This window comes from Barbus barbus, assembly GCF_936440315.1.
Source record: "Barbus barbus genome assembly, chromosome: 19".
NCBI classification, from domain to species: Eukaryota; Metazoa; Chordata; class Actinopteri; order Cypriniformes; family Cyprinidae; genus Barbus; species Barbus barbus.
Window position 1 is genome coordinate 18,490,260 of NC_136747.1, and position 144,179 is coordinate 18,634,438.

Genomic DNA, 144,179 nt, shown 5'->3' on the forward strand with positions numbered 1-144,179 from the left:
AATAATTTGATTTCATCTACTTTATGGCATCGCCTATCATGTGTTGACCCGCCTTCAGACTTGCTGTCAAAAATTCAAGCACTTCTTGTTGATTTTTTTTGGGATTGTCTGCATTGGACACCTCAAAGTGTATTATTTTTACCGAAAGATGGAGGACAAGGTTTAATTCATCTGAGCAGCAGAGGGGCAACTTTTCGTTTCCAGTTTGTGCAGAGGTTTCTATGTGGTCCTACAGATCTGGTGTGGAGACCGCTGGCATGCACTATTTTGAATAAGCTGGGTGGACTTGGCCTAGACAGAACCTTGTTTCTGATGGATTTAAGGCAACTCAACACTTCAGGACTCTGAGTTTCTATCACGGACTGTTTAAAGTCTGGAATCTGTTTAAAAAAGAGAGGGCAGAACATCATAGTTCATTGTATTGGCTTCTTCAAGAACCAGTTGTGTATGGGACTCGTCTGAGTGCAACCTGTCAAATAGGTCCCAGTCTACTCAGACAGTTTTGTATGTCTAATGTAGTCACTTTGGGACTGTGATACAGTTTGCAGGTGCAAACATGGACAATGCTCTTTTCCTTTCTTCTCATTTAAAGATAAACTCTGTTCGTGTAATTGCTTCTTTGCTCAAAAAATGGAAGGAAGCTTTAACAGATTCTGAATGTACATTGTTGAATCTTTATTGTAATGGTTCTGTTCAACCTAGTGTTGATGATATTTTTCCTTTGGTGAGGATTTTCCCAGATTTTAAGGACTGTACAGGTTTCTTTCTAAAAATTGATAATTCAAATGTGTTTGTGCATGATGCTGATAAGAAATTGTTATATAGATTGGTGGTTAAAATTTTGAATAAAGATAAATTAAATGGAAAAATTGACACTCCATGGAGAGTTCGCTTAGGTTTGATTGATGGTGTTGGACCTGAATGGAGAGCGCTGTACAAACCTCCATTGTTGAAGAAAGTTGCTGATTTGCAGTGGAGGGTTTTACATTCAGCTGTTGCTGTTAATGCTTTAATTTGTGTTAAACTCTGATATTAATCATGATTGCCCTTTTTGTAATCTTTGTGAGACAGTCTTTCACTGTTTTATGGACTGTTGTCGTCGCTTACCACTGTTTTCAATGTTGGAGGATGTTTTTAAATTGGTAGGAGTGTATTTTTCCAAACAGTTGTTTATTTTAGTTTATAGGTATTCCCAAAAAAAGGAGAGAGCAATGTCAACTTTTCAATTTTATTTTGGGAAGAGCAAAGATGGCTGTGTATATGAGTAGACAAAATAAGGTGCAAGGATCCACAGATGATAATGCTGTTTTTGTTTTTGTCAAAATGTTGAAAGCTCGTTTAAAAATATATTTTAATTATTACAAGTTGATGAATGATTTAGAAAAGTATTCCTATATGGTGTTATAAAGAGGTGCTCTGCTCTGTTGTAGAGAATAATTAGATTTTCAAGAATATGTTGATTTAATGTGATTTTGATGTTTTTTTTATATATAATTGTTTTAATAAAGTATTTGTAAATTCTCTCTCTCTCTCTCTATATATATATATATATAAGTGCTGTCAAAATTAGCGCATTAACGTAGGCGATTAATTTTTCAAGTCTAACAGCGTTAAAAATATTTATCGCAGTTAACGCAGGGAGGGGCTAGGGATGGCCACCCCACTCTCAATTGTTGCTTCTGTCTCTTTTTTTCTTGACAAGAATTGCGTTTATTTAGATGCAGAACCAGGCGCTAGTCAAACGGCCGCAGAAATGGTACAGGTGACTAGGGAGCATCAGAACAACAAATTCAACTCGTCAGCTCATTATTGAGACTGAGACTGAAAGACCTGAAGTGAGTCAGAAAAGGTAACGAGTTGTGAGAAAATACCATGCGAGTCAGATCCGCTTCAGTTCACTAGTCACTGAATTTAAGATGTTAAATTAGTTAACTTACCCAGTAAAGGAGCGGTTGCAACTTGCTGGCCATTGCTGCTAGAATCTTGCTCTTCTGTCAGACTGGCGTCAGTGGCGGGAAAGCGTAGTGGGCGTGGTCAACCTGTCACTTCAATGGAGAGTGGCCAATAGAAATATTTTTTAAAGATTTACACGCACTGCTAATTATTTTGTTTTCAATTACTTTAATTTTTAACCTTAAGAAGACTTTTTTTGCAAAATTTTATTTTTTAATTACAAAATAATTAGTTTTGCTCTCAAATACAGAATTTTTGTTTGAATAATAAAGACACAAAAATAATTCCATACAAAGTTCACCAGTGGCAGCTCTTAAAGTAATAGCAGCCAAAATAGCCTAATAAGCCAGCTGCTGTGATGTCTGTTGATCAAATAGCAAAAGAAAAATGAGGGAATTGATCACTTTTATAGCTTTAAGGAATCAAGGATTCATCTATATATTTAGAAGTTAGCGTTTGATAACTTCATTCAATGTCTGTATATTTAACTTGCTAGTCTAATCAATGTTAAATTTGATAGCTCTCAATTATACTGTAATGTTGAATGGCTATAGTCAATGATTAAATATTAAGGGGAAAACTATTTCAGACAATTTCATAGATTTTCAAACAATTTCATGGATTTTTTATTTTTTATTTTTTTAAGAGACAACTGTAGCAGTATTGGTATCAGTGATACTGGCCTTCAGTCACAAAAAAGATGCATACATTTTTTTTGCAATATAACAGTATATGTAAAAGCTTTAATGTTAGGTGGGATTAATTGCGATTTGCAATTAATTATTAAAAAAAATTGACATTATCGACAGCACAAATATATATACATGCTTGTTCTTTTTTCCATTTAATTAATTTATTGGAATATATATTTTCAGGAATCTGTTAATCTTTATGAGTTTGCCCCTGAGTCGGCATCCCTATGGAGAAGTGTTAAGCAAACTCCGCAAGTCATGACCTCATGCTACAGAATTGTGTGTCAGACACTAAATCTCCTGAGGTAGTGTTAGTATACATCCATTATAAATTTTCCTGAGAAGCACAACACCATTTTACGGTATTAAAAATTAAGGATAAAATCTAGGAGTTCAGTTGGATATCTGAGAGGGAGGACAGGGCCATACCGTATAAACATGCTTCCTCTCCTCTACAGTGAGGTATAATTAAGAGGTCTTGCCTTTTTCGTGTGTGTTACATGATTGATTGTCTCTCATCTTTGCTGTAATAGTTATGCTTTTTGACATAATGGATAGGAAACTATTCTTACACAAACACTCATCCTTGACTGTCTGTGCAGATTACCTCTGACGCACAAGAGGATATAAAACATGTATGCGACTGCAGAGAGATGTTTTCTAGATGTTCTAAAAGATGTGATAATGGACACGAGCCTTTCTGTGAAAATAATAGTAGCACATCATCATGAAGAATGAGACCATATTGTCTGAGAACTTGTGCATAAGAAAAACCTAATGTATTTCTTATTTGAGCATTTAGATAACCCAAGACACCATCTCTCATATGTAATACAACAGATTTTCTTGACAACTCCCTTGAAATTTTGAATGCAGTACTTATATGTTTAGATAACATACTGCACTATTACTTTATGGTCACATAAGTGCATAGCCTAATAGGATGATATATTTGCATCTGTTGCCATGTAATGCCTGTAAGACCTTTTTCAAATCTTGATTTTTCAAAAAAAAAAATTCAGTTTGAAGCTGCCCCCTTGTGGTCAGATCTGCTTCCATTGTGTTGTAGCTTCATTTTTTCGGTCCTGATTTATATTCCATTTTTGTTGTGAATCAATGGTTGCTTCATAAGGTTCACTGTGTTGGGTCTGCCAGTTCCTTCTGGGCTGCTTGTTGGGGATCTAGCACCCAGTTATGCCCCTGCGGTCTTTCCTTGACGTGACTAGCATACAAAACCTTTGTATAGTAAAGTCACTGAAAGCAAACAACAGTCCTACTTTTATCAAGGGCATGATTCTCTAAGGGTGCTGTGTTGCTGTGCTCCAAAAACATTAGAATTGCTGTTGGTGAAATAAAGGTTAATGCCACTGAGCAAACAAACAAACAGAGCTTTTCTCAGAGCACATTCACAGTCAATCACTTCAGTGTGGCTGGGGGAAGGACCCTCTTGGGTCTGATTCAGTTGTGGCAAACAGAATGAGAGGGAGTCTGATGAACAGGCCTTTGATGGCCTTGTGGCTCGCGGCTCCATCATAACTCTTCTGAACACCTCCCTCCTCCCATTACTCTACTGCATTACCTCAGCCCATTCCCTCTCTCCCTTCAGCCTCGAAACCAAATTTCACTCTTACTCTCTTCATCCATCCATCACCATGAACACCTTCTGGACTTCCAAAAGGGGGAGAAAAGTCCCAAACCACTAACTGTGTTTACACTTTTATTTCCCTTTCAGACCTAAAATCAATGCAGCCTGACAATGCCAAGCAGGGAAATCTCCAGGGCAACCGAGCTGTCGATAGACTGAGTATCTGTTTCTCTAAAACCGAGGATGTGCCAGTAACCACTATTGCATTTTAAAAATACCCTGAGATCAACAAGTTGATCCATATTTAAAATGAACTATTTACTTATTGGTGTCGCGGTGAGGTTGTGCGTTTCTCAGGCACTTGAAGCACTAGAATTGACCCCCAAAATGAAAATTCTATCATTATTTACTCACTCTCTTGTCGTTCCAAAACCTGTATTGTTTTCTTTCTTCCATGGAACAAAAAAGGAGAAATTTTGCACAACATCATTCCAACTCACTATGTTAAGATCGGTCATGGTTAACGTCACCCTGGCACGATTTTTGAGATGTTTGAATGTGCACAAATGTGAAAGGAAGGGCAAAACAGACTCAATGGGAAAACATGCTTCTCTTCTTACATTTTGCAAAACTCTAAAAATGTACCTATACACAAATCACTGCAGTTTCGAACTCTACAACACTAATGGCAATAAAAGACCAAAGACCTTTATTACTTTTCACACAGATAGGGGCAGATGATCAATTAATAAAGATTCAGATGCATGGTTCCTTGCTCAATACTACTATGCCATGACCTAAAAATAACTTTCTGGTGTTGTAAACTTGCTTGGTAGCTCACCTGGTACAGCATGGCAGTAGCAATGCTGAGTCCAGTAAAAGACGTTGTAATAACAATTCTCAAACACTTGTAGAAGGAAACTATCATGGCATAGTAACACTATCAATCAGATTCAGTGTAGGTGGTACAATAAGTTGTTTTCAAATGTGATGAAGTATTAACCTTTTAGTGCCACTCACCAGACATTTCACTTCTGAATTACCAGATTATGTATGACAACCAGTAAAAAAAAAAACTGCAAGATTCACATTAATTAGTTTAATAAATCTGAACACGCTTTTAGCACCACTTGCTGAAAGTGGTCATAACCAAATTCTTGTCACAGGCATAGGTTTTCATAACAAGCCTGGGTTGAATTTCTTACATTTCAGTCGGTTTTTTACACAACATATGGTGCAAAAGTCATACAGGCTAAATTTGTGGTGATTTTTTTACTTCAATTGACTGAAGTGATGACACTTTATAAACTATATTTACTGTACATCTGTGAAACAGTAAGGCCAGCACAACAGTTTTTCTGCATGAATCCTAATTTGAACAAACAATGAATGGAACATGCTGAAACCTTAGTTGTAGTTGTTTAAATCTTATAAATTTAATAAGTTGAAAGAAAAAACATTTAAAATAGCCCCAAACGGTGCAATCCACAGCTTCAGCATGTTTTAAACTCGCCCTGGGAATAAGTTCAAGTGGTCCTGAGCCAAAGAAATTCCAGAAGATTCATTTTTCTGTTCGCTTCCCTCAATCTAACTTGCGGGAAAAGATTGCTGAACTGAGGCCCATTATTCATTAAAAGGTTATATCTGGTTTATTTCTGGAACTTTGACTATGCAGAAACATACTTTTAGAATAATACATATTTTTCTTTTATTCAGGTGTCCAAATTTCCAATCTCTTCCCTTTTTCTCTACAGGTACCATCTCTTTTCTTGTCTGATCTGGCATCAGGCCCATAGCTCGTCAGTAGACCAATCCCACTTCTCCTCTGGGGTTCCTGTCCCCCTATTCAGCTTGTGCAAACAGGAAATGATCTGTCTTCAGAAACACCAGTGCACTGCAGAGGCGTCTGAGTCAGCCTTCACCTAGTGTTCCTGGTCACATGAGACTTTAAACTCTGGACGATATCAATGTGTCATCAATACTATATATCAGCAATGCAAAGCAACCAGAACTCACCTCTTCTGTTAGATTATATGTTGGCTTGAATCCATCACACATCTTGAATGCTTCTTGATTCTCCTTTTTGTGGCTCCACACGGCCCGGTTGGTCCTCCATTGTGTCTGTGCCCATCTGATGGCGGCTGCATTCTGGAGGGTGTAGTGGGTCAGCTCAGGTGTTGAAGGACAGGCGGCAGTTTACAAGCGCCCGTCGTTTACTTAACCCTTCGATTAGGGTGTAGGAATGTCAGCTATGGGGGGATTTAGCGGTCCCGACAGCATCGTTTGACACCTCAGCAATCTGTCACGGCAGAGTGGCGAAGAACTAACAGTCTGCTCGCTCTGGACACAAAGGTGGCTCGCTTGCTCAGGGCCCATTCTGTCCAAAAATTGAGCTGCTTTATATCTTTTTCTTCTGCCATGTGTAAATATTATGTCTATGGAGCGACGTGACTCAAATAGAAAATGTTGAATAGCTCTGTGAAAGAAAAAGAAAGACTGGATTCCGGAGGCAGTAATAAATGACTCAAAATTGCTCATTCAGCTAAGCTTGGGGCATCGCATTTATCTTTTTATTTGAACTGACATCATGAAAATTGTTACAAAGGATGAGGCATTTAAATAACATGGCAAATGAAATTTGAATCAGGCAAACAAGGTCAATACCATTAATGTTACTTTAGCTACATCTTCTTTAATTCTGAACATATTGATGGTTGTGAGCTAATAAAAAAATGTAAAGCATTGCTTTCCTCAGGAAAGCAATTTTAAACACACTAAATTACAGTATTTGGAGTGTGATATGAAACATGCTATTCTGCAGCTTTCCAGACAGTTTATGGATTTACAATAAAAGTACCACTTTCCAGTAAAATGCTCCATGCTGTTGTTACTTGATGGAAGACAGTAGTAGTAGTTGTCTTGCATACAGCGACAATCTACTAGAGGAGTATTATCAGGCTTTTTTTGATGAAAGATAGGAATTCTGATGCTATTCAAATGGATTTTGTGAGCATGCCAGTAAGTGAGCTAAACATAGCCTCTTTACAATCCTGCCAACTCAAGAAGTCTTACAAAAAGAACATTTACAAAATAATGCCCCCCCCCCAAAACACTTGTACCAACAGAATTTATGTACATTTGTAAAGTCCAGCAACACTTAACAATAAGGTCTCATTAGTTAACATTGGCTAATGCATTAACTTCACAACAAGCATAACATTTGTTACAGCATTTGTTAATCTTTGTTAATGTTGATTAAAAATACAACCCTTCATTGTTCATGCTGGCTCAAGTCCATTAATTAATATGATACAAGATACAAATACAACTTTGGATTTAAATAATGTATTAGCAATGTTGAAATTAACATTAACAAAGACAAAAAATGCTTCAGAATAATTTTTCTTTGTTAGTTTACTTAAACCGATGTACTGAACTAATGTTAACAAATGGAACCTTATTGTATATTGTTACCAAAAGTCTTTATGGCTCGCTCACACAATGGATGGAATGGAAAAGATGCGGTTTTAACTTCACAATAAGCACACAATGCTATAAAAGCAGCAAAACCTAGCGTAACAAAGACGTCCTTTTAGTAAATGTTTATATGTGAAAACAGTTAAAAGTGGCTTATCAAAACATGAAAATGCAGTCTGTCTGAACCAGTCCTATGATTGCTACAAATAAACTTCATGTAAAAATTAAACTCAGATGCTTATCTGACTCCATATATCAAAGTATTTCCTTTCAATAATACAGTCATTCAGAATTATTAAACAATTTTGCAAACCTATATTCTTAGGTTTAAGGATAAATTTACAGTAAGTTCATCCAAGCTTGTCGGTAAGAGTAACACTGCTTTAAACAAGAGCTGCAACATACAACTGCAAAACAATCCTAATATGACAAATCCTCATAAGACAATATGGTTTGAATCAATTAAAACATTATATGTATTATACTGCGCCAGTACTTTTACTTTTTATGGTATTATCTTTAATAGCTGTGATCTTTGGCATGCATTTCAAAATTTTATGCCAAGTTATGATGTGTTTAAAAGGTCACCAAAGTTCAAAGCCAATAATAATATGCAGTTTGCACAATCAATACAATCAGGCTGGAGGATGGGTGTGCTATTCTTTGCCGAAAATGTCCCTTGTAAATCACTATTAATGTTGCATGCTATGATTTTTTCACTTTGACAGGAATAATGTACACAATAATAATAATAATAATAATAATATATTGGGATAAAAAAGCATAAAAATGTGAAGTAAATTATCACAATCTAAATATAATTGTGCAACATGTTTGTATTAAACATTAATAGGTCCTTTTTAGGATATTGAAGGACATTCAAGCTGCTTTAAATTCACTTGGAGACTCGAAAGCCAGATGAGCACGGGGAAATTGCTAGGCGACGCAACCCAGTCCACTACCATCAAAGGTGATGTGCCTGCCTCAGCAGTCCACAGGTCCTGAGTGACAAGTGAATGGCACTTGAATTCATACCTCTGATATTTAAAAATAAAAGCCCAGCCAAGTCAGCTCCTGCCCTAAATTCCCAAAGAGCATGCCATCTCCCATTTAGTCCCACAAAGGTGATAGGACAGCCTTCTATTCACAGGATTCCTGTTTCCTGGAGAGCTGTTATCTCAAAAGAATGCTGCATTATCCACATGGCAAACACCTAACCACTTATACAGTGTTACTTGATAATGTCATGGGCCAAAAAGTAACACTTTACCAAAATGTTTTGTGCTATTTGAGGAGAACTACGAGAAGTCGGCCGGTCGGATCATCATGACAGTGGATCGGAGAGAGTAGCTGGGGCCTTTGAAATAGTGCCACTTGATTCCATTGAATTTTCCGACATGTTGTCCTTGTCTGTAGTACACCCCGTTCAGGTTGGATGGGCCACAGGCATCGTACCACCATCCTAAAACAAAAACATTTACAATTGAGAACAACTGGTAATACAGTCATGCATATTCAGGATCACATTATCTTGAAAGAAAGCTAACAAATGCAAATGCAATACCACACAACATAAATCATTTATACATTGTAACAGAGCCATTTCAATTACTGTATTTTTCTTAAAAAAATACACATCACAAAAAGTCACTTCTGGCCAGGCTAACAGCTTTTCGTAAAGTAGGTTTCTGAAACTAGATGCCTAAAACATTGCTTGTACATCTGTGACACTATTTTGTTTTTTTAATTTTAGATGATGAACTATTTTTATTGCTGACAGTCTAGTTGTGTATTTGTCAGGCTATGCAGGCAGCTTTGAAGCTGGATCCAACAGTATGCAGGTGCAATGTGGTCACTGTGGTATACGTGAGGAGTGAGTGGAACGGTAACCTTTAAGGTATTTAGGGAAAGTGGATATATATATATATATACACTTAAAGGTAACAAAGTAAAGAGGATGTGCCAATCATATGTTTAACATTACTGTTTATAACAACTGTTTTGAGTTTGAGAAGCCTCTTCTGTGGATTTCGAAGTGTTATTTGTGTCTTGACAGATTTACTCTTAATAAATAGCATGTGCCGTATACTGAGGGATAACCTGATATGATGGGCTTGAACTTAAAAAAAGTAGTCTCCCAAAATGTCTCTAAGTCATGTCATCATTTATTCATCTTCATGTCTTTTAAAAGCTGTATGATTTTCAGAGGAACACAAAATTAGTTATTTATAGTAAAACTTCAATGCTGATTTTTCCTGATACAATGAAGGTGAATGTGACCAATGCTAAAAACGCAAGATTTTCAGTTCAAAAACTTAAATTTCAGTCTCCTCCCTCACACAAAGCTATGTTTCATAGGACTCAAAAAATAGCCATAAAAACTAATATTATAATGTTATTTGGTCTTTTGCTTTTTTTAAAAATCTTGACAGACCTTGGTCCCCATTCACTTTCATTATAGGCAAGAAAGAAGCAAGAACCTTCTTCTTCTCATGAAACTTGTATGGGTTTGAAACACATGAGAACAAATACAGTACATTTAAAACTGGAATACTGTTTTGCTTGCAAATCATTACTAATTGTTATCATCTAGCTTAAAGATCCTCAGATGTTCTCCAAAATCACTGTGGTGTTATTTTAGTATAATTATAATAATATAATAATATAAGTTTTAGTAATTTTATGTGCTTTGTCATTTTTATTAGTGAGTTTTATTTAATAATTTTTGTATTTCAGCTTGAAATTTTAGTTGAAGTTTTTTGTCTTCTTGTTGTTTTCATCTTTTCATCTTCATCGTTTTTAAGTATTTAAGTGGCCAAAAAAATAAAAAAATATATATATATCTTAGTATAGTTCAAGTCAAGTCATTCCGCTACATGTGGGGACATACAGTGGAACGAAATGTCGTGCCTCGCAGGACCACGTGCCGTTAGTAGTTAACTAGTTGTAGTTAATAATAATAACACTGAGTCACTGTACAAATTTTCAGTGCATTAAATAAAATTAATCTGGCCTGCTCATTCAATTAGACACATATAAACAAAATGTGCCCACAGAGTGCCCGTTTTGGCACGTCTTATTCCCATGAAGAACTTGATGTTCACTTCACAAGCTCAAATGCCAGAGAGATCTGTGACATTTTAACAGCAGTCCATAAGCCAAATATGCTTCCCTTTGTCACGGCTCTCACTGATACAGTAAACTGATTGGATGCTAATTCCACTTGTTACTATGCTTTCGCATCTCAGACCGTTAGCTGGCTGAGGTCCTCGGTTGTCTCTAGGGTATGTGTTTTATAAGCTTGTTAACCACACTGCATAACAAGAAATGAGGCAACAGAATGATAAAAGTTTGATTTTATGATATAAACCAGAGCTGGAACCAATATGTCTTTCATTAAAGCACTTACGCTACAGAATTTAAAGGGTTCTACTTCGAGACTGACAATTTCAAACATTTCCGCAGTTTTTTCATTAAAAATCTTTCAGTGCGACACTACTCTGTTTTATTAATTGCATTGCCCAAATCCCTTTGCACATACAGCAGATTTATGCATGTCATCCTACTGTAAGGTTCATATTTATTCTCATCCTGATATTAAATATCTCAGAGATGAATCATTGTCATGGTCTCATTTAGCATTTGGCCACCAAGGACGGAGAAGGTGACAGCAGATTCGGGTGGACAGGATTTCTCTCGATGTCTGCTTTATTAAATGATGCAGTGATTTGAGACCTGAGAGCTTCCTGTATGAAAAACAAAAGTTGTCTGTGGTTTGCATCCACTAGGAGAGACTGTGGGAGTCCTATGCAGACCTACAGATACTTGGTGTTCGGCCCATTTTGGTAGACTCCTCACAGGATGTGAAAGTCTACAAAGACCTCATTACTACTTGCTCAAAGCTTTATGCAGTTCTTTTGCCAAAAAGAAAGCATGAGGTGGTCCTATACGCAGCAGTTAACTGTGTACATAGACACAGACAGTGTTTAGACTGGAACCTGTCTGCACACTTCACAAAGCCTTAATTCACAATGGGACAAGAGTGTATGTAGAGCGTGACATTATAGTAGCTCTAAGTAGTTTATTTGATTTTTTTAAATCATTCATGCCGTTGGGTTCTATTCTTAAGTTTTGCTGATGTGAATACACTTTACAGACATACTATGTCTATAGTGAAAGACATTTAGCGAAAAAAATAGCAAAAAATTACTTTTTTTTTTTGTGAATCAAAAACATACAGTGAGACAAGTGCAACTCACTTTCCAAACAAATGACTCTCATGAACCATTTCTTATTAATGAATCAAAAGAATACAGCATGGCAAGCACATTTTGATTACTAATGATTACTAATGATGAATGATTAATTTGCAGATATTACTGATTCAATCTCAACTCACTTTCTGAACTGCAAGTTATTAGTTTTCAAAGTATCATTACTTTTCATACATAAAACACACACACACACACACACACACAATATATACAGGTCCTTTTCAAAAAATTAGCATATTGTGATAAAGTTCATTATTTTCTGTAATGTACTGATAAACATTAGACTTTCATATATTTTAGATTCATTACAACACAACTGAAGTAGTTCAAGCCTTTTATTGTTTTAATATTGATGATTTTGGCATACAGCTCATGAAAACCCAAAATTCATCTAAAAAAATTAGCATATCATGAAAAGGTTCTCTAAATGAGCTATTAACCTAATCATCTGAATCAACTAATTAACTCTAAACACCTGCAAAAGATTCCTGAGGCTTTTAAAAACTCCCAGCATGGTTCATTACTCAAAACTGCAATCATGGGTAAGACTGCCGACCTGACTGCTGTCCAGAAGGCCATCATTGACACCCTCAAGCAAGAGGGTAAGACACAGAAAGAAATTTCTGAACGAATAGGCTGTTCCCAGAGTGCTGTATCAAGGCACCTCAGTGGGAAGTCTGTGGGAAGGAAAAAGTGTGGCAGAAAACGCAGCACAACGAGAAGAGGTGACCGGACCCTGAGGAAGATTGTGGAGAAGGACCGATTCCAGACCTTGGGGGACCTGCGGAAGCAGTGGACTGAGTCTGGAGTAGAAACATCCAGAGCCACCGTGTACAGGCGTGTGCAGGAAATGGGCTACAGGTGCCGCATTCCCCAGGTCAAGCCACTTTTGAACCAGAAACAGCGGCAGAAGCACCTGACCTGGGCTACAGAGAAGCAGCACTGGACTGTTGCTCAGTGGTCCAAAGTACTTTTTTCGGATGAAAGCAAATTTTGCATGTCATTCGGAAATCAAGGTGCCAGAGTCTGGAGGAAGACTGGGGAGAGGGAAATGCCAAAATGCCTGAAGTCCAGTGTCAAGTACCCACAGTCAGTGATGGTCTGGGGTGCCATGTCAGCTGCTGGTGTTGGTCCACTGTGTTTTATCAAGGGCAGGTCAATGCAGCTAGCTATCAGGAGATTTTGGAGCACTTCATGCTTCCATCTGCTGAAAAGCTTTATGGAGATGATTTCATTTTTCAGCACGACCTGGCACCTGCTCACAGTGCCAAAACCACTGGTAAATGGTTTACTGACCATGGTATTACTGTGCTCAATTGGCCTGCCAACTCTCCTTACCTGAACCCCATAGAGAATCTGTGGGATATTGTGAAGAGAAAGTTGAGAGACGCAAGACCCAACACTCTGGATGAGCTTAAGGCCGCTATCGAAGCATCCTGGGCCTCCATAACACCTCAGCAGTGCCACAGGCTGATTGCCTCCATGCCACGCTGCATTGAAGCAGTCATTTCTGCAAAAGGATTCCCGACCAAGTATTGAGTGCATAACTGAACATAATTATTTGAAGGTTGACTTTTTTGTATTAAAAACACTTTTCTTTTATTGGTCGGATGAAATATGCTAATTTTTTGAGATAGGAATTTTGGGTTTTCATGAGCTGTATGCCAAAATCATCAATAAAAGGCTTGAACTACTTCAGTTGTGTGTAATGAATCTAAAATAAATGAAAGTCTAATGTTTATCAGTACATTACAGAAAATAATGAACTTTATCACAATATGCTAATTATTTTGAAAAGGACCTGTGTATATATATATAAGTCTGTAAAAATAAATCTAAAATCCTAATCTAAAATCTGTTCAAGGTCAGAAACCTAGGTCTAGGTCATCTCATCATTTGGCAACAGACAGGTAAGTACAGTAAATGCAACAAGATTTGCATTTCGTATTTACAAAAAAGAATCTTTAACAGAAATGTTAAAATCATTCATATTTTATATGTTCCGAGTATTCGCTGCACTAGATGCATATCATTAAAAAAAGTATGTTCTACTTCTCCAGTTGTAATGTATTTAAATCATCTTGAGGATCAAGGCTAGTGTATCCCAGGAACAAGAACAAGCTTGTACGGCTGGAATAGATTAATATATTCAGCAGGAGTGAGCTAAAACAGAGGATTTCTGCCTTACCCCCGCTGAGCATCAGCGCACACTTGCACGTGCAGTTGTCATTGTCCATGTCTTTAGTGCTGAAGTCAGCGCCGTGGATCGCCAGACTGCTCTGTCTGCCCGCAGTCCCGCTGTGGCTCTTCAGGAACAACCTGAGACAGAGGGAGGACAGGGAAGAAGAGAGGGAATAAGAGAACAGAGAAAGACTTTGTAAACAAGGAGGCCTTAGACAAGAAAAATTACTGCCAGAAACATCCATGAGTGATTTATGCACATTACCTTCACACTCATGACCCATTCTTTACTGTTAGCATCAGTTTTTAAACATATTGGCCGGGAAACCCCATACCATTTAATCCAGACACCAAAGCACACGTAGAAACCACACAGAGTGTGTAATTCAACTCCAGCCATCTACACTTGAGGATTTCAACCGCAAATTCAAAACCCTTACTTAATGCAGGCTTGGATTCAAATGCTTAATTTTATGCAGCACTGACGCCCAGAGTTTGGTGGTTGAAGGGCCTTTGATTTTCCCATCTTGCTTCATTGTGTCACCAATAGTTCTGCTCAAGGTCTTAACCTGAGGGTTATTACCCCTCTGACTGCTTTTTTTTATCCAAAGTGTCATACTCAAAGCCAAAATACTATACTGCATGGGCATGCCAGCAATGAAAGGAACACCAAATGAAACATGTTCGGCCCCTCACAATCATTTCCTGAAAGTCATCGCCACAAATAAGATCAGACAGTAGAGAGTGAGCTTTATAAATCTCTTCTAAGATGAATCTTGGAAAGCAACTTGGAAAATATATTTTTGGTTACACTTTTAGGGATGTCCAAAGAGGCCAGTGATGCAACAACAGGTTTTAGAGGCCAAGTGTGTGATTGTCGTTCTTATTGTTAAGTGGGATTTTTTCTTTATTTCATTTTTTGTTCCTCACACATCATCCATCTCATAGACTCTCTTTATAAAAAGCGGTCTAATCAATTTAAAGCCACCAACTTCAAATATCGACTGCAAACTTTCTTCAGTGACATCATGTTCATTAAGATGAAGTGCATTGTTGCGTTCTCTAAACAAAGATAAATGAACTGGTTGTTTGTGGTTTCCGGATATGCTTGATGCCAAACCGATGTTTTAACAGCCATTGCAATACTGATCGTACTCGTTCAGAATGATAGCATGCTTCATTTACTATACGCAGTTTCTGTCATTCTGAATAAGATGTCAAACTTGTCAAGCTTCAGTTTTTATGAGGAAATAAACTTCCAGGACGCCCTCAGAACTTGAACGGCAGACACAAACTTGTTGCTGCATAATTTGACTTGCAAACTGCACATTACAAGTTCACTACTTCTTAGCCAGAAACCACATTTAATACATTTTTTATTAATTTAAATAGATTTTTACTTTTTAAAACTGTTTTTATTAAAATTAATAACATGTTATTCCTATTGCAATTTATTCCTGAAATGGCAAAGCTGAATTTTCAGCAACCAAGAAACATTTGTTATTATTATTAAAGTTATTAATGAAAACAGTTGTCAAACCTAATATTTTTGTATAAAGTGTGACATTTCAGGATTATTTGATTAATAGAAAATTCAAAATACTTACTTAGAAATATTTGGGTAACATAAATGTCCTTACTGTCACATTTGATCAATTTAATGCATCTTTGTTGAATAAAAGTATTAATTTCTTTAAAAAAAAACAAAAAAAAAACTTACTGACCCCAAACATTTGAACAGTCTATTGATAGATATGAATCAAACAGTGCTTTACAAAACTGTTCCAGTTGAATAACCCTGGTTCAAAGCACTCAGATCAAGTCCCTCTCACACAAAAACCAGGTGAATAAATACACATCTGCTCATCTCCAGTCACTGTAGGCAACACACTTAAGTCTTGTGCGTTCAGTTACTGTTGTCCCACAAATGTCATGTCATGCTATGGCCTTTGTTTCAATTTTGAGCTCAAACATCTGCATGGCCAACACAGGATATTGTTCCTTATCCTCATTCTCACCATCCTCAATGAATTATTGCTGAATCAGTCCAAGCCTTACTAGGAAAAGCTGTGATGAAAACTGAGAATGGAATGAGATTCATTTTGGTGTTTCACAACAGCACCCCGAGGGAAGTGTTCTGGTGTCCGGTCATTTTATTTTCCTAATCTGAAATGATGGCAGTTTGGTAATGTTCCTCACCGGATATGTGATGCTTATTCTGAGTAAAAGAGGATGTATGGATATGTTTTTCTTAGTTGAAATCATTCTCCAAAACCTAAACTATTATTATGCAACACAAACTAAAAGAAGGCAGGAAGCAAATACACAGTCCTTTGACAGTACAGCAGCAGAAAAACAAAAACCTGAGTACTATAAGTCACACGTGCCATAGGGGTCCATGCATCAAAGCCTCTTGCCAAAGACTGAAATAAAAAGCCTTATATATCGCTTCCTCTCTGCGGATGTGGGACATGTCAAAACCCATCTTAGTGTAGTGTGATAAGCGTGAGGCCCACTCCTGAGAGGAACCCATGGTTAGCTCCTGCCGTGCGCCTTTAATCTGTCACATCCCATCTGAAACATGCAACGATCCTGCAGAAGTAATATTTCTTTAATTTGGTAATGTTGCTGTGGGATTTAAACTGTCTCTGGAAACATGAAATATACAGCACCTTAAAGATACTGTAATGACAGTTGCTGTGACCTTTTGCTGGCCCAAAACAGCTTAACATTTCATTTTCATCTAGGAGGTGAAACTGATAATTCACGGTTACACATTTTTGACCTCATCTGGATATAACATTGAGCATATAATGTACAAAAACTGGCTGTCAATAAAGGAGACCTTTTAAATTTGTCTGTGCGCCCTTTTGCTGACAGCACTTTGGAAGAACCTTGTGACATTGATAGTATACACTTTTAATGCTTCAGCAGAGAGTTCACAGCCTGCAGCGTGTGTGTGCCAAGACCTCCATACAAAATTCACACCAGACACAGCTGAAGAGATCTTTGCAAAATCTGTGGATTTAAAACTTGGCTGGACCAAAGATATTAAATCAAGATAATTTCATCTGCTTTCAAAAACAAACATATACTGTAGCACCAATTAAGTCTTTCCAGGACCTGAAAAGCAGGCATATCTTGCAGTTTGACGTCACTTGTGTCTGCTCCATATACTCAGTCACTCTTGGTACTGGATTGGAACATTAGTAACATCTCAGGTACAGTATACATGCTTTACTGAAGCCACAAGGGACTATTTTAAAGATCATGTGACCCTGGATCACAAAACCAGTCATAAGGGTCAATTTTTTGAAATTGAGATTTATACATCATCTGGGGCTGGTTGCATAAACTGTTTAGACTAGTTTTAAAAAGTTAGTCATCTTCAAGTCTGGTCATAACCTTTTAAATTCAGTTATGAAAAGGTAGATCGGTCTTATTTGTATTGGAAAAGTAAGACCGATTACTCATTGGCAACTGCTAGTTGGTCAAACGACCTCTTTGGATAGTCTGATAAAAAGACTGTTCTCTTGTCACGTTAACAGACTGATAAGCTCTTCTTGCACTACACATATATCTGCACAGTTTTGTTTTATTTAACTGGTTTGCACTATTCTGATCTATTCTGCCATGTGCCTTATGCCACTTTATCTCTCGCTTTCTTTATTTTTCTTCAATGTCCTCATTTGTATATCTGTGTAGTTGTATGTACATGTTTAAACTGTATTTATATGTATTTGAACGTCTACTGTCGGTGTTTAATGTTAACTGTATGCACCAAGAGTCTGAGAGTAACGCAACTTCAATTCTCTGTATGTATGTGCCGTATGTGGAAGAATTGACAATAAAGCAGACTTGACTTGACTAGTTCTTAAGACAGTCTTAGCATGGTTGCTAAGTTTATGCAACTGGCCCCTGAAAGCTGAATAAACAAGCTTTCCACTGATGTATGGTTTGTTAGGATAGGACAATATTTGGCTGAGATAAAACTATTTGACTATCTGGAATCTGAGGGTGCAAAAAATAAATAAATAAATAAATAAAAATATTGAGAAAATCACCTTTAAAGTTGTCCAAATTAAGTTCTTAGAAATGCATATTATTAATCAAAAATTAAGTTTTGATCCGTTTACTACGGTGGCCGAGAGAGCTCAACGCACTGCAACTTCAGAAAACACATGCAAACAGAAAAAGCACCTGCAAATCAAGAAAACATCATCAGTTTGACAGCAGGGGTCCGTTCTTCGTACATCGGTAACTCAGTTAGCTGGATTTGATTGTTGACGATTTGGCATGATCTTGGATTGTTTGGTTCTTCAATGCTCATCCCGGAGTTGCTGTCATAGCAACGGGTCGGTAAGCTTAAACCTGCTCGGGAGCAGGCTTATTTCATGTAAACAGGATTAGATCGCGGCTTTATAAGCGGCAGTGATACGGGAAGTCTGTTGCACTTGCAGCCATGTCTTGCCCATTTTTACGAGAGCAACCTGTTGCGGAAGGTGCGAGGATAATTCGCAGAGCTTTTAGAATTAATCACATTTTGCGACACAGACAAGATCCATTAGCACAGCGCGATAGTGTACTTTTTGAAAGATATCGTTTTTCACGTGAGGGTGTCATTTACATAATTAATTTGTTAGAACCTTATATTAAAAATTTGACTCGTCGGAGTCGGGCTTTAACCACAGCACAAACTGTGTGCATGGTTGAGATTCCTTGCGAGTGGCACTTTCCTGTACACTATTGGGGATGCGGAGAACTTGGCCAAAAGTGCTGTCTGTCGTGCCATTCGTAAAGTTTACCTGGTGCTCAAGCAGTTTTTAGGTGTTTTTGTAGTCTTTCCAAGCCACTTAAGACCATGTAGTTAATTATTACCATTTTGTAGAATACTCTTGTATTTCACCTTTACTTGTTCCCAATTTCTAGTGGGTCCTGTGATGGCTCTAATATGAAAGATTAAAGTATGAAAATGTTTAATGTACATATACTGTAATAACTGATTGAAAACATCTAACACAATCACTACTTACACATTTAATTTGTCTGCAACTTTTTGCCAGCCCTCTCTCCTGGCTTTTGCAGCCTTTGAGGTGTTCCCTGTCGTTTTTATTAAATTTTGGAACTCCCCATAGCCCTCCATCAAGAGTTCTTGTTCTGCCGCTGAGAAAAAGTGGGCGTGCTCTTTGGCCATTTTGGGCAACCAATAACAGCGTTGCTGATCAGTGTTTCTACTATCGATACATATCCCCTTTTAAACCAGCGCATGAACGCGCAATGATCTCTGATAACTCAATCCAGCCATACTAATCATCAACAACAGTTGCGTTCGAAGAACCTAATTAGCCAGATAATGAGTAGCTGGATCATATCATCTCGGATGTGTCTTTTGATCTCGGATGTAATAAGCGACGTACGAAGAACGGACCCCAGGGGCCTGTTCCATAAAAGACGCTAAGAAAAGCGGGGCTTAAAGCCCAAAACCTGACTTGAAATAACTTAACAAATCAATCGGGACTAAAGCGGTTTCATAAAGGACAATTCAAGTTAACGCAATCTGACTAATTCGATCCAGGTTTAATGAGTCAGGATAATGTGATGAACACGCTTATTCTGAAGCAGCCCTTAATGTCGATCATGGATCAATTCGATCCACCTTAGCAAACAGCGAATATTTGTGCTGTTTAACGCATTTTAAACATTGTGTTTTCCTCAGTGCATAACTGATACGTCACAGGTATATTTTTCCTCTGTAGATGTCAGAAAGTCATGCAAATATATCCATTTAGCTGTCAGGAGTGGGCGAGGCTTACGCGAGTGAACGATCGCTGAGGCGCGCATGCGCGCTACACAGACGGAGCAGGATAGAATAATAGTGCAAGAATTCTGAATAAAATAGACATTTTGCTAAAAATATTTGTTGTTGGACATTAAATGTGACACATAGAATTTTAATCCTACATTTAAGTGTATTTTTATGATAGCAGTAACTGTTAATCAAAACTAATACAGCAATAGCTCAAATGAGTTAAATGTGTGTTCCTCTTATCAGTTAAAATGTACTCTGATTTCTATTATTTATTTAAATTTTTAATTCAGTGATTTTCTCTTTTGATTGTGTTTTTATGCTTTTATTTTCTCTTTTGATTGTGTTTTTATGCAGAATGCCCACACAAACACACACTCATGCAAAAAAGAGCATCATGGTCATTAGCATGTTCTGTTCTAGATGCTGGTTCCCAGCATGGGATGCTGGAGTGCTAGTTTCCCCACCAAACTTTTAAAATACTGTAGGTTAACCAGCTCCATGTGAAACTGCTGGCACAAATCAGCCTAGACTGAGCTGATTTAAGCAGATCTTCTCAGCAGGGATATACACACTCCACTCAATCAATATACAAAGCAGCCATGTAAACACAGGCGGAGTCTGGGTGTCTGTCGGTGCTGTGGGCATTGGCGCTGGGTCAGTGGCATTCAGCCCAGGAATATGAACAAGACTGACCCCCCGGCATGACCCCATCCCAATGGGAAAACAAGGTTGCGGCAGCACTGTCAGGACCCTTCAGAGACTCCCAGATACTAACCCCTATCCTCCATAACTTTACTTGTGTAGGTTCACCTTAGAAACAAAACACTGAGCTTTCCCCAATTCCAGCTCACATAACACTCATACAATGTGTTATACAAAAAACGGCTGCTGTAAAACTTCCACATTATGAAAAATATATATATAATTCATTCTGAATTATTGCTAGTTATAATTTTTTCAACTCTTCCTTACATGGCTTATTAAAATAGCCAAATAAAATGCTTCTGCTCGGCTGGAGATTGGCAATGTAATTTACAGTCACACTCAATATTGTGATGTAGAGCACTGTACAGGTGCCAAGCTAACTTTAGCACAGCATTGATTTTTTTAAGCAATTACGCTCAAGATCCATTTAGCTGATTGTTACACTCCCTGAAATTAAGGAGCTTCAGAATTCATAAGTTGTGTAAACATGACTGTAATAAGAGCTGGTGTTTATCAGCAGCATCTGCAACAGCGCTCTCAAAATTGTCAAGAAATTTTATACATGACATAAATGGTGTAATGGGTATTTTTCTTCATGTCAGTTTTCTTTCCTCTTTGCCCTTCTTCATTCTTCTTTCTCAGGTTATGCTGTTTTAAAATACCTAATTTTCTGTATTACAGAAAATATGATATTAAAAGGATGGAGAAAATTACATAAGTGAAGGACAATATATATAGCACTTATACACAAAGATGCAGCAGTCTGACAGTTTAAACCATTTCACATACATATATATATATATATATATATATATATATATATATATATATATATATATATATATATATATATATATATATATATATATATATGTGTGTGTGTGTGTATATATAAATATTGCCAGATCCACCGCAGTTGATATGCCCTTCCATTGTGGCCGATGTAAACCAATTATTGTAAAACCCCTAGTAAATCAAATGCTGTCCATTGTTCAGCAGTCAACAACCAGCCTATTCAGTGCTCCTGAAACAAGTTGAAGTTTCCATTGCATAAGCCTAAAAAGTTTGCATAGGGCAGAGCTGTGGTCAGTTAGAACCACCGAGGCATATAACATTACTTTGTGATAGCAGTAGATAACTATACTTGAGCTTGCCAAAAGAATGCACAAGGTTAATTTTTCCATGCCAAAGTCTGATTTTCATCTTGTTTTAGTGTTTACACTAGAGTATATCTCAGTCTACACTTGATTTTTTTTCTGAAATATTCTTGACTTAAATCCATGTTGTAGCACAAAGGTTAAAAATACGCACACACAAGAAACACCAACCTGAAAAAAATATCACAAAATATTTTCTGATTATTTGGATTTTGATATATATAGCCTACACACACACACACACACATGCTGGTTTTTGTGGTTTATGGGGACTCTCCATAGGCGTGATGGTTTTTATACTGAACAAACTGTGTGTGCTATTGCCCTACACCAACCCTACACCTAAACTTAACCCTCACAGGAGACTTTGTGCATTTTTAGATTTTCAAAAAAACACTATTTAGTATGTTTTTTAAGCCTTTTGAATTACGGGGACATAGGCAGTGTCCTCATAAACCACCTTCATATTGTAATACCTTTGCCATACCCATGTCATTATACAAATTTGTGTCCTCATAAACCACATAAACATGCACACACACACACACACACACACACACACACACACACACGTGTATGTATATGTATACGTTCTAGTATATACACTCATGCAAAAAGTATTTCTGAAAGTAGTATCTTATGCTCACTAAGGCTGAATTTATTTGATCAGAAATACAGTAATATTGTGAAACATTATTACAATTTTAAATGTTTAATATAGTTTAAATTGTGATAAAAAATTAAATAGAATTTCTTTACTGTTACTTTTGATTAATTTTAAGCATCATTGCTGAATAAAAGTAATATACTTTCTTTCAAAAAAGAATGCAATTAAACATAATTACACCAAACTTTTCATCGGTTGTGTGCATATACTATATAAAGAATATTATCAGAATAACATAAAGTTACTTTGACTAAAGATTAAAATAACATTAGAGATTTACTATTCAAATTATTAAAGTGTCAAAACTAATATGCATTTGTAATATTGCTGTCTAATAATGCTGAGTGATTTGTTGGATCACACTTCTCACGCCCCTCATATACCCAAAATTATTGCCTCAGACTTTTGCAGAAACTTGGTTATGTCAAGAAAAAAAGGAGATGGTCATTATTTGAAATTTATTGTTCTGGCATGGTATACATTCAGCCAAGTGCTATTTGCTCACTTCAACCTTTACCCTATATGTAGTTTGGAAATCATTAGTATTGAAAAAAATTTAATAAGCTTGACAGTTAGTCCTTTTTATGATTTAGGTTATGGGATTATGCTCCATTATTTCTGTGTGCAATTACTGCTGTTCTAAAACCAACTCTTTTGTAAACTAGCTTTAAATTTAAGCAAATGCAAGTGGCTGGCAGTCAGACAAATGTTTCCTGACTGGAAAGTCTCCACCTTGGTTCTGACAAATAGAAATGCTTATGCATCGTAATATGATAAGTTCTAAATTATCCATTGTAGATTCATGCACATGCTTTTGGAATTTTAAAGTGCTTTTATGTGCCATAGGCTATATGTGTGTGTGTATATATATACAGTATGTGTGCATGTATTAAGCACAACTGAATTCTGAAATGCTGGTGTTATCGCCATACTTCTTAATGGGATATTTCATCCAAAAATCATCCTCATCTTCCTCATGTCATTCCAGAACTGTATGATTTTCTTTCTTTTGTGGAACACACAGGTGTAGAAAGACATGAGGGTGAATAAATGATGACAGAAATTTTGTTTTTGGGTGAGCTATGCCTAATAACCTACCTTTCCTATAGACTACAGCTAACTGAACCAGCACTAGAGAGCAACTATACTGGAACAGCATAAGACTTCTAAAAACAGACTGTAAACATTTAGCTGATGCTGCTAGGATTTAAAAAGCAAGACCTATCTGCATGCTACTCTGCTTTTTATATACACAAACTAAAAAGGTTGTCTGGTCGGAATCTGAAGGTCTAATCTGAATTGCCAGAAGTGGCAACCTCTTGCACACTTTGTGTTGGGCCAAAGAAAGAGTTTGTTTCAGCCAGTATTCTCAAGAGGCAGTGTGTGATTACCATAGCATAACAGTTTGAGAGAACAAATCTATTTTTAGAGATGAGAATGCTGATTAGATTCCTGAAACTCTTTACCAGCACAGGCCACTATGGGCCAGCCAAGAGTGCAGGACACCACGGACCACAGCCAAGATCCAAATATTTTCAAGCTGAGAGCTCCTAAGTGTTTACCTGACAGTGCATGAGATACAAGTGCAATGAACAAAAACTGTGTTTGACTTTTAAAAAAAAAAAATTGTATTTTAAAATAAGAAATCTAAGCGGTTAACAGGGCTAAAAATGGGGAAGCGTTTCGCGTGACAAGCCTAATTCAACCCCAGATGGAATTAAAACAAATAGCTTGATTCCTCCCCATAGCTTCACCCATGAAAAGCATTTAAAGATCCCAGAGAGAGTAAAACTATGAATGAACGCAGGAACTTATCATCAGGCTTTAAGAATAACAACACTTTCATCTTACCCATGATGTTCTCACAAACTAAAGCATTTTGTTTCTTTATTTCTTTTACTATTTATTTATTTATGAAGGATTATGTGACACTAAAGACTGGAGTAATGGCTGCTGAAAATTCAGCTTCATCATCACAGGAATAAATTGTACTTTAAAATATATTGAAATACAAATCAGCTATTTTAAATTGTAATAATATTTCACAATGCTATTTTTTGCGTATTTTCAATCAAGTAAATGCAGCCTTTGTAAGCATAAAAGGCTTCTTCAAAAAACGTTTAGAAATCGTACCGAACCCAAACGTCAGAACGGTTCAGTATATAAAAACCCAAAACCTAAATATATAAACCCTTATAATTTTTTGAACTGTTTGAATCAGTGATTAATGAGCTGTTGAGCAATATATTTTTCCAGCCTATTGCATTAAAAAAATAATGAGCAGCATTCACTTAAAAAAAGCAGAAAGTACCTGTAATTGAGTTTTTCACTGTTGATGTGGAAACTGTCATACTGAGAGAAGGCCTGGTGTCCGTCCCAGTCGGTCAGCTCCACACGGAGGGCATACTGCTTCTGATTGGTCAGAATGTGCACAAACTCATTTCCCAGCCAGTGTTCGGCCGACACACTCCCAAAGCCCTAGAAAAGAGGGTGGACTTCGGGTCAGTTTAAGTATCGACTTGGGTCACGGGAGGCCTTGGATAAAGCAGTGGGAAAGAAAATCCTGTCCAAGATATTCCAAGCCTAATAGATTCAACACAGGGACGGAATTCCACAATTCATCATTTTCTTAAGATAATAATTACAGATTCTCATAAAATTTTGACACATGAAAGTTATCAATAACCACTGGTCCGTTTCTGAGCCTAAATGTTTAACGGCTGTATCAGATCTGGAAAGACTGAGAAAACACACTACATTATGACATGACATTTACAGCACTAATATATGATTTTTTCTGTAATGCCAATGAGAAATACAGAACTGTGTATATAGTATCTGATTAAACGTGTAGTGCATGACATGACTTAGATGAGAAGCAGTATGTTGTCTCGTGTCATTTCTATGGACACAAATACACATGACCAAAAAAATTTTAATAAAATCATTTAACAGTCATGTTTTTGCTTCCAAAAGTTATTTTGGACGTGTTTCCATCTGTAATGGATCCATTCAGCTCTAAACAGCTGCAGAAAGGCTTCTGAAACATGTCATAATGCAGTGCAGGTGCTAGCGACAGTAATAATTACAGTACAGCGTAACATAACTATATCCAAGTACGAATACAAATCTTTAATGAGCAACATCTGTAATTAGTGTACCTTTCCCTGCATTCCTCCCTGCTTCTAGCAAATGAGAAAGTGCTGGATGGATTTTAACATATACGCATACCATCATGTATTTTTTTAACACTTTAACACTGCATGGTACAAATTATATGTAAATAAGAAATGTATATAATTACAAAAGAAGTCTAAGTAAATGAATAACATTGACACAGTGGAAAATGGTGTTAAACCTTTTCCTTGAATTAAAATAAAATTTCTTTATTTCTTGAATCAACGGATGTATTTGTGTACTTGAAACTAAAATTCTGAACTGAAAAGTTATTCGATGCTTTTCATAAAAGCATTAAAATACTCTTCTTTCCAAAAAGACTTTCTCACTGCTACAATTTCAAAGGTCATATTATTGGATGAGAAACAAGTAATGTTGGCATACGGCTATACTGTATCACATGGTTAAATAATTAAACCACGCCTATATGAGTTTATATGCTACCAAAATGAACCGTGCTACAGGCGAAACGATGATGATATCACTCATATTGCCTTACTGAAACCTTCTTCTCACTTATTAATTGCTGGCTCATGGGAGCAGGTGATTGATGAGCAAGGGTAACAGTGCAGTAAACACGAGTATTTCGTTTAGCCTGCAGCACTCCTGTGAGGGTAAAGAGGCTCTGTCCTCCAAAAAATCCTTGTAATGTGCCTGAAACCTGATGGCTGTTTTTCCATAACCTGTATCTGTTTATGATGTCCAGGGGTGCTTGTTCTATTCTGATTGGGTATCCCCTTGGAAGCCTGACCTTTGTGCATGGGATCGTCCCCGAGAACCTTTCTCGCCATGAAACCACATCATTCCTTATGTGAGTAATGTAGAGGGAAAACGAAGATCCATTGTTACTTTATACCCTAAAACAGGGAGTTCTCTTGGGTGTGTGGTTTTCTATACAACACAGCATCAGTGTCTCAACAACTCACTCAGTTGCTATGTATCATTCCAGTAATAGCCATTCAAAGTGGCCTGTCCAAAACCCTTTCTCTTGTAGAGAGGAATGGAGAAAAGTCAGATTAACACTGCCAAAACCTAGGAACAATTGTTTCCATAGTCTAAATATCTGATTCCATTCTGATGAAGAGTTTCTCCCATCTTCCTTTGGGAAACTGATTGGGAAAAGAGAAATAAAAACCTTGATGGTGCTGATAGTGACTGGCTGGAGCGGATACTCAAATGAAGAGAGGTGGAGTTATTCCAATATTTCATTTGATCCAAACCAGAAATTTGTTTTAGCGAGAAGTGCACAAACTCTTTCATGAGAGTCAGTGCCGATTTTATGTCCCTAAACCACAAACAGTTCCAGGTCAAAGCCATATATTTTTTTAAAACATAGCTGTCATTCATTATCATCACATTGAATATTAAAAAATAGGCATGCCATTATTCAGGTGTTTGAGATCCAGTCAGTCAACATATGTTATTTTGAGGGCAAGTGAATTTATATTTTAGCAGCCTCTTTTATTTAAATTAGCTTCAGAAATTTCGCTATTCTTAACACAACGCACTCCAACACAGACAAATGTTTTGAACTTTTTGTCCTAGATTTGATTTTCGGAATAGGCGTTTTTGATCTTTGCCGTTTCTGGCAAGCCCAATGCTGCGTTAGTTCTCAGTCTGGATCTCTTCAACAGTTATGCTTCCATCCAAGTTGTGAATTTAATTTACGCTATGTTTGCTAGCAATCAGTGGAAGATGCCTCATGGCTGGACGTGATGGTATGTCAGAAAGTTCTGGGAGGTAATAGCACAGCCCATTATTTTTATTACAGACTTTGGCTCGAGCATTTCAGAATGACCAGAGCAGAGTTGCTATTATTAAACAAAACTATTCAAAATCAGTTTTGTTCATTTAAATAAAGCTGCACAAAATGGAATATTTGATGATTAACTTAAACTTAAAAGATTTGAAATGGGTGAAATAAGTTGAAATACAAAAATGACTAAAACTACAACTGAAATAAATTAAAGAAATACAAATAAAATGTCAAAAGAACTAAAACTAAAATTAAAATAAATATGAAAAATATAAAGATAAAAGCTATTTTAATGCTATTTAATATAATGCTGGACCAGATCAACATTTCTTCTCTGACAGAATGATTTAGTCACATAACTTGTCTTTTTATTGAGAAAAAACAACAACAAAAAAACTATATATATAGAAAACCTCGATTATAACCATATCAAAAAATTAAAATATTGGTTGTATGGTATGTTGTATGTATTTTTTTTTTTTTTGCATCTTGGTGTTTCCCTGTACTTTTAAATGCAATATCTCAATATCTCACGTATCACGAAAGTTACATTTCAGCCTGTTGCAGCAACAACAAAGCCAGCACTGATGTCCCAGTTTTCCTATGACTTTTGCATTTTATACTGTTTATTTTTTTCCAATAAAGAATAACACTGACTACATACAAACTATCATTCCTAAGCACAGGGAGAATCCCATTATCTCATTTGACTCATCTGTTTCCTACTATATGGGGTGTCATGGTTATCCTTCACTCTTTTGAGTCTAAATCAAAAACAGATGAATAGAGAAGATATATCACCCATATGCGTTGCTTAAATGAGAAAGGTTAAGATCATGTCAACTGTTACAGAGCGAGTGAAACAGAGGTTAATGGAAAGGAATATGGCTATGTACCATTTTATATTCTTTCCATGTTCTCTGGAAGTCCACGGTACCATCTTCACGTCTTTGGATTACGGTCCAGCCTCCGCCCGCAGACTCCATGTTACAGTACACCTGTTTGGAGACAGACATGCACATCACACACATAGAAATATACAAGGACGGAAATACCACAAGCCATTTATCTTGACCTTATAGATCTGTATATCCTTATTAAAACAACAGATACCCCCATTAGCTTAGTGACTTCTCCAAACAGTGATTAGCGGAGAGGTCAAGTAGCAGGCCTGAGATCAAAGCTGTGGCGCTCAGGGACACCTGGCTGTAATCTAGCACAGTGGGTAGAAAGCCGTGGCGTCACCTCACACACACCCAGCTGAACACACAGACCAACCTGGCTGTAATTAATCCAGTATCGGTGGCTGCAGCAACACCAAAACCAGATTGCAGAGACAGATGTGTACATTAACAAATGCAGCCTTTTTCACTCACATTCAGACTGTAAAAGGTTAAAAAAACGTGCACTTCTACCTCATCTGACCCTTAAAAATGACTTTTAGTTAGTGTCCACATAATAGTCAGTTTGATTCAATCATATTAAATAGTATTCTTACTAGAAGAAAATAAGTACAAATCAACTAGTCAGATCAATATGCAATGGAATATCACATCACATCAAAATAAACGAAACAAAACAAAGATTTTTTAACTGTTTGTGATCTTCTGCAAAATTTTGTGGTCTTCTTGATATTATGCTGTTTTGTCTTTTCTGTGCCAAAAACTATTTTCACAGTAGAGGCCACTTTATGACCACTGTAAAATCTCATTCCTGAAAGCTGTGCCATTATGATTACCTCTTGATATTATATTATTCCAGCATAGCTGATCTGAAAACAGAATTCCTACCTTTCTAGTCTCTTGTGGGCTAATGTTGATAGTGTAAAGTCCATTTTTCTGGAATCCTGCATGGTAGAGGTCGGCACAGTCCCGGAACTTCCTCTCCTCGTCAGCTTGCTTTGTGCTGTTTGGCACCACTAAATACACAAAGAAAACCATGTTAGAAAAAGCAAAAACAAAGAAATAATAAATGGAGCTGTTTATATTGGTACACGTACATCAGAAAACGTCTGTGGATCTGCTCCGATGCATTGAACAAATAAAACAATTTCCACTCACTCTCTCGCTCAGCATGACCGAGCCTCATATTTGGCCAAACAGAACATGTCAACACTGTGACTTCCATTTCAACAAGGCAGGAATACTGTAGACAAACAGCCTAATGATATTTTAACAAACTTCAAATATTGGCAGGTGACAGCTATTTGTCGAGACCCACTGAGCTGTGCGACTGTTTAATCCTAAAAAATTTACATCAACCTCCTTGAATTTAATAAAAGAGGGTTTAAGGTGGAATTTTCTGGAGCTGAACCAGAAGCAGCTCCTAAAAAGGAATCCTGTACGTATATATGTATAGAAGAGGATTATTTATAAACGCATAATTATGATTGACAATGAGTATACCGTATTTATTTCTTTAGCTTCTGTCAGCAGGCCTACATGGAGGGATGTGTATAAAGCTGTCCACGCTTAATATCTGTTTCATGTTACAAACCCATTCAAACAGTTCAAAATATGTAAGCATAGCAGAAAATGACACTGCTGTACAATATCAGAACTAATAATGTTGAAAAATATTGCACGCTGTGGAATAAATCACATCCTGAGTTAATGGAATAAATAATATACAGCAGAGTCACGGCAAATTCTAAATATTGTATCGGTTTTCATGCAGGATTTCAAATCTGGTTAGAATTATTTTGAAATTACAAAGGACAGCAAGGACTTCCAAGTTCGCTTGCATTATCAACATGATCTTCCAGTGACTGACATATTTCTAAGTGTGACAGTCTTTTAATCAAAGTGCTGATCTCCGGCTCTCAGAGAGGAGTGGCTCGGCTCTGACAGACCTCTGCAAGCCAACAGCTGCGTCTCTTTCCATCTGCAGACAATTACGCCGCCAATATTTTGAAACCAAGCAAGAGTCTGCGGACAAAATACTACAAGCTATAAATTTCAAGTTCCTGTTATAACAAGTGGTTTATATTTACCCACCATGTCCTAGTTATATAGATTGAAATTCCTTCCGATTCCCCTCTACTTTTTTTTCTTTCATTGCTAAAGACCGCATCTCAGTTTTCACACTATTGTTGTTTCTGTTGGGACTACTTAAGTAGAGGAGATGTCACTGCTAAGAGAGACGTGTCAGGGGTGTACAGGCAGAACTTTGATCCCTGTCACGGGACGGAGGGCTTGGGCAGGCAACCCTTCATTCAGGGATATTTTTCCTGCCGCTTCGGTAAAAGATTGAGTGTCAGCGACAAGGATCTCCCGCTGTGACAGGTTGACAGAGGGGAACTTTGCACTGCGGCATCTAACACAACAAAACCCCAGCTGTGTCAGACAACGGCAATTTACCGCTTATAGCCAGGAGCTGAAAATGGCAGGACTAGAGAGCAGAGTGACAGACAAGTTCAACCCAAGCAAAGACAAAACACAACATTAATGAAAGAAAATAAAGCCTAATTCTTATTACTGTATATATAAATAAATATAATGAAAAATGTATCAACAAATAAATACATATTATGTTAAAAAATAAAACAAAAAAAGCCTAATGCTCATAATTGCACATTTAAATAAATATATATGGGGAAATGTAATACAATATGTTCTATGAACAATAGAGCATGGTGCTTGCAATGCCAAGGTCATTGATTGAATTTCCAGGAAAGGCAAGAACTAAAATCTACATTATAAAACGGATAGTTCCAGTCCTTGATTCTGATTGGTTGAGCCGCGTTTGAAGCTGTTGTAGATTACTCTACAAACATACACCTTTGTTTCTGCGTCTGTGTTGCTTGGAAACAACTTTGTTGCAACCACAACCGTTTCTGAGGAACTACATTGTTTGGCGGAAGAATAATGTTTTATTAATATCATTACATTTTATTTGCTTTGCTTTATTTAGTGAAACCTTACTATGTAAGGCTACGTACAGTATGTACTACCAGTGGGTTTTAGGCACTCCACTCCACACTGAGCCTTACAATGCCCCTTAACTGTTATAAATTCACTGTAAACCACGGCTTCTTGGGGCTTATTGCTTTAATAAAATGTGCACCCTGAATGTAATGTAAGTCACTGTGGATAAAAAATAATAATAATAATAATGCATATTATGCAAATTTTTGCACATTCAAATAAAAAATGATTATAATTAATTCAAGTTATTGTAGAGAGTAACGAAATATTTAAAAATGCTTAGGGTTTCTCTTATGTTGAATTTGGAGTTACGTCCTAACTAATGGCACGAACTACACTGTGATTTTTGCAAAACATGGACATCTAACCACGTCTGAACGCCCAGGAACAGCTTTAAATGTAAATCTTAGCTAAACTATAGTAAATTTAGCTATTAAACAGCTTGTGTCCTGGCTCATAAAATTATAATCACATTTACATTTGAATTCTTGGTGGTTCAGTTGGGACTTATGTTTGGAACAAGTTGATGTGAAAAGAACATCCAAGTAGAGTGATTTTATGAATCAGGATTCTCCACACGCTTGCAGGCACAAAATAAAGTTTAAAATAAGCAAGAACTCAAAATCCCAGTGCGGTGCACTGGCGAAATGAAAACTCAAACTACTGCACTGTATCTTTATATAAACAATTGAGATGATAAAGTCTGATTCTTTCAATTGGACTGAGAGACTGTGAGAATGATGACCACCAGCTGAGCGAACAGAACTGCTATAATGAGTATTTTTTAAAAACATTTCCTAAGCCATAAACCATCTTAATCATAATGTGTGCCTAAACCCAAAAATCATATTCTGACATATTACCTTTTTTTACTGTATATTTTCATGAGTCATAGCCCGTCCCTAGAGACAGAAAATAATATTTTGCTCTTCTAATCATACAAAATGATTGATGCCAGTGAGTTAATAATAATTAGCAAATAGGGATTTATTACTGCCATCCAAAGGGGAGAACGGTTTATCTAAAAATAATGATGCAAAAGTTGTGATTATTATATTTTTCATAATAACCTTAATACTGCTTCAAATAACATCAAATAATATTTTCACAAATAACAGCTTTGCATTTATGAACTCACTGTAATTAAAAATGCCGTACAATGTTTTGAAACCATCACATCTTTTCTTTTGACGCACATGGTGAAGCAGTTAACTTGCAATGAAGTTCAAATATTTAGGTACATGAAGGTCAAGCACATTAAACAAGGCAATATTCATGTTTGAATGAGAAAAGCAGGATGATAAACAGTCCTTTCTCTCATTTTTTCCCAAAAAAGGGAGTTTAGAGCTATACTAGAACATTGTTTTGCAAGTTTAGTTGAGTCATGATTTCAGACAGGCAATCCAAGAGACCTTCGGTGCCTTCCTTGCCACCTATTTGGACGGGCCGTCCCACAGGAGTCATTAAGTTTGACGAATTCAGTCAGAGGTCAAGAAAATGACCTCTACAGCACACTGGAGCTGGACAATGCAACAAAGAGCTATTTAAAATCTCCATTTATCATAATTTGTTTGGTAATGTGCACAATTATGCTTGCTTGTTAAAATCACCAAGAAATCATGTTATGGGTCCAATCTTACCATTACGCCAAATCACAGTGAACCTAAACAGTATTTTATACGCTCAATTGACCCACTAAATGAACCCAATTGTGAAGTTTTATTTGGGTTTCAAGTCCAGGCACAGATCAAAACCAAGCTGGAATCAAAAAATGGTCTCATTTAGTGTGATTGGCTGATGTACAGATTGGAACGTCTAAATCCAAGAAGCTGCAGGGTGTTCCAATATGGGCTGATATTCTTTCCTGTGTGTGTTCTCTTACAGGGGTACTTGAATATTTACTGTCAGATCATGAAAATAAATAAGCATTTATTTTAGAATATAAATTTGCATGTGTGGGACATGGGATTGCTCCCAGTTCAACTACATGTTCAACAAACAATTCAACTAGAAAAGAGCAGTAGATGTCAACCATAGTTACACAAACAAAACTTTGGGGTCGGTAAGATTTTTTTTTTTTAATAATAAAAAAGAAATGCTATTTTTATTCAGCAAGGATTAATACAATTAAAAGAATGAATTTGATCAATAGTGACAGTAAAGACATTTACAATGTTACAAAAGATTTGTACTTCAAATAAATACTGTTTTTTTCCTAGTCAAAAAGAAAAAAAATATATATAACATTAAGCAACACATCTGTTCTCAACAAAATAATAGGAAATCTTTCCTCAGCAGCAAATCAACACATTAGAATGATTTCTGAAGGCTCATGTGATACTAAAGACTAAAAATTCAGCTTTTACATCACAGGAATAAATTACACTTTAAAATATATTAAAATAGAAAAGACTTATTTAAAATTGTAATAATATTTCACAATATTACTGTTTTTACTGTACATTTGATCAATGTTCTAAACTCATATGACTCATAAGTTCTTCAATGGAACACTAAAGAATAAGTGTAGAAGAACGCCTGAACTCTTCATATTCCAAGTCTTTTATCTCAATATGATAGCTTTGTGTGTGAAACACTGATATTTAACAAATTATTCACTGAAAATCTTGTCTTGCCTGTGGTCACCATTCACTACCAATGTATGGGAAAAATAAGCTTGCATGAATACAATCTTATAAATAACTACTTTTGTATTCCAAAGAACCAGCATGGCTTCATGAGAAAGACCCTGTTTGTTTACCGGTATTTTTGCTAGTAAACAGCATAGCTTTAATAAACAAAACTGTCTGTTTTTTTGCAATGTGAAATAAAACCACTGTTATTTTAAGGGCCACTCAAAACTCAAAAGAAAATAGAAAGTAGAGTTGCTTTTGGTGACCTCACAGCAAGACGGAAGCTCAGGAGCTTGAGTCGACTCCATGACCTGTGCAGTCCCATCTCAGACATTCAAGGTATATTTTCTGTGACCACAGAGACATGGGGCAGACGTCGAATAGACATGGGGCCAAGAGGGCACACTTGGGTTGCAGCGGGGGGAAACGAGGGTAATGAGTTCACTACACTGACTCCTGCTGGTAGAGGCAACCACAAGGTTTAGCAGGAAATCGCCAATCCCAGATCACTGTGCAGGGGCTACATTAGGCCTGGCCTGTAACTCAATCAGGGGCTGTTTGACATTTCAGTCAACTGTTCACCACAGGCAGTGTGTTGAAGCGTGATAAGCCGCATCCGTTGAGGTTCACAGCACTGTCGGGCTAAACGTGACGTTTAACAAGAAAACAACGCATTTCACACCTACCAGGAAGAGGCTTTTCTCATTGATAACATACTGAATAACAGGCTATTTTTTTTATCTAAAAATGGCCTTTTCTGCCTGCTACATTTCTAGTTTTCTATCACTTCCTGTTTGACATTTGCTTTAGGAATGTCACGCACCATTTTTTTAGGGGGCTGGGGGATGCCAGTGGTGGTCCTGGCCTGCTTGGTGATTCAGGTGAGTTAATATATACAGTGGTGGCCAAAATGATTTGAACATTAGTATTTTCACCAGCTAAAAATAGTTTTAAGTCAGTTATTTCTATATTTTGCTGTAGTGTGTCAGTAGAAAATATCAGTTTACATTTCCAAACATTCATTTTAAAATTAATTGTAATAATCCAGAAAGATTTTTGTTTGCACAAGGAGTCTGACAACAGCCAGTGCTCCACATGGAGATCCAATCTCATCATCATCCAGTCTGTCTGGAATGACATGAAGAAACAGAGCAAACTGAGACTAGATCCAGAAGAACTGTAGCAACATCTCCAAGATGCTTCAAGAGACCTACCTGCAAAGTTACCTGAAAAACTCTGCGCAAGTGCACCTAGGGAAAAAGCTGCTTTAAACGCAAAGGATGGCCACACCAAATGTTGATTTAATTTAGTTAATAGAAGTTAATTGATGAAGAAAATATATTTATGACATTATTACTGATCCTCATTTTATAGCATTTTCACAAAAGTGCCTAAAACCTTTTAACTGGGCTGTTGCTTTGCAGGTAGGTTTCTTGGAGATGTTGCCACAATTCTTCTGGATTTAGTCGGTCTCGGTTTGTTCTGTTTCTTCATTTCATTCAAGACAGACCGGATGATGATCAGATCAGATCTCTGTGTGGAGCACTGGCTGTTGTCAGACAAAAATCTAATCTAATCTAATCTAACTGACACACTACAGCAAAAGATAGAAATAACTGACTTAAAACCACTTTTTAGCTGGTGAAAATACTAGTGTTCTAATAATTTTGGCCACCATTGTTACCGGAAAAACTAAAAACTAAGCTTGAAAAGGGACATAGAAAAAGACAAAGAAAAAGAAAGAAAGAAAGAAAGAAAGAAAGAAAGAAAGAAAGAAAGAAAGAAAGAAAGAAAAAGAATTTATCCTGAGAATATCCTGATATATGTACATAAATAAAAAGTAGTATTTATGAATTTATGTATACCCGGGACATACTCTCAAACTAATAAATGAATACATAAATAAATAAATACAAATATTATATGGGGTATATGCAAGTCCACAGCTAGGAAATTATTTCCATGAAAAAAATTAGATCTGTACTTACATGCTGTGCCTCCATCCTTGGCGCAGAGGCTGAGCAGGTTGCGTACGGTATCCATCAGGTCCTGCTGTTGTCTCTGCAGGGCGGTGCTGTTACCGGTCGCTCGACTCAGCTGAGCCTCCAGCTCCCGGATCACTGAGCTCTGCCTGCTCACCAGTGCCTGTAGACTGCTCTTCTCCTCCCGCAGGGCCTCCAACTCCTCTCTGTGCCTGTCCTCCATCTCCTGCATTTTTTCCTCCAGAAAACTGAGGAAAAGTGAGGGAAAGCCATAGTAGAGAAAACAAGGAAAGGATGATTAAAAGTAAAAATTATGGGAAATGTAACAATCTAAGGCAAGTTCATGCAAGTATGGGTCAAATTGGACCACATACTCATAAATTTGGGTCACAGTATGTTGTAATAAAATGTATGCCATGATATCATAGATTCAGACAAAATATTATTGTTACAGCAATCATTGTAACTACTATAAAAGCCTTAAATGAATATGGGATCTCCTTCAAAGTCAAGTCATTTTTATGTATTTTTTTAAGACTATTGTGGCCAGTTTTTGGCAGAAACTGGTTTCCATGGTAAATCTTAGTCAAGGTTTACAGAAAACAGCATCAAAGTGTCATATCAGTGATAGTTTTATTCAAACTTTATATTTTTTATTGCATGTTTCTACATGATACAATAACTTTTTCTACATATCTACAATTTTACTGTTTTTATTAAAATGGTTTACTTCAAATGTTCCATGAAACAATAACCTTTGTTTTAAGGTCCTTGCACACTGAGTCCGAAATTTTCGTACGCGTTTTTTTTTTTTTTCATATTCGTCATCCTTTCCTATATCAAAATGCTTGTTACGGATCTAAAAACGCAGACAATCAAACCTGATTCTAATTTTTTTTAATGACAGATGAAACTTTAGGAGGCATCCTAAACAAAGATATATCATATTGCATGTTTTGCACATGTGGCTCACAGGTAAACAAACTGTCTTTTATTTGCCGTGGGCCAAAAAAGTTAGGAATCCCTGGCTTCATCAAGGTTTGACTTTGATGATACTGTATTTATGTTTCAGTATTCAAAGGCAGAAGAAATGAAGGCCGCTTCATTACAGCTGTAATAAATACTGATATGAATATAGCCAATCTCCATAATTTACACAGCATACAAACAAACACAGTTCATCTTATAGCTTTGGGTATTAGTGCACGTCTAAAATGGATCCAAGCCTTAAATCTGCACTGTAAATCTTGGAAACCTGATGCACGCTGGGTTAGATTCACCATCTTATTAAAGTAAAATTCAATCCACATAAAGAACTTTAAAAGGAATGCAAAATTAATTTTAGATTGAAAGAGGAGAAAGTCAAAAGTCAATCTATATTATAGGATGAGTACTTACATTAACTCTGGTAACAAAAACTCTAGACATAAATGCATTTTTTTTTTTTATGGAGGGATATGAATGCTCATGTCCTTTCAACAACAGCTGGGCTCACTGATAACTGGGAATTAAACCCTTGTTTTGACAGTAACAGACATGTCCCACCAGAACAATCAATACATAGAAAATTGGAAAGTGTTTCAAAAGCTTTGCATTGCAAAATTCGTCTTCACAGAGGACAACGTTTAATGATGGGTCAGGGGACATCACTCATGTCTTGGCAGGTTCTGTTGCACTGCACCGTATGGGACCGAGCTAATGTCTGAAAGCTTGCGTTGTCAAGCATTGAAAATCATTTTGTGCAATGATGTGTATTGTGGTTCTGGCATGAGAATTAGTATTTTCTAAAATTACAAGCGAGTGAGATTTGAACATCTGTATTGGCAGATTAAACAGCAGCACAGTGAGACGGCTTAAGCGGGGTCACTACTGTAGCTCTGAAATGTTTTTTGTGGCTCAGTTTATTGTTTCTTGTGTGCAGTGTTAGGGAGTTACAAATGAAATGCAGCAATGCTACTAACTTAACTATATTCATCAATAGCATAACAGTAGTAAAAACGGGAATAAAAGTTCACCTATTTGAGTTCTTGTGCAGTATTTTAATTACGATTGTATCACCCAATTATGATATTACTGGATAATTATACACTTTAAATGACATTTATGGAAGTCTTTTTTTTAATACATTTAAACATATTTTGTTCAACGCCTTTATAGCCTATATATATATATACACATATACACTTTTATATATTTAAATTTTGTATATTTGTGTGTGTGAGGACTTGTGTTGGAGTGGGAGGTTTACCCATTCTTGTCATGGATCTTGTTGATTTCATTTATCTGTATCATAAGTTGTTTCTCCAGCTTGTTGGTGGATAGTGAATTCTCCAGCAGTTGAATTTCCAACCTTGATGTCTGATTTAAAACCTAAAAACAATAACATTCCAATAAAAATACAGTAATCCTTCCGCAAAAGCACAGACCTTAAAATCATTTAGTAAGTTAATACTAACTGAGCGGTACCTCGGGAGAAGTCATAAACAGGACTGCTATACCGCAGTAGCATACGGTAGCACTTAGGAACAGTTATTCTCAGCCTCAACCTTTATTTGACAAATCAGCAAAACACAACTGTGCTGTATCCCTCTGTGTCTCATTGAAGCACAAAAGTCAGAAAAAGATTCAGCAACAAAAATATTAGCATGATACTTAAAAAGAGACCATATTCAGCACTAGTGTTTTTCTTGGCTGTATTTGAGGCATATTAAAGGGATACACAGAAAAAAACATTGTTCGCTTAATGGAGCGTGAAATGGATCCTGGGAGGAACATACCTGTGTCTCGACATCGGTTAGCTTGCGCGTCTGCTCAGCTGTTTGGGAGAGAAGACTGGTGCCCATCTCTAACATGGCCGCCGTGTGGTTGTGTACGGCACTCTGTTGTAACTGCACTATTTCTGTCTTCATATCGTCTTTGATGTAGCTCTCAATCTGTGGTGACAAGCAAAAAGACCATTTTAGAAAACATACATGAAAATTTGGACATTTAACCCATGTCTATGAATGTCTTGAGAGAAATATGTTCTAAGAACACTTTGCTAACATTCCCAGTAAGTTAAAAAAAAGTTAATTCTGAACGAAGTTCCCTGAATGCTCAGAATGTCCAGTTTTTTCGTGGTTATACGAACGTTAAGTCAACATTCCATATCATCATTTGGCAAACATTGAAATGTTACTATTGAATGTTCTCTGAACATTCTTAAACAGTACAGCAGTAACAATTGACAAACATTACTTCCATGACCGATGTCCTAAAATTTTAACATTTAAACATTTAAAAAAACATTTAAAAAAAAACTTTGAACGAAAATTCTATCAAAATTATTGGAAGAATATTTGTTCATAACTTTGAGAAAACCTGGCCTAACTAACTTTCTGATAATATACCCTGTTAGCGGTGTTTGTATTATTTAACAAAATAATCAATTTGGCATTTATTGTAAAGAAATTTATCCCAAAGCTGTTTGGACCTCGCTCTTCCATCATTTCATATTTTATTTTGGTGCATCAATCTATTAAATTACTTAGTATAGAACTCACAAAATAGTCTTCTTTATAGCGTTTATAATACATTTTGAAATTTAATTTGGGTAGTAGATGATGGTTTAAAACTGTTTAATTGTATAATTGTGATAAGTGATCCTATGTAATTCATGTTCTAGTTATGGGTATATTATGACTATTATTATGTATATTATGACTGAATTACTCAACAAACTGTAGAAGGTTTTTATCCCATTGGCGATTCATGTAAAATAAACGCTGTAAAGAAGACTATGCGGAGTGCGGATCATGGTCCTATACAAATAAATTTATTACAAATCAAAGTTTTTCACTGTCAGATTTAAAATTTAATAAAAAGGATCAAGCTCAGATCACCTCTGAAGCCTCACATAATCGACACTCCAGTGGCTGTAAAATCCATTCAGAGGTAAAACACACTTAACTTGACAACTCCAACAGTCCTAAAGACACTTTAACACCCAGAGCACATGGAGAGTTTGACAAACGTTTTAAGAGGCCAATAAAACGAAAGGAGACACCATTTCAGCACAAGGACACAGGGGTAATCAAACCCATCACAGTTATGACTTCCTTTAAAAAAAGAAACAGTAACTCTTTAAAGAAAGGATATTTCCATGTTGGCACCATTTTAAAGGAATTTCTTATCTAAGCCTCTTCATGATGACCTGGAGCGGCTCAGTTTTAAACAAAATTAAACAGAGCAGTAACACAAACTCTCGAAGAGTCAGTCTTAAAGGTAGGTGGAAGCAGATGTAGATCGTTTGTTCAGAGAGGAAGAGATGTAGATATCTAGCTGCAGGAGACGCTTTGGTTTATCATGAAGGCTTTCATTCTAATCTTCTAGCTGGAGAGATGACAAGACCAGAACAAGCTTCAGGAACACAAAGACTACTTCTGTTGATTAAACCTCAAGAGATGACTACTGACACTGAGGTCGTTAGAAATGATTAGAAATTACATATGTGCTCCTTACTTACCATCAGTTTCCAAACCTCGCGCTTCAGCTGAAATCCATCACTACTTCAATTGTTCAATTGTGTATTTTTATAAAAAACATTTACATTTAACAAGGTCTTTGTTAATGTCATTGATATTCAGTATATCAACAAAATCTAAAATATTATTTGCATTTTATCGGTCATCACATTACAATTATCTGCTTATTATCAAAAAAAAAAAAATTATGTCAGTTCATCCCTATGCAGAACTGTACTGTATGCTTCACTCTTAAACTTGTGCAAGCTGTGAGGTGCAACTGGTTCATATGTACATCAGGACACGTCACCAAGTGAAATCTATACACCCTGATGTGTGATGGAAAATATCTGGCTGCGAGACACTTCAGCAAATCGACAGTGACAACAAAGTCGCTCACTCCATTTTTTACACAATTCCACCGGGCTGCGTTGCTTCACTTATTACAACATGAATGATCCCTAGTGAATCCATTGAAGAGAGCAGACCTACAGGGAGCCAAATTTTAACAGGACTCCATGAATTGTCAGACCCCTTGTCCTGTTCAATTGCAGTCCAAGGACCTGATTGTCACCATGCTGTGGTTATATGGGTTTCAATGGCATTTCAATGAACAGTTTTAACATATGTATTGCTGCTTTAGTCTTTCCATCAAGTTTGCTTCGTTCTACAGTTAAAATCAAGGAGTGCTATTCAGTAACAAAGAGACAAATTCAGCATGCACTATAACACTATAACGAATCACTTGGCACAGCAAAGCAGGCTGTTTAGAAAATGGAAGTTGTGGTTGAATAAGAGAAATCGGCTGTAATTTCAAAGTTTGGAGCACTCCAGCTTATGACTTTATCCAGAGATGAAAAAAAGTTGGGATTGAGATGTGAAGCCACTGTGATATAGATGTTAGAATATGAAAAACAAGAAAGGAGAAACCAAACGAAAGGGTGTGGAAAGCTATCTCTTCACTTGCCAAAATAAAAAATGACATCCATACACCAAACAGCTGGGAACACAAAATTCAACCTGTTACTGCTTTAGCCACTACCAACCTGTCATGTAGAATTAAGATTGCAAACTAATATTCCTTTCTGGCAGTGATTGTAAAGCCAATGCCGTTGTTCCGATTACTTCAGTACATACTAAGTGATTGTGAAGCAAGTTATACAGATACAAGTGTCTCTTTACAATAAACGGTCAAGGCTTGATGGAATTGATTGGAAGGAATACAAAAGACCTATAACACTGCAGGCATTAGACACGTTTTTAGCTGCAATTCGATCAGTAGTTTTGCCGAGACATTTGAACTATGTCTCTAAAATGACATTAAGCTTCGCAATCTGGGTCTGTGTCTTCCATTAAGCTCTCTCTATGGATAAAGTGTTTGACTCTAATCCAGTTTAAGAGGCAAAGGAGGTTTGAACTCTGAAACAATGTTGGCTGAAGCTTTGAGTGTGAGTTAAGTCACCTTCAGATGGGTGTGGAGGTTATTCTGGTGGCCTGGAGAAACATTAGCCTAGAGAGTCTTTGCTTAGACTTTCTGAGGGAATTTCAATTGTGTCATGATCTAAACTAGCGGGTGTCCTGCATGGAACAAAGGAAGGAGAATCAAGATTACGCAAACAGAAACTTTGTGTAAAAATATCAGAGGAAGCAGTAAAGGGCTTTAGTGGGTGTATGGTTATTTCCCACTTCCATTCACAAATAAACGTGTCTACCCAAAGACAACAGATTAGGTATAGAAAGAGAAATGTCATGTTTTTTTCAATTGGCTTGAGTCATTTAAAAGCATACTAGTGTTGGTAATGACAAATAAAATCAAACGTAATGATGAAAGTGAACCTATGTTGAGCTAAAGATAAATAATAAAAGAAAAACACTGAGACAGAATGAGACATATCACCTGCACTTTGTCTCAAAGGCACATTCACACTGCAGAGTTTGATAGAACAGAGTCAGATCAAGTGTAGGACCCCGTCGAACCGGTTGCACCTGGGGGATTGGCTTACATCTCACAGCTGCCCACCAGCAGAGGGTCATGCCAAATGAGTCAAGGTCAGCCATATCAGCACTCAAAAATCTGACCCAAGTGCAGTCACGTCTATATCGATATCACTATGCCGTTTAAAGCCTGCAAAGTTTACCGCTTGACTTGCAGATTGATTGTGTTTATTTGCAAAGTGCACTGATGTGAGAAGGTGAACGGGGCTGCTCTATTGAGTAATGTTCAAGAGGCCCAAATTTACGAGGTCAAAATGTCCCATTGCAGTCAAGATCCTTCTAGACTTTTATTGTGTTATTCTATTTGAAGTTGTTCTTTTAAAACATTTTGCATTCTCCAAAACGGCAGCAAATATGTAAAACATTACAAACCATAACCAAACTTAATAAGTGTTATTTTTCACATTTTAAAAATAATAGTGAAACAAACTAAGAAATAGAAGTACAGCAAGAATGAATGACCAAATATGTCAACAGAATTTTTTTTTTTTTTACAGTATAAATAGCATTATTGCAATAATGTATTTGTTTGTAAGTACTGTATTGATAATAATATAACTGCATTCACTTCATAATAATACTAGAAAATAAAATAATAAGAAAGAATAAATTAGGCTTTTAATAACAACACTGAAGGACAAATGATAATGATTCATTTAATTTTAGTTTGTATTTTCAATGGTAAAAAATGTTTCAATTACAAGAAAGATTAATTCAGTAAGGTACAAAAAACTGTCTGCTTTGTTATTGAATACACATGAAGTAATAAAAAAAATCTAACAAGAAAAAAAAAACATACAATGTTAAACTATATTTGCTTTGGATGACTGTTATTTCATCAAATTAAATATCCCTGCTTCCATGCAAAAAAAAGAAAAAGAAAAAGAAAAGAAATATATGCAGGTATCACAATTTAAGTCCTTCAGAAAAAAGGAAACACTCCTTCCCAGAATCATAAAAATACACATTACTCAAGCTGTGGAGGTGACAAAGGGGTTTCACCCATTTAGAGCGCCATAACACCCGACTTGCTTAAAGAGCCATTAAATCACCCTTCTGTGTGCTGAAGAAAATCACCCAACAGAATGGAATATCTCCCTAACTGCTAGTTGACACAGGACTGTAAACATTTAGGGCTCTGTGACTTACAGGTCGGGTCACATGATGAACATTGAGGTCAGTGATAACGACTACGGCTGGTGCCGTGACGCCAACCTCTGGGTCGCTATCAGCCCTGTTTCTGTCCAACATGGTTTATGGGAGTTTTTGAGAGTTCAAAGCGCTGTTATGAGCCTGTTAATGCTAAAACAATCTGTTTAAATAAACAATCAACTACAATAAGCTTTTATAAACCATACTGGACAAATAGTTCTATGTTTGATAAATTGTATACTCAAGTATCTTGCAGGGCAATTCATTTTTAGATAAATTCCTCTTAGAAATTAGATTTTGTTTTGCTGTAAAGCATTCAGTTACACACAGAGAGGGTTGAGGATATAAATCAACAATATATTTGCAATTACGCTATAATATATTCCTGTGATGGCAAAGCTGAATTATTGGCATCATTACTCCAGTCTTCAGTGTCACATAATCTTTCAGAAATCAGTGCTCTAGAAACATTTACTATTATTATCAATGCTGTAAACACTTGTGTTGCATAATATTTTTTTGTGGCAACCATAATTTATTTCCCCCGTGATTCTTTTTTGAATAGAAACTTAAAAAGAACAGCATTCATTTAAAATAACATTATAAATGTATATACTGCCACTTCTGATCAACTTAATGCAATCCTTCTGAATAAAAGTATTATTTCTTAAAACTTAAAACAACTTTTAAACAGTAGTGTATACATTGTCTGTAAATACTGTTTTGCAAGTCAATTCACAGTATTCAGTTCAGTATAAATGAACATTAGAAAGTTGTTTCAAATATAATAACAAGGGATATGTGCACGCATACTTAAATATCCAATATCGACCGATTTTTTAAAATACACAATACTGTCCGCTGATATGGCAAGGTAAAGTGTGATGCATCACAGCACTTGGAAGTGAAGCTCAACCTGGTCAAGTGAGGTCTCTCAGGGAAAACCCTAGGCTGAACCTAGTTCATCTACTGTCTAGTTCTGAGTGGTAAAGCAAGACCCTCTGACGCTTGTGGCTACTGGGAAGAGTAATTGCTGCTTGTGCAAATTAGCATCTATTACTACTGTATCTGTAATTAGGGTTAAATTAGCAGCACACTCAGATTGCTATATAAGACCAAGTTATTGCAAAGCTAGAATTTACTCAGTGAAGACGTTTATTGACAGTTTGTGCTCTTGGACATGACTTGCATCACATCATGCAAGATTGTTTCTTCACCAAACCACACAGGTTTTGTTTTGTGCAGGGTCTATATGATCTTGTGAAGCAGCGAGTTATATAATGCAGTTGAGTGTTAGACAGATGTGCTGTAATAGCTAAAGCCGGGCACACAGTTGACCTTTACAACCCCAATTCCCAGTAGTTTACAGACTCTCACTCAATCACAAGCACTCCTTCAAGGAACTCTCTCGCTCTCTCCCACACACACAAACATACTCAAGCACACCATGTGAAACATTCACAGTGAAATATATAGCCTGCTCTCTCTCACAATGTGAAAACCACATTCTTGCTCCTTGCAATTCAATATGATTTTCTAAAGCTCAAAGAGCCAGAAGACACCTACTGTAAATATTGAGATACTGTACTCTACTGTTTAAAAGTTTGGAGGTTTTTTTAACCTTGAATTTTTATTCAACAAGGATTAAAAAAGTGATCAAAAGTGACAGTTAAGACATGTACAATGTTACTAAATATTCCTTTTGCAAACAAATGCTGTTTTTTTAACTTTCTATTCATCAAATAATCCTGAAAACCCCCCACAAAACCATTCAACTGTTTTAAATACTGATTATAACAAGATATGATTCCAACAAACCAATGAGCACTAAATCAACATATTAAAATGATTTCTGAAGGATAAATAAACAGCAATAAATTACATCTTAAAATATATTACATTAGAAAACTGTTATTTTAGATAACAATAATAATATTTATTAATATTACAAATAAATACGGTTTTTGGTTGAGTAAGAGACTTCTTTGAAAAACAATTAAATAAAAATCTTATCAATGCCAAATTTTCCACATTCATTTACAATGAAAGTGAATGGGGACCATAGATTTTTTTTTGTGAATAGTGTGTTAAATTTCAGTCTGTTTCTCACACAAAGATATCAAATGAACAGAAAAAGACTTCAAATATTGTGCATGAGTGGCATGGAGCACTTGTATAATGCTTTTAAGGTACGTTTGTCGTCTTTTTAGAGTCTAACAGGCCTGCCCCAAATCACATTCACTGTATGAAAAAGCAGCTTGAACATTCTTTAAAACTTTCCTTCAGTGTTATATGAAAAAAAGGCATATGAGTTTGCAACAACAACAGCCCTTTAATATGGAGCTGTGTATATGGACAGTTTGCATAGCTAAGGAACGATTCTAAACTTGGTTCATCATTGGAAAGTGTGACCACCATCAACCAATGAGAACAAACCAATCAATTTGCCACAGATGGCAAATGGATCTATATTCAACTGTGTTCATTTCACTAAATTATTTTTATCTGGATATTTCGAAGGCTACAGTTTATATACGCAATGTAAATCTAAACCAAGCATCTCCCAAACAATTTAAAGCAGTGCCCGGGTGCCATGGCACAGTCAGCCATGTTGTAATTTCAGTTTGTCAGCGGCAGTAAAACATAACATTTTGAGAACTGGCATATTCCCAGCTGGACTTGTTTTCTATTACAAATCCCTGAGATATTTGGGGTCCCTCGTAGCAGAGCTCCAGCCAGGCTTGATATTTCAATTCCAATAAAAAAGCTCTCATTTTAATGCATGATTGTGGAAACCTTTGATTGTTACGCAAGTAGGCTACTAATTTCTGTGTCAGATATGGTTTGAAACTTTAGATAGAAATCTAAAACATAATATGATTGTTTTAAAACAATGCAGAGGTTATATTAAAGTCTGTGGAGGGTATTGAACTGAAAAATATTTAAGTGAAATCCAAAAAGAAGTAAATGTATATGCCAATTGGATGCACAGAAACACAATATCAAAACAAAATCAACACTGGTCAAAGCAGACATCACAATCTAAACATATAACTTAAAAATAAAGAGAAAAAGGAAAAATGCGAATCAGACTTTACAGAAACAAAATAAGGTTTAGGAAAATATGACTACGTGTCTCTGTGTCTTAACACACCTTTTCCTACCTTATGTGTCTGTATGTACACACACACAAATTGTTCATATATATTATTATTACATAATTATTCATAGATTATTAATACACAGACACAAAAAGCTAATAAATATGTATACAGTATAAAAACTAACAAAAAATTCCACAAATGTCTCAATATTAGCAGTGATCACAGAAGATGAGTTCATCCAACGTTAATGCATTAAAATGGATTGATATTCAAGATTACATTGCTTACCAAAACACAGCATGAACAAACAATGATGCCAAGAGGGTTGGTAACTCTATCTGCACAAAGTCATTGCCAACTGAGGTTTTGTAGGGAGGATAGATCTCCTACTAGCACATAGACTCAACTTTAAACACTTTAGCAACTCATAAATCCATAATATCTTAATCATTGATCACATTTTGGAAAGCATGAGCCCTGTGTTCTTTCAGCTCATTCATTTTCATCTGTCCAGACACCAAAGGCAATTGTAATTGATACGTTCTCTTCTATAAATACCACAAACACAGAAAAAGAGCCCATCTGATGAGAGCGCTGATGTGGTGCACCAAACCCAATAAAGCAGAGAATGCACTGGAGGTTAACTAAAGCAAAAGGGAATTAATTTTCGATATCCTGTCTTAAAAACATGAAGTTACGTGTGGGACAGAAAGAAGATTGAAAGGCTGTTTGCTTTGACTCAGTGAGAGATGAGAAGATAGCTTCCAAGAGAAATGTTTGCTTTTGCTTTTGTCTTTTTTGATTTTGGTAGCATGAAGAGGACATGTGCTTGTTATTATTATCAATAAACTGTAAATGGATTTTTAGTGTCTGTCTAGACAAGTCTTATTTCATCTTTATAAAGTGTTTACTCATACTAGAGACCAATATACTGTAAATGCTGCGCAAATACAAAACAAAGGTATTTCATCAATGACAGGCACTTTTATGTCCAAGGGGTTGATTTTATCATTTTATATTTTGATTATAGGTATAAAACAATTATTTTCTACTTTTTAAATATATTTTTTGTTTCAATAAATTTGTGACTTTCAATTATAAATTATGAAAATGTCAAATTATGAATTTTTAAATGTATGGAAATATTTAATGTGTATATATATATATATATATAAAAAATACATTAATAAAATTAAATTAATTTCTAATTAAATTTCATATATATAGTTAACATTAAGGAAAATTAAAAAGCAACATTCAGTTGCTGCCTTATATTTTTAGGTACAATAAAACTAGCGGTACAAGTCATATAAACAAATTATATTAAACCAACATTTAAAAAAAGGCTAAATCTCATACAACTTAAAAAAAAACTTAAAATTTGTTAAATTAATTTGATGAGTTAAAGTAAATGGAAAAACACATTGCCATGATCTTGATCTTTTTGTTGTTGTTGTTGTTTTGTTAGATATTGTTTGTAGGCAATTTAAATAAACTAGTTACTGTAAGGAAAGTGTTTTGAAGGAATCACAGAGTCAAAAGTGTCCATAGTAAAAGAAACACCCTCAAAGGCCCACAAGTGTAAACCCTGATAACCCTGCAACAGCTTTCAAAAACAAAAAAAACCTCCTTATCAGTTTACAGATACACATACTGTTAAGGGAACACCATACAGCATTAACTGGATTTATGTTCACTCTGCATTTCTCATGTGAAATCACGTCGACCGTGGATAAATATTTTCCAAATGAGATTGTGACTGTATATTTGCTCAAATGCTCAAATTACAAGACCCCACTCATATCTCTTTTGCCCAAGTTGGTTTTTCAAATTACTGTGATTTCCTTGAATTACCCTGATTAATTATGTGCATCTGGACATATGGGAGAGGAAATGTCAGCATTTACCCAACCCTCGAAAAAACAAAGGAAACAACAAACAAACTGCACTGGAAAGCAGTGATTTGCCCTATACCAGCCCTAGAGCAGACCTCAGATTTCCAAAAATGAAAACTGATCATGGGAACTTCTTTGCCACGATGGATCACAGGAGGAATGTGACTTTCAATGGCCTGGTAATCCCCTTGGAAACGCTCTACCCAGTATGGAATCACACAGGGACATTGAGGAACATTATTTCAAAAATGTTTGGAGAGAGGTGTCTATTCCAGAATCTATTTTGAGGAGAACCTTCCCAAAGAATTATTTCCTTTCAAGGATATCCATGCCTATATAAAATTCAGAATGTGGTGCATTTGATAAAGACCACACAAATGATCCAGGGAGGCTTTCAAGACAATATTATGTCAACCGCAGTTACAATGATGTCGTTTAACTATATGAAGGAATTACAACTGCAAGCTCTCATCCTGCATGGCCCATTTGCACGTAGTCTGGACACTTCTCGGCCAGAACAACAGTTTCTCACATCAAAACTTGGCCATGGGGCACTGATTGCCTTATTCCAAACAGTGGGCAAGGGTGAGGCATGCATCACTGTTGCCATGGCGCGTTGCTGGTACTTAAAAAAAAAAAGACGTCTCCAAAGCACACAGCAGAAGCATCCCAGTGGGGAATTGCACAGACAGCTAGTGCAGAACTCAAAACAGCAAGCTAGCAGTGTTGTGTACAATGCGGATGACCGGCACTTTATCTACCTTGTTGAGCTTGGCATGATGTTTATGACCTATAACAGATGTGTTTGCTGTGGAAATACTGTATGTATGTGCTCACTGCAACTTATCACACGGCAAATCAGGAAAATACAGCATTTTAACGCAATGTACTGGCAGCTCTATGAGGCTTTATATGGCTGCCAAGGTATTTGGGCAAATGTGAAAGAAGTCATGCTGAACTTGGTTGTCTGCTTGTAATTCCAAACATGACCAAGATAATCACAAAAACAAAAAAAACAAAAAAAAAACAGACAGTCCCCTGCTGTCCGAGCTATCCGAGCTATCCGAGTATGGACATATCTGAGTAAATCACACAAAGACAACATGCTGGAGTTTATTTTAAGCAGAAAGGATAATTTTGATGACTGTAAAATAAAATAAAATAAAATGCAGCATTATTGGTATTGGATAACTGAATAAAGCAATAATAACAACGAATGAATGAATGAATGAATTATATTTATTTTGCTATCATTTTTACTACATATTTACAATGTATCTAAAGTACATAAATAATTTTCAAAAGAAATAAAAAAAACATGGAGAAAACATAAAAAAAAACATTATAAAAGAACATAAAATTAATGATGCATATACACTATGCCAATAAAGATAGTACTTTCCTCCTTTTTTCCCCAGGACTTTCTCTCTTTTTTGGTGTCTCAAGGCCTCAGTACAGTTTGTTTCCAATGCAATGGTCTGATGATTTATTATTTTTCTCTGTTAAAGTGCATAAAATTGTGCATGCATATACACTGCATACATAGAAAGACAGAAATGAGCCCAGAGATGACAGGCTCTAACATCCCTTCTGAACTCTATATGGGCAGCCCGGCACAGATGGGGACTTGCTGCCTCACTTGTGGCATTGTGTTGTCACACTATTCAACACTGTATAATTTAGAGGCCCCTTTTGTGTCTGTGCAAGTTGTTTTGTGGCCGAGCAGAGGGAGGGAAGAGGAGAGAAAAAAGGAATACAAAAATAGAGTGATGGGAGGAAAGTGTGAGGGAGTAGAAGAAAGACTTTTGCATTGGTAGACAAAACCATAAATAACTCGTATAAGAGAAAACGATTAAACCAGGTCTATCCACGCAAGCCAGTATGCTCTTCAACAGCTATTAGTGTGGCTCTGTGCATGTTGCATGTATTCCACCTCTCAGATGAGCACAGGAATAGATCTGTAAACGACACACAGGTGTCAAAACACTGACACGCAGAAGATCAGTCTTATAGACACAAGCCAGAGATCCATTCACACACACTCTTCACTCAGTAATGCGCTCTCCTCATGCATTCTCTCAGCATTTTAAGAGGAGTGCGGAACAAGATGTGGCTTCCTGCCAATGCCTGATGGTTGACATCTATGCTTTTAATATTCCTTTATCTCCACTGTGCTTTTAGCTTTATATTATGTTGAATTACAGACATCATGAAATGGTTTGACTAGCGCGCAATGGTGAATTTGAGAGAGATGTTTGCTGCAGCAGGGTTTGGAAAACCTGTTTAGAAGCAAATCGTTACCTTTGTAATTCCTTTTGATGCAGAAATTAACACTAATATCGCTTTCGCCTCAAGAGGCGATTAAAATACTCAGTGAGCTGAGTCAAGACCTTACCTGTGCAATTAATACTTTAAAGTGCCTCCAAGGGTAATTGAATGTAAATTACACACAGTTGCTACTTATTGAAGCTGCAGCCGTTTTCCACCTCTGATGGCATAATGTGGAACGATCTTTGACCCGTTACTATTAACCACCGGTTCAGGTTGCTTTCAGATTGATGAGAGTAAGGGACGAGGTGAGGGGCTTATATCGCCGTCTTCTGTAATTATACGCAGTCCTTCCTAACAGCCACACCCCTGGTACGAGGTGGAATGTGAGAAGCCTGGACAAGGGCCCAGACAAGGCAAACATGATGCTGGCCAGGGTTCAGATAAACCCCAGAGGGGCGCAGGGGCGGGGGATGTGAGGGGCTGTGGGTGTCACATCGTTTGTGGCCGAAAACCGCTAAACCACAACGCAGACATAATATCCAATCACATGCCGCTTAGGTATGAAGCACGCGATTGTTTCTTGTGCCTCCGTTAAAACTTAAGAAAACAGTTATTGAAAATCAGGACATGACGACAAAGTCTCCTCTAATGGAAAACGGCTGCAAACATGCTGCTACTCTGCAAAGGTATATTGTATAGGATTATTTCAAACAAAGATGAAAATTCTGTTATCAGTTAATCACCTTCATGTCGTTACAAACCTGTATGACTTTCTTCTATGAAGCACAAAAAGATAAATGTAAATAATTCTGCTAGTCGCTTTTTGCACTGAATGCTTTCAAGTTTCAAAAAGGGCACAAATGTGCCATTGAAGTAGGGGTGGGCGATATGGGAAAAATATCATATCACGATTTTTTTCAGAAATATCACGATTCTTTGTCATGTTGGTTTTACTATTTTGGTTTTACAAGTTGTCTGAGCATTACAGCCAAACTAGAAAGACAAAGCCTTTCAAGGTAACAAAAAAGACATGGCAGATATTTAGGCCAAAGTGGGCGAAGATAAAAATCTGTGTCATCATTCTATCTTTCTTATTAAAAAATAAGAACAAAGATACACATTACAAATACACATAATATACAAATAAAACAAACAGTGCTTTATTTCCAGGTACAATAGGTGTATTTAGCATACGTAGAAATCATTCACATACGTAGAAATCATTTTGATAGGAAAGTATGAAAAAACCCCCCGGAAAATTGCATACGAAAATTTTGGACTCAGTGTGCAAGGACAGAATTTCATTTTTGGGCGAACTATCCCTTTAAAGCTCCCAAAGGTTTGAAGACGAGTTTTCTGCAACTATCTTGCACCATCACTTGTAAGCTGTTACAGTTACAGACCAGTTGAAAACATAGGTTAAGCTTACAGGTCAATTTATCTTTTTAGTGGAGATCATAATGTAAAATTGGTGTCAGTTAACTTAATATGCGCATTCAACTCATTGTGCAGCTCATAAAAAAAATATTTATGAGAAAGAAAAGAAAAGAAAACTGATAAAACAAACTACTCCCTGAGTCCTGGCAGGGATGTGTCTAGTAAGAAGCAAGACCTGTGGCTCGGATACAGCACAAGTGTTACAAAAACCTGTGAGAATGATAAGAGAAAATATATTTCATCCAAATACTCTGTCCCACACAATTACACACACACATTTTTGATTTCCTGTTCTTTCTTGACTCTTCTTTCCTTTTCCCATAGGGAGGGTTACATTATTGCTCATTACTTATCTGCCTCTCTTTGTTCAACAATTTTGCAGTTTGGCCCAAGAGTCATCCATAGCACTTCTTCATCCACTGATCTGATGTTTTGAATTGATTTAATGGAAAAGTTGATGTATTTAAACACTGGATAAGCTGAAATATTGGTCTTGAGACCTCAAGCTAACTAGAACCAATGAAGACAGTCAATCCTAAAGCAACAGCTGCAATGGGACCCCACTCAGAAGTAGCACATAATGGGTCATGCAGGAAATCCCATCCTACCGAGACCTTCTTCTCTCCTTTGGGTTTTTTTAGCGTCACACAGTTCTAGTTGTAATGAACGAGAGAACAGAAGTGGAAATATATAGATACACTTTGTATAATGTGTACATTTAGTCAAGCAAAGAAATTCTCATCTGCTTTGAGGATCATAGACATATTATTTACACTTTCTCAGAGCATTCTTAATTATTCAAACTGTTAAATTACGTTTCTAAACTAGTTGAGGAGCCAAACCAAAAATCCTGACTGCACAAGGAATATGTAAATGTATCTGACAATCTCTAAAATCAATGGCAGGCTTGCACTGTTTCAAAATGTTATTAATTACACTAGATGTCAAATACTGGAAAGAAGAATAAAAATCTTTAACAAACCACTTGAGAAAAGAAAAAAAAGAACACATAAAGTTAAAAATAAAAGAAGCTCGCACATACAGTGGAAAACAACAAGCTCAGGTTTGAAAAATGTCCATGTCTATTTCTTGTCCTAAACAATTTTAACAAAAATTACCATATTTTAATAAAAAAATAAAGGGATATTTTTAATGCCAACAGTAACACCATTTTCCAAAGAAAACACTCCAGGGCAACACTAATGCCAAAAGATATAACAAAACATTCTCATTTTTGTTCAGGACACATTAACTTTTAACCTGAGGCCATTTTTGGAAAACCAAAAGCACAAAACACCTAACATAAATAAAATGACAATTAAATTCACATTAATCCTAAAGCGAGTGTGCACCAGAGGGCAATTCATTAAAGTCACAGATGGAAATTTGACCTCATAAATACATTAAGAGGCCTACAATGAGGCGGCAGAGAGTTAGGTCCATTTATAAAATTAGGAAGACATTAAGTGGCCAATTCATTTGGGTTTAGAGTATACATTTCTGGGGGGTTTCTCTGCCCTTTAACAAACAGACATTGCTGAGTTAGCCTAACGACCCAGATGAAATCTGTTGGGCCAAATTACTTCGAAAAAGTAGCATAAAATATTAAGAAATCTTAAAATAAAAATTTTAAAAATTACTAGGAAAAAATTATATGTTCAGTGCAGGCTAGTTTTCAAGTTTTTATTTTTTTAAAGAAATGGTGACAGCAGTGTATTGTATTCGTATTGACCCCAGTTTTGCTTTCACCTCTCACAAGTATTACATTTGGAGCAGTAACATCTCTCTGTGGTGCTCAGATAAACGTGGCACTGTTCTGGTGTGTGTAAAAGCTATGAAACAGGATGGAAGAGCTTTTTAGTCAGTTAAGTGAACGTTTACTCCGCTTCACCCAGCTTGTTGCTTTTGGCTGCTTCTATCAGCAAAATAAACTCTGATACAAAGGAAGTCACCCCTAAAATAGCTCAGTCCTGCTTTGGCTTTTTAGACATGCTGTGTGGCCGAGTAAGGGCCCACAGTCTTCATGAATACCCTCAGTGAAGGAAACCCTCTTGAGCGCCGGGATTAACCTTTCCATTTCACTCAAGTCACCAATATCCAAACTGAGGGTCAAGCAGATCAATGGGAATTTCACAGGGCCAGGGTTCGAATGTGTGCTTTTAAATCTAAAGTGCTACTTGGCAAGATGCACTATCCTCAGAAACATGAGCTCGGAAAAAAGTTTTCTTTGAACACCGAGTGTGAAGATCTATCACTTCCAGTCCCCTGACGGCTTCCACATGTGACACGGCATAAGCTTGAGCTTTGTCCAAAATGGACCTCAGGCCCTACTGACAGACTGAATTCCATCGGCTTTAGAGAGAATCAGACTTTAAGACATTTATAGTCTCTAATAGAACATTTATGTAACGTTTATTCTTAAGGGAATAGTTCACCCAAAATGACAATTTTGTTGTTGTTGATTTAAAATTATATCCTCAAAGTAAATATATTCATTCATTCATTCATTTTTTATTTATAAAGCACATTTAAAAACAACCCAGGGTTGAGCAAAGTGCTGTACAGATCATAGTCATCAAATAAAGGTACAATTTACAATCTCACAAATAGCAAAACAAAGACACTAAGATAGTAAATTAAAAACCCACACTAAAAAGATGAGTCTTAAGTTTTAACTTAAAGAAAGCGATGACACCACTCGGATTGAAACTGGTAGGCTATTCCAGAGTTTAGGACCTACTGTCGCAAAAGCTCGGTCTCCTCGATGTTTCAACCTAGATCTACAAACAGAGAGCAATCCAAGGCTGCCTGATCTGAGTGACCTAGAAGGATTGTGATACTTTAAAATGTCAGAAAGATACGTTGGTGCTAAGCCATGTAGTGATTTAAAAACAAAAACAAGAATTTTAAATTCTATTCTCAGTTTTACTGGAAGCCAATGCAAAGAGGTTAAAATGGGTGAAATATGATCAAATTTTCTACTGCCAGTCAGCAACCTAGCTGCAGCATTTTGTACCATTTGAAGACGACTGATAGATGATTGATTTACTCCATAATAGAGAGAGTTGCAGTAATCGAGGCGTGAGGTGACGAATGCATGGATGACTATTTCAAAGTTCTTTATAGAAAGAACAGGTTTGACTTTTGCAAGACGTCTTAAATGATAAAAACAGGATTTAACCACATAATTAATTTGTTTGTCAAACTTAAGACCTGAATCAAACAAGACACCTAGATTTTTTGCACAAGGAGTAACATAAGAGTTTAAGTAGCCAAGGTCCAAATCACCAAGGTCATAGGAATCACTTGGACCAAACAGTATAACCTCGGTTTTATTCTCATTTAAGGCTAAGAAATTTTGTGAAAGCCAAGTTTTCACTTCATGAAAACAGGCTAGCAAAACCTCTATGGACCTTGAATCATTATGTTTAAAAGGGATGTATAATTGGGCATCGTCAGCGTGTAGGTGAAATGAAACTCCAAATTTGGAAAAGATGGAACCCAGTGGCAGTAAGTATAGAGAGAATAATGTTGGTGCAAGAATAGATCCCTGCGGGACACCACAAGAAAGATGAGCAATTGAGGAAGTGTATTTTCCCATAAAAAACAGAGAACGTCCTATTAGTTAAGAAAGACCGGCTCCAATTCAGAATGGTACCCTGAAAGCCTAAAACATTTTCCAGACGGAAGATAAGAGTAGAATGATCAACCATGTCAAAATGCTGAGCTGAGATCTAAAAGGACCAGAGCAACAGCACTCCCGTTATCTGTAGCCAGCATAATGTCATTAGTAACTTTCAGTAAAGCAGATTCAGTACTGTGTAGTTTTCTAAATCCAGACTGAAAATGATCATATAATGAGTTAGAATCCAGAAAAGAGTGTAGTTGAGTGAATACAACCTTTTCCAAGATTTTTGAGATAAAAGGGAGATTCGAGATTGGTCTAAAATGACCTAAATCAGACACATCAAGATTTGGTTTCTTCAAAAGAGGAGTTACGGAAGCATGTTTTAGGCAGTCAGGGACCGTGCCAGTACTCAAGACACATATTGATAAAAAACAGGAGATCAGGCCCTATAGTATCGACAATTTGCTTAAAAAAGTGTGATGGGATACTGTCATATGGAGAAAACGTAGGTTTCAGATGAATTATAATGTCTTTACAGGTTTGCAGGGAAATAGAACTAAACATGCTCCAAGTAGAAGAGCGCCCGGTTATTTCATGGGATATATGAGGAGCAGCCGATGATTGAGGTCTTGACCTTGTTATCTTCTCGACAAAAAAGGCCGCAAAGTTTTCACATAAGGAATCAGACAAATTAGGGAAAACATCAACAGTTGGATTTAAAACAGCATCAATAGTTGAGAATAAAACTCTTGGTCTATGGCGATTTTCAGAAATAATCCCAGAAAGAAATTAGAATTTTGCAGACTTGACAACTTTCTGAAAAATTGAAAAGGACTCCCTTAGAATGTCAAAGGACACCTGCAGCCTGTCCTTACGCCGTTTGCGTTCTGCTCGTCTACAGTTTCGTCGAAGTGAGCGAATAGAGTCATTGAACCAAGGAGCAGATTTTTTGATAGAGCGCTTAATCTTCAGAGGAGCAATATCGTTAACAATATTCAAGCAGGTGTTATTAAAAAGATTTAAATAAGTATTAGTGTCAAAATTTTCTACAGACCAATTTGTGCCTGAAAAATCCTCAACTGCCTTATAAGCAGTAGCAAAATCCTCTGAAGCCGTAAGGGAAAAATATCGAACCCAGCGGGCAGGAGCAGATGAAGTACTAGATCCACGGGGAAGCGCAGCGGTGAAAGTCAGAGATTTGTGATCAGAGAAGCCTGAGTCTCCGATCTCCATGTCAATAATGGAAAAACCATGGGAGAATACCAGGTCCAAAATGTGACCTTTGATGTGCGTGGGACTTTGCACCCATTGGGTAAAACTAAAGGAATCCATAATATTAGAGAAATCCTTAGATAGTGGTTTACCGAGACAATAAATGTGAATATTAAAATCATCAAGCAGTAAAATGTTATCGTACATAGTTAATACATTTCCCAAAAAATCAGCAAACTCACTCAGAAAAGCATTATTAAACTGAGGGGGTCGGTAAATAACAACACACAGAACTGGATTTGCCAAGTCCATTAGAGACAATTGAGCCTCAAAACACGGAATAATGTGGCCGTAGAAAGATTTTTTGAAAATAACAGCCAAACCTCCCCCACGACCAGAAGATCGCGAAGTGTTAAAAAATGAACAGTTTTGAGGAACAAGTTCAGAGAAAGGACTTAAGTCCCCTTCTTTTGTCCATGTTTCGGTCATAAACAGAAAATCCAGACTCCGTGAAATGAAATAGTCATGCAAAATAAAAGTCTTATTTACCAGAGACCGCACATTGAGCAATGCCATCCTGAGCAGCGGTTGATCGCTCTCTTTTTGAGATCCCCTGTTAAGCGGACGCAGAAACTGAGGGTGCACTCCGAGGAAGCAGACACAACGTAGTCGAATCGAGGGAGCTGGGGATGATCGGCCGAATCCAACGGCAGCGGAGAGGTACATCACACGCAGTCCGTGTAGAGCAGCAGGTAGAAATAACCATTCCAGCTTTTAGTCGAACAGCAATGCCTCCACGTTTACCACGTCTTCTGCGACGTTTCTTGAGAAGAGTGGCAGTAGGCCGTTGGCGTAGATGTTCCGGAATATTCATCGGGAACGATGAGTAATGCGAATGGAAGCCACTCGTTATATCAGTCCAGAGGTTAGTAACTGAAATAACTGAAGTCTTAATATCAAGCATCATCTGTCGATCGTATACGAAGGTTGTGGACCACGATTCGATCACAGAAAAGCAGAAAATACTGAGCAAAATCCAAAATAGAAAGAGCGAGAGACGGTTGGCCAAACACAACAGCGCCATCTTGAAAATTATATATTTATAATTATATCATTATAATATAAATTTATCGTAATTTATTGCTGTGATGGCAAAGCTGAATTTTTAGCATGCTGATTTAATGCTTAAGAAACATTTCTTCTTATTATAAATGTTGAAACCAGTTGTGTTGCTTAACATTTTTGTGAAACCTGTGATACATATTTTCAAGATTTTTTGATTAACAGAAAATGTTCAAAAGAACAGCATTTATTTGAAATAAGAAACTTTTGTAACATTATAAATGTCTTACTGTTCATAGATCTAATGCATCTTTGCTGAATAAAAGTATTAATTTCTTTAAAAAAATGGATCCATTTCACTTTGATTATATGAAAACAAACAGTCAGGACATTGTGTTCCACAGAAAAAATTAAGTCGTGGGATTGGAACGACATGAGGTTGAGTAAATGATGAACTATCAACTTAAAATTGTGATTAGATATCCAAGGAACTGGATAGCACCTTTCTTTGCCCTACTCTCATGTTTAAAAGCATCCCTTCATTAAACAACTGATAGTTTAAGCATTTGAGATTACCAGAGGATAGCTAGCTACATCCTCAAGTGGTCCGTTTCCCGTAACAAATGATAAAAGATCAGTCAATCCACAAAAGTCTCCCTCTTTGGACCATTCCTGCTTCTGGGATAATCCTTGGAAAAACAGAAGCCACCTTTGACTGGACAAGAATGTTATCGGGATACGCTCTTTCCCCGGCACAGCAGAATTCCACAGTGAACGTATATCGACCCCACACAGACCCCTCCGCACCTTCAACAACAGACCAGTCACTATCTGCAGTCTTTCATCAGCCTACAGCTTGAGTGGTATTAATAATTACTCCGCAGTCACGGCTCACTTGATTAAGACAGATAGACTAGCATAGGACACTTCATCTTCTGTCCGATGAAATATGTTAACTGCATCCTCATGTTAAGCACAATTAGCCTGAATTAGGCCTGTGCCTCATAGCTTATTCCACTAAAACAAGCTTTCGAGTGATATCCGTCCTGTTACATTTCAAATACAAAAAATATGACTTAATTCCTTAAGTTGAGCTACTGAACAAGACAACCTTTCTCTGTCAAAATCTATTAACATCATCTAATCGAAGTAAGGTACAGTATGTTTTTTCCTGCTTAAAGTCTCAGTGAGGAGGAAAAGTGACATTACTAATGTTAGCAGATGTGCTTATACTCCCTTTCACTATATTTTATGATACGCCACTTACTCACTGGTGTAGAATTCAGACTGCATGAACTGCCAAATTGCTTTTTTATGAACTCTGACATACTGAAACGTAGCATGTCTTTTTATGGCGTGCATGTCCTGGTAAAAGGCTTTTATTTTTCTTTCTTTCATTCTTTTGTTTTTAACCATTGCACCATAATATTATTTCCGCCGACTATGTCTAAAATGGAGTCAAGCGAGATTTTGTTTTCCCTTTAAAAAATAATCTTACAAGTGTCTGCAAATACTAATCTGTAGCTGTTTTATATCCATCAGTATAATTAAGTTGGACGGCGTTGCAAAATGAAGACGAGAATGGAAATGTTGAGAAAAGCAAGTGGGATTTGACCATTTGGAAGGAACCCTTTAGATTAATTAGAATGATGTTCATGTTGCAGCCATGACTTTTACTTAAAAGCATCATGTTAGATTGTTTTTAAAAATTAGACAAGAGCCACCCAATTCCATGATTACGTAACAATGAGTCATCACATCTATTCAACAAATATGAACCGAGCATGAAACAGGTTACACTATAGAACCAACCGATTTACATTCAGTGTGCACTAGAGAAAATAAAAAGAAAGACAGGGAAAATTGAGTTTGAGAAATCTAAATGACATTGTTAAGGACAATTAATTCCAAACTCTTCATGCAATCCATCATATGTGTTAAAAGTTCAGGTTATGTTTTATGAAAATAAACAGATAGATTCAAATAATTAATCTCAGACTACTCATCAAGATCACAATACTGATAAATAAGAGTGCGTTATAGATAAATATGGTTTGTTTGTCTAATGAAAGTGACAAAGTCAATGTTAGATGAGTTATCCACGCCAAGAACCCTTTGGTTGTTTCTGTAGGTGTTTCTGTTTGAGAAGCAATTATCATTAATTACTTGGTGACTGACCAGTATGGTACAATCATTATAATTGAACTACAATAATTACAGTGAAATAAAAATCTAATTATGTAGTATTTTAAACGATCAAGCACTTTTCTTTTATATACTGTAGGAGCGAATAAAATTACTACACAAATGCATGCACCTATCTAAACAAATGATTTTTAAATAAATATCTATATATAGTGAAGTCCAAATGTCTGGGACCAATAATGGAAAATGCTACTATTTACTTTTTAATAATTTAAAATATATTACATATAATAAAATAATTATTTTAAACAAATGTCAGCTTTTTAGGTTGTTCTCAGATTTTTGGAAGTTTAGTAAATATGTTTTAATCAAAAATTTGTGTGTGTGTGTGTGTGTGTGTGCTGCATAAATTTAATTCCCATCAACTTTGCTGCTTAAAGTTTATGGAAAACATCATCTAAGGCGGATTGTACAGGGAGGGGGAAAAGCTAATGCTTTTAGAAACCATTAGAAAGCTGTGCTGATATCTGCCAGGACAGTTAAAGCTTATCCCATAATAGAAGGATAGATCCTCCTCGCTCTTCCTTCAAGCACTCCCGGGGGTCTGCCTGACTTCCTGTCATTAAAGAGACAGCGCGCCCAACTACCATCTGGGTGACTGACAACCCGCCATCAGCACAACGTGTGGAGTCCACCTGAACATCTGCAAAATCAGCCAGACGCTGCTCGAGCGAGACTCTCCTGCCAGGCGGTTACGTTGTGTGGTGCGAGCAGACAGCGGCTGAACAGAGCAATCTGTGTTGATGTAAATCACGTTTCTGACAGCTAAAGTGGCCAACGTAATGCTTCTAATAAGACAGGTCTGTTATTGTAAAGCTCGTACTCTGCCTTGTTGCAAAACTCATAGCGCAGTGATAAAATACGTCCTTACAATTTGGCATCTGAACATCAGCCAAGAACGCAGTTAAGAAAAAACATCTGAGTTGTTTCACTGTTGTCTAAACAGTTTTAGATGACAACCGAACAGTTGAAGTGCTCAGCGTCAAGAACAGCGCTGATCCCTATCGGATTTAGACTCGTAAACAGTTCTGATATGCATATCCTTAGTTTTCACACATCAAACTTTGCATTTCAGACTTTAAAAACACTTATCTTTCCTCTCTGCCGCTCTACTGAAGAACAGCTGTTCATTCGCTCCTCTCAGCTTACAAAAACTACAACTACTACATAATTGTGTACACAGAAATTGCGATAATTGCAGGATCATCCTTTGCGCAACTTGATAGAACTCACCTTTTGTAACCACTGCGTATAGTTCTCCATGACGTGCTCCAGCTGCTGGATTTTCTGGTTGGAGAAGTCTGCTTCAGGTTGAGGTGCGTCCCGCTGAAGTGCGTTGGCATTGTATGGCATGCCTGCTTTAAAGTCTCGACAAGCGCCTCCATCACCCTCCGGAAGGATAAAAGTGTAGCTACACTGTCCGTGTTGGATCCGGTGATATTTCCGACCGCTGCTGCTGTTGGCTTTCGCCGTGGAGCTTCTGAGTCCTTCTTCTGCTCCTCTTCTTTGCTCAGCCCCTCCGCAGTCTGCTACCACCAGCAGTGCTGCCAGGGACAAGCAGCGGCACACAAACCAACCCCACCACATGGCAGGAGCTGGAGGGGAGGGTGAGGTTGCAAATATCAAAGTTCGTCTGAGGGTGCCTTCGGTTCCTTCAGTCCAAAGTCAGGTGGAATCAGTACGAGCAGAGATGTACGGATGGCCTGGGGCACGTGGTGATCACGTCCGGACTGGACCGTTGCATGGAGGTCATTATTGATCCTGTCACCGGCTCACAAGACACTTCCTGACTTTACATCAAGTTGGTCTTCTGGGGAAAAACTGAAGCCTCGAGAAACTGTTGCTAGAAGTGCATGTGAAATGCGGCTGTGCAGTTATGAAGAAAGCAAGACAGCGTCCATGAAGATGTAGTCTGGAGTGTTGTCAGACCTCCCCTGATGCTCTCTCTCTCTTTCTCTCTCTATGTTTCCTCTGTTTGTGACCGTGCGACTAAATGACTTTGCTCTGGGCTTCTAGCATGCTCTAAGCCTGCCCCTCACAGTGACTGGAGAGGAATGCGTGTGTGTACGTGTGTGTGTGTGCGTGTGTGTGTGTGTGTGAGAGAGAGAGAGAGAGAGAGAGAGAGTGAAAAGGAAAGTGAAGCGTAGCAGGACCCCAGCAAAGAGGATGTTCTCAGTGCTTGAGGATCATTTTACAAGCTTTCTGACTATGTTTGTGTAGCCTTGCCTCCAGTACACTGAACCTTCAATAACATACACACACACACACACACACACACATTTAGTTAACACATGGACACATCCACCTGATGAACACTGACTATATACTGTTCATTTGTTTGCATAAAAGAAAGCAGAGTTCATCATTTGCTTATTCTCATGTCTTTCCATACTTATCCTTCTTCATGCTGTGGAACACAAGAAGAGAGCATGTTGCATGTTGTTAAGGTATTTTCAGAGAATAAATGTTCATATAAATATATAAAATAATCATATCTCATATTAAACTAATATATAGCTTCAGAAGAATTTAAAAACAGTGCACAGGTCTCATGGATTGCTTGTTCTCATGCTTTTATAGTAGTTTTTTTATAACCTGACAGACAGACAGACAAGATAGACTAGATAGATAGATAGATAGATAGATAGATAGATAGATAGATAGATAGATAGATAGATAGATAGATAGATAGATAGATAGATAGATAGATAGATAGATAGATAGATAGATAGATAGATAGATAGATAGATCTGTCTCTTTAACACTTAAGAAAAGTTTAAAAGTCTAGTCACTAAAGAAGAATATTAGTAACAGCTTTTTCGGCCTTCCCAAAAATGTGTGAAACAACACATGGAATGTGACATTGTGAAACTCTGCTCCCATCAAAATCACAAGCCTGCAATTCACAGCATCTCCCTCTTGTTTTCATAAAAACAAAAACTGAAATCTAGGACTGGCCTGATGGAGGAGCTGCATCATCAGAGGAGACAGCACTATGCTGGAACAGGAATCCTATTTACACTGATCTTGGACCAGCTTTCTCATCTCAGAACCCAACTAACTATTGTGAGACAAAAACAAAGAGCTGGTCTCAAACCAAAACCCAACAGTTGGCAGAAAACTGTGTTTGGAGACAGGAGGTCAAAGGTCAGGTTCCAATTAAAGCCCCCAAGCTTTTTTCTCACCCCCTACTATGGCAACCTAACTGGCAGATAAAGACTGAACGGTTCTTAGTACACTGACGATGAGACAATGAGCCAGTGCAGTAATCCTCATAACAGCCCTCCTCCTCCCAGTTTCTAAATTGGTTGTAGGCGCCCTAAGATAAAGAGCCCAGAATAACCCCGAGCAGTCTTAACTTTTAAAGCATGAGTAAACATTTCTCTGAAATCTGACGCCACACCTCCATATCTAAAATATAGGCGTCTGTCTCAACACCATATAAGTAGCAAAATACTTGCATTTTGGATTAGAATGATACATGATAAAAATAATCATAGTAAATTTAGAACCATTTTTCTTTGGTAGGCTGTGGTCTAAAACTGGACCGTAGGTTTTTTATTACGGACCACAAGGGGTATAAAATGCAGAATGTCTGTCACAGAGAGCAGGGGAAAACAATGTAAAATGAAACAATTAAGATGGGAGGGAGAGATGGATGGATGGATGGATGGATAAATCAGTCAATCAATCAATCAATCAAAAAAATGGAAGGAGAAAACATTTCCTTTAGTTATTGACTTCAGAAGCCATATGTCTAAACAAATGCAAGTAATTTCTTATAAATCCATCTTTATTTGGTAGAAGCAACATAAAATTAGGAAAATTCTTACATGTAAATGTAATATATAATATCTGCATATAGTTGGGTCTTTAGCATTGATGTCAATATCAGTATACTCAATGTTAGATTGCGTAAGGACACTTTTGTCACACTTGATATCCAATTTAAAATGTCCTGAAGCAAAGCCAGTTGAAAACCACTGATTCAGAAGACAAGCAACACAACGTTTAGTTTCCCACTGAATCAGAGCCACTACATTATTTTTACAGTGTAGTAGGTCAGAACATTAAAGACCAACATGATGAACACTGTGCATTTCCCTGAAAACTTGAGTGAACGCCAAATCACATAAACCGTGGATATTTACACGTCATAACTGATTTGTGTAATCTACCCACCAAAGTCTTCGCTGGAATGTAAACATAGGACATGCTGCGAGAAAACAAACATCTTATTCATGCTGCTGGTTTTAACTGCTTAGACTCCCAACTTATTCATCACAGACCACAGACTACAATCATACTTATGACAAAAGTACTGTATATATAATATTGTTCTTTCAGTTAAAAATGTTTTAAATGGTAAAGGTCATCTATGTTCAAGAAAACAATTGCGTACTTAAAGAAATAAAAGTGCAACTGTAGCAGTTTTACAAAATAATCTGTAGCTTGCAGACGACTCCAGCACAAAGGCATAAAGAAGCTGAACAAAAAAAAATGCCAAAGATAACAATGGCAATTTGAACGTGCGGAGCTCTTCATTGTCTCAATTATTCTCCTGTGGCTAGAGTCTGGCAAAACATTTACTCACAGGGGGCTTTTCTGTCGATGACGGAGTTGAACCACTGCCAGCAGACTTATTCATCCATTTCAATGGATAATTACCAAGCACTAATATGTCACACAGCCGCATTCTTCCGCCTTCAATGGACCAGTTCATCCCATCCATAACCGAGGCCTCTCAGTTCATCGGTTCCCCAAGGGGGAAAACAGCCTCATTCAAATTTGTCACTCTAAAGGCTCTCGACATCTCATTTGATAACATATCAACCCCCGGCCAGCTCAACACATCCAATTGAAAGTGGCATTTCAATGGCTGGTGCAAATTTTAAATGCAACCATCTTCCTTCAGAAATCCAATGAAGTTCAAAGAAACACAAGTGGCTTTAAGTGGATGCACAGAGAAAATGAATTAGAGTAAAAGAGAGTGTATAGCACTCATGACATGTCCATGAGTCCGAAGATGAAAGAAAGAAAAGCGAAGAGAAAGACATGTTTAGTCTGCATTCTTGCACCTTAGTCTAATTCTTTAGGACAGAAAGTTTGATTGATTCTTTAAACAGCTCGGCGTGGCACATGCCGACCGGGATGATGTCATGAATTGTAAACTGTTGGAAGAATGACACCAGCAGCTATTAGTCTCAAAGTCCTGCTGTGGACAGCTCATCTCAGACCAGTTCTCTTGGGCAAACCCAACAGAGCATACTGAGGTCTAGGTATGTCAAAGCAACCCTCTGTCTTCCTTACTGATGCTAAAGTTCATGTCAAGTTTACGGAATGTGCACTCTTGTACCTGTCTATCAAAAGCTATACAGAACATCTATGTATATAGTCTTGATTACAGTGCCCAGATGTGCTGAGGTCACACAGAGATAGATGCAAGCATTAGTACTATAAGTTCTATAATTTAACATGATCGTATTTTAATAATGGATTTGTGTCACGTTTTTTTTCTTTGGCCAATTGTAATTTTATTTTCATGAGCATTTTCTACAGTCTCACAAATATATAGGTTTTTAGCTGCCCTTATTCTTCAACAACAGCCTCTTTGCAAAGTTTCCATCACATCGTGATATTCATAAAACAACTGAAGATGAAACGTGTCATATAAACAGCTAAAGTCAGACTGGAATGATCAGGGACTTTATAAAGTTTCCGATCCATTAATGTGCATATGACTGCCATCAGAAAGTTGCAGAAATTTCCATCTTTCATTTTTTTTTTTTCATGATATGACACCTTTAACAGATTCAATTCCCATTAAAAACATAACTTGCTTGGCTCTCTCATAGTTGCAAACTCATAACTCATAAAACTCATAACTACAGCACAAACTTGTTGTTTTGGAAATTGGTTATACATATTGGATTGTAAAAATATTGTCATATTTATTCAGTCAATTAGTCATAATTATTTAATATTGCTTCCATTTATATATAAAACATAATGTAATTTCTATTCATTTGTCACAAATGAAGGGCATATAAAATGCTATCTATAGTAATATTTATCTCAAAAATACCTTTTTTGGCATATCTTTTTTTTTTTTTTTTTTTTTTTTTTTTTTTCTTTTTTGGCATATCTGATGGAAGAAGTTTTACAGAGTTCGCTGAAAACAAAATCAATCATTATTTACTCCACAGCACATGGCGTGAAAAAAAATAAAAAAATGCGGCCACAAATTGAGAATTTATTAATTTGTTCTCTCATGGTTGTCATTTAATTAAATTAAAATGAGAAAATGAAGTATTGCAACATGCTCATGATTTCGAGTTTTTCCCAATCTAAAATGAGGGAACAAATTAATCATGGCAACAGATTCTTAATTCATGCACACATTTTTTTTCCTCCCCTGCATATCATGTCCAGAGCTCTGTACTCTCACCTTTGTCATAAAGAAAAAAGTCATTCAGGTTTTGAATGATATGAGGCTGATTAAATAATATTTTTTTTGTTATTTGGTGAACTGTCCAGTCAATATACGGTAATCAGTAAAGTAGCATAATACAAAGATGTCAGCATCTAGTTCATGTATTTCTGGGACAGCATGTGCCATCCACTGCCATCGACATCAATGGGAATGCCAACAGGTAGTTACAATGAACAAATGAGAGCTATAATTCCCATCTATACTGCAGCAATAAAGCTTGAAATTTCCTCAAAACATGATATCTGTCTTGTTGTGTGCTGTGTGTGCAGGCTTCACCCCAGGTGCTCGCTGATGTATGATGTCTGACATAATTGTAATAGCCAGAATGTTTAAGTTCTAAACTATGTTAGTGCTCATAATCTCTCTGATTAAGGCTGTTCTAAAACAAGTGCTTGCTGCTGTTGGTCTCTTATCTTTCCTGGCCACGGGAGTAGCTGCTCCTCATAAGAGTGTTTACAAAGAATCTGGAACCATACCTCATCTGACTCCCTCCCTTAGGTCAACATGCATTTCCCATTCTTCAACAGAACCTGCACGCTACAATGACATGGACTGGGAAAGAAAGAAGATCTAAACTAAAGAGGGAAAATAAGAAAAACTTCTTGTGATGAATTTTCCATTGAGGTAAAGTTAATATTAGAGAATTGAATGCAATGCTGTCATTCTTACAACCCAAATTCCGGAAATGTTGGGACGTTTTTTTAAATTTGAAAAAGACTTTCAAATCACATGAGCCAATAATTTATTCACAATAGAACATAGAGAACATAAGAAATATTTGGAGTTTATTTGGATTTATAATAAATGGAGAAATTTTACACTTTTATCCATAACCTCGATGCCCAGACGTCTTCAAATTGTTTAGAAAAGAAGAGGAGATGCTACACCATGGTAAACATGCCCCGTCCCAACTATCATTTGAAATGAGCTCATTTTGTGTATAAAATTATAAACTTTCTCAGTTTAAACATTTGTTATGTAATCTATGTTCTATTATGAATCAAATATTGGCTCATGTGATTTGAAAGTCTTTTAGTTTTCATTTTATTCAAATTTAACAAACCCAACATTTCCGGAATTCAGGTAGTACATTGCAATTTAAACTATTAATATTGTAGTTTCAATAGGTAAAATTTAATTTAAATAACAAAGTCAGTTTTTAAAACACATTAGCAAGTGCTAATTTCGGACTCTGAGTGTATCCAGTCAATAGAAAAACAACAGGTAAATGTCCTCAAATTCAAATTTGCTGGAAATAAGTTCTGCTGTTGTAAAAAAAATAATAATAATAATAAAAAATCTCATAATTCTAGTGGTAAAATATGGTAAAAATGCTACAGTAAAAACCAGTTAATTGGTTATACAGTGAAAAACTATAACAAAATTAACCGGACAGTTTATGTAATTTTACAGTAAAATACTGTTGAATGTACAGTTTTTGGAAGTAAAAGAAAAAGACATTGTATAATTTACAGTGAAAAAATGTAAATGACACCTGACATTTGATGATTTTTTTTTTTCATCAAAACAACTGTTTTAAAGTTTTGTTCTTATCTGTTATTTACTTTAGGGATTTTTGTTACATGAATGTTATACTAAATGTAAAAAGCTAATTTTAGTAATTTGGTATATTAACATTTTTTCAATTAATGAAATACGTTTTGTACTGTAAAGGCAATCTGTAAAAATTACAATGTCACTTTATGCTAAAGTTTTGTCAATCACAGCTGCTGCTTTTTTTCCATAAAAATGTGGGATTTATTTTTCATTCAACTAATGCTCTGTACAAACTGTATTATACATTAATCAGATGAATCTAAAAAGCCTTTTAAAAGTGGTGCATCAGAAAACAGGACTTTCTTCCAATTTACTAACAGTAAAACTAGAGATAAGACGGGAAAAATGAGATGAACAGCATCAGGATAATGCAGGCTGGATTCAAATCTGCATCTCCCACATGAGCACTAAGGCTGAAAGTGTTTGGAGCATATGTGCCAACCACTAAACTATAATGCCAAAACTTCATTACAAATCAAGCCTGCAGTGAAAGGTGGTGCCACCTGGTGCAGTGAAATGTGGTTTCCCCATCTCTCTTCCCACATTCCCGCAGTCAGCATCAAGGAATTTTGACTGTGTAATTAAGGGAACATGCTGCACTGTCTTCTGTGGTTTGAGTCAGATCCATGCATTGAGTTTCCCTGATTACACGCATTACCCGCTAATCAGAGTGCTCAGATCTCTGTGTGTGATACTCAGGGATGGAGGTCTGTCACTTTTCCACTTCACCCTTATGGTAATTTGATCCTCTGTGAGGACAGATGGGAGAGTAGCAGCACATTTAAGTGGCTCTGGACCACTGGTTGACACACATTTATCTCCAAGTGCACTAATTGAAGACCTTTTCTGTGGTTATCCTGGGTGGAATCAGCTGAGATCATACACAGGACTGACATCGTATGAATCCCAGCTATCTTCTTACTCAGCTAATTGTTGGCTTGTGTTTTTGCAGTCGGTTTGGTTACTACTCCAAACATGATGCTATTTGTCAAGGTGGATTTTCTGCGTCTGGAACGCCGCTTGTCATCTTATACAAGGGAGGGTCATGACTTCATGCTGAAATGGTTTCATATACTTTTTCCTAGTACTTGAAAACTACATGTACAACATTTTCAATATCAGATCAAACATGAGTGTGTGAGATCACACACATGTGGTTGTTGAGAGCACAATGACTTCAGGTCACACATACTCTGTGGATATTACTCATTCAATATGAAACACCCCAAACCCATGCTGTCCACCATGATTGTGTTATTCAGGATTAAATTTAGAATGAGTTTTAAATTAAATTACTGAACTTAATTCGAAGGTAGCAAACAGACAGTCTATGAACTGAAGGGGTAAAAAAATCAATTTCTATTTCTGTTCTTTATGTTGTGTTTAGTTTAATTGCTATTCAGTGCAATTCACCATTATGTGCGTATACAATTGATTCAAATTCCCAGTAATTGATTCAAAGTTTTGCCCAAATCTGCTTTTTGACCCTAAAAATTATAATGTGCTGATTGCATATTACTTGAAATATCTGCTCTGTCATGAAGACAAATAGTGTTTTGTCAGAGTTTGGATAATGCACTGGAAAAACTAATGCTAAGTCTAGGGGTGACCCCGAATAGTCGACCTTTCGATGCTTCGATATGAGGAGCCCGATTCGACTCCTAATCTCACAGTCGAATATTCGCGGGGTGTTAGGATCATGCCATTTTGGCTATATGGGGGTGCTCAAATGTCTGATTTCCCAATAAGTTAATATACAGCCTATTATGATAATGCTGTAAATAAGAATCTGAAAAGAAGCTTTAAATAAATATTTTAACGTGCGTGAATAAATCCAACCAACCCTATAGATTTCAGTTAAATTTCACTTTCCATAATCCGTGACCGACAGAGAAGCATTTTGGCGGCAGGGATTTAAAGCTTTAACAAGACTCAAACTGACACAGGCAGAGTTAAAGACTGGATTTTTTTTCGATCAGTTGGGTTATAAGTGATTTCAAAACATGGCAGCCGGATTATTGTGTATTATTTATCTCGCATAAGATGCATCGCGCTGAAGTAAAGCACTTCATTGTACAGTGATTATCAACATGCAGCGCGAGCTGTACAAACAACAATGCATAATATTAATAACTATGACTGGGACTGTCATAGACATAACATTATAATGAGAACACTATTATCATAAAACACTGTGAATTTTTAGAGTTTGGTTGTCGTGTTTCTACACGTTGTTGTGTGAAGAACGTGTCCACAAAAGGAGTTCATTCAGAGCCGCGCGGACATGTTCACTTCTGCATTCGGGGCATTCTGTGCAGATAGCCTGTGAGTCGTAATATTAACGTTATGTTTTATAAATAACTCATGTATCTAATATAGAATACGCTTCATTAAATCCCACTGATTAAAAAACTGCTATTAAATGCTTCTACTGGTCATCTTCAGCGCGCAGCTCAAAACAGAAATGCAAAACATTAATAACTGTCATATAGCCTACATAACGTTATAATGAGAGCACTGTTGTAAAAATGTTTTGAATTATTAGGGTTTTGCTGGCGTTTAATGTTAACTATCTTTTAATCAAAACATAAAACATTATTTTTGTATCTGCGAGGTGTCCATTACACATTTTCGCTGTATGTTAACGTCAGTAATTATGACTCTATCCCCCGGTTTCACAAACAAGGCTTAAGCCTAGTCCTAGACTAAAATGTAAGTCTTCGCTGTTTCAACTGAAATAAACTTGCACTGACTGATCTTTAAATATATCAGTGCCTTTGTTTTGTCTCAAGATGCACCCCAGTAATGTTTTTCTCTAAGCATGTTTATAAAAAAATACTTAAATATCCTAATTGAACTATGGCCTAATCCTGGCTTAGTCTAAGCCCTGTCTGTGAAACTGGGCCTATGAGTATGTCTCTTGGTAATGTATTTTGCACCGCCCCCAAACATATGATTCGGCTATCAGTCGAATATCGGCAAGATTCGGGGTCAGGGACACCCCTAAGTCCCTTTCATAGTACATAAGTATAAAAGCTATTTTCCTCTCTCACATGACATAAGGAGTCTGACTAAGCTCTAAGACAAGGCCGTTACTGTCCTGTCCCTCCATCAGCAGGCCATAAGGGCATCATTAAGAATGGCAGACCCCACAGAAGACAAGACAGAGTTTTGTCAGTTCTGTCAACATCCTAATCCTTTAATGGTGAAGCTAGCAGTTTGGACTGCCTAGGAAGTCCAAAAGATCAGCATTTACTTGAAACATTATAAATGTGCTAACTGTAACTTCTGATCTGTGCAGTGGTGGCTCGTCAGGGGAGGCAAGGGAGGCACAGCCTCCCCAAAATTTTAAGGTGAAAATTGGAGGACGATTTAATGTTCATAAAATTTACAATTAATTTCAGTTCATGTCTCAAAATGTTTATTGTTTTGTTCATAATATCACAGCTGCAAGATGGAAAGCTCCGCTTTTCTATCGCAAAACGCGAATGTGCCAAATCTGCTGCTGTAATTACAACCGCTTAATGAGAGATAGAGAGGGGTTTAGAGCGCTGAGCTCTCGTGCCTCCGTTGGTAAAAAAAAAAAAAAAAAGCCAATCAGCATCGAGTGTTCACTTTCAGCGCTGAGGAGTGTTGAGAAAAGAAACCTTGCAATTGGTATATCAACCAATCATTATAGAGATGCAAATTACGTGATATTAGTTTGAATATCTCCCTCTGAGCTGATAATGTACAAAGTTACTTATGATGAGTAGCGATTTTGAATATTTGATCGCCAACAGATTTACCAAGCTGTCATTCAAACACTGTATATACAAATAAAAAATAAAGGGTAATAGGCCTACACTGGATATAGGCTACAGCAGTCGGCTTAATTAAATGGCACAACACAGACTTGTAAGAAGGAATGGATGTTGCTTCAAGTGAAAGGCCAGGTAAGTGAAATGATATTATCTTGCTGTCTGAGTCCTTTTCTTTACGTTTTCTGACTAAAAGCAACCAAAAAAACATTTTAAAGCAAATACTAATATCAATCGGCAGGGATCCCCAGACCAATCAGTGTGCCTTCCCTATTTTAAAACCCACGAGCCGCCACTAGTTCTATGTAACGCATCCTTTCTGACAAAACAATATAACTTTCTTTCAAAAAAAAAAAAATAAATAAATAAATCTTACTAACACCAAATTTTTTATCAGTAGTGTAAATTTACAAATCTTTGGTCTCTGTTGAGCAGTGTGTTTTTATTGTGTGCACAACGCATGCTTTTTATATACATGTATAATTTGTCATGTCATTCAGTCAAGTTTGATTGTTGTAAATTGTGGTAATTATCTGGCAAGGTTTTGAACACTATGAGGTTGGGTTTCACTGAAACAGGCATACAGAAAGGCTGTGTGTTCACCCAAACATTCATTATACTATTGAATATGAATGGAGCCAAATGAAAAATTGTGGAAAGTCAATAAACACACTCAAGTTAAACATTCTAAAACAAGCTTTTAAGAGTCTCACCTACTCTAAAAATCATTAAGCAAGGATAATTTCAAACCTAAACACCTGCACTGTCAGAGCTTGAAAACAGTCTAGACAAATGACCTCCTAAACCCTTAAGCTTGCATTACATCTTCATAAAATTTAAAAGTAAATATTTAGTTTTGAAAACCGTAACTGCTCCCTATCTAGAGAGCAGTATGAAAGCTACACGGCTTTTCATGAACAGTGGCTTGATGAAACATTTGTGACACTCATATTCATTATATTCCCTCCACTCAAAGGGCCACTTGATACCGTGTTACCCAATGAAAAGTGAGGCATTGTAGAAACTGGGAACATGGTGATATGTCCAGGTCAGAGACTTCGTTTAATTTCTTGCAGCGCCCTTTTTTCTCCATTTTCTTTGATTCCAAATAAGTGCAGAGGTCACAATAGCTAGGTGTGACAATATGGAAGATGGGGTAAAGCAACGTTCTCATGGGACTTCTGTGTGATTGTAATAAGACAATAAGTCACAACTTGTCATCTTCTAATTCTATGCTCTGACATATGCTTTTTGTAAAACACACATTAATGTCAAATGATCTCAGATTGTTTTACAATCAAATATGTGGATGAAATATGACCATATTAAAGTATCATTCTTTGATATTTAATTGAACAGGAAAAATTTCCATTTGATTCCAGATGAAAAGTCTGATTCTTTGTGATATGTTTTTTAACTCAATGCCCTGGAATGTCAAGCAAAAGTAAGTAATTGGACACGTCACACAAATCACTTTCACACAGTCTCTCTGTATTTTGACATGTCCTTGACACTGTAAGCTCTATTGTGCATTCTTTCAGGAAACTAAGATGATTCAATTGTTTTGTTTTTGGTTTCATTATATCCCACCCAGATATTGACCCCATTGATAGAATAAGCAGGCTAAAGTTTGCGTTAAAGGAATTTGTTAGTTGTTTCGCCAATTGCAGTTCACTTTGTTAGTGTCTGTTTATTCCCAACAGCAGCAGAAGAAAATATGGGCCCCCTTTACACATTGCATTAATGTGTGTGTGTGTGATCAGACACAGATATGCACTTACCCACATAAAATGGAACACACTACGTAGATAGGTTGCATTATCCAACGATTTACGTATTTTTAAAAAATAATTACAAAAACAAAACGCTTTGTCCATTTGAAATAAAAAAGGAGTCCCGCTGTAAAAATGCTAATATAGATGTGAAGAAATGAACAAATAAAGTGTTTCTGAGAAATCAGAGCAAGACAGAAAAAGAAGAAAATGTCAAGCATCAAACAACATCTTTAAGTTCACTAAAAATAAAGCGAGTTTTGCGATAAAACACTTTTGGGGTTCTCCAAAGAACCTTCCAGTAAACATATAATAAAATAACCATTTTTGTTATTTTGAAGAACACTAATGTCCTAAAGACCCTTTTTGCACTATAAAGAACCTTTTGTGCAATGGAATGATTGCATTGATGTTAAAGGTTCTTCATGAAATTGTAAAGGTATAAATGAGATATTAAAAATAGCACATTTGTACAGAAATATTGCTTCAGTACAATTTACAAAAATATAAAAATAAAGAAAATAAAAATGAACTTAACACTTTACACTTTAGTGAAATGTGGTCAGAATCCACTCCTTCTGCATTTACACCATGCTTCTAATGTGGTGCAAACTGATTGCAGTCCCATCACTAAAAATTCATGTTAATGCCATATCTAAATGGGGTTCTACTACCAAAAGTTCTCCATATCTCTGAATTTTAACTCTTTAATATAAGTGGGTGACACCTACAGAGTAGACCATGGTACTAGCAACACCAAGATCACATGAGTGAATGTGCTGATAAATGTATGCAATAATTCGCTCTGGATAAATAATGCATTAAAAATGTACAAAAGTCTCTAAGTTCTTCAGATATCAAACACTGCATGTGAAGGCCACCTGCTCCACATCACTGATGTTTCAAACTTTATATCCTGGAATCAACAGATAGATATGGGACTGAGCCAAGCAAACCTTTCAAATACAATCCAACACAAAAGCCATTAATCAAAAAGACATTTTATGAAGGAGCAGCCATACATTATGCTTTGCATTATATAGCATTTCATTGCACTACAAGGCATTCTTAGGAAAAAATCTGAGCCAAGAAAACATGCTTTGTTTCTGGTCAAAAGGTGAAATCCCCATAACAAATGCTACGACTAACGTCAGCGGGAAAATAAATACATTTTTCAGTGAACACTGCGTTGAGAGCCGGTTCATCCCTTGAGCCGTCTTTCTTATTACTGTAGACATTTATAGACCCTTGCAAACTTGATGGAGATGAATGATAATGAAATTGAGCCCAAGTGAATTCTGAGCACCTCTGAACCAAGTCGTGGGGCAGTTCCTCAAAATATGATGACGAACTATTAAAAGAGTCATTGCATCAGTGTTGGGGATGCCTTTTATTGCTCAAACACAATAAGGTCAGATAGCTGACACCTCTATGTAAGGCCCTTATAACACATCGGAGACTTAAAACCATTAACCGCAAGGCAAAACATGCATTGCATGACAGATCAACACATCTTTGAGAAGGCTACAAATTTGTTTTATGACTTAAGCCATATATCAGCCATCACGCATCTAAAACATTAATGCTGCTAAAAACCAGAACTGCTTGATGCACATAGCTTATAGTTAGAATGAGCTATTTTATTTTAGAGCAATGGTTTTTCAAACTTTTTCAGATGGTGGACCACTGCTCTTAATAAAATTTCACCATTAATTTCATTGCTACAAGATAATTAACTCTATAGATAAACTTAAACAAAAATCAATCTGTTAATAAAATTTTTTCTTTCATATAGGTCTATTTTAGCTTTTAATTTACCAATCAACTCAAGGACCACCAGTGGTCCGGGAAAAAATGCTTTCCATTTCCATTTATTTTAGAAGGGCTTTTTTGTTATCTAAAACCAACTGATTAAACATTCACATATGGTGGTGTGGCACTAGAAACTGCCACCATACACTGTTCAGTGTATTTTTTACAAGACAAGTTGTAAATAAACTACTGTAGCGCATATTGTCTCCAGGTTAAATGTCCATCTGTGGTTACTCACAAAATATGTTATATACTATGTATGCAAGTCTTTTAGCCTGAAAAAATAAATACAAATCAAATTTGCAGGGGAAAAAAAGCACAAATGCCCCAACACATGGTGCATAACCCTGTGACCTTGGGTCAGGCAATCAAACAGGCTTGTATTTGTTGATCTTAGTTTTCTGACAGTTTACCGAAGTAGGAGCTTGTTAGAAAGAACATTTCCTAGTTTGCACAGATGGGTAACTATGTTACTTGTTTAAAAAAAATTCAAATCGACAGGTTCACAAAACTAGCAGGAGCCCAAATGTTTACTTACAGTCTGTCAAAAGGGAAGTCTTTTATTGATTTAATTTGTGCCTAAACTAGTTATGGTAATGAGCACACATTAGTGAATAGCACAAAATACTAAATTACTCTTTTTACTAAATACTAAAAAATACTAAATTACTTACTTTTTGAGAGAAAAACCTCTCAGGACTATTTTTTAAATAAAAATGCAACATTAAAAGAAAAAAAAATCATTATTTGTATCTCAGTATTATTTGGATTTTAGAGACAGGATTAACTTTAAAATTTATTAACTTTAAAAGTTATTTCTATTTAGAAATTGCATCTAATTTCACAAATAATTACAAAGAAATGGCAAATAACATAAAATGTGAAATTAAGAAGACTGAAACAGTATTTTCTTGTAAAACAGTCAAATAAACTATTTCCAAAAAAATAAAAAAAAAATAAAAATTAATTGTGGGTTAACTTTTTTTATTCAACTTTTTACTTTTTAACCCTTTTTTGACAATTAATTTGAGCAGCGCAAATTAAAAACTATAGTCAAACATTTGTGTGCAATCACAAATATTAGATATACACCAATAAATGAATTTGCAAACAAAATCTACTCTTTTGAATCAAGGGCCAAAGACTGCAATGAAAAAAAAAAGAAGGAAAGTCTTTCAAGCATCATTCATATGACATCCTTTCAAAACTTGAAACAGATCATATCCTGCAAGAGGAAATAAAACAAAGAATAGAATATTCATATTTTCCACAGAGATTTGGAACTGAGCACCAACATTTTAAATACATCAATCTCTAACAGGAAAGAAAAGGGTGATTGATAGAAACAGTTTGGAGACCGATGAGGGAGATCATGGAGTGAGATGTTTTGACCCATTCTGAGCAGACTGAATGCCAAGAACCAGGTAAAGAACAGACAAGCAAAGGAAGTACAATCAAAATTCTGATATTTCCAAACCTTTCTCAAAGCCAGCCAAAAGCAAAGAGTGTTACCAATACAGCCCAGATACACTTTACCAATATTCCCCAAAGCTCTAATGTTGCATTTGCACAGTCCAACACTTTGTTTCCAATTGTTATGTAGTCAAGCTCAAACTTTCATTATTCACATTCATCGTGAAGCACACACAGGCCGTATCGCTTGCTGTATAATAGAATAATCAAAAGAATTTAAGAATGAGTCAAATTAAAATATTTTTATGGAAGTATCATATTAAGATGAATGTCAAACAGCCAGTTTATTGCAAGAGCAGAGATCTCAAAATAATGTCTGTGGGTCAAAGGGAATCTCTCTCAAAATAACAGTGCACATTAAAAGGATGAGAGGTCACAACTACTGTCTCTTTCTGTTTATTACTTTGTCAGCATCAGTTTCGAAAACCCTAAGACGGTCAGGCTGGAATCTGAAATATGCCAGACAAGACACTCTCTGTGTTTTTTCTCACAAAGCCACAGTCCACAGTCTGAGGGGGCAGATGGGTCAGGGTGGACACGCTGTTAATGTAGGTTTGGGTTTGGTTTTGCTTGCCTTGTCTCATGTGCAAATATTTGTACACATTGTCAGTGAGCAGAACCAGCAATCACTTTACGGGTCCATTAAATGTAGTAAAAGAAAAAAATCATGCAAAGGACAAGTGAAAATATGCGATAAAGTGAGCCAACAACCTTGAACTCGGTTATGGTAGTGCTCACTAAAGAGGTGACCGTGCCAGAGTTTCAGCGAGAGCCCCACAGAGCATATTCAGATTCTTTCAATGTAAAGAAATCAGATTAACGCTTAAAAATGATCGTGTACTGCATCCCAACCCTTTCAAGGAGAACATAATTTATCTCTTTTGAAAGATTTCAGACTTATTTTAAAGGGACAGTTCACCTAAAAATAAGAATCATTTACTCATCTTCATGGTGTTCCAAACCTGAAAAACAAACCCAAAAGGAGATGTTTAGCATAAAGTTCATGCTGCTCTTTTTCATACTATGAAAGTGAGTGACCTAGGGCTGTAATTAAAACCAGACACAAAAGCATAAAAAGAAGCAAAACATCGCAAAAAATGTTCCATGTGATTCATTTTACATATTCTATTTTAAGTTTTGTAAGGCCATAAATTAGCTTTACGAGAAACTAAAATTGTTCTTAAAAGAAAACAGTTTGTTGAATTTTGCTTTACATATTACTGATCTTATTAGTACTCACAATGTACACTTAAATGATCATACATTTGCATAAACATACAACATGGACATACTGACAGCATCTATTTATTAATAGCTTTAGAAATTTAATCAAACTATGATTAAATGAATTGGGTCATTTTAATAATTTATACAGCAGCAGAAATTATACAGAACAAAAAAACATTAGTGTGTCGAAGTAAATATTAAATACTTGTGATGCCACTGAACATATTCAATTAATTAAATTCAATTAAACTGATAAAAAAAATAACCAATTAATTCAACATTCTATAAACCTAAAACGATTCATAACCATTTATACTTGTACTCTAAACTTGTTAATACTTTAAAAATGTTTGTTGTAGATTCTTTCAATATGTTCATAAATGTACTTTTCAGTCCAAGTAAGAAAGTAAGTGTTTGGAACGGCATGAGAATGAGTAAAGGATGACAATTTTCCTTTTTGGGTGAACTATCCATTTAACAGAAATCAAAGTGATCTTCTTGGGCTATACTTCTCTTTAAGCACCTTCATATGCTCTTTACTCATTGCCAGGAAAGCTATCAACACAAGTCAGCTGGCCCACAGAGATGAGTTCCTGGGGACCAGGCCTAGCTTGTTTGCCACTGCCACTTTGAGCAAAGTCACACAACTGTGTAGCTCATTAGCACAGACCAAAGCATAGAGACACACCTGACTGACCTGCCGGCTGCCGCATACTAGTCTTCATGGAAACACCGAGAGGAGCTGTCAACTGGAACAACTAGCTATGCGAGCCAATCTTCCACAGCTATGGCCAAGACATCACAAGGCATGATGAATCACTGCTTCTCTGGCATACGCTGTGAAGAACTTTTGATTACAGCAATAAAGTGCTCTCTGGGGAATTACAGCACTAAATTGCCATAAATCCGAAGGGAACATACTGTCAGCAATGGCTAAAATTGGTTCTAAAGATTCCCTGACTTGCTGTGTACCTTCAATGGCAAACTAGTGAGGGAAGGAACAGTGAGCACAGATGCCATGTTGGTACAGTACATCAACAGAAGAAAGCTGTTTACCAACACCCTTGACATCCATGAGATAATTCATGATGTACCTTATACCTACCTTATATATATAATTAAATAAACACATAAATAAAACCAAAGTTCCCACTTTAAGGCTTCAGGAAATCTTCACATCTATGGGTTTCATTGCTATATCCAATGTAACACATTGTGGAGCATTTACTGTGCAAATCATCCTAAATCAAGCTCCCCCTAGTGGTTATAGAGGCATTCACATCAACAACCTCTTATTAAACTGAATATGGTGGGGACCAAAAGCCTGAGACTGGACTGAAAACGTGGAATTTAATCCCAATTTGTCCCTGAAAATTAAAACACTAAGAAATGATATGACATAGAACGAAGAAAAACTAGATTGCATTTTACCCAGTGGTCTCAGACTGGACCCCACTTTATGTATAGGTAAATGTCAAATATTTGTGCATCAGTGTTTGCCATGTGAAGATGTGTGCATGTGTGTCTTTCTTTGTACGTTAGGTTGGAGTCATTTGACCTTTTCAAATTTATGACAGTATAGGCTTCGCGCACAATCATAGACTCACAGGCATTTCCTGACCGGCACTAGCAGATATCTATAGACGTACAGCTTCACTTATAGCAGAATACTGAACCGTCAGTCAGCTTTAAGAGAACATAACTGCACTCATTTATAATATCAGATGTCTATTTGCAAACATGCTAGTAAAAGTATAATAATAACCCTAACTTACTGCAATGTTATATCATATGGTCTTGATTAACCTAAAACATAAAAATATGCAACAAATGTGTCTTGTATCCAGTTGTCATCACTTTGTTGCTATGAGTTGAAGGGCAGATAAATGCCACAGACAGTAATACATTATGAGAGTAATGGGCCTTTGGTCTATTATTAGAGCTATGAAAGGTTTGGCATCAATAGTGTCAGTGTATGTAGTTCATCAGCCCATACAAACACTTATGTGATTCTCATTTTCATCTTTTTATGTCAAGCAACTGTGCATTACAGTAGAATGCACTTTTTGCTTGTCTAATTATCAAGACTGCATGGGGTTAAATTAGAAATGATGGTTGAAAAGCAGTGGTTGCTGGGAGCCCATGTTTATCTGCTCTTTTGTGTCGGGGTCATAAGGCCTTATGGACGCTCACCCAGTTGGCAGTGAACCCTAGCTGTAATTCCCAGCATCCAGTGTGCCTCCTCCATTCAAACAAGAGCTGGAATGGAAAAAAAAGAAGCTCTAAATGGCCGTTTGGAGTGGTGCACTGCACTGAATTTAGATGACTCGAACAAAAGCCTAGATTCACATAACCAAATTCCTATTAGAGCTTGGTAAATCATAACAATGTGCATGCAGAGTGCCACTCGAACTTGATTTATAAAGATTTGTGGGTTTTATTTAGCTTATTCTTCTGGACAGTATCAGCACAAATATATAATTAAAAACATTTTTTATTGTTTGCCTCGGTATATGAATGCAAAAGAAAAATGAAGATTCATTTGTTGATAGTCTGGCAAACTGTCATTTGTGTCAATCATTAATCACTAAAGTACTGATAAAACAGGATGTAGAGCATTTTTATTTTCATCTGTGCTTTTATCATAGAAAGTGACCAATATCAGGTTTCCTGCCAATCATTCTCAAAGAAATCTGAATCTGGAACGAAATATCTTGGACAAAGCCAGAGCTGCGAGCGTGTTTGCAGATCATAAAGTTGATGATTAAATGACTGCAAGGGTATTATTCACTTTTTCTAATCATATGAACCAGGCATACATTTATCAAAACAAATCCCATTAAGAAGTTGGCACTGAAATTGCTTTTATTTTTACTTTTAAATGCTGGACTTTGTCTAAAGTCATGGCTCATAGATGGAACTGGGGTCCCCAGGGGTTTCTCTTAATGTTTCTCAATAAAAAAAGAAATAAATTGACTGTCAAATCATGCCAATATGCAAACTAAGCAATATGATAGTTAGAAACAGTGAATCATACATTTTTCCAGGTTTCTAAGTGTTTTTATATTGGTTAAATCAAACATCAACATGCAAAACTTTTCAGCAAAAAAAGAAAAAAAAAAAGTTTACATATTACATGATGCATCGGGGACAATGAACATTTGTTCAAACTTCAATGAATGAATGAATGAATGAATGAATGAATGAATGAATGAATGAATCAATCAATCAATCAATCAATCAAATCAAATCAATCAAAATAAATCAAAAAGGGTAAAAAATGCCAGGGTTGCAAAATTCTTAAATTAGTAAACAATACAATGTTAAAACTTTTAAATATAAAACAACTCTACAGAAGACAATATCATTATTAGGCTGAATTCAATCCCTTTGTGTTCTCATATAATCTTTCTGTTTATATTTCTGCCTTTTAAAACTGCATTAATTTGTGTAGAAATTAACATTAACCAAGATTAATAATTGTGGTTCAAGTATTTATTCCTTGTTAGTTTAAGTTGGCTATTGCATTAATTATAATAAGGTTCTGGTAACTTTAAAGACTTTACTCAATACTTAAGAGAATCAGCAAGCAATTATTTAAATAATCAAATCTATACAACAAAACAATAGAGTATAACATTAAAAGTATAGCATTATAATATAAGATATATCACAAAATATTTAAAAACTTCTTTTGCGAACTCAGTTTTGCAAAATTCATTGAGGGCATGGGAAGAATTATTTCATTATGTAATTTGCAATGCTTAATGCATGTGCAGGGAAGCAGTTTGGTGGCATGAAAGGGTTAAAGAAACTGATGAACTCATTTATAGGACTGGATAAGAACTTCAAATCAAATGCTTAGATTTTGCATGCACTAGATAACATTATTCAGCTCAATAAAAGCCTTGAATAACATCAAGAGCAAGACTGAGAGAGAAAAACAGACTCAAAGAGGCTGATAAGATAAATCAAAAATAGGTTTACAGTATGTGGATAGATTACCAGTAAAACATGCACTTTACCAGTAAAACGAGCTGTTTAAGAACTGGGCGTGCTGTTGAAACAGCATGCTGCCTATCTTGGCAAAGGTTAATTCCAATATCGACATAACACTTTTTTAATTGTGAGTGTTGCAGAATAGCTTAAGTTAAAGGTGTCAGATAAGTGTTTTTTTTTTCTTCTTTTCTTTCCCACTTTTGACCCAGGGATATTTTTACATCCTCTATTTTTGTCACACAGACAGCTGTGTGAAGCCATGTACTGCACAGGACCTTTATTCAACAGGTTGGAATGAGAGCCTGTGGTAATCTGAAACCCCAAACCCAATTATTTTCAAATATTGGTACAGTCAGATTAATTCTGCCAGGCGTTAACCGCTTTGCTGTGATTCCTGATTGGGCTCCTGGGAGCTGAACCTATTTACTATATAAAATATAATTGCATCCGCATCGAATGAGGTGTGATCGCGTCCCGCCTTCTAGCGAAAACTCAATAACCGATTTATTGCAATTAATGGGCGACTGTGCTAACAAAACTCGAGTCTGACAAGCGCTGTGCAAATCCAGGAAATGATACATCCTCATTTATTTGTAATTATGCTGTATTGCTCCCAGATGCAGTGCATTATGGGCAATCCATCAGTGGTTCTCCAATTGAGCTGGGGTTTGTTGTCCACCAGTGACATGTTCACCTTCAGTTACTCAATGTTTACTTTGGCCTCGGCGAGCGCACAACTGTCTGTGTGACATCACTAATGCGGTACAAATCCTGACCATGGGCCACTAGTGGTTGCTATGAGTGTCAATGGAATAAGGAGATGTGAGTTTCCCCCTCTTGGAACTCTAAACTCACCATTTCAAAATTAGCATGAAGACAGGCATGCCGTATCCAAAATAATTCATTAAAATCAATCAAACTTGAGCAATTATCATGCAACCGGTCTGACAAATATGCCAATCAGTATTGAGACCGTCTTCAGGGATTTTCCTTACCAAACCAGACGACAGCGAGTGCTCTTTAGTCCTCTAACCGGCGGTGATGGCATCTGCTCAGAATCTGTATTTTGATTCCAGCTGTGAATGGAGGCTTTGTGTGGTTTGGGGGAAACCTGCTCTCTGGGAAGTGTCAGAAGGGTAGTACTTACATTGTTATCTGAAGATAGAGGCCAGAAATGGTTTCCAGACTCCTGCAGTTCTTTAGCAGAAACACTGGACTGATCTGTGGGCACGTGTTGCGTTCGGGAAGTTTATATGTTAATAAAGACTTTCCAATTGTTTGGCACTATTTTGAACCGTAGGCTTGTCGTTTCTCGAATAGAAATGAAACCTATATTGGTATGTTCACACCAGCCAAGTTCGCTCCATTAAATGTTTGTTGAAACCTGCCAGCATATGTTAGCAGCCCTGGCACATGTTCAGTTCTTTCAACCTTTACCATAGGAGCACAATTGCTCTCAAAGCACTTAGTTGAGCAAGCAAATACTTTCCCTCCAGTTTGAGACAAATGAAGCTGAGATCAGCAGTGATAGACAGATCTTCCTTACATATCTTCAAGTACAGTGCATTAGATGTCATAGGAGTTTTTCCATTGAAAATATATGAGAAGAAAAAACCTCCTAAGATGTTGTTTTTTTTTTTAATTATTGAAAATACATACTATCATTCAAATATTTATAAATAAACAAATAATGCTTTTATAAGCCAATGACATTAAATTGATCAAAAGTGACTTTTACAACATAATATTTCACAGTATGACTCTTTTTACTGTATTTTTGATCAAACAAATGCAGCTTTGGTGAGCATAAAATTTGTCTTTCTAAAACATTAAAAAACAACTTTTGAACGGTACTGCATGTGAACATATACATTTGTTTGGGTAAAAACCAAGCAGTCTGTGCACTTTTGCAACAGGAAACTAGTGTTAGGCTTATATGTAAACTATGCCAGATTGTTTTTGTTTGGTTTGGTTTAGTTTTCTTTTTAGGTGTAGAATACTAAACTTTTAAAACAAATCAGCTGGTCCTAAACTTTCAGAAACAGTTGCAGTAGCTGAAAAAGGTTAAAATAAACAGTTGTATATAACATTTCACAAACAAAAGTGAAAATGACATCTATGAATGGTCCCTACAGACTGCTTGGAAGTTCGTCTACTAGTCCCAGGAAGAGGCTTGAAATGGTTTTCACAGAATTTCTTCAGCCGAGACCCCTAGGGACCCTCTAAGCACTTCTTCAAAACATTCAAAGACATTTTTCTTAAAAAAAAAAAAAAAAACTTTTGACCTTCAAAAGTGAATTTCTACATAGCTGAACAAGCTTGTTCTTCATTCTTGTGCAGTCACAATGATTGTGCTCGACTCTCCATAACTATTGACAGGAATGTGCAGCTGATAGCAGGTTCATAGGTTCACTGTGCATAGGCACGGCTCACACTTGAGCCTGAAGTGCCCCATTTATGTGGTAACACATGTAAAGAATGCCACTGCGTACCATGATAGGCAGAAAGCCAGTAGAGTAACCTTTCTGTTAGTTCTCTTATTAACCCACAAATTATGGAATTTTGCCCTTATCTAACAGCTGCAATGAGAAATAAATGTTTGTTTTGCTTCATCGGCGAATCCCTATGGCTTGTAATTTGACTGCTCATTGTTGGTTTTACAATCTTACTGAAAGATTTACGTCTAATTGATGCGTTTTTGACCCCTGAATTGAAGATTTCACATTCTTGTTATCTGGCGTGTTGCAAAAGTGTCAGATTTGATCCCAACAGCAGACACCACAGGTTTGAATTAGAGCTGAGAATGCAAAACACTGCAGTCTAGACTTACAGTGATGGAATGTCTCTTGACTCACACACACCATCTCCGCAAACACACACACACACACACACATAGACAGACAGAAAAAGTGAGCAAACAGTGAGCTGACGCTGTGATAAATGCTGGGATTTCATGCTTTTATTCACTTTTACTCCGCATATCTGTCTTGAACTAACGAATCATCACAGAATACGGCCCAGGCGAGATCATATTATGGACCAGAGTCAAGATGTCTTTCCTACATGAAGATAAAAACCTCGCCAGTCAACATTTAATGCTTTGACACTAATTCTTGCTCAACTGCAGAGAAATTTTAAGTCAATCCTTCAGAGAAATGTTAAAAACCTGAAACTTGCATATTTAACTCCAACTTTCAGATAACCTAGAAATCATGGCCTTTGCTATCGCAGTCATACAGGATCTTCACGACCACAAATGAGCTTGAGTATCGATACCCCAGCGCCATGGATGTGAAACTGACTCTGATTAAAGACTCTTGAGATTAGGGATTAAGGCTTTGTGTTTTGGGCCTGACGTAATGGGCCAGACAATCTTCTTTATCAGTTCCACGGTGTCCAGCGTGCTGGCGCAACTCAGCTCGAGGGGTAATTTAAACCTGCGGCTTTGAAAGCTCATTCATCAGAGAGGCACGCGAACGGTCCGGAGCAGGGCCAGATAGGGGGCCTGCATGTTAAAAGCACTTTACAACTCCATCAAATGCTACCAGATCGCTCTGCAAATAGTTTGACTAAATTATGCAAATGGTAAGGGTATCTAATCTCGCAGGAGTGACCATGCAGAAGTGCCGTGATGGGATGATCAAAGTTGGGAGTGTATTCCTCTCTTCTCCAGAGAGTGAATGGCTAAAGAAGGCAGATAGCCTCCTCTGACCCCCCAGGATATCAATCGATCAGCCGCTGGTTTATCTGGGCTGAGGTGACAGTGAAGATGAGCAAGGCAGCCAAATGCTAAGAGGTAGATAAGAAGAAGAGATTCAGAAATCCTTCTAACTTTGAGTAGTCAAAACAAAACTCAGCCCAATACCAGACTGTCTAAGATCCAGACCAAGCCCAGCTAAGCAATCAAGGCATTGGAATATATAGTGATATTATTCAGAGAAAAAATAAAACAAAAAAAAAGGAAAATGAGGAGGAAGAGGAAAACCATGTTGGGCCATTTTCATCCATTTCCAACACATATTTGACTTGTTTCTGAAACTTGCACTTATACAAGGTTTTAAAGTTGCTAAAACCCAGATTAGACCATAATGTAAAAACTGAGACTAATCCCAAATCTAGAACAAGACCTGTTAGCCCAGAAACTATCAACATACACACAGTAGTAGAATACGGTTGTCAGTCCTGTATTTGAGTCCTTAATATGTTTACGTTAACACACCGTACATTTATTTACGGACATGGCATCCGTATTCTGCAACAGAACTCACACCTGTAAACTTTCAGGACTCAAAACTGCTGTGTGAACGGAACAGGACTGGATAACTAGTTGTCTGTCACGTCATACAGTGCGAGAGAGAGCTGCTCTGCTGCACAAATGCGTGTCTACCATGTGTTGCGTTTTCATGTGTGGTTTTGGTAGCTTACATAGGGCTCTATGATTTCCGCAATGTGGAAAACGCAGACAGAATCATGGAATCTAGTCATAAAAACTAAATGTATTTATCCTCAGTTGTTCAAATCGTGGTAATAGAATATGGTTTTAATGATAATTAAAATATGAAATGGTAATACAAACCGTGGGGAATTTTATCATGAAATATCATCAAACTTAATGAGGACATAAATACATGAACAACATCTCCAGAACTGCTCTGAGAGTCACTTCATGAGCATTTTACCATTTCATTAAAAGTAGTGTCTTGTCATATACGCACAGAAATTGTAACAGCAACCTGTCAAAATAAAAGTTCGATTTAACTTGAAGACATTGTGCCAGAAATATATTAGTATTGTTCAGGATAATACACATACATACTAGGCCTACTACTACTAAAATTACTAAAACTTTATTTTTTAAAGAATATTCACGCAACATTTCTTCCTTGTTTTAATTTTAATAGTAAACCTCCTCTGTTTGCCAAACACTAGTGTTTCATTTTCAATAATTAAAAGAGCAATGAAATGAATGTTTTATGCCTTCATTTGATAACCAGAAAAATTTAAATACATACAATTTCCGAAGCAAAAAAAATCTATTTCATAAGGCTATTGTAAGAATAAATTTCCAATAAATTATTTTTTTTATGCATTCAAATAATTAGACATGCTAAAACACAGAATTTGGTAAAAATAAAACAAATGGTTAAAAAAAAAATAAGCATTTCATAGGGCCCTAAACATGTCATTTTTGTTAAACTGAAAAAAACGACGTGAAATTGTATAAGTGTCATGATTTTAATTCATTTTACTATTAAAAAGGAGTTTAAAATTTTACTATTAAAAGAATGCTGGCTAGAACTAAGTTCTGAGAACTATGCAATGCGAAAGCACCTCGAGAAGCTGCTGTACGTTGCTGTTTGAATGGGACATTTCAAGACTCGCACCTGTAAATGCAGTAGGCCCTAGCTGATCCCAAAAACTGACTAATGTAGCCCAAGTTGTCAGTATTACAAAAAAAAATTAAATAGCTTATTCCATTCTGCTCTTAATAAATGTGAGCTCATAAAATTGCATTTTATTAGCATTAAAAGAAGTAGCAAAATGGTTTTCAAAGTGGCTTAGATGTAGTTTAGAATGTAACACTGCAGGACATCAGTTTAAAAAATAGCTGACTGCAAAAAAATGCAAGTATAGGTACAAGTAAACACTTTTGTTAAATCTTGACAAAGATTGCACGTGTCATTATAGACCAATGTTGTATGAATAACCGTAACACAAAATGAATTTGTTCACTGAAGACATTAAACTCTCCCCTAAGATCCTCCCTAATTTCCACCTCAATTCCGACACCTTTGCAAGGGAAGAAAAGCGACTCAATCCCACACAGGCGTACTGTCTCTGTCTTCACTCTCCAGCTGCACAAATCTCTCAATCCTCCCGCTCTCTCTATGAAGAGGTAATGGATTGTGGCGTCGGGAATAGTTGAAGGATAAAACGTAATAGAAGGGGACAAGGTTCTGACATGTACTTGGGAAAAGGATTTTAACAGATCAGAACAGAAGCAGACCTTGAGCAAAGAGTCAGTTTTATATGAGAGAACATTTAAAGATATTTCTTGCTAATTGTTTTATAACTGGCTAAAACTGTAAATGTTATATCTTGTCAAAAAGTGTATTTTAAAACCAATTTATTATTTTACCATATTAAAATAGTTTTGAATATACTGTAAACATCAAAAATAATCAATGGTATGTAAATAAAATGAGTTAAACCTAATACACGAGTGCCCTCTACTGTTAAAAAGAGGAACCACATCATCTGTACTTCATCAACAGCTTTTGTTTTTAACACGTTTAATATTGTGAAAACAAAATGCCATATGGCACAGTGATCACATTTAAACACACTCTATTGACAAGATCAAATCAGAAAACTAAACATCACATCTGAGAGCTAATGACAACAGTGGAGTTGGGATGGTATGTTTGTGTTGTAAAGATGAGCTATGTGTGGCCCTTAAGGGCCCTAAAGGCCTGGGGGAATACGGATGCAGACGTCCTGTCTGCTGGGGAAGTTTACTGTCAGTCAGAACCAGGAGTCTGACGGTGGAAATTGAAACCCCAAGGGAGTGTGAAAGTGTAGGGGTACGTCCACTGAGCCCAGTTTGAACATAAAGAGCTATTTCACACGCATATTTGAATTTAATCCTCATCTCCTTTGCCTCCGAAAGAACGTGAATGATATGAAAGTATTAAAACTATGAGCCAAATCAAATGATCTGGCACGACTAAATTATCTTCTGAATATTTCAAGTGACTTAATGTACTTTCCCCACAGAAACCCACAGCCTGAAAAATAAATAAACGGAAATAATCTATCAACATTTGATGGGATCAACTCCAGCAGCTCCCAGCTTCAGCCTCTATGCCTTTAGAGCCATTATGGCACAGTTTGAGTCACCTCTTAATGCTGTTAATACCATTAAAACATGTTTTAATGAGTCACAGATGTCTGTTTTTGTTTTTTTTTAAGTGTGGTGTGGATGTTTTAGAGCATTGATTCTCGATTGGTTGTGCTTATTATATATTTTACATGATTTCATTTGTAAAACTTAAAAAATATATATTATTTATTATTTTAATGTTAATAACAATAGAAATATTAAAATAATATATAGACATTTTATCTATCTTATCTATTAACAATTTTATAATTTATAACAATTTATAAAAATACATATAGAATATTTGAAGAGTTTATTTGCAAAAACGGTTAACTCCGGGGGTTTTTACATTTTCAAAAATCATGTTTTTTATTATGTTATGTTATTATTGTGTTTTATTGTTTTAGTTAGCTGTATTTTTTTAGTAATTTTGTACCTAATCAAAATAACCCAACTGCAGTTTGATTGAGATTAATTGGAATGCACAATACAAATTGAAAATTGTTAAAAATGGAGTTATCTGTTTTTGCAAATTACCTTTTCATTTATTTCATAACTATTATAATTATATTACAATACTTATATTACAATATTATAATACTATTATAACAATTGTTATAATTATAATAAAACAAAGAAATATTTTACAAATATTAATATATAAAATTAAATATAAGTAATTCAATATAAATATTTTAAATATAATAGCTTTATTATTTTATATAATATATATTTACTGCTTTTTAAATGTTTAAATATTTTTACAATAACAACATTTGTAATTGAATAGTGACCCACCAATTGAGAACCACTGCTTGCAGAAATCACTTCTCCACTAACAGTACTGGGTATTTACCAGCAGATGGCATTATTACCAAAGACAAATTGTAGCAATGTTTCCCAAACTGCTCAACATTTTTCTCTTTGTGGTGACTGGGACAAAAAAATACCTGGCAACCTATCAGTGCAGCTCCTTTATTAGCATAATTGAGCAGGAGCACATGGGTACTAGCTGTTCAAATACAAACAATTAAGAAATCATCAGCCCATTTAAAAAAAGACTCCCTGTTCCATCTTTTAAAAGCTTTGAGTGGGTGGAAAAAGGCATTATAGTGCTTGATCATAGTAGAGATGAGGCTCGCCTTGGGCAGTGAGTTTATGACAGTGTGTATATGTGGGCGAGCGCATAATTGGAAGTGTGTGATCTTGTATTGCGTTCCTGTAGCACACAGACCCCAAAGAACCACTTAAGCGAATATCTAATATGCTTAACAGCACCACACATGCTCTCTGTCAAGGTATATACAGTGCCCATAAGTATTGGAACAGTAAAGACAAAATTGCTCGGTTGGCTGTGGAGTCAAGACATTTGCAAATATGATTAAAAGATAAATATGAGACAAAACTACAGAATGTCACATTTTATTATTAGCCATTTCAACACATACATGTTTTACCAAATAAAAAGAACAGCACTTTTAGGGTTTCATCCCTCTTATCTGATGTGAGCATAAGTATTGGAACAGTTGAACATAAGGCCGATATACGAGATTAAAAGCTATTATTTAGTTGCAGATCCCTTGCGCACAATCACAGCAGTGAGTCTGTGACCCGTAGACATCACCAGACTCTTGATCTCATCCTTTGAAATACTTTTCCCAGCCTTTAATGCAGCCAATTCCAATTGTTGTTTGTTTTGGGGAGTTTCTGCCTTTACTCTCCTCTTCAGCTGGTGAAATTCATGTTCAATCGGATTTAAATCTGGATATTGACTTGGGCAATCTAAGACTTTCCATTTCTTTGCCCTTATAAATTCCTTGACTGAACTGGCAGGGTGTTTTGGGTCATTGTCCTGATGCAATATGAAGCACTTCCCAGTGAATCTGGTGGCATTTTTTTGAATATTGGTAGGCAAGATGGTTTTGTACCCTTCCAAATTCATTCGGCTACTGTCATCATACATTAAGTCATCAGTAAAGTTGAGAGGGCCTGTTCCAGAGACAGCCATGCATGCCCATGCCATGACACCACCTCCACCATGCTTTACAGATGAGGCTGTATGCTTGGGATCATTGCAGTTCCCTTTTTTTTCTCCACATTTTTGCTTTCCCATCACTTAGATAAAGGTTCATCTTTGTCTCATCGGTCCATAAACACAGTTCCAAAACTCTTCTGGCTCACCTTTGTGCTTTTTTGCAAACTCTAATCTTGCCTTTCTATTTTTGGTGCTGGTCAGAGGTTTGCATCTTGCTGTGTAGCATCTGTAATTCTGTGTCAAAGTCTCCTGAGGACAGTAGATTGTCAGAGCATCACCCCAGTTTTCTGGAAGTTGTTGGTGATTTTACAGACATGTCTTTTAGGGTTCATTTTTCACAGCTTTTATGATTTGTCTGTCATCAACTATTGTTGCCGATCAGGTTGTTGTTGGTTGCTGGTGGTTTCCAAACTCTTGATTTCTCCATGCCCTTTGTTTTTGCTATAGCTCTAATTGACTTCCTCTTTTCTTTTAGCATCCAAATTGCTTGCTTTTCTCTCAAAGTCAGCTCCCTCATCTTCATCCTGGTTTGTGTGTGTCATCATCGAATGTAAGATTCAGAATACAGAAGTAATGGATATAACTGATACAACACATTCCCTGCTTTTAATATCTGAAGAATTAATGCAACAGGACACAGCTGATGTCACGGTTCATGGATCCATGTGCTCATTTCTGTGTGTGTGTGTGTGTGTGTGTGTTTGTGTCTGATCGTTGGCTTGTCAGCATTGGCTAATTACTGCGCACCTGACGAGGTAATCAGTGGTCACAGGTGTAGCTCGTCTGCACTGCCTTTATCTGGCTAGCGCTCTGGGTGTTTGTTGTCAGATCGTTGTTGTTGTTCATGTCCTGTCGTGCTCTCTGTCTGATCTTCCAGCTCCCCGAGTCAGTTTTGCCTGCTTGCTGTTTCTCGATTCCCTGGAGGGTGAGAACTGGTTCGAGTTTTTCCCAGCCTGTGCTGGAGATTCTTCACTGCTGGATTATTCTACACTTCCACTGTGGCTGTGTTTTGGAGTTGTCTAATAAAGAATATCTTTTCACTCGCAATTGGATCTTGAGTTTCTGTACCGTGACAGCTGATCACTTAGAAAGACCTGTGAGGCAACTGTTCCAATACTTATGCTCACATCAGATAGAGGGATGAAACTCTAAAAGTGCTGAACTTCTTAGCTGGTAAAACATCTTTGTGTTGAATCACCCAATAACAAAACGTGACATTCTGTAGTTTTGTCTTATATTCATGTTTTAATCATATTTGTAAATGTCTTAACTCCACTGCCAACAGAGCAATTTTGACTTTACTGTTCCAATACTTTTGGAGGGCATTGTATACACAACGTTAAGCGGATGTTTCATGGACCACATAGAATGAGATGGCTCAAAGAAAACAGCACGTTTTAGTGAATTACTGTGGAAATCTGGGGCTTTATTAATAATTAAACAGAAAAACTATGCATTGGTATGATGCCCGGTGCCTTTGTTGTTTAATGAAAGTGTATGTTTCATTATAAATATCAGATCCCTCTCTGGCTTGTGCCTGGAGACATTATGATGATGATATTATTCCAGTAGACTGCCTTCAAATGAGACAAGATGAAAGGAAAAAGAACCATTAACAAAAGCTCAGCTTTCTATTGTTTTACGAGCTCTTAACAAGACAGATCGAGTATGAGGCAAGCAGCGATTTATTCCATTGTCCCTTCAGAGAATAGAACACACCTAAAACAGTTCCAAAACACATAAGAATTGGTTTAATCAGGATTTAACAAGGTTTGACAGAGGAAAACTCCTAAACATTCCAAAAATGCATCATCAAATACGTGTGTGTGTATGCGTACGGCTCCTTATTGTGTATTGTGGCCAAGCCAGTAGAAGCTCCATGTTGAAAATGTTCTCTGAAAATATTCGTGCTCGATTGCTGCCAAGTTGATTTAGCCCAGAGCCCAGACAGAATTCCCAGAGTTCTGTTTGGGCTACACAAGCTTGAATTTCATTGGCTTGAGGCTGCATCTTATGCCAGCTTCTCTCTGCGCTATGAGAGATGTTCTACACACCCATCAGCCTCAGACATTCTTCATTTTGGACAGCACAACTTTCCTTTTCTGATCTAGAGTACAGTACAGTAACTTGCCTCATCGCAGGACATTTGCCTCATATCTCAGAGCAACACAGCTCATCTTAGAGCAGTACATTGAGGTAATGCAGAGGTAATGACATTTAATGTAAAATGAAGATATGACTGGGGCTCTAGGGACACTGTGTAAAATGGGAGACCAAACAGAACAGAAGCCTCTGCCAACCGGATGCTTTGGCAGTGAACGAATGCACAAGCTGTGAACGGTAATCCCACTATGGCTGTGTCCGAAACCTAAAGCCAATTCCGGCTTCTCAGTGCCCAGTCGATGACTACGTCATAACAATGCATCTAATTATTCAAATATTGACTCATAGTGACTAATATTTATTTTTCATCAGAAATGGAGCCATAAAGTATGTTAATTAAATATTAAAGAAAATAATCATTTAAAATACATATTAAATAAATAATTGACATTTATTAATTAATGATCTTTCAGCTACTATTTTAGATGTTAAATTTATATTTTCTACTAACAAAAAATGCAGACACAGTATTATGAATTATCATAGTGAAGGATACACAAATGCTGCCTTCAAAAACTGACCAAATGGCATATTAATAGACAGGATGTTACGCAGACACTGGATTTGGATGTGTCTTGTTGTTTCCTGTACATGTTCAAAGACTTTTCAGCAAACATGTTTCATCTTTTGCACACAGGATAGAGCTTGCCTATTAACATCAATGTTGCAGGCTGGTTTATTTACAACCCGATCTCATGAAAGTGCGTATAAATAGTACGCCAAATAAAAATGAAAACTCGTGGTATTTATACGCAAAAATGGACTTTGTCGTGTATATGCTACGCGATGGGTAGGATTTGGGTTGTGGGGTGGATGCGCATCGTATGCACGCCAACAAATTTGCTATCATTTGCATACGAAAACTGCATTTTATATGCACGCCAAACACGTTAGTATCATATATACGCCAAAGTCCATTTTTGCTTATCAATACCACGAGTCTTCAATTTTATTTGGTGTACTATTTATATGCATTTTCATGAGACCGGGCTCTTTATTTATTATTAAAGTGGATTTAAAAAAAATATCACGTTTAAAAAAAATGCCAGTTTTTTTTACACAATTTTCAGAACAACAAAATACAATCTTGGCATCTGTAGCTTTGTGCGTCATCAGACCACCCGTTACACTCTCTTTATCGTTACCTCATCTTCATCCTCATCTGCTATCTTTTTAATGAGAAATATTTCCTTGCAAATGTGACCGCGATCAAATGAAGGTCAGCCAAAGGCCACAACTGCTCTTCCTTGATCGAAAGAAGGTTCTGCAGTTTCCAGCTGCTTCAGAGAGCTGTGATCTAGAGATGAAACCAACAAAGGAAGAGGTTTTGGCAGGGGAGCACGACAGCAGGGATCCATATTGCGCATTCCAGTCGGGGGAGCTTTATGTTTGTCTATAAAACCTCCTGGAGCGTTTGAAGAGGAAGGGAGACTGAGCGAGCAACAAGGGAATTTCCTATACAGTGTCACAGTGGAGGAAAAGAAGGGGAAAAAGACACTACGTCTCTCTCACTTTCTGTCTCACTGGTTTTCTCTTCTGTAAAACCACAAATCTAAATATTAAGTCGTATGGGGAAAACCCCAAATACTCAAATTCATCCTTTCTCATAGATGGGTTACTCTATTACTCTATATAGGGACCCCTCTATATATATAGGATTAAGCAGTATGCACTACTGAGCCACCAAATGAATAGGCCAAATTAGCAGCTAACTGAAGTTTCTGTGGCACAACTGAGTTGCTACAGTATTTTAATTAGTTTGCAAGGATCTAGAACTCTCGAGACCACAAGAAGGTCAAGCAATCCATCACAGCAAGGACAAAAACACACATTTGCCAATAGCAATACTCAATTTCACATCAGTGACTTAGACATGACTTCATCAAACCAAAACATCAGGACAAAATGTCCCCGGGGAGACGTTTAAACGCGAGCGTTTAAAACCGTGTGATGGCATGTGACCCGACTGGCCTAAATGAAACTATTTTTCCCCATGTGTTTTCCCCTTGTCTCAATCCCTGAGACTGGTTTAAGCCTCCTTCTCTGTCTCTGCTGATATCTCCCTCTCTTGTTTTACTGTCTAGACATTGATTGGAGCCCTTGGCTATGACAAAGAAAAATGATGTATTACAAGTGATATTTATTGGCCTAACAGTATCAGATTAGCCCACTGCATTTTAAACCTCTCTTTCAAGTCTAAAGCTTGGCAGTTTAGTCAGTTTTTAGTACTGCTGCTCTGTGAACTTCTGTCAAGATGTTAGAGTTTTTCGGTTGAAATGAGATGAGAAGAGAAGGTGTTGCATTGCTTCTGTGCAGTACTCAGGTGGAAAATAATCACTTACCAATAAAAAAAAAAAAACGAAATAAAATCTAGAGCATTTATCACAACCTTACCATCTTTATGACATTGCATTTTGACAGTTAGAAACTAAAGCTCTAAACAAAAATTTGATAGATTTAACTTGGGAAACAAGTCAAACATTTATCATTAGGGGTGGGAATCTTTGATTTGATTTCTATAATTCTTGGGGTCATGATTTGATTAAATATCGATTCATGATTTTTCTATTTTTAATCACGATTCATGATTTTTCATAAAAAATTTTGTGCACACTGGACATCAAATGCATCATTATTTTAATACAAAAACACACCAGTCTGTCCTGCCTCAAGAAAATCAGTGTTTCCTATTAAATCAAAAATAGCCTATTTTACACTTCCCATTAGGGATGTGCCCGAATCCGAATACAGTGCTTGGAAAGGAAATGACATGCTAGCAAGTGGCTAACCATGTTCCTTTGGTGGCTGCATAGAACGTGCTGTTCGCTTTCCATGCCTTTCCGAATACACCGCTCTCGCAGTTTAGTAACGCTTTTTTTGTTCCGACACCATCATTTTATTATTATTATTATTATATCAACTAGAAAATCGACTTTTGAAATTTGTGAATCGATGCGAATCACTCGAAGACTTAAAGACATATAATTCATACGTGAATAAATTTTTCCCCCTATCCCTATTTATCATATAATAATGCAAAAACATGTCCATCAAAATTGCTAAACAGATACAAAAATCGTTGCAAAAAAAGTAAACCCATGCTTCAGTGAATGAGACTGTGCGCCCATTTTGTTGCCCACCAAGGCTGGTCATTTAAAAATGTAATAGCATAACTTTTCACATGATTTGTTGTACAATTCATGTCTATTATGTGTTTGTTCAAACCTTAAGTGTGAGCAATTTTAACCGTTGCTTATGCATCCGTAGCGGTCTTCATTATTGACGCATTGTGAATGGTTCAAACGCAATTAATATGGCCCTGTTAATGACTCATTTGGCCTGATGTGTCTTAATGGTTAGATGCTAACAGCGTCCCATTGATTAGTGCAAGGATTATGTTTGCTAGGTGTATGGAGCTCATTGGCCATCTGCTTTATGTAGGTTTTCTAATCCTTGTGTGGGTGATCACATTGATTTGTGAAAATGGACGTACAGGATGCAGGCAGCTTGCATGTTAATAATGAATCTCAGGAAGCCTCCTATTAAAGTAATAGAAAGTGAGGACTTTTTTCCGCAGTGTCTTACATAGCTTGTTTTCAAATTTTAAAACTTCACATACTTTGATGTCTTTTCCAAGCTTTTCATGCACTCTCACACAGACTCATATTGTATATAATATAATATATATATATATATATATATATATACAGTATATACACACACACACACGTAGAATGTATATATATGCACATGGTCACATTCTGCAGGATTTTTAACCGAGAAACTCACACATAGCTCAGCTCCCTGGAGAATTCAGCCTCCAAAACAACCTCTGAAAGCAGCACCTTTAGAAACTTAGTTTAGTGGCTTGGTTAAACAAACCTGTCATGCACAAACAAAATTGTCACAACACACACATACACCCAGGTCATTCTGACACAGACTGTGTGATCATCTTGTAGCTTACAGCACTGTTAGATGCTGCTGTACTTGTAGCACATTCAGGGGATAAGACAGAAACAAGTCAAGAAAGGACAAAAGGAGGAAAGTCAAAAAGGATGAATAAATAGACAAAAAGTAAGAAAAAGGACAAAATGGATAAAGGAACAAAGGATAGAAAACAAGAATGAAAAAAAGGAAAGGAAGAATGGAAGATGATAATAAAGCCCTTCTGTCTTGAATATAAATAAAAGCTAGTAGGAATGCACTGGGAAAATCAAAGCAAAAATGATAAAGCATAATCTGACAAGAATCTCTCTTCACCATCAGAGATACAGAGCAGAGATGGATCCTCAGAAAACACAGGCTCAGTGACCGCAGACACAAATAAACTCAGCTTCCAAAGGAGTCTGTGGTCACAGTGACATTGGCGAGGTTGAGACCAAGGCATACTTTCTCCTTCACTGTAATACATCTAGAAAAGCGAGAAATTTCTCACATTTTCCATACTTTTAAGTTTCAATGCTTTAGCAGCGGAGGACAAGAAGAATAGATTCGTAAGAGCACTCTCTAAGAGAGACACATGATAGGCTGAATTGCAAAATATCATAGTACCATATACTACTTTAAATAGTTTTTTCTTTATATAGATGAAAAAGTCAAAGTAAAATTCTACTATATCATTTCAAATTAAGTCAGACACATCCCATGAACTAATATGCCTACTTTCTGACCATGCAGTATGCAAAAAGTAGTGTCAAATTAGTAGTGTGGCCATGGAAAATAAATAATCATTTTAGGATGAACAATCTCATTATTAAAAAACATACTTTATATACAGTATACAGTACATACTTTCGAGTTCTGAAACACTGATATGAATATTCTCCATGAACAACTTCTGCAGGGCCACAAACATGCACATGGATCTGCGCACAACAGAACTAATGCTCAAATCAACCTGCAAATGCACCATCAAAAGCTTGAATGAGCAAAACCTTCTTAAAAAAACAGCATGAGGGAAAATCTCCCAGAAAAACAATAAACATTCGTGTGACGGGTGGAAAACAAGCCTTCTAATCACATCTCTCCACCAACTGAATGATTGCCCAGAATGGTGCTCAGTGACCAAAAAAAAAACCTTGTCATCAAAACCAGCTGGATGGTTCTCCTCATGCAGCTATATTTGATCAACAGCTCTTTTGATCCTGCTATTACATACAAGTAAGGTAGCGTATCTCTTGAAGTGAGATGGACCACAGGTGTGAAGAGGCCATTTGCTTTCAGCTCCATTGCTTTGGAGAGTCCTTCTCACCAGAGCTTTCTAAACAATCATTTCTCAAACCACACAGCAATTACCAGCACAACAGCAGGGTTTAGAAAAAGACAAATACGAGCACATACAGAAATGCACATGTACACACACACACACACACACACACAACTCTCCAACAACTAAAAACGAGCTGAGAGAATACAGTAATTGAAGTTTAGTCTTGGCAGATGGATATGTTTGGACGACCTTTGTGTGAGTGAGGGTCTGCTTACCATCCAAGCCAGCTGTGTTGTTACTTTATCATCCACGAAGGTGACCGGTTTCTTTCATTACTAACTATGTCACCATAGTCACAACTGTTTATTTTCCCAAGGCACACCTGGAGGAAAAGGTTTGCTTGTAAATCAGCAACATTTTCTTGGCTTAAGGCAAACACAAATATTTGGAAAGAATATTATGAACTTCTGTCAATTTTCTGAATAAATTAAAATAATAATAAAAAAAGTGTTATATAAATATTATATATATTTATAGGAAGAGTGGTGTAATGTGGTTGGTTCAGTTTTATGGGTGGAACTGGAAAAAGGAGACAAAAACATTCCTCTGAATCCGCGCACACACACATACACAGAGAGAGAGCTTAATTTTCTATGAATTTTATACCAGTTAACGGTGGGATCTAATTCTATCCATTTTCAACTGCATCGATTTACTGAAATTCATAATAAAGTTGTCTCTTGAGCTGTGCCAAATCGATAAAACCCTATTATAGGCAGTTGTGATCACTGGAGAAAGAACATTGTCATTAGTTCCTGATGAAAAAAGACCTTGAAAATTGGATTAGATGTTTCACAAGTTCACAGTGCAAAAGACTGGTAAGAAAAAAGGCAGACAGTTGTAGATTTCTGTCTGTAATACAGATGAGGAAGAGGAGCGGGATCTTAGTTAGCATGGAAATTACAGGTAAACATTCATTAAAAATCCATAAAATGTTACCAAATAAAAAGATTTAGTCTTTTATCCCTTACATATCCATTTTAACCCATTATAAATAAATGCACTTCCTCTCTCTCTACATATATATTTATCTGTCAATCTTATTAAAATTAATAAAATAATACACTAGATTAATTAATTTTTATAAAAATGTATTAATCAATCAAAAACAATACATTTTATATCTAAACTCAAGTTTTTGAAGGGGATTTTCACAGCAATGCCATAAAAGAGCATGTCATACTCTCAGATATAAAGGTACAAAAGCTGTCATTGGGATGGTACCTATTCAAAAGTTACATATTTGTACCTAAAGGGTCCATACTGGTACCTTAAAATGTTCTTCACAATAAGAAGTTGGTTCTTTGGGGCACCTACACTCTTTTTTTACACAGAAAAAAAGGTACAACAAATGTCACTGGAGCAGTACATTTTCATAAAAGTACATTTTTGTACATTTTAGGTATTAATATGCACACTTTAGGTACTGATACGTTCCTAATCTAAAGAACATTTTGTGCAATGTAAAGGTTACATGGATGTTAAATGTTCTGGAACCATAGATGCCAGTAAAGAACCTTGGTTACACTTTATTTCGAAAGTCCACTTTAGACATTCTACTAACTATAAGTAACTTTGTAACTACATGTCAAATACATATCAACTAATTCTCATTAATTTGCAACTACATGTCAACTAACTCGCAGTAGGGTAGGTTTAGGGTTAGTAGAATAAGTTGACATACTTGCAAAGTTTCTCATAGTCAGTATGTTGTATGTTGTGGTGTTAAGCAGATATTAAGATATCTTAAGATATTAAGCAGACAGTCTACTAATACTCTAATGACTGCTAGTTGACATGTAGTTGCGAAGTTACTTACTGTTAGTAGAATGTCTAAAGTGGACTATCGAAATAAAGTGTAACCAGAACCTTTATTAGTGTAACGATTTTATACTTTATCTAACTATCTATTTATGAGTCACCTTAGATACTGTAAAATCAATAAAAGACCAATGTACTGTCAGCTTTTGCGGCATGACTTTGTAATCACTCAGACCTTGAAAATATAACCCAAGAAAACGACCATTTGTCTTTACATATTTTAATTGATGTTTTGGGCTTTTTAAATGAGAGGGGTATGCAGAAGCATGTGTTTTTGTGTGATTGAGTTAGGCAGCTGTGTAATTAAGGCTGATTGTGGCTGAAAAGCAAAGATGTGGTTTCATCCCTGTGTTTAGTGTTGATTTGATTATGGAAATGAGGCAGCGTCTTACACTCGGCGCAGTGTGATGTGGCAAAAAATGAGCTGATAATACAACAAACTTTTTAGAAATTGGTTTCTGTTTCTCAAAGATAACTTGTCAGACATGTTCCTCTGTCACGTATTTGTAAAAGTTAATACATGTCATTTCAAGGTCCTATGCTTTAAGAGTTGTACATTGCGTTTTAATAAGGGAAGCTCATTAATATTCATTGAAATATTACTCTATCCCTATACCTACTAAGTGACCCGATTATAATGTTAATATAACTGTATCCAGAGGTCACAAGTTGCATTCTATGTTATCGTTCGTACCACATTTTAATTCAAATATTTGCTAATGTTTCCAGTATGATTTCAGCAATAGTCTAGGCTCAGGAGGTCACTTATTATGACAAATAGAAACCAGACAAGGTCAACTTTCCACATAAATAAATATATAACAAAATGCAGCAGCATGGAGGAAGTGAAAGCTGTGGAGCTGATGAAAATTATTATACCCCTCCACCCTCAACTCACTTCCTCTCAATGGGAAAAGGAAGTTGTTGTAAAGAGAGGACTTCCTGTATTAACTTCTTCCTGTCTCTTTTTCTATGGAGACTACATCCGAAGCTGATTAAAACTTAAAATTCACCTTCTGCTGAGAAAAAGGAAATATAATGGTTATGGTGGTTACAAATTACACTACAATCTGCAATGTAACGAATAAAAAGATGGTTAATATTGACTTGTGCTGCTTAAACTATGCTTCTGCTATAGTGCTATGAACTATCAATAAAATTGTGTGAAAGTACGTGTGAAAAATGACTTGAAAAGACACAAGCACTGTAGTCCCGAAGCACTAACCTGACAAATCTGTTTTAAAGTAACAGTTCAGAAACTGAAGCCTGTAAAGCTGCATCTTCTCAGTTGAGGTGCAAAGCTTTCGGCACAAAAATGAAATTACATCCAGCACGCTGCAAAACACATGCCAAAACAACACTGCCATTTATGAAACAAAGACACACACCTGTGACTCTACCAGCACTGGGTTCTTAAAATGAAGAGGCTCCAAATCACACATTCATCATAATTATTCATGCAAACCATGGATTTTTTTTCACTACACACACACACACACACACACATGTTGGTTTTTGTGGTTTATGGGGACTCTGCATAGGCGTAATGGTTTTTATACTGAACAAACTGTGTGTGCTATTGCCCTACACCAACCCTACACCTAAACTTAGCCCTCACAGAAGACTTTGTGCATTTTTAGATTTTCAAAAAAACACCATTTAGTATGTTTTTTAAGCCTTTTGAATTACGGGGACATAGGCAGTGTCCTCATAAACCACCTTCATATTGTAATACCTCTGTCATACCCATGTCATTATACAAATTTGTGTCCTCATAAACCACATAGACATGCACACACACACACACAAAAAGATATATAAAAACTTGCACTCATGCCTTTTGCTAAAATTAAATTGAAGCCCTACAGAAATATTTAATTGTGTACATGAGACTTAAAAGGTAAATATTTGATTATCTCGCTCTGTATATTCTCTGAATATTCCCCATCCTCAATTCATTAGTGCTGAAAAAATGACAATAAGAACAAGAAAGCCGATATAGGGTCTTCGTGGTTTTATTGCAGGAGTTCTGATGGATGAAATTAGACTTTGCAAAGAGCCTCTGCAGCAGTGAGAGAATTTAATGGTGAGTTACTCCTTAACACTAAAACAGACACCCATTTCACCCTCTGTTCAGCACACCGAGTGCATGTGCCTGTCCTCATATGACTGATAGTTCTCTGAATCAATATTGATGTGCCAAATAGAGGTCTTCTCCTCCTGGGAAAACCCTCTTCAAATGAAGGACATTGAAAATGATCATTAAAGTCTTGCCAAAGACTCATGAATGATCTTGAGATCTTTTGAGGACACAAGAACTTCCCCCATTTCCCTTACCCACCCACATGTCATTATTGCTCAGAACGAGTCATAAATAAATGCTGAGAGGGTAATACACATGTGAAATGAGAGGTCAGTGAGCTTGTGGGTGTGGGAGTGTACACCGAGATCAGATATAAAAAGGAGTTCACACGAAATGAAGCTCCTAAGAGCTATTTTACCATGTGCACCAAGGCAAAGGAAATCTGTGTGACTGCAAGCTTTGAATATAGTTCAAACATTATAGTCAACATATTTTGAAAATGAGACTCTTATGCTCACCAAGGCCACATTACTTTTAATGAAAAATATAGTAAAAACAGTAGTACTGTAAAATATTAATTACAATTTACAATAACTCAGTAATGTATTCTTGTGATGGCAAAGCTGAATTTTCAGCATCATTACTCCAGTCTTCAGTGTCACGTGATCCTTCAGAAATCATTCTAATATGCTTCTTTGGCGCTCAATAATTTTTTTTTATTATTATCAGTGTTGACAGTTGTGCTTCTTACTATAGGTAAGTTTAGGGTAAGTATGATTTCACAAAATAAATTTAATTTGTAAGCTGATGTAAGAATGACACTGTGCCATTTAGAGATGTGGATTATTTCTAATTCATGAACATAAAGAGGAATGAGAGGTGTTTAAACAGCTGCATCTTCTCTCACCGCACTACTGAATCTGACTCCGAGTTCACATAATTCAGTCACACCTCTGCTGCTGCCATACAGAATTCAGAAACATTTCTCAGACCATGTCCCATTTTTGCGACTCACTTTTCATAGGTGAGAAGACAATTAGAGATGATTAATAATTGCTAATAACAGAACATAGTCAAAATATAGGAAACTTGAACATGTGACATTTCCTCACTTTTGCAAATGAGTGCAGATTTTTGCAACAACAACAAAAAAATACTACGGGTTGAGTTGTGTAACCCCAGACTCACATTATACAGTACAGTGGAATGTGGATACTTATTAGCAGTAACAACCTTAAAAAGCAATAGAACTGTGTACTGTATATATTCCTCTTAAGTGGCACATTCATGTGCTTTATCGTTGCTAAAACACCATTTTATGACAGAAGTGCTGTCATAATGTAGTCATGATGCTGTTAAGCGGTGAAATTTATTCATAGGCCTTTAGAGAAAAGGCTGTGAACAGCAATACAGTCTTAATGAGAATTCTCATATCAGAAGTGCCAAGACAGTTCACATATTCTCACATGCAGAACGGCCAACTACTGTAAATGAGTCCAATGCGTTGGCGTGGGAATATTAGTACTGCAAGAAGACAATTGCTGTGGTCAAAAGAGCAAAACATTTAGCAATTTGTTTAGTTGACAACCAGAACTTCTATAGGGACAGCCTGACTCGCTCAAATTCACAATGGTGATAGTTCATTAATTGACCCTTGTAGGGGATTCAAGTGTAAATCTGCAAATACTGCATGCCTTTAGGACAATATTTTTGTTATTTTACACTGCCAGTATTTATTGATTATTTTTCTCTTTTTTGAAAGAAATTAATTTTATTCAGCATTAAGGTTGGCATGAAAGTGAAGTAGCAATTGTCTTTCTTCCCTATTGTGAAATCAGCCTTTTGGATGAGAGAAAAAAAAAATGTAGGTCGGGATGTAATTTTGTCCAATTGGTAATCAATTGGATCATTGTCATTTGCTATTGATGCAATCTTATGTGAGCAACAGGTTGTGCCAGACTTGTGCCTGAGGCAAAGTGGAGCGGAGGTTATTTTTATTAAAGATTATGAATGAATTTTACATAAATTAAAAAATAAAAAATAAACAATGATTTGCACAAATCATTTATAAAAAAACACCTCAATATAAACACCTTAAAAAAATAAGAATTATCAGTTTTGATTTTATGGATTAAGTCAATCTAAAGTGACATAAAAGACATTTATAATGTTACAACATATTTCACACACAGACTGTTCTTTTGAAATTTCCATTCTTCAAAGAATGCTGAAAAACATTCTCACAGTTTTCTCACAGTTCTCACAAAAATATTAAGCAGCACAACTGTTTTCAAAATTGTTAATGAAAGAAATGTTTCTTGAGCACAAAATTAGCATATTACAATTACTTCTGAAGGATCATGTGACAAGACTGAAGTAATGGCTGCTGAAAATTCAGCTTTACCATCACAGGAATAAATCACATTTTAAAATATATTATAAAACAAAACTGTTCTTTTAAATGGTAATATTTCACAATATTATTGTTTTTACAGTATGCAGCCTGGTTGAGCATAAGTGACCTCTTTCAAATAACATAAAAAAATCCTCATTTCAAACGTCAGAAAGGTAGTGCAGGTTTTCAACATGGTTTCAGAGATTTGAAGGCCACCGTATACGACTGCATTGGTGATTCATTCCTTACCATCAGCCTGTGTATTTGCTTTTAGCTCAAATAACGCAAGCAACTAATTTACAGCCACTCTAGGCTTCTTCATTGCTAGCCATAAAAGCCTCTATGGACTATTTAATATTAGTTATTAAGACACAGCAGGAGCTCTGATGGTAGAGTAATGACTGCTGGAAATGCAGTCAGATTAATAACAAAACACTCAACACATTGGATCTACAATCAGGGCCTAATGGCCCACAATACTATACATCATAATTAGTGAAGAAGTCTCAAGCATTGTACAATCCAGCTGTTTGTGCAATGACAGAAGTCATACGAAATGTCTTCCAAAATAGAAAGCACATGATTTTTCTTGCCTTCCAAGAGACTAAATACATCAACATGGATTTGGCTTTGTGAACACTGTCTAGGAACCCTTGCTTGCCCTTAAAAAATAAATCTGCCTCAAATGACCTACTGGCTTGTGTGGTCTTTAACTTTAAATGTTGTCTCAGGTTAGAGAATTTTCAAATTTCCGAGCCAAAATTTAGAGTCAAGATGGGTGGCTTGCAACACGATCACTACATGAAAAAGGCAAAGCTCATGAATATTACTTCTTTTGATGTTAGTTTTACAATTTGTATTTTTACATTATCTATATGAATTTAAATTTGATTGTATATAATATTATAATGTAAAACAGGTTTACATTTTAGCTTTCAAATTTTAAACAAATTAATCTTTCATAAATCTTAAAATAAATATTCATCTTTCATACTTTCTAAAATAATGTGGTGATGCCTGAATTATAACATTTTGAAGTATTGATTTGGTGTTTTCACATGAATAATTGCACATGAAATTAAAATAATTATACAGATAATTAACTGAATTTTAATATAGTGCATCCCTATTAAATAGATAATCCATAGATCTCCAAGATGCCAAAATGGTAACGTCCACTAACAAGATACTGGAAAAAATAAAGCAATTAAAATAATCAATAATTGTTAATGGCACACTCGTTGTTTCTTTCTTTAACGTAAGTTTGTTTTCCTTGTTTGTTTTTACTGTGATTTGTCTCACATTTGTTCTTTTTGCTATAGTGCAAGCTCAAATGTCTGTGTGACATTATTTGTTGTCATATATGCAAACTCCAAATGTTACTTGTTTGCAGTAATATCATCAGCTAAACTGTAGCAATTTGCAGCCTTTATGAGAAATACTGTAGGGTTTAATGCAGGTCAGCATTTGGTTGAGTGGGCTAAATGTGAGAGAGCCACAGACCTCCTGGACTCTTTTGCCATGTTTTCAAAAGACATTGTTAGTAAAAAAGAAAACTTCTACAGAACAAAAACAACTGCATCTACCGTTTTATCTACAAAGTCAAAATCTATAAACACGTTTTACACACCACTTGTTATTGTGTCTGTACACCTTCTATTGCACAAAACCTGGCCATGTGAAGCACTAAGAATTAATCGTCCACCATTTTTATCTCTGTCCAATCTCATCGGGTTTCCTTTTGTTGTCATCACAAACAACAGAAGTGGTAAAATATAGTCAATAAAACCCCAGCAGGCTGATGTGGGAACAGTTCAGACTGACTTATAGACTGACACATCACACAAACTAACCACTAGACTTACGGTTTGTTCCTCGTCTTTTAGCTTGGGACACCCACAAGGTCTATGGCTGTTTCTATTAGGCTCAGTAGAAGCTACATTTATGGGCCTAAATGAGTCCGTCAGGTGCCCTATAAGCGCACAAAGCCAAAACATACCGCAGGAATGTTAAATGCTGATTCAAAGAGTTCAGGGTGGGTTTTGCTGGGGTGGAAAGAGATAGGCGCACTGTTTGACTGAGTGTCTGTCGGCATGCGCTCACAAATGTTCCAAATTCCTTGTGGGCAGTTAATGGCCAACAACATAAACTCCGCTGGAGTTGCTCTGTAAAAAACTGTTCTCCAAAAATGTCTCAGTTGCTCCTTCGCTGCAGGAGACGATTCATTGGTTGCTGTTTCCCTTTTTTCGCTGTGCAAAATCAAACCTGCAACTCTCCACAGAAACCTTCTCACAAACTAAGCCTGTAATGATGACTATCTTAACTTTAACCATGGTGATCCAGACGTCCTTAACTATACTTAGTTGTGTCGAAAAATTAGGCCTTACTTAATACAGGGATGACTGGGCAGTCCATATGTTTTTACACGTGCCTCACTGTAAACAGTGCCTCACTCGCATAAAGTCATCAGCCTCATGGCTTGTGGCCTTCCGATTGTAGCTTTTATACAGTACGGTAATGGCTGAATAGACAAATGACAGTGATTATCTGGGGCTAGGCTGGGGCCTTGGCTCCCCACTATATAATTAGACCTTAGCTCAACTTGTTTTTTGACATTCTACTGGAACTAGATGGTAGACGGGTACACGGCGGCCAAAGAAAACGTCCACCGTCTAATTTAGGGGCAATCGGAGCCGCTAATGTCAGCTTCTATGCTGGGATTTTTCAGAGAACAATTTTTCTTGACTTTTCAAGTGTATATGTCTATGTATTTTCCTGCCCTTAAAATGCTGAGCATACGTGGTGAGGCCGCCCCAGTAACCTCAACCGCAATGACATGCCTGGCCTAAAGGAAGCTGAAGTCATTGCACTGAGGTAGTTGTGAAAGATTGGATACCTATCTCATTACTCACTCTTGAAAGAAAGAGAACTTAAACATGGCTGTGGAAAAAAAAATAAGGAAAGAAATGCATAGAGATCTATTTACATAGTAAAAGGATATTTGCTCAGCAGAACACCTGTTGAAATGGAATGTGTGCCTGAATATGCATTTTTCATCAAGCTTTCAGCAGCATAAGTAAAGACTCTATAATCCACCTCCCCTCCTATCATCATAGCCCTGGTCTTTCTACTACCGAGTACACTAAGTAGTGTTGACAAGGTATGATGAGGCCTAAAGTACGAGGCCAGCAGCCCCTCATTACAATCCTTAACTACACCATGACCTCTTTCACACTATAAACATCTTTATCATTTGTAAAATAAAACCACCTTTATACAAACTTCAAATAAAAGCCTCAAAAAAGAAAATAAATCTCACCACAAAACCTGCTGTGTTTCAAAGATGCATGTCTTGAATATACTATATCTCGCACAATTCTGGCAAGTGACGAGCCCCAGGACATTTTCACTGATAAATCCTTTTTGACAAGGGAGATTACCGTATAACAAATGAAGAGGAAAAAACATTTACACTTACAATATTTCAGCAACCAAATCACATGTCCCGTATTTAGGCTGTATTGTACATTTCAGTCTGTGAAGTCTGAATACTGAAGCGTAGGCATGTGACATTTAACTACCTCGCTGCTGTGGGTAAAATGAACTCAATTATGATGAAATGACTTCTGTGTGGAACACCGCAGTTTGTAGTGCATAAGAAATATAACAGAAACGAGTATGCAGGATGTTTAGAATATTGCTCCTCTTTTTTCTCTTCTCTGCATTAGATGTTGTTGTTGTTTTTCTTTCTCCCTCCTTCTTGGTTAACAATTTGTTTAAGGTTTTATCTCCAAAGCTGAGCTGGTTCGAAACTCTTCCTATAGCCAGGAATAATTTCACATAAAAAGTACTTGATCACATGACATTGACAAACTTCTAAACATCTTCTTTTGCGTGTTCATTAAATATTGTGGTAAACTGAATTGTTTTATGCTTGCAAAAGGAGTCACATGCTATTTTCATCTCCATTTCACACATTTTACTCTTAACTCAACTATTTTCCCCAAAACAATGCAGAAAATCCAAAACAGCTGCAATTCCATCTTGGTTTGCCTATATGGTTACAGCATGTACTTCCACTGAATAAGAAAGCTGTTGTAAGATTTCTCTTTATGCAAAAATGGAAAAAGTAACAAGTAATGAAAATAAAATTAAAGTGAAATAAAATGATTAAGAGTGAGAGTGGCATTTTTAGCCAGTTTTCTGCTTGAGCAAGAAAGGGCTATGATTCACCGCTTCAGCAAAATCCTGTCTGGATCTTCTGTCCAAAATACAGCCAAACACACCGAGGGGTGAATTGATTTGTTTGTTGCTAGTTTTTGACCCATTACGTCTGGCGCTTTGTCTCCTCAAACACCTGCTTCTTACGGGACATTAGTCTTGTTCGGGGGGATTTGCTCACTTATCTGACTGATCTAGCACATCTCATCCATCTTTTGTTACTAGAAATTATCTGGCAAAACACACAGAATGACCCCCGGAATAGAAAAAGATACAATTGACAAAATAATGATGCAGTTTAGTTTCGATTGTCTTTTTCAGCTAACAGTGTTGTGACTTCATTTCGAGCATCGAAGGAGATTAGTTGTTTTGCAGTCGCCACAGTGAGGTAGCTTGAGGTCAGGTCTGTTATTTGAATGAAAATTCTTTTAAACTGCAGGGTTATGAAAACATTGAGTTTAGCTGTTTGTGAACAATTGTTTGGATTCCTTCTAAAATGTGTTTGAAAAGCATTGGCCTTGTAAAATATACCTCGTACCTTGCTCTAAAAGCAAGTCTGAAGTTTAGTCTGTGTTGACCTTCAGTACAGTTAATGGGAATCCGTGGGTAAAAGACTTTTGTAAGTTCATTAACAAAAGGCCGGTCCTTGAGTTTTGAGGTTGCCCAATTTTGCTTTGTGTAAATTCAGTTATCTCAGAGTAATGTTGCAGAAGAGCTTCTTGGCTGTTGTAGTCCTTAGTGATACTGCATTTATGCCATTTAAAGTCATGGTTTCACTTGCTACATGGAAAATAGAAGAATAAGCTTTTTAATAGTACTTGTCACTAATCATGCAGTGGCCTCCACAGTGTGCTACGCTCAGAAACACGTAATATAGCCACTAAGTGGAAGTCTTCGGTAATAGTCTAAGGTAGTTCAATCTCTGCTGCGACTTCATAGGTTTTAAATTACTTTGGTACTTCAATTAGTCCTTTTCAGAGTGAGTCACTTTCAAATTTTGTTGCACTTAAAAGCCATGTAGGAATGAGCAAACCCCAAACAACATCCCTCAGCTTTTGGTTGCAAGAACAAACAACATTCTCAACTTTCATAACACTGGATTACTTTAAAGTATAGCTACTTTCCAAACCCAAAATGAATGGAAACCTTTTAAGTGGAGCAGTCCTTCATGGTAATGTATTTCAATAAAAGGAGAGAAAATAGAAAGCTAATGAACCCTCTAGAAGGTATTGTTCCTCACTCCACACAAACTAACTTTGGAAGTAGGGAACATGATGCTACTGTATACACAAGAGACGTTTCCAAGATGTTATTTCAATATAGACTGTTCGTGTTGTATAATTGGTGTGAAAAGCAACTCACCTTTGGAAGATACTTTTGTTCCCCACAGAAAAGAATGTTATTTGACACCAGAAAAGTTTCTCCTACATTCAAAATGACATGTGCCATATTCTAATTTTGAGATACAAATATATATATGTATGAATTCCTGTACTGGTATAAAAAAGGAAAGATACAGGGTTTCCACGACCTTTTTTTGAATGACCTTTCCATATTTTTCAGTCATTTATAATTACCTGATAAGGAGAACTTCTAGCTGATTAAGAAAATAATAATAAAATATAGCAACCTTGACTTTTTAGGATTTTATTGGTTTCCATGACTCTTCCAGTTGTAGAAATCACAATGTTAACATTCCCTGATACTGTACTGTGAGAAGCCTGTTGATCATTTTTAGAAGAACCCACATACTACTATACTGGAGCAGAAATTTTTAACTTGAACATTTGTCTTTTGGGAATGTAGATAATTAGCGATTTAACAGCTTACTAGTACGATTAACAAATTATTTGCAAAAATGTAAATAGCTGAAAGTTCTAAAAGAGTTTTGGAGGTAAAAGCAAGTTTTAAAAAAACTGACCACATCACAGCAACTCAACTAAGAGTCTCAAAATTTGGAAAAGCGAATCCCGTGGTGATTTTTCACATGCCTTCAATTACACTTCAAATTGCAGAAAGGAAACAGTTGATTAGGGGCATTACTCCAGAATGACTGCAGTTAGCAAACAGCATGTGAACTTTGTGTTTCTACAGTAATGACAGCTGACAACTGTGGAGCATGTGAATGTGACTTTGAGTCAGTCCTCCACCAACTCATTTAAAAGGCAAATTAAAAGTGCTGATATTAGTGATGTAGTAAATGTCAAAATTCTGGCTGTGACTCAGTAAATTCATTTTTGGAGGACAGGCGACTTAAATATTTCATGAATAAACATTAGCAAATTTGTTATGAGAGAGAGTCTCAATTGCTCTTCTTTAAATGAGCTGGCATACATAACAGACCAAATGGATATGAACTTTGAAATAATGTGCTTTGAGGTTTTACGTAATGAAGCTCAGATGTGCTCACACAAAAATGACAAAAATAAACATAATGCGGTCACCAAAAATGTGTACAGTTTCATTTACAAAATGTAAAAAGGCTCTCCAGAAGTGCCACAGATTTCCACAAAATTGCCATTTATAGTGTTACAATTATTTACGTTTGCCTATTAAATATACTACATAATTTGCATAACAATGCTTTCAACCATTAATAAAATTCTCGGCTCTCTTTATCTCATGTTTAAATACAATTCCGATGCATTCCATGGATTTTTCTCCCCAAATCAGCGCAGAAAATGCAAAAGTCTGTAGATTCCATCTGGGCCTAGCTAGGTTCCATAATCTCTTTAATTTTACAATTACATAATTATACTTGTAAAAGATGTCAAATAAAATGATAGAAGACTGGCCCTGAAGTAAAATGTTTTTAAAATATCATAGTTTTTACAGCCTTTTCATTCTGCAAGGCTTGCTGCTGCTGAACGTCACTCATATTTGTGATTTGAGCGCCACAATGAAGCAATTAAAAAGGCCTGACAGTTTGATTAATTAATTGATCTGACTATCAAGAGTCTCTGGGCAACGGTGAGAGAAGGTATGTGTGTGTGTGTGTGTGTGTGTGTGTGTGAGAGAGAGGAATAAGACGGGTTGTGTAATGTGGACGGTGGATGTCATGTTGTCCCTATGGGAATGCGTTGTCTTTTGCCCTGTGTGAGAACTCGACGAGAACAGCTAGTTAATGAGTGTCACAATGTTAAAATGTCATCTGTGTGCTATCTGATAATGAGGCCTGTCACATTGTTGGTACTTGTATCCGTCTGTCTGTGCTGCAGTCAATCCCTCCTAACACACACACACACACAAACACACACACACACACACACACACACACACACACACACACACACACAAAGGGGACATATGCATGGCACATTGTGCTTTTATTTGATCTCACATGCACCAATGACTTTATAATAACCTGCATCTTTCATTTCTCCACATAAATGATCTCAGGGGTTTAGGTCCCATATCACCACATTGCAGAGAGACAGACCATTTTGTTATAGAGAAAGCAAGAGAGAAACAGAAGCAGAGAATTCTTTCAAAATCAATAGGAACAGGAGGATTTTGCTTAAAGGGACAGTACTCAGCAATTCCTTGTCTAAATCATAAAAGCAAGCACATTGAGGATGTTTATCGGTCATGAAACTTCAGTGTGCATTAAATTTTGTTTCCTGGCAGTTATCACTGCTAGCCACATGCTTTCGTCAATAACTACATCCATTTAAGTTGCTTGACCTTTTAAAGAGATAATGCTGCTCACGAAACAGTTTCAAGGAAAACTGCTCCTGAGACATTCAGGGCTGTATCAATATACCTAATAGAACAAATTTCCTCTGATCTAACATTGGCCTTTTTCTTTGAGCTGAAGAGGCAATGCTAATATAAGATAACATTATTAAACAAAAGTTAACATGCAATTCATCCAAAACACACAGAAACTAGCTAAATACAAATTTGCTTTACCAGTAGCGAAACACTCACAAAGCATGAGAAATTGTCCAAGAAAGAAAGAAAGAATTAATTATTTTAAACAAGGAACAAGACTTAAACACTGTTACAAAAAAAATATATGAAATAAAAACATTCTATTTATCATGATCCTGAAAAATAGTTTCACGTTTCCCACAAAAAAATATTAAGCAACAGCACAACTGATATCACTAAAGTACTGCGTCTTGAGCAACAAAATCTGCATATTAGAATGATCTCTAAAGGAAATCAAGTGACACTGAAGACTGGAGTAACGGCTGCAGGAATAAAATGCTGTTTAAAATATTAAAAAGTAAATGACTATTTTGAAAAAATTGTTTTAATAAATTTTTGAATCAATGACTAAGTCAATAGTTTTATATTGCATTGTCATTTTGACTTGATTACTATTCCCAAAGCTTCATGTATAGGTTATTTGAGATAAGAAGTTTCCATTTACCCTTCTGGTGCTAAGTTTTAAGTTTATAATGCTATCATTCATCTCGGATTGAATTATTTTAATTAATAGCTTAGAACTTATTGCTGAAGAATTTTATGAAGATAAGTACTTAGAATTGCACTCTATGCATACAGTTTTTAGAATCATGGGTGTAAAACAATAAAAGCATTTAAGATGTAAACTAATCTGCAAACTTTTTTCCAGTCTTCTTAAAGCGTGGATTTTCTAAAAAACCTTTTGTTCCGATTCTCTGTCTAATGTGGTAAACTGCTAAGCTACTGTGCTACCTGGTTCTTGGTCAGAGTAAGCTGCAGCATGGACAATTTATTTATTTATTTATTTTTTGGTCATCTAGTCAAAGAGGGTAAATTTATACTGACCTCCGAGAAGACAAAATAAAAGGATTCTACCTTAATTTAATGACTAAAATTGTTTTATGCGGTTCATTTCTTTTTCAATTTATGTTCAAGGAAAAAGAATGTTGCATTTAACCACCAAAGTCTTGATTAATGAAATCTGATTACTGTTTTTGATTTTGATTTTGAACAGCTTTGTCTTTTAGCCTCTCTTTCCAAAAAATGATTGGCAGATGGAAAATAAAAGAAATGGGGTGCCCTTTCAGAGACCCAGAAGTTATTAAAAAAACTGAAAAATCTTTGTATAAGTTGAAAAGGCGTCTTGGAAACACATTCTGAATTACAAACAGCATTGATAGAAGCATCAAACAAAGAATAAAAACTACAGTGACAGTTGTTGTACTCTTCAGTGATCTGTTTACACATTCTTTACTACTATGACAGACAATGCATTGTTTTTGAGGACATGCTATTCATTTTGCATAATGACAACTGCAAAATTTACAGGCTTGTATTAGATAATTTGAACATGAAGTAGTCTTTGATTTAAAACCTGGAAAATATTTCTCAAACAATAGGGTTAGTTTGGCTTGTAGGGAGTGTATAATTTACCACAGCATTTGTGTAAGACCTTATCCAGACTATACCAGCTACGCCAAGACAAACAGACCAACTTGTACTACTGGCAACCAGCATATCTGCATTTCCAAACGCTACCATCTTGATCTGCTATAAGCTTCTTTAACCAGCGTCCACCCACATGCACTCTGCTGTTAGATCAAACTTCAGGGAAAGGGCACAACATTTACTGTACCTCAGAGCTCAGGGTACTTCCAGAGATGAAAAACAAAGACAGTTGGGTTGGAGGAACAGAGAACATTTTGAGGTGGGGGGATATTTAGCATGAATTTGTCTGGCAGCACAGCAGCCATTAAACCACTGGCAGTCTCTTTGCTTAGAGTTCGCTTTATTGGGCTTCTGATAAAAGTAGGGGAATACCAGACAGGAGAAATGAGACCATTATAATAGGCGAACGAGTGCTTAAATGTAGTGGGAGACATGTTAAACTGAAATATGCCTGTCTCCTTGACAACCCAGCTAAAGGCAAAGAGACTTCTTGTCAAGTACAAATATCAGACTTTGTTATTCAAGGCAAAAGGGGAATTACTCGCCAGCATTGTTTGACTTGCTGGAGCAGGTCCCATATGGTACAGCAATGTATCAACAAGGCATCAGATCTTAACTGCAGAAAAAACATGGCTGAGTCACTGTAAACAGCCAACATACAGCTTGATCCGGATTGACTGTCTGGCTTTTCCCAGTAGTTAAAACAGAAAACCTATTTTATATTCTACTAATATTTTATATTCCAAAGTGTCAAAAATAAAACAAATAAGTTACAATTTAACAAAATAAAGATAAGATTTGACATGCCATTCAAAAATTGGGTTTTAAACAATGTTTTTTATTAAACATTAATTTTGGTTTAGCAAGCATACATTAAATGTATCAAAAGTGGCAGTAAGCACAATTATGTGTATACAACCCGAATTCCGGAGATGTTGGGACGTTTTTTTTTTAATCTGAATAAAATGAAAACTAAAATACTTTCAAATCACATGAGCCAATATTTCATTCACAATATAACATAGAGAACATAACAAATGTTTAAACAGATAAATTTTACACTTCTATTCACTAAATGAGCTCATTTCAAATTTGATGCCTGCTACAAGTCTCAAAAAAGTTGGCACGGGGCAACAAAGGGCTGAAGAAGCAAGACATTTTGAAAAGATTCAGCTGGGAGAGCATCTGTCAACTAATTAAGTTAATTGACATCAGGTCTGTAACATGATTAGCTATAAAAGGGATGTCTTAGATAGGCAGAGTCTCTCAAAAGTAAGGATGGGCAGAGACTCTCCAATCTGTGAAAGAGTGCGTAAAAACATTGCGGAATACTTTAAAAACAACGTTCTTCAAAGACAAATTGCAAAGGTTTTGCAAATCTCATCATCTACAGTGCATAATATCATCAAAATATTCAGAGAAACTGAAGCAATCTCTGTGCGTAAGGGACAAGGCCGAAGACCTTTGTTAGATGCCTGTGGACTTCGGGCCCTCAGACGACACTGCATAATTCATCGGCATTATTCTGTCATTGACATTACTAAATGGGCCCAGGAATACTTCCAGAAAACACTGTCGGTAAACACAATCCACCGTGCCATCTGCAGATGCCAACTAAAGTGCTATCATGCAAAAAGGAAGCCATATGTGAACATGATCCAGAAGCGCTGTCCTGTCCTGTGGGCCAAGGCTCATTTAAAATGGACTGTTTCAAAGTGGAAAAGTGTTATATGGTCAGACGAGTCCAAATTTGACATTCTTGATGGAAATCACGGACACCGTGTCCTCCAGGCTAAAATGAAGGGAGACCTTCAAGCGTGTTATCTGCGTTCAGTTCAAAAGCCAGCATCTCTGATGGTGTGGGGGTGCATATGTGCATACGGTATGGACAGCTTGCATGTTTTGGAAGGCACTATGAATGCTGAAGGGTATATAAAGTTTTTAGAGCAACATGTGCTCTATTTGAGGGAAGGCCTTTTGTATTTCAGCAGGACAATACAAAACCCCATACTGCAGCTATTACAACAGCATGGCTTCGTAGTAAAAGAGTCCGGGTGCTGAATTGGCCTGCCTGCAGTCCAGAACTTTCACCTACAGAGAACATTTGGCACATCATTAAATGGAAAATACGTCAAAGACGACCACAAACTCCTCAGCAGCTGGAAACCTGTATCAGGCAAGGATGGGACCAAATTCCAACACCAAAACTCCAGACACTCATAACCTCGATGCCCAGACATCTTCAAACTGTTTTGAAAAGAAGAGGAGATGCTACACCATGGTAAACATGCCCCCATCCCAACTATTTTGAAACCTGTAGCAGGCATTAAATTTGAAATGAGCTCATTTTGAGCATAAAATTGTAAAATCTATAAAATAGATTTTATGTACTGTATGTATTATATAAATAATTTAAAAAAAAATGGAAGTTGAGATAACAGAAGGTATTTGTGTTCATTGTTTAAAGCTATTTTTAATTACAGAAATGTAAAGCTATAAGTACACACTTAGGTTTTTCATTTTTGAATTCCGGTTTCTTGTTTTATCTTGATGAGTTTTCATCTCCTAGTGTACACCTAAGAGTAGTTTTAGTCCCAGAGTATGTGAATTAAAGAGTTGTGTCTTGATTGCTAAGCTACATTTCAAATACTGTTACTTATGCCCTTTTCAGTAATCTTTTTTTATTCTTTTTTTCAGGTAAAACAGATTTCTTGTTTGAGCGCTTCCTATCGAAAACACTTTGGTCTTCTCTTTCTCTCTGTTCTCTAGGAGATGGAGGTGTGTGGGCCCAGAACAAGCGGCCTCCTTGTGCACCTCTGTTTGCTTGAAGAGGTGTTTTCTCACATAGCTGCATTCCACTGGCTGTTTTAGCAAAATCACACCTCCCTCACAGCTCCCTTGACACTGTGTGTATGTGTAGCTTTTATGGACCTCATTGGCTTCTCTGAGGGCAACTAATGGACCAAGGTATGCAATGATTTCCTGTTTTCTGTATCAAACTGCGCAATGGAAATGTTCTGACTCTGGCAGCTTTGTTGGAATGTAAGGTCTCACTATGCCAACACAATTTATTTATACACCACACAGAGGTGACAACGCTTTTGTGTTTGAATTATATGCCTCCATATATGCAGCGCCATTTTATCATCACACCTTTAAGTAATGACAATGAACATATTTTAGTGATTTTTATGGAACAAAAACACCTGCAGGCATTATATTTGCATGAATATCTGTTTAAATCTAGATTAAAGACACATCTCTTTAGCCAAGCATTCACATAATGCATTTTATAATCTTGTACTGCAGTTATATCTGATCAAATGTACATTATTATTATTATTATTATTATTATTCTTTAGCTTGGATTGAACACATCATTTTTGCTTAGATGGAACAGCAGCTACGCTAATTATGTCTCTATTTGTTTCTCTGTTTCTGTCACGGTAACTAGGAATGACAGAAGCTTCAGTCTGGATCCAACCCTTAAATGATCTGAGATGACCGAACACCTGAGAAAAGATAATGCCAACCCCTCAGAGGACCTCAGAGGATGCCAACGCTCAGACAACATACAGAATTACCAAATTTTGCCATAAGTTAAATATATTAAGGTTCTGCAATATATAAATATATTGTGGAAACTTAATTTCCTGTAGAGCTGCTTTGCAACGATTTGTATCGTAAAAAGCACTATACAAATAAACTTGAACATGAATAAACTTGAACTTAAATGCATGCATTTTAAAGTTCAAATTAGCAAAAGTAGTCCTCCATCAACAATCTTAATTAGTTAGAAGTTATTCTTTAATTAGTTTTACCTTCTAGTTTTAATGAACATTTTATGGACATAATAGTTACTTAAAATCATAACTGACAGATATGCATCATTGCACGACTATATTTGGATCAACTTAGCAAGTGAATAGTTTGTTCATGTGTGTTCATTATCAAAAAGCAGGATGAGTTGTTTGGTGGTCTATAATTTTGTTTAACTTCTGAAGTGATCCACCATCCCACAAAGTTTGAGAACCATTGTGCTAGTGCTAAAAATTAAAGCATGCAACTATCAGGCCAGCATTCCAAGAATATATTCAATTTCTCCAAATTAAGTGTTTTCCTCTAAACAACTTGTTTATTTCAGTTTTGGTGAGAAAGGCAGCTGGCCAACCGTCTCCTGTAGTGCAGTGGTTCTCTGAGCAGATCTCAAGCCCAGCGTGGCTGATTAACTGGCAGCAGGTGAGTGTAATAGGCCAATTAACTTGCTGCTAACTCACCATCCAGTTCATCCAAATCACAAAAAGCACAACAGGGGTCTGTTTCAGAAAAATTATTATAGAGGCCACCCAGTTGCTCATCCTTTAAAAGGCCTAAGTGGGTTTATAATACACCAGCACAAAAATGTTTGATATTTAAGATTCCTGAAATGTTTCAAATGCTGTCTGGCTTTAGAGCTAAAGCTACCATCATGAGTTCATTGGCTTTCCTTATAAGCTGGCCATCATTTTATCTAGTGTTTGCAGTATTCTAGTGTTTAACTACTGAATTTGTAATGTATTATAGCAAGTCTACAAATACACACAGACTGTAAATGACAACATGTCTTGTCTGAGCCATCTCTAAAATTGTTGTCTGCTGTAACGTTTTCCGTCACATGTTTTGCAAAGCCACTACAGCTTGTAGTGCTTTTCAAGAACCAGAGAGCTGTCCAGTTTGGTGGTTAGAGTCCTCATTTTAGCCCTACAATTATGCTGTTTTAAACCACCTCCAAGTTCAAGTTTGCTGTCATATCTATGAAAATAGTCATGAAATACTGCTTATCTGGCATGCTAAATAGAAAAAAGTCAAATTGTGCTGGGAAAGAGATAAAACAGACAGGAAATTGTGTGTAAAATAACAATAGATAATCAAGTGCTTTGGAGACTCAGACATGTAACCAAATCTCTTCTGCCTTAACACAGAAATTCAGTTTTCTCTTTCTGACCGTTTTAATTCTGAGCACTGAACCACATTATTAATAATAATAATTAGTAGTAGCAGTAGTATATAATGGGTTAATAAAGTATTATTATTATTATTATCATTATTATTAACCATGATAAAATAAAAATAATAATTCTATAAATTTATGTAAATATGGAATTATTATTATTATTATATAAAAATAATCATGCATTTTATATAATAAAAATATAAAAATAATAATTATTATTATTATTTTAATAAAATATATTTAGCAAAATATTGCTAGGGGATGTGTGTGCACCAAAAATAATGAATTAAAAAAATATATAATTTGACATTTTTTGTCAAGTGTAATGTAATGTATGTAATATTTCAGTGCTTTAAAAAGTAATAGAGGATAACATTTTTTATTTAGGGTTCTATGTAGTAAATTAATGAAATGAAAGGTTTGGTTAAGGGTTTTCAATGGTTTTGAAATACATTTCTCTGACCTTGCATGTTTTGATAGGCACTGCAGGGGTTCACAACACTGGTGAGAAAGGTAGAGAGTTGCATGGTTTGGTGAGGAGTGTAGTAGTAGAAGTTGTTAAAGGTCTGTTGCTGGGGTGTGTGGGTGGTCTTTGATGATGCTTCTATCATACATTTCCTAATCAGATGAGACAGCAATCTCAGTTAGTAACTAGTCAGTTTTCACCACCCGCTGTAGGGCTTTGCGGTCAGTTACCATACCACGCTGTGATGCAACCTGTCAGTATGCCTCCAGTAGGGAGTCTGTAAAAATGAATAAGGATCTGAGGAAATGTCATAGCTCCCTTCAATCATCTAAAGAAGAATGCGAGCTGATGTACTTTTTAAATCACACAAGGGGTTCTCTGTGAGATGAATGCAAATAATTTTGAAGATACTGATCCTTTTCATGTTGATGCTGATAAGGGTATGGCAGTAACCTAGCCCAGTGGTCTTTATCTTTTTCTGAAATAATGGTATTATAGAATTCCTGCATATGGGTATATTTTTTCCAGATGGGACAGGACTGTTTGTATTAAAAACAGCATCACCTGTAGATCTGTTGGTCCAGTAGGCAAATTGGTAGAAGTGTGATGTGCCTGGATTGGTGGGAATATTAGAAGTTTTAGCAAGACTTTTGATTTATTAGCCACTATAAGTCAATAAATAACTAAGAATAACAAATTGCAGTAAATGGTAAAACTGTTTGGCTATTATAAAACAAATTTGTGTTTATGATTATGATAATGGCTTAAAATATAATAACAAATACCAGTTTGCAATATCAAGCATCATAACGGATTTTTTTGTACAGCTAAAATAACTGGAAGCAACTGACACCAGAAGCCTCGCACATTTAAGTTGACGCACCTGCCTTTGCAAAATTGGATATAACTTCATACAGTAAATGGTTAATCATTTATTTTTATTTAATTTATTAATTTAATTTATTTTTTTCACACTAATGTTATTTATTATATATTATATTATATACACACTAATATATATTATATATATATATTATCATCACGTTAACATGCATATTGTATTAATTAGTGGAAATTAATTTTTATGGTAATCAATTTTGTACCACAAATGTTGTCTGAACCCAGAATACTCCTATTAATATTAATGACTTGTTAAGAAATTAAGTTAATGCAGTGGTCATTAAGGTCACTTGGATATAGGAGTTGTTCAAAATGAATGTGAATATACCTGTTTGTTGATTGGTGCAGAATCTGATCCGTCTGGATTTGCCTTATTCGACTGTGTTGACTTTTAACAGCGATCTGCTCACCTCATCTGCACACAGCGAGAGCACCTGGCGACCTTGGAGGTTGCAGCTCTGTTGCTTGGTTCTGTGCTGCTGCCTTCAAACAGAGCATAAAATGTGTTGAGCTTGTTAGGCAGAGAGGAATCATGGGAGGATGCGCACATGTTCTTCTGTTTGTAGTCTGTGAGGACCACTATACCTTGCCACATGTGTCATGGGTCATTAATGCTAATGTGGTCCTCTAAATCCTGTCTGAGCTTTTTGGATTGATTGTGGTTGACTTCAGTTCTCATTTAAAGCATAGTTAGAATACAATATTAAAGTATTAACTTCTCATGAATTATTTCTGGTTCTTCATAAATACATATACACTACTGTAAAAAAGAAAAGAAAGTTTGGGGTCTGTAAGAAGGATGCATTAAACAATCTTTTTAATCAAGAGACAGTAAGGACTTTTACATTGCTACAAAATTATATTTCAAATATGCTGTTCTTTTCAGCTTTCCATTCATCAAAAAATACTGAAAAAAATACAAAAATATTGAAAAGCACAACTGTTTTCAACTTTGATAATAATAAATATTTTTAGCACTAAAAAACAGAAGTAGAAAATTGTAATAATATTTTATAATGTTTTATGTTGCAATTTTTTTTTTCAAATAAATGCACAAACATAAAAAACAAATCCTACAGTCATAAACTATTTGTTTACTGAAATCTTTATTTATTGTTTTATTATTACTATTTTTTATAATTTTTTTATTTAACTGTCAAATTAATGACATGAATTATGAGACACAGCTTCTTGTTTTAACATCATTTTAATATGTTTCAATATCCATAATACTAACTAGGTTAGTCACTTTTGCTTAAACACAAGTTGATCCCATAATTTTTCTTGTGTTTTTGATATTTTCATTTTACATTTCAATAGCATTTACAGTCCATGGCTGGAAAATGAGCTGCTGCTTTATGATTTTACTTTATTCATCAACTCTTTAGTAATGTTATTATTATCATGCTGTCATCTCTGATTGGATGACCGACCATATGTGGTTCTTGATTAAAACATCTTAGCATGCTCAACTTCAGGCTATAATTGTGAAAGTATTTTCCCCAGATATAGACTCTGGCACTGCTGTCTCTCTGCTTGATTCAATTCTTAATCAATGTATGCAGATCTTTCAGAGATGACTGCGTACACAACTGCAGTTTTGCTGCTATAAACAACAGCCACAACATAGTCTTTAACCTTCCCTTTAAGCCTGGAGGATTTAGTACATATTTCAGGCACAATTTTTCATCAGTAGCCCATCACAGATTTTAAATACCTAGTGTGTAAAATGGAACAACATGCTCCCAAAACACACAAATGGTCTTCAAAACAATACCCAGAGGAATCGCATGGTCAAATTCATTACGCTGTGACAGATGATGAAAACACATTGAGACCATTGTAATGTGGCGCTGGAAAATTCAACATGATTCGGCCAAAAAAAAAAAAAAAAAAAGGTTTGGAACATGCTGGTATTTTACTGAATACTACAGCAGGGGAACAAAATATTGTTTTTAATAAAAGGATATATATTTTTATAAGGATAGTAAGCAGCTACTTTTATTATTAAAAGTATTTTTATTTTATATATACAGTATTAAGTCATATATTATCTGTTACAGGACTTACAGATACAGTGCAGGCATATTTTTAATAGGACACATGTGACAGCTTATTTCCTCTCTTTTTCTATCATGCTTCAAGCCTTGGTTATGAAAAGTCAGCTGAGGCTATTTTTGTGGTGGAAAAAGTGTCTGGTTGGGAAAATAGCTATGTTGAAATAATATGGGGGGGGGGCAAAGAAAGAAAGAAAATTAATTTTTAATTGATTACATTCCTCGTGGATTAACAAAATATTCCGACAGCAAATTTCCCTTTCCATGAAATGTTGCAATGCTGGAACAATTACAGAGACTCACATTCCCAGACTCAAATGAATCCGAAAGCTATTTCTCGTAAAAATTACCTGAGGCTCTGTTGGAGAGAAGGGCATTCCCTCTAAAAAAAGAAAAAGAAAATCCAACACACACAGACGTGACGTGACTGATTTGAACAACAAAACAGTATATCGTTGTTTAATAGTGCGATTAGTGTGGAAAGAAATGCAGGATGTTGTTTAAAGATGAATGACCCCTCTTTCACACAATGTTCAAATAAAAGTGGCTTGTTATCACTTTCATTGTTCCAGCAAAATCAAGGTGTGAGATGGAGAGGATGTTTCATAAACAAGAATGAACTGGGTCTCACAAAGGGACATTTCTCATTTCAGAACTAATAAAGTGTCTCTCCACTTTTTTGAGAAAACTGCACCGGGGCATCCAATATTCCTCTATTCACACAGCTGTAGGCAGGCACAATATATCTCTGAACTTTTCTTCAAAATATTTGTTCATGGGACATGATGTGAACACAATAATCCAGTGCAATTGTATTCATACCAGCAGTCTGGACAAGAAGTTACAGAGCAGGAACAGGAAGTTATTTCTGCATAGGCCAAGAACTGCCTACTTAGACAGGAAGAACTAGTTTGACTTTGACTGACATAATACTCTTTGTGGATATCTAGTTAACGTGCAAGTAAGTGCTTCAAATCCATTTTTTCAAAGATTTCATACTACTAACATGTAAAACATTGGCAAATACGGTGATTTATGATATTCTTGACTAGTCAGTAACTAAGTATGTTAATCTTTAAAGGGATAGCTCACCTTTTTTTACTCACCCTCACAAAAGAAATCGTGAAGAATGTTTGTGTAAAATGTCTGAGTTTTTCGTCCATAAAATGCAGGTCAATGTTGTTTGGACCCCATTATGAAAAATATCTTCCTTTGTCGTCTGCAGGAGAAAGAAAAACTGGTTTGGAATGGCATGACAGTGAGTAAGTTATGAATTTTCTTTGGGTGAATCAGCCCTCCAAAAAATAATACCATATAAGTTGTAAGTTGTATGTTTTCGATTGACTAAAAAGAACCATCTCATATGAGTCATTAACTCAGGAATCAGATAACACTGGTCACAAAATAGCAGTGGTGGACAAAGTACACCGATCAAGTACTTGAGTGAAAGTACAGATACGTATAATAAAATATTACTCCAGTAAAAGTCAAAGTACTGCTTTTTAAATTTTACTCGAGTGAAAGTACAAAAGTACTCATTTTTTTTATGTACTTAAGTAAAAAAGTACTGATAGATAGGTTCATTTTGCAATTTTATGTAGACTACTTAATTTAATTTTATATTAGCACATTTTTATAATCCTACTGCCCAAAATACCTGTAATTTTCCCAAAATGACCACTATATGGAGTTAAGATATATATATATTTGTTGTTGATATGGACTACGTTGATAAGAGTGATGTAGTGATGTTCACTGTGAAGCTTACACTGCGATGTATCTGAGAAAAAACAGATTTGACCGTCTAATTTTCCCCAGTAAGAAAAAGTGTTTTAAAACTTGTTTTGCAGAATGTCACAGTTATATATGACATGAGAATTAGGCCTGAAGTTAGGAAGAACATTTTAAGGAAAATATAATTATATTTTCATGATTTCTTTCTGATGTAAAAACCCCCCTGGCCAAATGCCCCAAGAGGGCATCACTTCCCACTTTGATAATTACTGTAGTTACCATGTTCTGAACATCACATCCTTTCTTTTTACATCAGATGTAATCTATCTAGGTGGCTGAATAAAAATATTTGGACTTTATATAAAAAAATTTCCTCAACTTAGCACCAGCAAGCTTGTTAGCTAGACAGTTAGCATCAGCTAACAATATTTACTTATTTTCAGTATGGTTATGAATAAATATTCATATCTGTCTAACTTACTCGGCTAGTTGATCTAAACAATATAAAAATTTGTACTATTGATAAACAATATAAAAACAGACGTCACATAGGGCTAAATGCATAGCAATTTAATAAAACTGCTAACTTTACAGCAGTGGGGAATATGAACGTGCATCAGTTATTTTATTTAATCTGTGTTATTTTAATGTTTTGTTTTTTTTACCTAAAACATAGAGACACTGTCATTGAACTGTGTGCATGCAAGCATTTCAGTGGGCTTAAATAGATTGCGCTTTATAGCAGATTTAGTTCACAAACAACTGACAGTTTTGACTTAAATATGATTTTCAGTTACAATAATTAATCCTAAAATTCGACATTAGTAACTTACTTTTAGCAGCATCAGTTGCGCGCGCGGGCGCTCACAAGATCTCCAGTGTTTACTTGTGAGTTCAGTTCACTGGAGACTCGCTCTAAACGGATCGTTTGAATCAGTGAGTTCAGTTCACTGGAGACTCGCTCTAAACGGATCGCTTGAATCAGTGAGTTCAGTTCACTGGAGACTCGCTCTAAACGGATCGTTTGAATCAGTGAGTTCAGTTCACTGGAGACTCGCTCTAAACGGATCGCTTGAATCAGTGAGTTCAGTTCACTGGAGACTCGCTCTAAACGGATCGTTTGAATCAGTGAGTTCAGTTCACTGGAGACTCGCTCTAAACGGATCGCTTGAATCAGTGAGTTCAGTTCACTGGAGACTCGCTCTAAACGGATCGCTTGAATCAGTGAGTTCAGTTCACTGGAGACTCGCTCTAAACGGATCGCTTGAATCAGTGAGTTCAGTTCACTGGAGACTCGCTCTAAACGGATCGCTTGAATCAGTGAGTTCAGTTCACTGGAGACTCGCTCTAAACGGATCGTTTGAATCAGTGAGTTCAGTTCACTGGAGACTCGCTCTAAACGGATCGCTTGAATCAGTGAGTTCAGTTCACTGGAGACTCGCTCTAAACGGATCGCTTGAATCAGTAGGTGCGTTCGACTTCATGCAGCACTTAGCAGACCGATCGGCGACTGACTTGAAGCAGTGCATGCCGGTTAGAAATTTAGTCCGACTTGAAACGGCGCCGACCACACGTCACTGTCACGTGTGGCATCAAAGTACCGCGATAGCGTTTCGAGAGCAGCCGGCTGACTCAGCCGGCGCAATTTCTCCAGAGCCACTGCGGGAGCGCTGATGACGACACAGCTGTTTCACAATTGGCCAAATTCACCACATGACAACAACGACGTGTATTTCGGGTTTATTCTGACAACTTCAGTCCCACTAATGCCCATATACGGACTTTCAAAAAAATAAAAATAAATTAACTTTTCATGTCATCTTCATCTCGTAAATCATGTTTATTAAAAGATTACAATTATTTTTACTGCAATCACTTTTTTGTTAATTCATTTATATAGGTTTTGTGCATAGGTTTATTTTGGACCTTTTTCATACAGACCCTTTACAGTATTAAGCTGCATAACCTATTTAGATAATTTTTTTATGGAATAAATCAAATGTCAATCTTACAGACTTTTAATATAATGTGGTCATCATGGATTCTGATTGATAATTGTCTTGTTGCTGGGTTCATCCATCTTCACTTGCATGTGATTACTGCCAACAACTCTGGCTGGATGTCAACTTAATACAACATTCAGATCACTTTCATAAGCTTGTATAAATCATAATATAAAGGCAAATAAATTGGGCTTATCCGTAGGCCTGTTCATGGTGTTCACGTATGAATGTTCATGGTGTTTTGTCTTACTAAAATGTGCTTGCCTAACTGGAGAAATAGTAAAATAAGTAAACAAATATGTAACATCCTAATTCTTTTATCTGTAATGAAAACCACATTTAGTACATACAATTATTATCTTCATAGATTATTTTTTTTATTAAGTTGCAGTAGCAAAAACACACATAATGAATCATACTGCACAAGTCAAATTTTCAATATGTTCTGTTTATTTACTTAAAACTTGTTTCTGTCGTGATGACACCCTTTCAAAATATTACATACATCTTAAAGGTTTATTAAAACATAAACCAACATAGTAATAAAAAAAGAATCACTTCTAATGAAAATTGTTAAGTGTAATTGCATTGATTGGTAAGTATTAGAAATAACGAGTCACACTGGTGTTGGGTATGGTCCCATGTCCCTTTGGATATATAAAAACAATACTTATTACATTGAACCTTTACTCACTTTCGTTGCTCATTGTGCTCAATTTCATACAACAATAACGGCATTTCTATAGCTTCCAGTTCGTCTGCAATAAAGCAAGCAAACGCCACGTGATCTGCCATGACTGAGGTAGATGCAGCAAACTACGAGAGCCCCGAAGTGTCCGACTTGACGACTCCGTTTTCAACTCCGCCCCTGACTGCAAGCGGCTACTCTCGTTGACCGCCGTCTGTAGCCGTGCTTCAAGTCGAACGCACCTAATGAGTTCAGTTCACTGGAGACTCGCTCTAAACGGATCGTTTGAATCAGTGAGTTCAGTTCACTGGAGACTCGCTCTAAACGGATCGCTTGAATCAGTGAGTTCAGTTCACTGGAGACTCGCTCTAAACGGATCGCTTGAATCAGTGAGTTCAGTTCACTGGAGACTCGCTCTAAACGGATCGTTTGAATCAGTGAGTTGTCGACTCGAGAACAGCTGCAATCGGATCATTCCAATTCGTGAATGAATCGTTTGTTGTGATTTGCGAACCGATTTCACTGAAAAATTGGTTAATTGAAAAGAATATTATAATCATTGAAGAGATTATAAGGAGTAACGATATGTTTTATGAAATGTAGTGAAGTAAAAAGTACGATCTTATGCTTTGGAATGTAGTGAAGTAAAAGTAAAAGTTACTCAAAATAAAACTACTCCAGTAAAGTACAGATACTTGAAAAATTTACTTAAGTACAGTAACGAAGAAGTTTTACTTCGTTACTGACCACCACTGCAAAATAGACCTTCACTGGGAGTTTGATTTACAGGCCAGCTGACCAATCATGAATCTGATATTTTGTCCGACAAACAACCAGACAGGAGAGTACATTAAGTCAGTGGACATGAAAAATGGAGTTTATTGATGTCTTTCCATGGCTGAAACAAGATAGCTGCTGATGTTCATTCATGTTTATTTCATGCTTTAAATTGTAAAGAGAAAGAGATAATTGGTTCACATGCCGCTTGATCTGAGGTGCTACAGTGATCACGATACATTCAGGAACCACAAAACGATATTTATTGTTTGAATTTCTTTTTTAAAAATTACAAAATTTGAAAGCTGAGACTTTGTTTCATACTATGACCTGCTCTGTCTTGTCTGTTGGCACATTGTCTGTTTCCTCTTTGCTCTGTGATGTATTTTTCACTGTGTGAGAACATGATGTGTGGTGTGAGAGGGGCATGGCTTCTCGGACATAGCAACGATAACCAAGGGGGGCTGGTCTTTGCGAAGGCTCAATTAGTCAATTCATAGCTTTCAGTCACGTGACCGGCTCGAAGACCTGGAGGGCAAAACATCCATAGAACTGCAACACAAGCCTGTCAATTTTCCATCTGTTTCACAGCCGCAAATATTTAGATCATCTCTCAAAAGAATAAAACAAAGGTATGTGAACAAAATGCAAGTTTTGGCCATTTGCAATCCGTAATAAGCACCCGCTGCAATATTTCAATCATTAAACTGTGCGACAAAATGTTGTAAAAACACTTAAAGTGCCTTAATATATTTAAAACAGTAATATTAAAAGATCAAATTCAGCAATCACCATATTAATGATGCATAATTTACATAGGCAAACAGATGTGGCCGGAATATGAACGCAATCCGCTTAATGGTTCAGTGTTTTTCTTATTATGGTTGTCTATGGGAAACCATTTAATGTGAAACTTTGCACATTGTGTTTATATTCTGGCTCCATCTGCTTGCCTGTACAAAATATACATCATCAATGAGGGGTTTACTGAATTTTGCATTTTAATATCTGCGTTTTACTACATTACTATACTGCGTAAAAATAACTGGTGGTCAGTGGAGCAAAGCTTCATTTTGCCCTCCAGGTGGGGTTCCTATAAGGGTGTGACGTGACGTCATGTGAAAACTATCAAGGGGGGTTTTGTAAGTTGTATGTTTGTAAGGGTGTGGGGCAGTCGTGGCCTAATGGATAGAGAGTTGGACTTTTAACCCGAAGGTCGTGGGTTCGAGTCTCAGGTCCGGCAGGGATTGTAGGTGGGGGGAGTGAATAACCAACACTCTCTCCACCCTCAATACCACGACTGAGGTGAGACCCTTGAGCAAGGCACCGAACCCCCAACTTGCTCCCCGGGCGCCGCATCATTGGCTGCCCACTGCTCCAGGTGTGTGTTCACTATACTGTGTGTGTGCACTTGGATGGGTTAAATGCAGAGCACAAATTCTGAGTATGGATCACCATACTTGGCCACACACCACTTCCCTTTCCCCTTTGGTTCGGTTCTAAATAAGAACCGGTTCTTGGTTCCCAATCTTAGTCAGTGGGTCATCTCGTTAGTCCAAGACTAACGAGAGCCTAAATATATTTCTAGATTAAACATTAGTGTCTGAAAGTTACTGCAATTTTGCAAATGAGTGGACAAATTCTGCATTCAGTGCAAAAAATGTTTTATCACTGAGAGGTTTTTGAGTGAGAGAGTGAGAGGATTCTGATGTGCACGTTGTTCCACAGATGTCTGTTTATGTAACAGTGTGATGAAATCCACTTCACCTTAGAATAAAGAGATTCTTCTCATTCCATTAATGTCCCAGGTATTGAAAGCAATTTTCTTTTTCCACTCACACACACACACACACACACTTGGATTCATCATAGCTATTTAAATTAAACAAAGTTCAGATACTACTTTGGACTACACTTTTCATTCTCAGTGTATTGAAGAACAGCCAGCATTCAGATGACTTCTGATGAGGGGCTTATATATTAAATGACTGACTGTCTTTTAAGCAGTACAGAGGCTCCATTTTGTTAGCAGTTCAAGCTCGCCAAGGCCCATTAAATATTCATTCATAAACTCCTGAAGCCATCAGTCCACATCAAACAGTCAGCCCACAGAAAACGCACTGAGCAAGAGAGAAAAAAACGTGGGCATACGATGCAAACAACGCCATATACACACAGAAGTATGTCTAAATATTTATGCTCTAAAAATACCACAGTCCTTCTCAGTTTGTAAGCTACAACATGTATAACAAAATAAATATTTTTACTTTTTTTTTAAATAGAAATGCTACACTAAAACCTGTTAACCAATGAAGTCTAAGATACTTTAATGTCTATGGTACAATTGTTTACAGTAAAATGCAGTTTTCTTTTTCAGAGATAAAAAGTATTCCCAGAAATCCATGCCTGAATGATCATATTTAATTAGATTTTACTTCAAAATTATGTTTCTTCTTATTTTTATTAGTCTTTGTACATCAAAGTGTCTTATGTTATATTTTCTGTTTAGCTTATGAATGCTGCATTAATTTACACAGATGGTGTTGAGTTGCATAACACTACTGTTATTAAAGGACATTTCTGATAAACCTCAATTGTACTATTATTATCAGCAGATTTTCCCATTAACAACGTAGTTTAATTGCTCAATACCATTAAAGAAAATAGAATCAGCAAAATGCCATACTGTAATCTCAGTAACAACATCACTGCATTTTTACAGTAAATATTTGCAGTGCAGTTCTCTCTTCTTATACACTCAACCCAGGTTTCAGATTATAATTTTTTTATGAAATATGCTAATCACTGATGTGCTTTGAAGAGTGTCTGCAGTCTTGCTGTCTTATCTCAGTACTTCAGATAGCACACACTCGGTGTGGACATTCATTCTGGTGGCAGCTGACCAATGATATTGGATGAAAAACTGTACACACTGAACACACAGTACAGCCCTTGTTTTTGCATTTAAAAGAACAGTTAACCCAAAATGAAAGTCTTGTCATGATTTATTCACCATTATGTTGTTCCAAATACAATGGGAGAAGTTTAGCAGGATGTCCTTACTGATCTTTTCCATACAATCAAAGTGAACGGGGACGGCAGAGGTTTTCTGATAATAACGATTAAAATGTAAAGTGTTTCTCACTTTCATATAACTTTCAATATAGTGCATGAGCTATTTAATTTGTTATTTTTTGGAGTGTGAATCCTTCAGTCACTTTCCTTATATGGAAACCCATTTGTGTTCCACAGACATACAGGTTTTGAAATGACGTGGGTGAGCAAAAAATATAGTTAATAATAATTTGTAAGTGAACTGTTCTTTAAAGGATTTTATTATAATTATAAAACAAGTTCAGTGGAGCTTTACATATAAAAATAAATGTTTATTGAAGGAATAGTTCAACCAACAGTTTGAAAAAAAATTGCTCAATATTAACTCATCCACAGGATATCCAAGATGTAGATGATTTTTCAGCATGAACAGACTTTGAGAACTTTAGCATTATATCACTTGCTCACCAATGGATCTTCTGCACTGAATGGGTGCCGTCAGAATGAGAGACCAAACAGCTGATAAAAAAAACATCACAGTAATCCACAAGTAACACACACAACTCCAGTCCATCAATTAATGGTGCACTAAGCAATTAAAAAAAAAAAAAGCTTTTGACCACAGTGTCGGACTGAGTCCCAAAAAACACTTGTAGCCAATCAGCAGTAAGGGGCATGTCTTGTAATGATAGAGAAGAGAGCGCTCAATTTGAGTGCACAGATGGATATTAACAGATTGCCTATAGATAGAGAGAAATAGAAGATATAAGAGGAAAATATCGGAGGAACAAAATATTAAAAAGAAGGGTTACGACCAGAAAAGAGGTAGGACCCACGTAAATATCAGAGCAGCTTTCAAGCGGTGGAGAGAAACTCAAGAAGCAGGAAGGGCTCGTATCGAACGCCGAGGTTGTTTCTTTTTGATAGATTTTGCATTGTTTTACACAAATTATCTGTGTTGGTTTTTGTTTGAATATGCTTGTGTGTCATCTTCGCTTGTTTCCACGATTGTCGTTATGCCAGGTTTGAGTACGTACATGTGGGGCGGAGATATATGTGTTGGGCTATGTGAGTGTTTGTTTTGGTGCTTTAAAATATCAACATCGTTTAGCAAAAATGGCGGCGCGCGCAGTCGCAGCAGCTTCTCTCTCTCCCGACAAACCGGTGTTTTCGTGTTTTTTGTCTTGTAAGTCGCAATGTTTTTGCACATCTTCGTCTCGTCTACCTGTCTTTAAGCGCGCATACAGTCGTGAGTTTCTGCTCGAGGTCGGCAGAACCACATTTTTAGAGTTAAACTCCGCGCACACTGAAGAGCTGCGGGACCTCGGTCTGCTCCGAAGGCCTTCTCCATCACCGACCCCCACTACTGCATCTCGCCCACAGCGGAGGCGCTACAAGCGGCGTGAGAGGAAGCAGAAGAGGGGTAAGCGCGGAGGTATCCGAGCTAGGCTAGCGGCCAACCCACACAAGCCAGCTATCCCCACCATCGTACTGGCGAACGTACGCTCTTTGGACAATAAACTGGACTACATCCGACTACTCCGCTCGACTCAGAGGACTGTAAGAGACTGTTGTGTTTTTGTGTTTACGGAAACATGGCTTAACAACAGCGTACCGGACTGCGCCATACAGCTTGACCAGCTAACATGCTATCGAGCTGACAGAGCTCTCGTCGAGGGAGGTAAGATCCGCGGCGGCGGGCTTTGTGTTTACATCAATGATGCGTGGTGTCGCGACGCTGTTGTGGTCTGCAAACACTGCTCACCCCTGGTGGAGTTTATGATTATTAAGTGCCGGCCGTTCTATCTACCGAGGGAATATTCAGCCATACTGCTCGTTGCTGTATACATCCCTCCCAGCTCCAGCAACAACCACAGGAGTGAGGCACTAAATGATCTGTACCAGCACACCAGTGAGCAGCAGACAGCCCACCCAGATGCTTTTCTTATCTTGGCTGGGGATTTCAATCACGCAGACTTAAAGAGTGTGTTCCCAAAAATTCACCAACACATAGACTTTCCAACAAGGGGAAAAAACACTCTGGACTTTGTTTACACCACCCAGAGAGGAGCTTACAAGGCCCTCCCCCTCCCCCACCTCGGAGCCTCAGACCACATCACTGTCATGCTAATGCCTGCATACAGACCGCTCGTTAAAGTCACCAAACCAGTTCACAAACAGATTCAAGTGTGGCCGGAAGGGTCGTCAGAGGCACTTCAAGACTGCTTTGACACCACTGACTGGAATATGTTTAAACAGGCTGCCACATACAACAATACTACAGACCTCCAAGAGTACTCAGAGACTGTTACTGCCTACGTCTCCAAGTGCATTGATGATGTAACGGTCACAAAGTCTATCACTGTCCGGGCCAACCAGAAGCCGTGGATGACAGGGGAGGTCTACAGACTTCTGAAGGCTCGGAACGCTGCCTTTAGAGCTGGAGATGAGGAGGGCCTGAAGACAGCTAGGGCCAACCTATCCCGCGGCATCAAAGAGGCCAAGAGACAGTACTCCAGGAGGATAGCCCATCGTTTCAGCGACAGCAGAGACACGCGGAGCCTGTGGCAGGGGATACAGACCATTACGGATTACAAGCCCCCACCACAGACCTGTGACAACACCATCCCCCTGCTGAACGAGCTGAATGCCTTCTTTGCTCGCTTTGAGGCACAAAACAGCACCACTGCACAGAAGACTCCACCTCCTCCCGGCGACCAGGTGATGACGCTGTCCCCGGACAGTGTGAGGAGATCCCTCAGCAGGATCAATGCACGCAAAGCTCCGGGTCCTGACAACATTCCTGGGCGTGTACTGAGAGACTGTGCAGTGGAACTCACTGAGGTCTTCACAGACATCTTCAACATCTCACTAAATCAGGCTGTTGTCCCCACATGCTTCAAAGCTACCACCATCATTCCAGTCCCTAAGAAGTCATCTCCATCCTGCTTCAATGACTACCGTCCAATAGCACTCACTCCCATCCTCATGAAGTGCTTTGAACGGCTAGTCTTGCACCACATCAAGTCTGTCCTCCCCCCCTCCCTGGACCCCTTCCAGTTTGCATATAGGTCCAACCGCTCGACCGATGATGCCATCACCACTGCCCTCCACCCAGCCCTCACACATCTGGAGAAAAAAGACTCATATGTCAGGATGCTGTTCATAGACTTCAGTTCAGCATTCAACACAATCATCCCTCAACAGCTCACTCACAAACTGGTCCAGCTGGGGCTCAGCACCTCTCTGTGCAACTGGCTGTTGGACTTCCTGACCGGGAGACCTCAAGCAGTACGGGTCGGCAGTAACACATCCAGCACCATCACACTGAACACTGGGGCCCCCCAAGGATGTGTGCTGAGCCCCCTCCTCTTCACTCTGCTGACCCACGACTGCACACCATCACACAACTCCAACATTTTCATTAAGTTTGCGGATGACACGACTGTGGTGGGTCTCATCAGCAACAGAGATGAGACAAACTACAGGAGCGAGGTGAGCCGCCTGGCCGGGTGGTGCAGTGACAACAATCTCTCTCTGAACGTGAAGAAGACGAAGGAGATTGTTGTTGACTTCAGGAGAGTACACACTCAGCATGCCCCTCTGACCATCAACGGTGCGACTGTGGAGAGAGTGAGCAGCACCAAGTTCCTGGGTGTGCACATCACTGAGGACCTCTCCTGGACTAACAACACTGTAGCACTGGCCAAGAAAGCACAGCAGCGTCTCTACTTCCTCCGCAAACTCAGAAGAGCCAGAGCCCCGGCCCCCATCATGTGCACCTTCTACAGAGGCACCATCGAGAGCATCCTGACTAGCTGCATCACTGTGTGGTATGGCGCTTGCAACGCATCCTGCCGCAAGTCACTTCAGCGCATAGTGAGAGCAGCTGAGAAGATCGTTGGTGTCTCTCTCCCCTCCCTCCAGGACATCTACAGCACCCGTCTCACCCGCAAAGCCCTCCGCATTGCAGGCGATCCCACCCACCCGACACACAGCTTCTTCAGTCTGCTGCCATCAGGGAGGAGACTGCGGAGTCTCCAGGCGAGGACCAGCAGACTGAAGGACAGCTTCATACATCAGGCTGTCAGGAAGCTGAACTCCCTCCCGTCCTTGCCCCCCCTCCCCTCTTTCACCCCCATTTAACACAGCAACACACTAGGAACTCTGACTCTGTGACACCCCCCCCCCCCCCCCCCCACCCCCCACCGACCAACAAACTGTAACCGGCACCTGTCACTTGTGCAGCATTGGCTGATCACTACCCATCCAACATTGACTGCAAATTACCTCTTCGGATAGTCTGACAAAAACTATCCGAACAGTCTCTTCGACTTGTCACTTTAACAGACTGATAAGCTCTTCTTGCACTACACTCATAACAAAACAAAACATCTGCACAGTTTTGTTTTTGTTTTTGTACATTCAACTGGTTTGCACTCCATCTATTCTGCCATGTGCCTTATGCACTTTATCTATCTCTCTTGTTTTTATTTTCTACAATGTCCTCAGACTGATAAGCTCTTTTGCACTACAAATATATCTACACAGTGTTGTTTATTTAACTGGTTTTGCACTCTATCTGCCATGCGCCTTATGCCACTTTATCGATCTAATTCTTATTTTTTTTCTACAATATCCTCATTTGTATAATTGTATAGTTGTATGTACATATGTTTAAACTGTATTTATCTGTATCTGAACGTGTTTAATGTTAACTGTATGCACCAAGGGTCTGAGAGTAATGCAATTTCAATTCTCTGTATGTATGTACTGTACATGTGGAAGAATTGACAATAAAGCTGACTTGAACTTGAACTTGAAAATCACTTAGTGCACCTTTAAGAGCTTGTGAAAAGCTACATGTTTGTAATGCACATATCCATAATTAAGATGTTTTTAACTACAAACCATTGCTTCTGACTAAAATACGAGTCTTCTCTCTATAACAGGGGTGGCAAACATCGGTCCTGGAGAGCCAGAGCCCTGCAAAGCTTTGCTTCAACCCTAATCAAACACACCTGAACAAGCTAATCAAGGTCTGGGTTAGAGCTGAACTGTGCAGGGCTGCGGCTCTCCAGGATCGGAGTTCATCACCCTGCTCTATAATATTATTATACTATAACTATCTACTATAATATCCTACAATTATACTATAATAATACTATAATATATAATAATATAATAATATACTATAGTGTTATAATACTATAATACTATAATATCCTCAAGTTAAAAAAGTAATCTTGTCTGAATCAGGAGTGAAATATGGTCAGATCAAGCATCATTTAGTAGCAAAATCAGTCCAAAACTGTTCAAAACAAATACACTGGTAGATTTTGATGTGTGGGAACAACAGGGGATGGACTTTTCCACCGTAGGTAGTGTTATTATGGACTGGTATTTTGGCCAGAAGTGACAGTTTAAAGTTCAAATGCCATAATGATGGATTTGTTTCTTACAAACACACAGCTTTTACACCTCACAAGATGTTCAGTCATGAACTGGAGTTGTGCACTATTGTGATGCTTTTATCAGCTTTTCTCTCATTCTGATGGCACCCATTCACAAAATTTCCATTTTTAGGTGAACTATTCCTTTAAATGGTATATTTGACTTGTATACCTGTGTGTTTATGCCTATAGCTGCTTGGGATATTTTTACCACCAGTAAAGACTTGTAATGCTTTTAATAGAGTTCTGCTGCTGATTTTAGTGATGGTACAGGTAGAGTTATCCAGTGGGATAGCAGGGCTTTGAGGTCAGAGAGGAACTGCTCACAGCCTCTTATTTCACACCCCCAAATTGTTCAAGAACCGTGTGAGAGAGCCTGTCAGCTCGGTAACCTGCACAAATCCTTGCACAAAGTGTTACCTGGGCTAAAAGGGAAAACAGCCAGTCTGTAGTCTAATGGGTTAGAGGCAGTGTGTAATTTTTGCATTTAGATTCAGTGATGTGGATGAGCCTGGCAGATCAACAAACAACAAACACCTAACAAACACTGGGCTGTCATGGTGGTCTTGCAGGCTTTCAAAATGTCTGACATCTGATGTGCTGTCTACACTGATTCCCTGTCTGAATGTCTCTCTCTTTTTTTCCTCCTTTTTCTCTTTCTCAGTCTTTTTCGATGTGGAATGCCCCAGTTAAAACACTTTGGCATGACAGATTTATGCTTTTAATTAGTGGAACATTACAATAAGATTGTCAGGTAGTCATGAAGGAATGAAATGAAGAAGGATCTGTGTGATTAAAATGCAGACAGCGCTGTGGAGGATGAAAAGAGTGCTCACAGAGAGGATCCTGTCTCGCTGTGCTTTAAAATAAACTGGAGCACAAAATAGTTCCAAACAGTGCAAAAAGGAACCAGGGCTCAGAGACTCAGTATAGTGTCACACTTAATCTTGTTCTCGCTTTTATTTCAACCATTTACATTAACATACAGACTCCACACAAACTTTGTTTTGTAGATAATTTCACCTTTAGGTGTGTTGTCTACTTTTGGTTCATAATCATTATACTATAAGAAATGTAACTTATATTGACTTAAACTATAGTTTAGCATGCAAAATGTCACCAACAGTGATGATGATATTATTTGCATACTGAATTTTTATTTGTATTTTCTTTCTTTCTAATTGGTTGTTTTTTCAGTAATGAAAGTGAAAGAGAACTGGGACTGTTACATTTTAATCAAGCTTTAAGGACACAGAAGCATCATAAATGTATCATAAAAGTGTCCCATTTCAACTCCGCTCTTTGTTAGAGTTCTTCTTAAGTCAAATGACAGATTTGTGTGACCGAAAATTAACTGACAATTGATCAGTCTGTATTATGAATGAGTCATTCAAGCAGTTTTTGTTAACTGGATCAACTGATTTGTTGTAAAGACCTGCCTCAAAACTTCAATTTGACTTTCAGGCTCAGAATTTCAATTTTGGTAACTTTTTTTCCCCCCCATACTATGGAAGTCAATGGCTGCCGCCAACTGTTACTGATTATGCACATTCTTCAAAATATCTTCCTTTGTGTTTAACAGAAGAAAGAGTGATTTGTTTGATGGTGGTGAGTACTTGATGGTGAGTAAATTATGTCAGAATTTTCATTTTTGGGTGAAATATGCTAAACTATTTCTTTAACCATCTATTATCTTTATTCTTTACACTGCAAAACACTTCAAACTGCTGATTCTCTTGAACAAAAGTGCAAAGCCGCTACTGCACTAAAAGTTAAACTTACCTATAACGTTAACGCTATTATTTTTTTCTAATGTTAAAAATAGCTGTTTCTCAGGCTAGAGGGATATTCTGGTGCAGGTCTACGGGAGGTTAAAGCATGCTTATCCACAAGCTAAACACATGACACTGTAGTTTTACAATCTACCACCAGGCAGCCTCCCACAGCTGAGGTGAGCATTGCCAAGCATCAGTTTCTCTTTTTTTCCACCTTTTCTCTATCTTTATCTCTCCCATGGGTGGACTGAATAAATTTACAACCGTCTTTGCCGCCCTGACCCTCTGCTGAACCATCTACTTTTCAGAGCAGTTTAAATTGTGAAGGCAAACACTACACCGCTCAAAGCAGCAGACTCTGCAGCAGCAGGCTGCCATTTGTAATAGTAATGCCACTTACCTCTGCATAGCAATACATGACAGGCAGAGAGTGAGAGGAAATCATTACTGTTTCTCTTATGAAACATGAAGACGCTGACATTAAAAACTTCAATACTTGTCTTGGCTGTCTTGTTTGTTTTATTTGTTCTGAATGTTTGTTTCTGTGTAATATGTTTTAGCTAGTATAAAATAATAATGAATAATACTTTTGGTGCAATCAGCCACATCGGACTCGTAATCCAAAGGTTGCGGGTTCGAGTCTCGGGCCGGCAGGGATTGTAGGTGGGGGGAGTGAATGTACAGCGCTCTCTCCACCCTCAATACCACGACTGAGGTGCCCTTGAGCAAGGCACTGAACCCCCAACTGCTCCCCGGGCGCTGCAGCATAAATGGCTGCCCACTGCTCCGGGTGTGTGTTCACGGTGTGTGTGTGTGTGTTCACTGCTGTGTGTGTGCACGTTGGATGGGTTAAATGCAGAGCACGAATTCCGAGTATGGGTCACCATACTTGGCAGTATTAACAGCTTAAGTGATTGGATCAGAAACTTCAAACTGAACATCCATTAGTAAAGATTTTAAATGGTATAGATTTTGAAGGGTCCTGTGTCAGCTGTCATTGAGATGAATGCTAATACTAACAAGTTTTCTTCAGGAAATATAGCTGCTAAAAATAGGACCAGGGCCTATTAACAATAAGACAAAATATGCTTTAAAAAAGGTAAAACAGCTAAAAATCAAGTCATAAACTCACATCATATTTTATTTTGTTGCCTCAACATTTCTTGAAAGAATTTTTAAAGCTTGATTTCTAGATCTGTAAATGTCATGGAAATGAATAAAATGTGAAGAATTCATTAAAAGTCTAATAATTAAGAAATCTAGTCAATATTGACTTCTGGGAAATCCTGAAAGCTCTGGAATTATGACATTTTATTATTTTTATATCATTTATTTTACGTGATTATTTTAAAAGTATATGTGTAAATAAAAAGCTTGACAACAAGCATCTTTGTACTTACAATTACAAGAATTATCTTGGATTTTGTCTTGGACAGTGTTGCGTTGGAATCAAAATGTTTGAGAACCACTAATTTAATGGTCATTCCACAGAATTTCCCCCAAAATTTGCATCAAAATCGTGAAAAAGTCAGATTTAATTTGGCCTAGTTACAGCCCTTTGAATAACATTAGTAAATTTAAGAAGTAGCGGAGTGAAACAGATAACGCAGATAATCCTGTGAAGGAAGATGGAGCATTGAGTAGGAAATGGAATGAACAGTTCTTTCCTGAAGAAAGAAAAACGCGAGGGGACTAAGAAGGACAACAGAGAGCAAATAACTGTAACAGCTGTGCACCAGCCCCAGTTCCTCTCCTCTCCAACACCTCCCAGAAAGAAACAAAGAGAGAAGTATCATCTGCTGGAAACAGCTCTCTGAAATGAAAAACGTCACCTTGAATGAAGCATGAATTCCTCAAGCAGAAACCCCCTAAGCCAGATAGGGCCGCAAACCAATTAGAACTAGTCACATATTACCCATTTTGAAGCAGTAAATTCAGGTGTATGGGCAGCTATGAATCACGTGCAGGGAAAACAAACCGTACAGATGTCAAAACAGATGTGGGAAGGCAGGACTGGGAAAGATACTTCTACAGTAATTTCAGAAAAGAGCAAAAAAAGAAAGTACATCAAATCTATTTTGGTGAATGTCTGTGCATATTAAAGTTAAAAATGGCATTGTGCTGTAGTTGAAAGCATGGGGGAAAACATGTGGGAGGATTTATTATCTAATTTGAAGATGGTTCCCAGAAAGGATGTCAAAAGGATACACTGACATAGAATTATATTCAGTATTCACCGTTTTTTGAGATAATAAAAACCGTTTCTTAACTTGCAAGTATGTGAATATTAAGACAGATTTGTTTGAATAATCATTCTCTGATTTAAACAAGTAAAATTGGCTGTGGATTTGATTCATTTCTATAAATTGGTTCTACTGAACTCACAGTTTCAATTAATTGATTCTAATCTCAGATTCAGATATTAATTTGAGTATTCACAAATTTAGTGTAAAACTGATTAGTTCTTGTGTTTTATGTTATAAATGTTTATTTATTTTGTATGTATTTTTCTTATTGAATTAAACATTTTAATCTATAACCAATGACAACATCGCTTATTTAGTTCAGTGGTTATGTTTTTAAGCCGCTTCAGTGCAAATGCAAAACACAGACTGATTATCTCTGAAAAATAAAAGATTTTTCTGTTGCATCCCTCTACGTTGAGAGCAGACATGTTTCAGATCTGGTCTGAAGATGTTGCATTTTCTTACTTTCACACTGAAATTACAGCATGGTCTCTTTATCATAACTCTCATGTGCCAATACCATTTTGTTTTCCATCAAATGTTTTGTTATTTATCATTTTAACTCCCTCTAACCTTTTTGGCACGCATAGCATGAGAGCTTTTAACCACATTTCTGTTTATGTTTTCCTTCCTTATCCATTCTTTTATTTACCGAAGTGCTTGTGGAGAAGTGTGGGGAATAAATTCATTTATTTCTCAAATGCTGAAACGCGATAAAATCTTTTGTTTCAGAGGCAGTGAATGTAAAATTGTTGAGAGGAGAGAAAAGCTGTCAGCAGCTGTTATGAAGGAAAATAGAACAGTGTGTTTCCATTAATATAAATGCATTGGTGTTGGGGCTTTGGGTTTATTGGGTTCGCCATTGGATCTGTTTATCAGAGCAATTATTCTCACAATAGTGCTGTCAGTTTCATGGAGTGTCACGGAGTGTAGATGAATCGTTATGGCAGAATATAGAAGAGATTAAGCAGATGTTTAGGATGTGTTTATTTTTTCATCCACATCTTTGAATCAGAAACTTCAAAATCACTTAATTTTGCCAATGATCGTTCTGTTTGGGGGGATTTAAAGTCATTTTTGTTTGAAAACTAGGCATATACAGAAAGTGTCTAACACGGTAAATGTGTTCTTTCTGTTCTATTTTAAAATACATTTCCTTGTAAATTACCTCACAAAAGGGTCTGCTTTCTTCTTGCTCACATGCAAATTAAACAAATTTGCACTGCACGTCTTTCAAGAACTGTGTTTTCTTTCTTTTCTCTCTCTCTTTTTCCCACTCACTCTCTCTCACATACTTTCTCTCTTCTTTCATCTGTCAACCAAAATACCTGTCAGTTGTGCATTCAAAAACAGCAGCTGCCTTTATGGGCAATCAGATGCGGGAGGAGATGCTGTCAGAATAACAGTACAGACAGGAACAATAACACATTCACAAGTAACCATCTTTCAGGAGTCACTATGAAACTATGAGTAATATTTTCCACCTAAAGATGATCAATAATGAATAGACTCTGACAGCTGCACTATTTATTCCTGTATAAGCGATTGAAGTTTTGTTTTATTTTTACATTAAATACTTTTTTTATACCAGTTTCTCTGTGACGTTTCAGGACATGCTCAAAATGTCAACTTCTCAACCAATGGTGTGAATTTGAGCAATAGCAGACAGGATAGGTACTCCTTACTGCAGGCTGTAGCACAATGATGTACTGAATTGAATCAACTACGCCGCAAACTTTCACAACATACTGGTTATTTGATGTGCATGTGCAATAGTATATAGCTTATTTGCAACTTTAATACTTTATATGACCAAAATAGATTTTATGGTTAGGATTACTACTGAGTATAGAGGTTTTAAATAATGCCATTTGGTATGGAAAATGATTATAAATAATTAAAATTTTGAATAATTTATTGTTATTATTTATTATTATTATTATTATTACTGTTAATGTAAATTGTAATTTATTTAAAATAATAACTATTGAAGTTAATCACTTAATCAACAGTCCCTAAACTAGTAAAATTGGCCTGAATTTAATTTAAAATTACAGTATAATTTGGTGGATTTTTTTTAACATAATTCTTGGGAATAAAATAAAAATGACATATATTTTTGTATATATTCAGGTATGAATCTTTTTAGTTTTCTCTCTGTTATTTAGGTTTATTTACATATATATTTTATGAAATTTCTTATTTAAGAAACTGAGATGATAAAGGATAAAAAGAAGACATATGTGTATCTTTACATATCATATAGTGGTGAATTAAATGCAACAAGTAACATGAGTGCAGTCTCTGAGAGGCAATACTAATTTGTATAATAAAATCTAAACATCCGTGCAGTTGCTCACTCTTTATTGATATGTATAATATTAATGAATACACCTATGTACAGTTCTATGCATGCTCGTTAAAGTGCTACAATCTACCACCAAGCACTAGCTCTCTCAGAATATTTTTGAATCAGTCACTAATTTTGCAATGCCATTTGGTGCCACTAGGAATGCTGTGTATATACATAAACGTATAAACAAGCTCTATTCAAAGCAAAATGGAGACTATGTCGGCCACATTTTCAAAAACATTCCAATTCTTTTTGTTGATTTATATAGGCAGTATTTAGGTTACAATAACAACTTGTGTACCCGGCTCAACCTTGGATGGGCCTCAACTTTCTCTGTCCATAAAGCTGCCCTCATTCCAACACGTAATAAAAGAGGAAACACTATACATATGACTGTCACCTCCCAGGGGGTTCAGGAAATCAGACAACCTCATGGTGTCTGGAGGCCGGGCAGGGAGACGTGGTTTTAAGCCTGTGTATGATGTTTTATGTCAGTGATTTGCGCCTAGAATTTATGCCAGAGTCATTGTAGTCAAGTTCCTGTCTCTGCCTCCTGTCCAGTAAATCACAGCCACAGCTGGAGCTTTAATCCTGCTCCAGTTAAAAGAAAGCTCACAAAACATAAAGAAAGCCCAGGGACACGTATAACAAGACCAAACGAACTTCTGGCCCTCAGGCCACAGATGCACAGACCTTTCCAATGAGCTAGTGATGGATAGGGATGCTTTGAGAATCATAACGGAAGAAACTTCTGAAATGTGTTGGGTTTAATTTATTTGACATGACATCGTAACGTTTTAGAATACAGGGGAGTGTAAAATCGGAGGATAATGTTGGACTTTTCGTGTGCTTGCTTGTCAGATATTGCAAAATAAG

At 36.8% G+C, this 144,179-nt stretch overlaps 1 protein-coding gene across 2 annotated transcripts; it reads right to left on the reverse strand.

The window, feature by feature from the left end:
• Nucleotides 1–6,761: 6,761 nt before the first annotated feature.
• On the reverse strand, nucleotides 6,762–62,483 carry LOC306885739 (angiopoietin-1-like). 2 transcript variants are annotated; one of them, XM_079442479.1, is made up of 9 exons: nucleotides 61,671–62,483; nucleotides 38,752–38,907; nucleotides 38,223–38,344; nucleotides 35,981–36,222; nucleotides 29,224–29,351; nucleotides 28,330–28,431; nucleotides 24,812–24,978; nucleotides 14,170–14,300; nucleotides 6,762–9,169 (listed from the first exon to the last, which is right to left on the reverse strand). In XM_079442479.1, exons 1-9 carry the CDS (start codon nucleotides 62,022–62,024, stop codon nucleotides 9,006–9,008), a joined length of 1,566 nt encoding a protein of 521 aa, XP_079298605.1. In that variant the 5' UTR covers nucleotides 62,025–62,483; the 3' UTR covers nucleotides 6,762–9,005. The 2 variants fall into 2 exon arrangements, 1 of the variants encoding a protein (XP_079298605.1); XR_013785571.1 differs by lacking the exon at nucleotides 6,762–9,169 and adding an exon at nucleotides 11,929–12,350 and having other exon boundaries at nucleotides 13,886–14,300.
• Nucleotides 62,484–144,179: the final 81,696 nt, after the last annotated feature.

Coding starts and splice junctions, on each gene's coding strand:
- LOC306885739 (XM_079442479.1), bottom strand. CDS start 62,024: ATGTGGTGGGGTTGGTTTGTGTGCCGCTGCTTGTCCCTGGCAGCACTG. Junction 36,223..38,222: donor AAGATCCATGACAAGAATGG/GTAAACCTCCCA, acceptor ACTTTTCCTCAG/TTTTCTGGAGGAAAAAATGC. Junction 28,432..29,223: donor GCCCACAAGAGACTAGAAAG/GTAGGAATTCTG, acceptor GTCTCCAAACAG/GTGTACTGTAACATGGAGTC.